General features: G+C 50.6%; 26 protein-coding genes across 26 annotated transcripts; 14 read left to right on the top strand and 12 right to left on the bottom strand.

Annotated features, from left to right (window-relative positions):
• Positions 1-28309: 28309 nt before the first annotated feature.
• On the top strand, positions 28310-29694 carry MYCGRDRAFT_40275 (uncharacterized protein; the record flags this gene model as incomplete). The annotated part of the gene is made up of 4 exons (XM_003853550.1): positions 28310-28452; positions 28511-29219; positions 29251-29339; positions 29397-29694. The coding sequence occupies 4 exons, from the start codon at positions 28310-28312 to the stop codon at positions 29692-29694; spliced, it is 1239 nt and encodes a 412-aa protein (XP_003853598.1).
• An 11241-nt stretch (positions 29695-40935) lies between these two features.
• Positions 40936-41151, top strand: MYCGRDRAFT_39846 (uncharacterized protein; the record flags this gene model as incomplete). Its single annotated transcript, XM_003853551.1, has 1 exon — positions 40936-41151. A coding segment is annotated over one exon (216 nt), but the record flags the coding sequence as incomplete, so codon positions are not given.
• A 5449-nt stretch (positions 41152-46600) lies between these two features.
• On the top strand, positions 46601-48518 carry MYCGRDRAFT_92242 (uncharacterized protein; the record flags this gene model as incomplete). The annotated part of the gene is made up of 3 exons (XM_003853552.1): positions 46601-46686; positions 46745-47444; positions 48150-48518. 3 exons carry the CDS (start codon positions 46601-46603, stop codon positions 48516-48518), a joined length of 1155 nt encoding a protein of 384 aa, XP_003853600.1.
• Positions 48519-53356: 4838 nt separating this feature from the next.
• On the top strand, positions 53357-54729 carry MYCGRDRAFT_108921 (uncharacterized protein; the record flags this gene model as incomplete). The annotated part of the gene is made up of 2 exons (XM_003853553.1): positions 53357-53628; positions 53686-54729. 2 exons carry the CDS (start codon positions 53404-53406, stop codon positions 54727-54729), a joined length of 1269 nt encoding a protein of 422 aa, XP_003853601.1.
• Positions 54730-55255: 526 nt separating this feature from the next.
• On the top strand, positions 55256-58568 carry MYCGRDRAFT_92240 (uncharacterized protein; the record flags this gene model as incomplete). The annotated part of the gene is made up of 4 exons (XM_003853554.1): positions 55256-55316; positions 55367-56185; positions 57154-57159; positions 58369-58568. The coding sequence occupies 4 exons, from the start codon at positions 55256-55258 to the stop codon at positions 58566-58568; spliced, it is 1086 nt and encodes a 361-aa protein (XP_003853602.1).
• Positions 58569-59012: 444 nt separating this feature from the next.
• On the bottom strand, positions 59013-60485 carry MYCGRDRAFT_92239 (uncharacterized protein; the record flags this gene model as incomplete). Its single annotated transcript, XM_003852753.1, has 5 exons — positions 59013-59240; positions 59352-59470; positions 59631-59928; positions 60059-60163; positions 60225-60485. 5 exons carry the CDS (start codon positions 60483-60485, stop codon positions 59013-59015), a joined length of 1011 nt encoding a protein of 336 aa, XP_003852801.1.
• Positions 60486-61365: 880 nt separating this feature from the next.
• MYCGRDRAFT_92238 (uncharacterized protein) lies at positions 61366-63197 on the bottom strand (the record flags this gene model as incomplete). Its single annotated transcript, XM_003852752.1, has 3 exons — positions 61366-62315; positions 62368-63087; positions 63155-63197. The coding sequence occupies 3 exons, from the start codon at positions 63195-63197 to the stop codon at positions 61366-61368; spliced, it is 1713 nt and encodes a 570-aa protein (XP_003852800.1).
• A 536-nt stretch (positions 63198-63733) lies between these two features.
• MYCGRDRAFT_92237 (uncharacterized protein) lies at positions 63734-65322 on the top strand (the record flags this gene model as incomplete). Its single annotated transcript, XM_003853555.1, has 4 exons — positions 63734-63787; positions 64072-64592; positions 64655-65140; positions 65196-65322. The coding sequence occupies 4 exons, from the start codon at positions 63734-63736 to the stop codon at positions 65320-65322; spliced, it is 1188 nt and encodes a 395-aa protein (XP_003853603.1).
• Positions 65323-65735: 413 nt separating this feature from the next.
• On the top strand, positions 65736-67448 carry MYCGRDRAFT_41275 (uncharacterized protein; the record flags this gene model as incomplete). The annotated part of the gene is made up of 5 exons (XM_003853556.1): positions 65736-66005; positions 66063-66172; positions 66246-66380; positions 66431-67295; positions 67416-67448. 5 exons carry the CDS (start codon positions 65736-65738, stop codon positions 67446-67448), a joined length of 1413 nt encoding a protein of 470 aa, XP_003853604.1.
• Positions 67449-67613: 165 nt separating this feature from the next.
• Positions 67614-68920, bottom strand: MgLAD2 (putative L-Arabinitol 4-dehydrogenase; the record flags this gene model as incomplete). Its single annotated transcript, XM_003852751.1, has 3 exons — positions 67614-67773; positions 67854-68633; positions 68693-68920. Coding segments are annotated over 3 exons (1104 nt in total), but the record flags the coding sequence as incomplete, so codon positions are not given.
• Positions 68921-70011: 1091 nt separating this feature from the next.
• On the top strand, positions 70012-71034 carry MgXYL5 (beta-xylosidase; the record flags this gene model as incomplete). The annotated part of the gene is made up of 2 exons (XM_003853557.1): positions 70012-70693; positions 70826-71034. Coding segments are annotated over 2 exons (891 nt in total), but the record flags the coding sequence as incomplete, so codon positions are not given.
• Positions 71035-71782: 748 nt separating this feature from the next.
• On the bottom strand, positions 71783-73905 carry MYCGRDRAFT_108919 (uncharacterized protein; the record flags this gene model as incomplete). The annotated part of the gene is made up of 1 exon (XM_003852750.1): positions 71783-73905. One exon carries the CDS (start codon positions 73862-73864, stop codon positions 71783-71785), a length of 2082 nt encoding a protein of 693 aa, XP_003852798.1.
• A 605-nt stretch (positions 73906-74510) lies between these two features.
• Positions 74511-75127, bottom strand: MYCGRDRAFT_92233 (ubiquitin--protein ligase; the record flags this gene model as incomplete). Its single annotated transcript, XM_003852749.1, has 3 exons — positions 74511-74625; positions 74689-75036; positions 75090-75127. The coding sequence occupies 3 exons, from the start codon at positions 75125-75127 to the stop codon at positions 74511-74513; spliced, it is 501 nt and encodes a 166-aa protein (XP_003852797.1).
• A 4281-nt stretch (positions 75128-79408) lies between these two features.
• Positions 79409-80041, bottom strand: MYCGRDRAFT_24066 (uncharacterized protein; the record flags this gene model as incomplete). Its single annotated transcript, XM_003852748.1, has 1 exon — positions 79409-80041. A coding segment is annotated over one exon (633 nt), but the record flags the coding sequence as incomplete, so codon positions are not given.
• Positions 80042-80828: 787 nt separating this feature from the next.
• Positions 80829-83468, top strand: MYCGRDRAFT_92231 (uncharacterized protein; the record flags this gene model as incomplete). The annotated part of the gene is made up of 3 exons (XM_003853558.1): positions 80829-80888; positions 81043-81058; positions 81109-83468. The coding sequence occupies 3 exons, from the start codon at positions 80829-80831 to the stop codon at positions 83466-83468; spliced, it is 2436 nt and encodes an 811-aa protein (XP_003853606.1).
• Positions 83469-84201: 733 nt separating this feature from the next.
• On the top strand, positions 84202-84948 carry MYCGRDRAFT_92230 (uncharacterized protein; the record flags this gene model as incomplete). The annotated part of the gene is made up of 1 exon (XM_003853559.1): positions 84202-84948. One exon carries the CDS (start codon positions 84202-84204, stop codon positions 84946-84948), a length of 747 nt encoding a protein of 248 aa, XP_003853607.1.
• Positions 84949-85636: 688 nt separating this feature from the next.
• On the bottom strand, positions 85637-87166 carry MYCGRDRAFT_40588 (uncharacterized protein; the record flags this gene model as incomplete). The annotated part of the gene is made up of 2 exons (XM_003852747.1): positions 85637-86404; positions 86507-87166. 2 exons carry the CDS (start codon positions 87164-87166, stop codon positions 85637-85639), a joined length of 1428 nt encoding a protein of 475 aa, XP_003852795.1.
• A 150-nt stretch (positions 87167-87316) lies between these two features.
• MYCGRDRAFT_92228 (uncharacterized protein) lies at positions 87317-88112 on the top strand (the record flags this gene model as incomplete). Its single annotated transcript, XM_003853560.1, has 2 exons — positions 87317-87419; positions 87889-88112. 2 exons carry the CDS (start codon positions 87317-87319, stop codon positions 88110-88112), a joined length of 327 nt encoding a protein of 108 aa, XP_003853608.1.
• A 238-nt stretch (positions 88113-88350) lies between these two features.
• On the bottom strand, positions 88351-89898 carry MYCGRDRAFT_70588 (uncharacterized protein; the record flags this gene model as incomplete). Its single annotated transcript, XM_003852746.1, has 2 exons — positions 88351-89643; positions 89697-89898. The coding sequence occupies 2 exons, from the start codon at positions 89850-89852 to the stop codon at positions 88351-88353; spliced, it is 1449 nt and encodes a 482-aa protein (XP_003852794.1).
• A 393-nt stretch (positions 89899-90291) lies between these two features.
• SDH4 (succinate dehydrogenase flavoprotein subunit) lies at positions 90292-91041 on the top strand (the record flags this gene model as incomplete). The annotated part of the gene is made up of 3 exons (XM_003853561.1): positions 90292-90570; positions 90630-90749; positions 90802-91041. 3 exons carry the CDS (start codon positions 90320-90322, stop codon positions 91010-91012), a joined length of 582 nt encoding a protein of 193 aa, XP_003853609.1.
• A 4484-nt stretch (positions 91042-95525) lies between these two features.
• On the bottom strand, positions 95526-97793 carry MFS (MFS1 putative major facilitator superfamily transporter; the record flags this gene model as incomplete). The annotated part of the gene is made up of 9 exons (XM_003852745.1): positions 95526-95799; positions 95852-95886; positions 95948-96048; positions 96103-96371; positions 96427-96637; positions 96692-96829; positions 96942-97032; positions 97090-97283; positions 97482-97793. The coding sequence occupies 9 exons, from the start codon at positions 97685-97687 to the stop codon at positions 95527-95529; spliced, it is 1518 nt and encodes a 505-aa protein (XP_003852793.1).
• Positions 97794-98850: 1057 nt separating this feature from the next.
• On the bottom strand, positions 98851-102951 carry MYCGRDRAFT_41235 (putative ABC transporter; the record flags this gene model as incomplete). Its single annotated transcript, XM_003852744.1, has 2 exons — positions 98851-100753; positions 100793-102951. The coding sequence occupies 2 exons, from the start codon at positions 102949-102951 to the stop codon at positions 98851-98853; spliced, it is 4062 nt and encodes a 1353-aa protein (XP_003852792.1).
• Positions 102952-104323: 1372 nt separating this feature from the next.
• On the bottom strand, positions 104324-106455 carry MYCGRDRAFT_70577 (putative siderophore-dependent iron transporter; the record flags this gene model as incomplete). The annotated part of the gene is made up of 2 exons (XM_003852743.1): positions 104324-104472; positions 104535-106455. 2 exons carry the CDS (start codon positions 106330-106332, stop codon positions 104324-104326), a joined length of 1947 nt encoding a protein of 648 aa, XP_003852791.1.
• Positions 106456-107474: 1019 nt separating this feature from the next.
• On the bottom strand, positions 107475-108830 carry MYCGRDRAFT_85486 (putative siderophore biosynthesis; the record flags this gene model as incomplete). Its single annotated transcript, XM_003852742.1, has 2 exons — positions 107475-108422; positions 108534-108830. 2 exons carry the CDS (start codon positions 108828-108830, stop codon positions 107475-107477), a joined length of 1245 nt encoding a protein of 414 aa, XP_003852790.1.
• A 549-nt stretch (positions 108831-109379) lies between these two features.
• On the top strand, positions 109380-123895 carry NRPS2 (Non-ribosomal peptide synthetase; the record flags this gene model as incomplete). Its single annotated transcript, XM_003853562.1, has 5 exons — positions 109380-109395; positions 110061-110198; positions 110389-110462; positions 110634-121820; positions 121880-123895. 5 exons carry the CDS (start codon positions 109380-109382, stop codon positions 123893-123895), a joined length of 13431 nt encoding a protein of 4476 aa, XP_003853610.1.
• Positions 123896-125715: 1820 nt separating this feature from the next.
• On the top strand, positions 125716-126598 carry MYCGRDRAFT_92221 (signal-peptide-containing protein; the record flags this gene model as incomplete). The annotated part of the gene is made up of 3 exons (XM_003853563.1): positions 125716-125789; positions 125846-126250; positions 126496-126598. The coding sequence occupies 3 exons, from the start codon at positions 125716-125718 to the stop codon at positions 126596-126598; spliced, it is 582 nt and encodes a 193-aa protein (XP_003853611.1).
• Between the last annotated feature and the right edge of the window lie 12605 nt (positions 126599-139203).

The raw sequence follows: 139203 nt of genomic DNA, 5'->3' as shown, positions 1-139203 counted from the left end.
AGCTATCTGTTTCTTTGTCTTGGCCAGTCTTTCGCGCATCTTCTTCTAGTTAGTAATCATCTGCTCCGCGAGTTAGACAGCCTTTGTGAAAGGCGCCAAGGCTGAACGCAGGCGGACCGTAGGGACCTTTAGGTCGTTGCGAAGTCCCTGCGATATCGTTGCGGTGTGCACATGCGGGTGCGAGTCAGATGTCGCGCAGCGAGTCGCAGGCGTCCCGCACCCATTCTGCACCGACTCGTGTCCATCTCTCGAGGGTTAAATAGGTAGCCGCCGTAGGCGGATCGAAAGGGCAAGAATTACTCTTGCACTAGATAGTACGGTATCCTTATACTGTTGCATACCCGAGTAGTACGCTTGTTTATACATCCCTACCACTTATTATTACATAGTAATTCTTCCTTAACCTTTACTACAAGGGTAACAGTCCGAGGATGCTACCTAAGCGAACTACTAGGGTCGCTATAGGAAGAGACGAGCTACTTATAAGTAGCGCTATGCCCGATAAACAGGGCATTGCTGCCGAAGCTGCTGCCGATGCGGGTCGCATTAAGGAAGTTGTTAATAACGACCAAGATAACCTTATTGCCGACTAAGAGGAAGGTGACGATGTTACCTCGACACTCTCTAAGGAAGAGCACGCAACTACTCTGCCGGCGGATCCCGCCGAGGGGAACGAAGACGACAATGCCGAAATCGACGAAATAGTCGACCTCCAGGCTGCCGTTGCCGCGGAAGAGGCTCTTGCCAAAGCTTTCCTTCGGAAAAAGCTCAGAAAGATAAAGGAACTTAACGAGAACTTAGCGGACGATATCGCCCACAGTCGCGTAACCGGACACAAAAGGGTGCGGTCCGATGAAGAGTTTGCCGGAGTTGGAAGAGCCAAGATTGATATTAAGAAGCCTTTCGACCTTAAGGGCAAGAGCGTGAAGGAGCTGCGTAACTAGCGCTTCGAATGCGAGCTTGCATTTGCTAATGCACCGTAGTCGTTCCGCAGTAATTCTCAGAAGGTCATATAGTCTATGTAATACCTGGCGCACTCTTACGATCTAAGAGAACGCTAGTACAGCTGGTAGGCTAACAACCCTAACCTGCGTACCGCAGTAACTTAGGTAGGATTTATGGAATTCCTTAACAACCTGCTAGACGATCTGGACGCTCGTAAGCTCGAGTCCTTTGAAAAGCATCGCGTCGCGGTACAAGGCAAGGATTAGTCCGTACGCTCGTTCCTTACATACTTGGAAAGCATCGAAGCTCAGCTTCCACTATTACCTTCGGAGGAATGGTCGTTGTACATGTTTTATGTGCGACTCCGTAAGGATGTTCGCATTAAGATTATAGATTATAATATAATACTAACTACTCGCACAGAGCTTGTGGACCTTGCGTCTCGCATAGAGAAGAACATTAAGGATGTAAAAGCTCCCTCTACAAGCACTAGTTAGAAACCTCCAGAACCTTCTAAGACGCTAGCGCCTCGCAACCGCGAGCTAAGAAATAACAGCTAGGGCCGAAACTCTAATAGGAATAACCGTAGAGGAGGCCAGAGAGGCAACGGTAACAATCGTAGTAGAGGAAATCGTAGGGGCTTTAGAGGAGGCTCCAATCTCCCTTCGCGCCCCGCCGATTTATCCTCTACTGTTAGCTACTAGACATGCGGAAAAGCTGGTTATGTCTTAACTACCTGTCCCTAGAAAGGACAGGGAGGTAGAAATCCAAACCGAGCCCTAATCGGTTTGGGAAAAGGATAGGCTTCGTCGCAACTGCACAAAGTGTAACGAAGCCGAAATTAGTGCGGCCTGTCGAAGCTAGACAGGTTATTACTCGATAGGTCGATATTATATTGTCGCAGGGACATCGCATAGTCTCCGCCACGTTTAATACAGGGTCGCAAATCACCCTAATCGACCAGAAGTTTACAGTTCGCTACGACCTCGCAACGGTCGAGGCCGAACTCCTATCTCTGGTTTAGCTTTAAGATTAAAGCATAACCTGTTATAGCGCGTATAATGTTCCTATTCGGATAATAGACGACAATAGTATCGTCAAAGAACACACTATACTTATGTATAGGGTAGACAAGGATGGACTAGAGATCCTCTTTAGACAACATACTATAACGACGAAAGGAATTAACATCCAGGTCGGTATAGGAACCTGGCGATAGGGTCTGGGGACCGAAACTATCGGCAGGATCTCGTACAAAAGGTTAAAGAAAGAGTTAAGGAACGACAAGACTCCGCTTGTTGTCGTCGGGTGGATTATAGTAATACCTGCGGGATCCGTGCGCCTCGTATACACTGTCGGCTTAGCTGAAGTGAAGGTAGTTAAAATCCCTACGGCTCTCTTAGACTATACCGACGTATTTAACTCTAACTCCGCTTCTGCGTTGCTAACGCATCGAGCTACCGACTATGCTATTAACTTAGTTAAGGGCCGGGAACTACTATATAGCTCCCTATACAATCTCTCGGAGAAAGAGTTAGGTATCCTTCGGGATTACCTAGAAAAGGAGTTAGCCTCGGGTCGTATACAACACAGCATTAGCCCTACGGGTGCACTAGTTATCTTTGTTCCAAAGAAGGGCGGCGAGCTGCGCTTGTGCGTCGACTACCGAGCACTTAACTCTATTACTATCAAAGACAGATGCCCTCTGCCTTTAATTAATAAAACCTTAGATCGCCTAATAGGTGCGAAGTTCTTTACTACCCTCGATCTTAAGAAAGCATATCATCGCATCCGCATTCGTAAGGGCGATAAATAGAAGACTGCGTTCCGCACGCGGTATAGCTATTACGAGTATAAGGTTATGCCCTTCGGCTTAACCAATGCTCCGGCCACATTCTAGGCCTATATTAACTGTACCCTAGCGGGCCTTCTCGATAACCTTTATATAGTGTACCTCGACGATATATTAATTTACACCTACAGTAAGGATATCGAAGACTATTAGGCTGCGGTTCGCAAGGTCCTAGACCGCTTGCGCATTGCAGAATTGTACGTCAACCTTAAGAAGTGTGCCTTCGCGGTACAGGAGGTTTCGTATTTAGGGTTCTGTATTACGACTAAAGGTGTAACTACCGACCCTAAAAAGATCGCAACGATCTAGGAATAGCCGCAACCGAATAGCGTCTACGACGTTTAGGTCTTCCTAGGTTTTGCAAACTTCTACTAACGCTTCGTATTAGGATTTGTAAAGATTAGCAGCCCGATTACCGACCTGCTCTAGAAAGACAAGGAGTTCGTATAGGGCAGGGAAGCTAACGCGGCTTTCAGAAAGCTAAAGGAGGTGTTTACTAGCAATATTGTTCTTAGGCACTTCGATCCGAAACGGAAGATTAAGCTAGAAACGGATGCCTCTAACTTTGGTATCTTAGGTATTATGTCGCAGCTGCATCTAGATAGTAAATAGCATCCTGTAGCGTTTACGTCTCGGAAGATGTAGCCTGCGGAGCGCAACTACTAGACGTACGATTAGGAGTTGTTAGCAATAGTGCACTGCTTTAAGGTGTAGAGGCACTATTTTAGTAGTTCGGAAAACCCGGTCTAGGTTTACACGGACTACAACAATCTAAAAGGCATTCAGACTGTTTAGAAGTTGAATGCGAGGCAAGCGCAGTACGCACTATACCTAGGCTTATTCGACTTCGAGATTTTCTATTAAGCAGGGAAATCGAACCTAGCAGATAGACTATCTCGCAGACCGGATTACTAGACTAAAAATTCGGCTGTAAACGAACTACTTCTAACTCTGTAGAACAAGCTGAAGTTAGCAAGTCAGAGCATAATAGTTGCGTTCGCCAGGATTGCAACCGAAAAGGATTAGGGACCCGATTGCGGTATAATACCGTAGGGAGATCGCAACGACCTCCCGGACTAAAGCGACGCAGTCTCTGCGAAATCCCCCGTCGCTAGCACTTCTAAATGTATGCAGATCGTGCCACGCTATGTAGCAAAAGTCCTACTTACTAGCGCAACTGCATCTTCGGAAGATTTAAAACCTTTCCTTAAGCTAGTATCTTTACTACAGGATCGTAACGACTTTGTTAAGCGATAGAGATCTGGCGAAGAGGTATAGATAGAGAGTCGAAAGAAGCGCGGGAGTTAAGTATAGAGCTTAGGAGACGACAACTTGCTCCGTAGGTACGGCAAGTTGTATGTACTAAATAAACCGGCTGTAAGGAACGAAGTTATAGCGGTTTACCACGACTCTAAGCTTGTAGGACATTTCGGCGCCGACAAGACTATTAAGCTTATTGCGAGGTCCTTATACTAGCCCGAACTGGACGCGGATGTTAAGCACTTCGTAAAGACATGTAATGTCTGCTAACGAATAAAGGCTCCGAGATTGTTGCCCTTGGGCAAATTATCCAGCCTGCTAATTCTAGGAAAGAATTAGGAAGAAATTACCCTAGATTTTATCGTAAAGTTGCCGCCGTCGAAGCGTAACGATAATATATTCGATTCTATACTTGTAATCGTGGACAGACGATTAAAGATAGTATTGTATATTCTAGGAAAAGAAACTTAGAAAGCTTCAGACTTCGCTAAAGTATTCATAGATCGGGTAGCGTCCAAATTTGGTTTCTCTAAAGGCATTATGTCCGACTGTAGTACACTCTTTATATCTGCATTTTGGATAGAGCTGTGTTTTCAATACTAGATAAGAAGAAGACTAAGTACCGCGTACTATCCGCAAACAGATGGTCAAACTAAGCGTTAGAACCAGACGCTAGAAGGATTCCTAAGAGCATTCTGTAATAAAAGACAGGATAATTGGGCTAAGTTGTTGCTATACGCTAAATTCGCTTATAACAACTCGGACTATTTAAGTATAGGGAAAACGCCTTTTTTCCTAGTATATAGAGAGAATCCACGATAGAACGATATAAACGAGGCCGTTTATTACAAAGGGGAGGCGCCGGTAGCAATCGAGCGGTTCGAGGAGATGCAAAGCGCACGCGAATTAGCTACGAAGAAGCTTAAGACCTCTTAGAAGTACTAGCAAAGGGCGTACGATAAGAAGCATCGCAACTATGCGTTCCGCAGGGGCGACTTAGTATTGCTAAGTGCGAAAAATCTGAAGTTAAAGAAGCCAAGCCGGAAGCTATTACCTAGGTTCGTAGGACCTTTCCGAGTAGACGATGTAATTAGAGAGAAGGCGTAGGCGTACCGCCTAGTGCTGCCTTCGTTATAGCAGATCTATAACGTCTTCCATATCTTACTACTACAACTATACTATATCAGACCTAGCTTCGAGCTAAAGAATGTTAAGCTACCGGATGTTACTACGGATAGCAACGAGGTATACGAGGTCGAAAGAATTGTAGACTAGCGGACTCGCGACGGCGAGATGTAGTATCGATTAAGATAGAAAGACTATGACGAGACTTGTGATACATAGCAAACCGCTAATAATTTCGAAGATATAGACGAGCTGTTACAAGAATAGGAAGTTACTGCGAAGTTACAGCAAAAGACTAGGAGAACATAGATTACGATTAAACATATTAGTATTGTCGAACTACCAAGTCGGTGTCGTCCTATGCGTATCGCATTCGAGACTCTAATCTAACTAATTGCCCGCGCCTGGAAAATGCGCTATGTTAAAGAAGAGAAGTTATTATAGTAGTAACTGCGAGTTGCAGTCACGATAACAAGTCGTTACGAGATAGGTGCGGAGTCGGTGCGGAGATCTACTCTTTATAGAGCGTCGTTCTTACGCGCCAGATCCTCTAAGTAATCCGCTAGATAAGCCTGCATAATTTGATTGCGGTAGTTAGGATTAGCAGGGAATTAAAGGTACACCTCCTCTCGAACGGAGCGAGGCAGTAGGTTAGGGTTTGCCGCCGTCGGGTCGCTACAAGTCCTAGGAGTCTAAAGACCTCCGAGGATATAGTTACTACTTAGCGGAGTACCTGCGGGTGCGTTGCGGTTAGCCTTAATACAAAGAACTACATTAGCGACAGCAGTACGGGTAATCTCGCGGGACTCCTCCTCCGCCACACGGGCCTGCTCCTCTCGTGCTTAGCGCTAGTCGCGCTCGCGCTAGATCATAGCGGTGCGCTTAATCTTACGCTAGCGAGCCTCTTGGACTTACTCCTCGCAGATGCGCTAGCGCTCGCGAAGGAGGGTAAGACGAGCAGATTAGGGAGTTGATGCAGAGTTAGTGCGAGCCGTAGGCGTAGTAAGGTTCAGAGGTGGATCAGCCGAGCTAGCGTTGAATAGAGTAGCAGGACGGCCACCGGCGGTACTATTAAATATTCTAGCCTTACGATCGAGGTCCTCTTAGGTGCGCTCCGCAAGCTGTTAATCGAGGCGCAGAGCTTTAGCTTAGTTGTCGGCGATCTGGCGGCGAAGACGGTCCTGCTTAGTTACCGAGTTTAGAAGAGCGCTACTTATTATTGCGGGATCGATCTCGGTAAGAGGTTAGCGACCGCGGTTGTCGCGAGTAGGAGTACCCTCCGGGCTGCCTAGAAGGGTGTTCTTATCAAAGGTTATACAGTTAACCGAGCGGTTGCGGATAAAGTCGTCGCCGGCGGCACCGGTGCGGCTGCCTTGCGCGGCAGGAACAGAAACACCTCCGCTACGAGAACGGGTGCGCTTGTTAGCCGAGCGGATAGCACAGCGCTACTTATCGTAACAGGCATGCTACTCCTAGCGAGCCGCCTTATGCGCTGCTTTCGTACGCTTCTCCTTCGCGAGGCGGAGAGCACTGCCGCCCTTGCGAGGCGACTTGCTCTTTAGCACGCGGCTACTAGAAGCCCTACCGTTGTTAGAGGAGCCGCGACTGCGACTACGGCGGACCGTAGGGGAGTAGACGACATCTTCCTCTTCTTCGTCCTCGGACGATTCCTCGGTGTCGGACACCTTGCTTAAGCTAGCATCCTTATTGTAGTCTCTATCGCCTTTATCCTCTGAGTCGCCACTAGCAGCCGCGGTTGCGCCAGAGGCGCTACAGTCGTTAACGCGAGTCGAGGGGGTGCTAGGGGCCTTACGGTTGGATAGGAGATGCATATCGGCAGGGCTAGAGCTAAAGGTAATCGCACCCTGTTCGTTAGAGGCGAAAGGGCGTGCGGCGAGATGTAGTTCGATCACTCCGTTAGAGCGGGGAGTCTAAAGAAAGCAAAAAGTCAGTAAAAGGTTGTTACGGTATAGTTACAGGACAACATACGCGCGACGCGCCAGAAGAAAACATGCTAGCTACCTGCGAGGCGTGTGTGCTATTAAGGCGCGCAGCGGCCTCGTTGGCGAGGAGAGTAGCCTCTATGTTAGAACGAGGCTTCGAAGTTAGGCCAAACAACCGGTGTCCCTAGCAAGACGCATTCGCCTCTATCTGCTAGATCTCGGAGTTATGCGTCTTTGCAGCTAGAGACAGGTTAAGGCTAGCCGTAAAAGCTACGTTATCCTCGCGGACATACTCCTCTAAGTTATCTAATAGGATGCCCTCCTCCTCCATTTCGCGGCGGACGCGGTTAATTTCCTCGCGGTAGATATTAAAGAGGGAATAGATCTTGTTAACTCTACCCTGCATACCGCCGAGCACCTGCGATGTAGTTAGCTGAAGTTAACAAGTTATAGCGAAGCGCATGCGTACCTAATAGCAACCTTTACGGTTGTTAGAGTTGCAAAACTTGCAAGCCTTGTTTGGCGGCTTGTTGCATTCCCTGCCGACCGCAATAGACTTTGCGTACCTATAGCAATCGATCTAGGTAGCAGGAGCATCCGGAGCTATGTCGTCTACGCTCTACTTATAGACAGCTTCTTCTGGCAGGTCCGTTAGATACACGAAGTCCGCCATAGCGCCCTTCTAGTAGCCCATAGCTGTAGAGGCGCGCGGCACGCTTGCGTGCGGGTAATAATATTAGTTAGTAATATTAGTTGCGGATCGGTTGCAGTTTGGTTGCGAATGCGGTATAAAAAGAAGATGTCCCGTCGAGAAAAAGTCGTTCGTAAGGAAAATATTTAGGGTATAACCTCGCGGGCGTTCCGCCGAGGATTAACTAGAGTGTTAATGAAAATTCGGAATAACAACGCGGGGCTGCGCCTAGCGACTGTCGCTACGCGGACGCTCTGCAACGACCAAACCGAGATAACTAAAGGCACGTGAACAGTAGCGGATCGCAAGGGATCCGAGAGGAGTAAGAAATAAATACTAAGGGAGTTAGGACTACAAAGCGCAAGAAGGCGTAGGCGGATGGCTAGGGCCTCTACTGCTAAGGACATTAGCACAAGGAGGAGGCGTGTGTGAAAGGCGCTAAGGCTGAACGTAGGCGGACCGCAGGGACCTTTAGGTCGTTGCGAAGTCCCTGTAATATCGTTGCGGTATGCACATGCGGGTGCGAGTCAGATGTCGCGTAGCGAGTCGCAGGCGTCCCGCACCTATTCCGTACCGACTCATGTCCATCTCTCGAGGGTTAAATAGGTAGCCGCCGTAGGCGGATCGAAAGGGCAAGAATTACTCTTGCACCAGATAGTACGGTATCCTCACACTGTTGCACACCCGAGTAGTACGCTTGTTCATACATCCCTACCACTCATTATTACAGCCTTTAGCGCCTCGCCATCTTTCTAGCGCATTCTGGGCTAGTAGGACCTTCGTAGGTCCCTCGTTATGTATACTTAGAACAGCGTTAGCCCGGTTGCCGTATGCACACTGTTATTATAGGCGAACTCCGCCGTCGACAGTAGAGAGGCCTAGTTGTCCTGCTTATAGTTGCAGTACGTCCGTAAATACTGCTCTAGTATCTGGTTCTGTCTTTCCGTCTAACTATCCGTCTGCGGATAGAACGCCGTACTTAGCTTCCGGCGTACCCTAAGGCAGTAGCAGAAGGTGCTCTAGAATTTAGAGGTAAGGATTAGCCCGCGGTCGGACGTAATCGTAGCCGGCTGGCTATAGAGGCGGACAACCTCTCTTATTATAAGTTTAGCGAGGTTAGCTAACGTAATCGTTTTCCGGCATAGCACGTAATAGACTATCTTAGTGTAGCAGTCTACTACTACTAGTATGCAGTCGTAAGACTAGCTTAGGAACTTGCTCGGCGGGAGGTTAGTAATAAAATCCAGCGTAATGTCGGCCTAGGGAGTTAGCAAGGGGGGTTCGGGGTGCAGTAGGCCGTGCAGTTTGTGCCTTCGTAGCTTCGCTCTTTCGCACGCCTAGTAGGTCCTTACGAACTCCTTAACATACTTCCGCATCCTAGGCTAGTAGAAACTACGCTAAAGCAACTCTAGGGTCCTTGCAAAGCCGAAATGTCTAGAGAGGGGGTCGTCGTAGCATTCCTAGAGTAGCTAGAGCCTTATAGCGCCTTCTAGCATGTATGCCTTACTATTTATGTACGCAACGCCCTCTTCTAGGGACTACCTCTCCGCCTAGAAGGTAGGCTTAGCGACAGCCTTCTCCTGGACTATCCTCTTATAGGTAGGGTCCTTACTAAGGGCTTTCTTAAGCCGCTCTAGAAGGTTCGGGGTCCTTACCGCTGCCCCGACGTACCGGACTAGGCTATCCTGCCCTGTCGGCGGTGCAAATACCTTTCGGAAGAGGCGGACGCTAGCGTCTGCTTCCTCCTCGGTAGCCTATCGGCCCGAATGCGACTCCTTAGTAAGGTCTAGTCTCCTGCTAAGTACGTCGGCAGCGCTATTCGCCTTACCCGGCCTATACGTGGTCCTGAAATCGATCTGCGACAGCTATTTAGCCTATCTGACTTGCCTCCTCGAGAGGGTCTTCGTCGTTATAAGGGTCTAAAGGTTCGCATAGTCGGTTAGTAACTCTACTTAGTAGCAGGCGCCCTCGAGGTAGTGCCTAAAGTGTTTGAAGGAGTCTACTACAGCGAGGAGCTCGCTATCTTCTGTTCCGTAGTTCCTTTCTGCCGCAATTATCTTCCTTAAGAAGTAGGCGACCGGGAACTACTGTAGTTTGCCCCCCTCGTTATAAGGCTAGGACAGGATGCCCGATATTGCTTCCCCCGATGCGTCGGTCTCTACCTAACAGGGGAGCTCTAGGTTATAGTAGCGCAGAACGGGCTCTTCCGCGAACTTGCGGCGCAGCTTATAGAAGGACTAGATCGCCCTGTCGTCTAATTCGAGATAAGCACGCTCTCTTCGGCGCTAGTTCGCCGCCTTCTTGCCTTTAGTATAGCGGTTTAGGGCGGCCGCTAGCCGCGAGAAGCCCTTAATAAAGCGTCGGTAGTAGTTAGCAAAACTAATAAAGACCCTTATATCGTAGATAGACGCAGGGACTAGCCACTCCTAGACCGATTTAATGCGTTCTAGGTCGATCCGCAGCCTATCCTAGGTAACTACGTAGCCTAGGTATTCGACCTAGCTTTTGTAGAACTCGCATTTAGCTAGGTTAGCGTACAGCTTGTGCCGTCGCAGCCGTTCTAAGACCTGCCGGACGTGATCCTCGTGCTCTTTAAGCGTTCTAGAGTAAATTAGGATGTCGTCAAGGTATATAACGCAGAAGACATTAATTAGTCCTACTAGGATGCTGTTAATAAAGTTCTGGAACACTACCGGGGCATTGTAAAGCCCGAATGGCATTACCGTGTATTCAAAATAGCCGTACCTGGTCCGGAATGCCGTCTTCTACTCGTCGCCTTCCCTAATACGCACCCGATAGTACGCATAGCGTAGGTCGACCTTAGTAAAGTACCTAGCACCGGCTAGCTAGTCGAGGGACTCGCTAATAAGAGGTAGACCCCCCCTGTTCTTAACTATTACCGCGTTTAGACCGCGGTAGTTAACACATAGGCGGAGGGTACTATCCTTCTTCCGTGCGAAGAGGACTAGAGCGCTAGCCGACGACGTCGACCGCCTGATAAACCCGTTCTTTAGGTGTTCGGGTAGCTGGGTCCGCATAGCCTCTATCTCTGCCTCGGATAGGGCGTATATTAGACTAAAGGGGACCTTTCCTCCTTCTACTAGCTCGATCTTTAGATTATGTGGACCGTAGGGAGCTAACTCGCCTGCGAGTTCCTCCGAGAAGACATCCGCGAAGTTAGAGTAGGCGCTCGGAACGCCCCCCTAACCTGGACTAGCTTCTTCCGACGCGTCCTGGATCGTTATAACATAAAGTGCCGCATTTACTTCGCTAAGGTACTCCCTGTAGAACCTCTCTGGCCTAACGACGGCTATCGCCTGTCGTTTTCGGGGCTTCGTTCTCTAGTTAACCCTTTTTAGGGTAAAATCTACGTTTAGATTGTATTTCTCGAGCTAAGGCATCCCTAAGACGACCTTATAGCTATAGATGCGCCCTACTCTAAAGGTGTCGACGCATCCGTGCATTCGTCCTAAGTCGTCCCGGGCCTTATATAAGCTCCGCGTTTCGCCAAGGACCTAAAGGCTTTGCCTGTTTAGCGTCTTGTACGCGACCCTAGCGGGCGGCTCCTAGATAACCTAGTCTATGTCCTTTGCTAACAAGGAGTTACAGAAGTTATCCTGCGCGCCGCTATCGATTAGTCCCGCGACTGTTCTAGTCCTCCCTGGACTATTTAAGGTTAGCGTAACTTCGATAAGGCGCCTACGCTTATAGCGGCGCCGACCCGGCTCCGCTATCCTGCGCTGCTCCTTAGTGTAGAGAACCTGGCCTACTAAGACAGCAGCGTCTACTTGGGGGGCGCCTCTTTTTCCGAGTCCTTCTAGAGGGAAGGGTTAGGGCAATCGCGCTTAATGTGCCCGACCTAGCAGCAACCGTAGCAAGTAGCCTTAGATAGGCCCCTCTAGTCCGATCCGTCCTCCGACTTAGACTTCTTAGAGTCCTAGTTGTTAATACTGTTGCTTCTGCGTCTCTTTCGGTTGCCCTTACCTCTTCTACGGCCCGGGTTGTCCCTTAACTCCTGCTTCTAACCCTCGATAATCCTGTAGGTTTTGTTAACCCTCTCTTAGGCCTTAATAAGCGTAGTAGCCGGAGCCGGGTAGTTAGAGAGGCGGGAGCGGTAGTTCTATAGCAAGGAGGCCTTAAAGTTAAGGATCTTGCGCTCCTCGTTCTCTTCTTCTAACTCCTTCTAAAGGATCTTTAGCTCTTCGAGGAGCTAGTCGAGGGTACGGTCTCCGAGGGAGGCCTTCTGCAATTGTTCGTAGGCCTTCTCGCGGCGTTCCGCCTCTGTCCCTATAGAGTTAAGCATAACTCCCTTTATTATAGTCTAGGTTAGCGTAGTCTAGCTGTCGAGCTAATCTACGTAGCGCTCTTAGTAGTCTTACTAGAGCTTGCCTATATAGTCGGCGGCGTAGTCGACCTTTCGGTCCTCCTAGTTAGAGAATCTATAGTATCTGCGGAAGTTGCGTTCTACCGCGCGGAGCTAGTCTTTGTAATTGGCACAGGTCTTCCCTTCGAATATAGGTAGTTCCTTAGACTTAGGGAGGCTGTCCTTGTTCTTGTCGAAATAGTCCGTTTCTACGAAGAGTTTAGCAAGTTTCTCCCTCCTTAGGGTAATTAGGCTATGTAAGGCCAGTTCGCTCTAGAGTTCCTTAATCTTTTGCTAGAGTTTAAGGAATTCGTATTCCGCCCGGGCTTCCTAGTTCCGTTTCTTACGGGTTAGTGCGTCCCCTTAAACTAGGTTAGCCTAAGTAGTCGAGTCGGTGCCTTCCTAGGTCGTTCCGGCATCGTCTATAGTTTCCGCGATAGAGGTAGCGCTTAGCTGGTGGGCGGCGGCGTCCGCGTCGGACTTAGCGGCTAGTATAGCACCCTGCTAGCGAGCGGAGGTGTCGGAAGGAGATTCCTCGCGTCTGCGAGTGGCCTTAGGTACTATATCGATCGGGGGTTCGATACTGTAGTACGTAAGTTTAAACGAATCGCGTATTAGGATTGCCTCGTAATAAGGCAGGGAAAGACTAAAGTAGGGAAGTATCGAACAATAGGTTTTAGAATGTAACGACTCGATTCGTTAAAGGAGGGAATAGAGGAGGAGAGCCTCCTTCGCTATATACACAGCTACTGCTAGGTTCTATTCCCCTATCCTTTACTTCTCTCGTCATAAGCAGGATCGTCTGTCCCTTCGTGGCCCTTCGATCCTTATCGTTGGGCATTAAGAGGCAAGCTAGATCGGACTGCCTTAATCCGTACGCTGTTGCGCTCTTCGTAACTAGGATAGCTCGTTGTTATATTCTTCGAAACTAGGTTGGCCCAGCTTAGGGGAGATGAGGCCAGACTGCGCTCACGTGAGGGGATCCTCACAAGTAGTATAGAAGATCGATACTACGGTGCTACTACAACACTTCCTAGATCGCTATAAGCTTAAGTAGGAACACGTTCCTTATAAGGCATTTAATGTTCGCATTACAGTTCCGCATCTGCTATATAGTGTCGATACTAAGGTAGAGACCGAACGTCGAACGATTCTTCCCTAGTTCGTAGCTATGTATATAGATAGTTCTCTCGAATGTGCCGAAGCCGGTAACTAGGAGATGCTACGTAAAGCTTACATAGACCTAACCGCCCCCGATAAGATACCCTCCGGGCTTATTAATAAGTACGGCAAGATTCCTTACGCCTTCCCTACGGCTATATCGTTAACACCTAATAACTATATCGCTACTACACTTGTTACTTACGAGAAGTAGGAGAGCCCTAGAGTCGTCGTCGAATTAGAGAAGCTTATACGCCTTAATATTGTTAATCTAAGGGCATAGATTAAGAAGCAGCGAGATGCGACTATAGCTCGAGTAAAGGTAAACTATAAGGACATTAAGTACGCGGAGAGGAATACGTTCGGTAACCGATCGTACTATAACGCTAAGGACAAGCATCCGACCGACTTCTAGAAGTACTAACCTCTACTAGCTAAAGTCGCGCCTAACGATATAGACGATAGGGAACGTAAGCTACTTAGGTAGGGAGATATAGATATCGTAGTACCCTAGGAAGTCCCCGACTTACTTATCGGCAAGGATAGTAAGCGCGTACCTAGACGCGACATATAGTAGGAGGATAGTACTTAGCGATAGGTTTATAGCCTTTGCTAGACTAAAATCCGCATCGGGTCTAGGAAACCTTTAGTGCGAACAGGACATAAGGAGCGGCTGTTTTCTATACTAGCGCTTGTTTTAAGGTTCTTTTTTCTTTTTGTTGTTTCTTTTGTTTTGTTTCTTTTTAGCTATAATGCATACGATAGACATGCGTAGTAGGTGCAAAACCCGAGGATAGGGACAGTCTACGTTAGCAACAAGTTAAAAAGGACGACGCTAGTACTAGATCTAGAGGGTTTTTACGCTTTAAGCGTGCACAATAGTATAGTTTAGGTTCTTGTAGTGTCTAGGTTAGACACTATAGGAGGGGGACAGATGTAGTAGGGAATATCGCATTGTTACGTGTAGTCTATATCTAGCTTTAGCTTCGTGTACAGGTCGGGGGATTATAGAAGACACCTACGGATTAGGACACCGACTACTAGCACCTCCGGAAGGACCTTCGACACGCACACAAGGCCTAATAGTATAGAGCACTTAATACTACCTCTTTTGCCCCTCTACCTTTTACTCTAATTATATAGTTTACCGACCTTTTTGCCCCCTATGCTACCCCGTACGTCCGCACTACTACTATCCGCGGGAGATCGGAACCTTTAGAAGTTCCCCCCTTATACTACTAACAACAACACTATTACGAGTCTATTGCCGACGACATAGCCTAAGCGTTTAATCTACTTAACTTATCTACCGGACTGGCCCTAAGATAGTCTATATATACGACCTAGCTCTGTTCGTTCTATCCCTACTTTTACCTATGTTAGAACGTAGTAGGACTATATAAGACGGGTCGGTATATACGACGGTCGACCTAGTCTTGTTCGTTTTATCTAAGCTACAGTTACATTGCGTAGCCGGTCGTAGCTAGCCGTTTTAAGTCGCTGTTGTAAGGGCTCGTTGTCGGATCGATTAGTAGTTATGTTGTCGGTTAATATAGTATATAGTAGCTATAAGGGAGGTATAATTAACCGGCATAGTACTATCCTCGGTTTAAGAGTAGCCGGCATAGTGCTAGCTCGTTTAAGCGGCTATAAGGGCTCTTAAATACTCGCTTCTATAGTAATTACTAATATACTAGATATTAGAAGGTCGGTACGTAGAGCGAAGGTACTAACCTTACCTTAGTATACTCTAGTACGTAGTAGCTAGTAAGTAGTTTAATAGCTTTATATCGCTATTAAGCTAGCGTATATAATCTATTATATATAAGGCGAATTCGTAGTATTAATATAGAGCTATTAGTTTTAATAGCGCTTCTATAGAGATTACGGAGATTTAGCTCTACTACGCTACTATACTAGGGACGATAGGTACTAGGCTAGTAGTATATATATAGGGCGCAGAATTAGTATAGAGTAGTATATCTATCCCTTCCGTTATCTTCGTTATTACTATACCGTACGTTAATCTAAACCGCTCGTTCTTAAGCTCTAGTAGCTCCGACGCCTTCGTACTAGCTATCTACCTCCTTTCTTCTAATACTAGTAAATCTAGTACTAGTACTAGTCGTTGTAGTAGTACTAACGCTATAGTCGGTCGCCGTATCGAGAGTTACCGTCCGGTACTTACTAATAGTCTACTCGGTCGTTATTTACTATAGCTAGCGCTAGATAATACTCTATAGGAGCTTCTAGTTACTCCTTAGCTAGTATTATAGCCGCCGTTACTAGAAGGACGTTATAATAGTACGCTCTTATATACTATTTAAACGTAGATTAAGACCCTTAAACGTATAGCTAGATAGATATTATATTATATCGCTAGTAAGTTATAAGAAGCTAGTATTATTAGCCGTTAGTTAGCTAACGTAGTTAGACTTCCTTATCTAGCCCTATACTACTATATATAGTATTATAACTAAAGTAGCGATACTAGCCGGTATATATAGTTAATTCTATAGACTACGTTAGTTTAGTACCCCTATAGCTAATAGGATTATCGAATACGTAACTAGTAGAGTAGAAGGTTATAGAGTAACGTATAAGTAGATCCGTAAACGGCTCGACTTAGCTTACTTAATTAATACGATTCGCCGTAGACTAAACGAGCGTAGTTACTTCAAAGGAGTAGGTAGACGTACGCTATTCCTTAACGCTAATAGACTAGATCTAAGGCCTTAGTTCGGCTAGTAGTATATTAATTAGTTAAATCGAGGCCGGACATTCTAGTTTAGTAATATAGCGGCGTTTAGTTAAGGCGGTTAGTAGAAGTTTCTAGTTATTTATCGTACTAATAAGGCGTTTAATCCGGACTATCTTAGGCCTAAGTATAAGCGCATAAAGACGTAGTTAGTCTATAGCTTCGTTAGTAGTAATAAGAAGAGTAGGCTTATCTTCTAGAATAATAGCTAGAGTAGGTCGGCGACGAGGAACACCTGTACGCGGTGCCGGCTACGAACCTGCAACGATACTGTCGTTGCAGAGCCAAGTTTCCTCTGGAGGATTGGAGAGGCCGTCGATCCCTCTTCCCTTACAACAACAATACAACCTGGAGATACGCCTCCTATTAACAACAACACAACCTGGAGATATGCCTCCTATCGAAATACAAGCTACAACAGAACAACAGCACGATTCGAACGAATAGCCCTCTACGCTACAAACGAGAAGAAGAAGAAGAAGAAGAAGAAGAAGCAGTCTACTCTGCCCTATACGCGCACCTCCTCGAAATCCGAACCGAAGCACTTTAAAGAGCTAGAACAGTCGGTAGAATCCACAACTCTACGATTAACCTACGTAGCTATATGCGTTTGGAAGCGGCATACAGTTCTACAAAGGCATATTAAGGATAAGAGAAGGCAGCGAGTTAGACAGCTGCTTTTCTACTTCTGCACGGCATTTTACACTACTTTTGCACTGCTTTTGCATTCGAATTTGCAGCGTGCGTGCGAAGCGGAAGGATCCGCTGAAAATTCTACAAAAAGCTTAGCGCGAAAATTCTGCAGCCCTAGCTGCAGACAACGACACTCGTTGATTTCCTTTGTCTTGCATTTATTTAAAGTCCTTTAGCACTGCCTTAGGCACGGGGTTTCCCCTAAGGTTAAAGAATATTAAAAGAATTTTGATTGTAAATAGATCTACTGCCTTGCTTGCAAGGCCGTCCTACATAGTTATAGACTCCAAAAGGACGTAAATGGAACAAACAAACAAACAAACAAACAAACAATAGCTAGAGTAAGATAAACGCTTAGAGCCTAAAGGACTATATAATACCGGAGCTATATAGGTTTTAGTATAAGTATACTAACGTAGAGGTCGCGTTACGGCTATAATAGTTACTCGATACGCGGCCGGAAGTTAACTACTTCGTAGACGAGAGCGCCTTCTATATTAAAACCGCTTCGGAAGCCTAACGCCTATCGACGAGGATACTATTAACGACGGTAATATAGATATCTCGTTTACTAACCCTAAGGACCCCTCGCTCTTACTATTACTTATACTAGACGGTGCATTAGTCTATAAGGCTACTACCTTCCGTAGTAAGCTAGATCGCCTTAGAATCCCTTATAGTCTCGATATCTAGCTAGTAAACTTACTAGACCTTAATCTAATTAAGAACGTCTAGGCTATAATAAAATACCGCCTTAATCGATTCTACGACCTGCCGTCGTCGCTATAGGTGTTGCGCGAGCAAATCTAAGAGGCATAGGATGCTTTAACGGAGTATAATATCGGTCGGATTATAGGCTCGTTTTAGGCGCGGTACGAGAAGGTAATTACTTATAAGGGTCGTTATATAGGCTATTAATGCCGCTAATTCGAACGGGAACGGTTTCGTAATAGTAGTAATAGTAGTTATAGAGTTGTAGGTATTCGAAGTTAAGCTAAATTCTTAGCCGTCTAGTCTTTCCTAAATTTGCTTTATAATTATAGATAAGGTCAAATAACACGTTCTTATTAGCTCGCTTAATCTCGTACAGCCTCGTATTACGGCCCGTGTTAGTAAATGATAGTTCAGGGCCCTTGCACGTGACAGGGGTGGAAGTGGAGTCCGACCGGCTGCACAAGGTGACTGTACCCATGCCCCAAAGCGAGCGGTTCCAGGTTAACACTGGCGGCTCAACATCGGTACTGCTGCGCCAATTCGTGCCCATGTCGACGATCGTGCTTGCCACGTTCTGCCCTCCATCTTTCGGCTCAGACCTTCGCTGCCGCATCGCGCCATTCAATTTCTCCGTCTCTGCATCGGTGGTCGCATCAGTCTCTCCGCTTCGAATTCTGATGTTTACCATATACTGCGCAATGGATGATCCCGCAATCAGACTAATCAGACTATCGCGTCGATTCGAGTGATGGTCAGAAAGCTCTCGCATGACCATCATTTTTGGCAAGGAGTTGGGAAGAGAAAGTTTGCTGGAGACCCTGAGTTGTGCGCTCAAAATGCGGAAGCCGCCAAACGCCGTCGAATGCCGCCCCATGCCAAAAGGCGTATTCTCTTCGAACTTGACACGACCATGACTAAAACTTCTCTTCATCGTCTTTTCATTGACCTGTGAATACTCATAGGGGCAATTGCCACTTCGATCGAACCCACGGGACCTTCTCGAACAGCAACAATGGACACTTCGTGGTTGCTCTGGCGCAGGGGCAACACTTGCAAGGAGGAAGTTGGGTTTCCTGGATGCTGTTAGCGTGAGGCCTTAATTTGATGCCTGATCTCGAGCGCAATAGTCTATGCCGATTTAGGAGAAGCCAAGGGGACAACTTCTAGGAAACCCAACCTCCTCCTTGCAGACGTTAGCCAGGCCGGACTCTCCCAATGCATGTTCAACATGGCAATCTCCGTCGAAATTTCGAGGCGGAATGCGGAAATACTCCCCGGAGTAACTACGGGTCACTCGCCAATATTGATTGTTGCAAATCATGCTGAGGTATGTCCCTCGGTCGGTCCCTGTCGAGCCGTGAAGTTGTCATTGACGCGAAGTATAGCGACCCAATCCGAATGTGTTGGAATCAATGGTGGATGGAGAAATGTGTGGCAATGTGTACTGAGGATCGTGCGGGTACTGCAGTGTTGAGGGTTGGAAAAAGTTGGTCAAATATGGTATGAAATGAGGCACAGCGCTACGGTTGTTTCGCAGCTGGACCATTTGACACCAGGTTCGATGCCTTTCCCATTGTTGTGCGTGTTGTGTAAACAATCCTTCGTATTCAGGACTCAGCTCTGTCGACGAGACACTCACGCCTTGAGCGAAACACCATGCAGCGTGCGTGTAAAGTGTCCAATGTGGCTGTTCTTCGTGACTGCCCATGGAAGCTTTCCATAGCCACCGGGCAGCAGATTTCATAAAATGACAGTGAACATCGCCCACCAACCAATGGTACATCACTCAAGCTTGATTCCTTCAGTGTCGCCCAACCGCTCCATTTTAATCTCCGTTCTGTACCGCCCTCTCCTCCATCGTGTCCTCCGTCAGTGACTCTGCTGAGTCTGCTCCACCATGTCCCATGTCCTAAGCGAAGGGCAGCAGGCATGGGTACCCGCATCCACCGGTATCGCGACCGGTCCTCGAGTCGGTTTCAAGGCAAGAGCAACCATAAGTCGGGTTGTCTGGCGGACCGAAGGTCTCGGTGTGTGCGTATCCAATGAGACCTCCGTTTTGACTATACTATGTTCAGTTAGTGCAGGTCCGGGCAGTCAAGGCTCATGTGTAATGTCTCACAAGATGGCAGCAGTGACAAACATGGCAGTTGGGCTTTGTCTTGGCTTGAGCGAGCGACGGCCCAATAAGGCAGCACAGGGTCGCAATTGCGGCGCCTAAGACGGTGAAGTCGAGTTGCATGATGACAACTGATCGTGACTGAGTTGCTCTGATGGTCGTAGAATCGTGGTCTCTGGGTTTTCTTCTTTGACTGGGAAAAGAGAGAGCGGGAAGGCGAAGGAAAGCGGGCACATTATTACTGCCGTCTTGTTGGTCCTTGCACTGGCGTATGACGAGTCTCGGAAGCACCGGACTCTTCCTTTCGAGCATGATCGATGGGTCTTTTCTTTTTTTAGACAGTCTGCCAGGATGTACCATGGTAATCGAGGCTGTGTTGGTTCGCTTAGTCATTGAATTCTTCCTCCGGCCGGCTGTCTTCGTCTAGTCGTTGTTCTCTGCCTTTGACGACAAGCCGAGTCGTGCGTCGCAGGGGAAAAGGAGAAAATGACGTGGAGGGTCGATATGGAAAGGCCCGGTCTGTCTCGTCTCGCCGCGACCTCGCAACAGCATCCCGCCGATTTGAGAGGCGACTGTCTATCAATCGTCATGTTGGCGAAATATGGCTTTCTGAAGCCGGCATGATACCAGCTTCCTCGATGAAGAGCCGCTAATAAACCATGTTTATCGCTGGTCGACCGAAAAGGTGGACTAAATCACACACGGTTAGCGACGTTCTCGCGGAGCCGGCTTATATTAACCTTGTTCATTGCCTTAGCACCTCGGTAATCTCATACCCTCGTTTACGCTTGCTTAATGTGGTGTGCCGGTATAGCGTGTCGCGTCGTCGCGTCGTCCTTATAGTGTTGTTTATAGTATGTATTCGTAGTAGTGTTTATGTCGCTCTACTATAGATTCGCTCCTTCTACAACGCGACGCTCTACGGCGGAAGTAGATGCTTACTATTATGCTGTTAATCGTCCTCGGTAAACAAGAAGAGCTAGAGCTAGTAGAAGCATAGCGTAGTATAAGGGCACCTCGAATAGCTAGAGACTAGATTAGTTACAAATACCTACACTTCGAGTAGAATATAGACCTTAAGCACGACAATAACGTACGGCTAGAGACTCGGTTTACTAAGGAACAGCTGTTAAGGCTAGCACTATTGCTCCTTAGCTATAAATAACTACGCTTCCGGAGCGACGCTAAGGGCAGGTACTATTACGTAGCAACACTATTGCAAGCTCTGCATCTTATGTACTATCGCTTATCGTATCTAGGGAGGTATTACGGCCTTAGATATAGCCGTTCTTATGCGTAGATATCGCAGGTATTTAATAGCACTATCGAGCTATTATATAAGAAGTTCGGAGCTATAATCTATTAGTAGCTAGCGCTAGATAACCTTAACACACTAGAGCGGTATATAAGGAAGGTTAGCAACGCCGGCTATAGCGGTAGACGTGTTTAGGGGTTCGTAGATAGCACGTTCTTCTACTTCGTAAGGCCTAAGGATTATTAGACATAGCTAGATACCTACAGTAGTTACTATAGGGGCAATAGTAAGAAGCTCTAGTGTATAACAACACCGGATAGTTTAGTCGTTTATGCCTTATTGCCCTTCCTTAGAGCTACGAACGACTAGCAGGTATACTACGACTCTAGGGTACTCGAACGGCTGCGAGGAATCTTCGAAGAACGGCCGGAGGATAAGCGTAAGCTATATCTGTATAGCGACAGCGCTTACTATAGCTGTTATACTATTATCGATCTATTTAGAGCTATTGCCGGTAACTATTATTACCTCTTAGACGCTTAGAGCCGAGCTAACTTCTTCTACTTATAGGCTCGGATTAGTGTTAAGATAGCCTTTAGGGACAACTTTAAGCTCTTTACGTACCCTAATATCGGCTAGTTGTTGCGGAGCTCTTGCTAACCGGTCTCGGCGTACTACTTTATATCGTTATTACTATAGAATAGCGTGTACTACATAAGATATAAAGCCGGCTTTTATAACCCTATCTCGAATATGTTTAAGTGCGCGCCGCCGACGGTAGAGGTATATCTAGAGGGGTTTCGACAGGACGTCTAATAGGAGGCGGTCGAGGGGAAGGCGTATAAGGTAGTCTAAGGGCGTATAAGGCTCGCGGCGGTGCATGTTGTTATATTTAATAGAAGGAAGGAGGTGCGGTTAAGCAGAAGATTCGCACCGCGGCGATAGCGTTATTAATTCGAGCTATTTTTAAGGCGTATGTTTAATAGTATTCTTAGCACTAGATTTACTCGAAGTTGTAAGTCTGTTATTATGTAAAAGCCGCTAAGACCCCTTTTTTGCACTAAAAACAACATAAATTCGAGCCTTACGGCGACGATAGAGTTGCACCTACGAGCAAGTAAATACTAGACGACATATACTACAAAAACAACCCCTCCGGCTGCTCCCGCCGCTTATTTTTAACAACATCTCCTTAATTCTACTACCCTTCCTTTACTACCCTTCCTTTATTACTTCCTATCTACTAACCGCTCTAATACGCTAGTAAGCCTATTAATCTTCTTATCCGTCCGCTCTACCTATCGTTCGAGCCTTATAAGCCTATTAGTATTACTACCGCCGCTACCGCCGTTACGCATCCGAGCCTCCTTACGTTTACGAGCTAGCCGCCGCTCTTCTATCTTCTCTTCGTGCTAGCGTTAAAGAGCCTGCTCTTAACGCTTATACCGAGTATTAAAGGCGTTCGAATCCTTACGTATCTGCTATAGCGCCGCCGCGATAGTCTTACTAGTGCTACTACGAATCCGGTCTGCCGCTAGCTCCGCGCGTTATATGTTACGGCGCTTCGCTTTAGAGGTGCGATTATCTGTCGACGGTAGCTCCTTACTACTACTATCGTTCTTAACAGCGCGAGACGGCCGCTTTATGCTACGAGCCTTAACGGCCTCCTTGCGCTTCTCCTTAGCTGCTAACTCCTTAGTAGTCTTCTTCTTATTAGCATAGTATTCGTTCCTCTTAACTATAATCCGGATCCACTCCTCGTACGCCTAATGTAGCTTAGACTATAGCCGGCCGGTGCCAATAACCTTCTGCTTTACAACCTCCTTATATTGCGGAATCTAGCCTCTTACAATAGTGTTAGTCGAGCTAGCACCCCCTATAACCGTCCGCTGTAGATAGCTCGGCTTAAGGTTAGTCGTCCGGCTAATGTAGGTCGTTACCGTGCTAAAGAAGTAGGGCAACGACTGCTCCTTAATAGCTATGTTGCGGTAGCTTATTAACGCCTTTATAACTACTAGCCGGCGCTCGTCTATAAAGACGGTGCGCTTGTTTTATATCTTCTCTTTACCGGTCTTAGTCTTACCGACCGTCCGCACCCTTACCTTATCCTTATTAACGAACCGGAGCTCTACCTCTTTACGAGCCGACAGGTCTATAGACTCTATTACGTAGTTAGACGATAATCTACTTATTTCCGACAGATTCGCGAACGAGCTGTTAGAGCTTATAACACTACCGGCAACACTACCGGCACTAGCTAGTAATAGACTTAATAGCACCTAAGGGTCTAAGCTAACGGTAATAGGCGGAGCGGTCGGTGTTGCGAGTCTATTAGCTTCCTTCTAACGTAGTAGTACTCGTATGCTATTACTATAGCTACGAGACTACTACTATGCTATAGCTATGTCTATGTCGTCGCGATATTAAGGTAGAAGCTAGTACTAGTTGTTCTGCTCGGTAATAGATTAGTAGGCTCTATATAGGCCTATAGGTGTACTAATAGTAGCTATAGCGGTTATCTGCGGCGGCGACGATAACACCTTACCGCCCTACTACTATACGCCGCTTACGCCGCTGTTTATAAAGTGCTAGATCGTTATAGGGTTAGTGTTGCTAACTATAGTGTTATATATAGAGGTGCGACCGAACGACTACGACCGGATTACGACTCTAACGCGAACGATACGCTAATACGCTAAGCACGACGATACTATGCCACATCTAGCGATGGTCGACTAGTTAGTCCTTCGACTATAGTAGTCTAAGGCGTAACTAACTAACTATAGCGGCATGCTATAAACGGAATAGTATAATTTACCGGCAATAAGGGCCGGTGTTACGGAAGTTTACTAGTATTGCGCTAAACTACATATATTAGGTCCACTAGCAATAAACATAGTCTAATACTAGACTATTCAAACTGCTTAGCTAATGTCCCGCGACGTAGCTATCTTCCTTAGTATAACGGATCTTATTGCCGGTAGTAGTAAGCTAACTAGAATTGCTTTATCGGGCGTCGAGGATCTCGCGCTCGTATAGTCTTTAGTCTCGTCTATAGCATCGATCGTCGCGGTCCCTTCGATACCGATACTTCTATCTCTCGCGGCGACAGAAGTGTCGGCGGACACTAAGCCTTAAATAATATCCTACCGCAAGCTCTTCTTCGACGCTATACCCCGTAAAGATAGTCTTTCTAACATTAACGCGGACCGCGAGAGTCTAGACGAGATCCCGTAGGAGACCCTTCCTACTACCCCGAGTTCGTATCCGGTAGCGACCTTGCGCTCGTCTACGCTGCTAGTTTAGTATTGTATAAACTATTAGTTATCGGAAGCTAGCCTAACACTCTAAACTTTAAAAAGATTAATACATTCTTCCTAAAGGGTACCTCTTTTAGGAGCGGTATCGAATTACTAACTTCTACTCCCTCTTCTATGTTCCTCGCGGCTCCGATGTTAACTACCGACTAACCGGCGAGAGCGTTATTAATGCTAGGAGTAGATATAATGTCCGCCACAGAGGAAGGTATAGCATCCGCTCGGCTAAATCGGCAAGCCTCTGTTCTAAAAAGCCCGTTAAAATGCGTCGGAGACTCGATAGACAGAACAGCGTAGTTAGATCCTAGCACAACTTAGTCTAGACATCTACTCTTAGCTCGCGATCCGGCGATGATACGAGCCTAACATAGTAATGTTTTTTGCGCAGTCCCTAGACCGGATCTATTCTGTGTTACTCTAACACCTAGGCCAAAAGCAAGAAGTAGTGCATAGCCCCTTAGGCATGTTACCGGCCTTTCCGTGCTAGTGCAAGCTCTCTATTAACTACCGAGATGTGCTTAAGCAGTAGGGTAGCTGTCCGCGCTATTCCTATATATAGGATACTATGTAGTTAGTACCTAGGGACATAGACTAGAAGCGTCGATCGTAATTTAAAAGTACGTAAAGGAACGTTAAGGAGGCGCGTTAGTAGTCGGACTATACCGGCGGTAATCTTATCGATCCTAGAAGATAAGATAACGCTCGGCATTTATTAGTTTACGAGTTCGTCGGCTCGTATATACGAGAACGAGCGCTAACTTTCGTAAGCTATAGCGTAGTCTAAGCCGGGTAGATCGATAATCTCTATAGCTCGTATTAACTTAGAATCGTTAGCCTTATACTTAAGGGGCGGACATTAGTTCTTACTTTCGCGCTAGGGGCTTCGCTTTAACTAAGACTACGCTCTACTTAGCCTATCCGGGCGCGCGGGGATCGTACGGACTTATTATAGGATCGGGCTCGAGAAATCTCTAGTTCCTATACGTTAGGATTGCCCGTTTACGATTCTCGGACACTAATTTTATAGTTCGACGCTTACTTACGAGGTTTTCGAAGACTAGTCGCTCGGCATTAGGGATAGATCCGTAGGAAATCGTTCCCTACGTTAGCTACGTAGGCTACGGATAGCCTACGTAGGAAACGAGAGGTTTCCTACGCTAAGGCTTTCGTACACGGACTAATTTTAGCGGGGTTTTAGCTATTTTAGCGAAGAGCTAGCTTACAACCTTCTCTAATACTATTATTACTATATATTACTATATATATTAAAAACTAAAGGAGTTTCTCGCGCTCTTATTAGCTAGCCGTTTTATTACGGCAATAGCGTTTTTAGCTTCTATACGAGTCGTTTGCGCGAGTAAGAGATATACGCCTACGTTCTTAATTATATCTACCTCTAATATACTCTATCTCTTATTTACTAATATACTCTTAGAAGTCGTTAAAGGTACGTTTGTCGAGTATATTATTATATTCGATAGAAGGATATAGCTAGTAAGGGTTTATAATAGTCTTATACTAGTAGTTGCCGCTATAGATATATATACTAGCTATATTAAGCTACTACTAGCTCTACGTTATAAGCTATAGCTAACTATATAGTAAGGCTTAAGGAGGTAGTAGATAGCGCGGTAGATTCGATATTAGCTACGCGAGTAGTAGTTATTATAAGGGCGGCGGCGGTAGTAGTAGTAGTAGTTATTACGGTATTCCTTTATCCTTATCTACCTCCTTATCCTTATTAACTATACCGGCTATAGCTATCTTAACTAGCTTATCGAGAGTCTCGTCGTCGACGTAGTTAAGTTATCGTAGTTATAGCCCTACTTCTACTAGCTCCTTCTCCTTCTCTTTAATAAACTTAAGTTTAGCTATTCGTCGTACCTTCGCTACGAGTAGCTTATTATATCGAATCTTGTACTTCTTACGTTATTATTCGGTAGCCTACTTACTAAGGGGGATTACGTAGTTAAGGGCTTTAGTATTAAAGTAGATAAATATTAGTATCTCGAGCTTATCGACGGAGAGGCGTATACGGTAGTTATCGTAGTTTATTACTAAGAACGCGCGCTCTAAGGGCACTAAATTAGCTAGTATATTATATAAATAAATAGCTAACTCGGCGAGGTCTAGTACGTCGTATACCGCGCGGTCCTAGTAAGTAAATAGATTATCGCGTAGAGTAATAAGGTAGTTATTAGTATTACTAAAGATGCCTTACTACCGCCTAAAGGTAGTATATTATTTACGGAAGGTAGTTAAGTAGTCGGCTAGTACGTAGTCGTCGAAGAAGCGGTCTATCTACTCTTACTCGCGTATAGTAAAGGTATCCTTTAAGATGCTCGGATTAGCAATATCGAGCGACTAAGCAGCCTAGTAAATGTTAGTAGTTTAAATAGTAAGGCGGTCGTTAAATCGCTAAGTAACCTCGTTAGTATAAGGTACGCCGCTCTCTTTAATAGCGGCTATTATATTACGCTAGCGCGGAATAACTTAGCCGATATATATACGGTCGCTCTCGCTTATAAGGTAGAAGCCCTTAATAATTATTAGGAGCGTATAAAGGTCCTTAAGGCGCCGCTAGAAGTTACTATTCTTTAGTAATACTAGCGTACGCTTACCGCCCTTAGCTAACTAACTATTACTATTTTTCTAAATAGTCGCTTCTTATCGAATACTACGTTGCGGAGGGTATTACTACTAGAGGCTAGTAAGTCTACTACTACGAAGTAAGAGCCCTAACGCGTAAGAACTATAATAGTAATAGCTCGAAGAAACGTCTTATTATTAGTAGCGTACTTACGTAGACCGCCTATCGTCTTCTTCGAGCGCTTAAGAAGCGCTATAAGGAAGGTAACTTCCTTAAGTATTATTACGTAAACCGTAATACCCTTACGTAACTTCTAATCCGTTACGAAGTCCTTAATACCGAGCTAAATACTATAGCTATTATAGAGCGCGTAGAAGACGTATTATATTAATAGATTATCGTAAAGGCGTCTATAGACCTTCCTTATAGTCTTATAGGTATCCGATATAAAGCTATTCTATCTCTTAAGGTTATTCTTCGTCTATCTCTTTACCTACGAAACGAGTAGCTTAGTAAGGGTAGTAGCGTCTTAATCCTTACCCTTTATATAGTAATTCTCGAGGAAGAGCGCCTAGCCCTTAGGTATTATAGCGTAGAGGTTATAGTACTATTTACCGCTATTAGAGTAGCTCTTATCTATAGGAAGGTTAATGTATTCGTAGCCGTTAATAATTTTAGAGACGCGTACGAGTATACGATCGAAGTTAATAGGTAGGTATTTATCTATAATCTTATAGCGGTTAGGAAATACCTAGTTATTATCGAATAACCTAATAAAATTAATAAACTATAGATACGCTGTCGCGTCTACTATTAAGAAGGCATAGCTAGAGGCGAATAGAGTATAGCTCTATACTAGATTACGCTACTCCTTAGGTATACGATACTTAAAATAGCTATTAATAGTACTATCGGAGTGTCGTATCGAACATACCACCTGTGAGAAGAAACAGTCGATAGGTTTTCAATCTTGGTTTTTGGTTTCTTTGATCCCTTGCGCAACATCTCTTCCTGTTGCTCCCGACGTGCTACCGAATGCAATCTGAACTTCTCGAAAGGTGCGTCTCTTGAAGTCTGCTCGCGGGCTCCTCGCGCCTTCGCGCCTCCATGTTTCCATTGCGCAGCATACAGACAACTACAGGCTTGTCCTGCGACACCGCCCGCTCGATGACTTGAGCTCAGCTCTCGCGAGAAGTGGCGAAGAGTCTGGGGTCTGCGCGTTACGTACCGTGGTACTTGGATGGCCTGCAGTGGTATCCAAGGAAGTCCCCGGCTACGAGGCTCGCTTGTCGAGTCATGGCAGACACCGCTCGGGCTCCCACTGGCCAAAACGATTGGTCAGCACAACATGCAACATGCTGACCGCCTTTAAATCCCAACGCCGCATTGTTCAAAAGAGCTTCCAATTTCGAGACCAGAAATTCGGTGACCGTATGGCGCGTGGCAGAACTGCAGCATATAAGGACAATGGCGGTCGGACGTCTTCGCCGTCGATTCTGTACGTGCCCGCCTGCATATTCTGTTCCATGTTGGCCTTATCCCTCATCTTGAGCCACGTGCTCTCCGCAGCGATCGCTGCTCGCTTGCCGTACGACGTGCATAAAATCATTGATGCCTTTAGACACCCCCACGATGATCTGATCATACTCTGTGCTCACCGTGGAAGCCGGTGCGTTCAACTTCACTCCTCGCAGCTCACCGACAGGCTGGCTGAATCAGACGTTCAGCTGGAACGGCACAACCGAAAACTCTCGAGATGGCTACTTCCGCGCCACGCAGAATGGAATCGAATGCATCGAGACTGACATCCGCATGAGCGCTGACGGCCACATCGTCATGCTCCACGACGCCGGCCTCGGACGAACGACAGACGTCGGCGAGTACACCGGCCAGACAGCGTACAACCCTTTTACGGGGCAGGGCTATAACCCTCTGCTGCGGAAATCCAATTACTCCGGCTTCGTGGAGAATCTCCATCTCCGGGATGAAGGCGGGAGAGTCCACATCGAGACCGTGCCACTAGTCACCGATCTCGTGCAGAGTATCCACGATACCGGAGCGAACGTCGTCTTACAGCTGGACTTCAAAGAGAAAGACGCCGTGGCGCCGACGTACTATGCGTTGAAATCCATGACCAACGCCGCCGGTGTTCCTGCGAATGAGTGGTGCATTTACAAGACGCAAGCGGTGTGGTGGAAGACGCCGGAGGACTTTGAAGCCGAGGCGTGGGTGCAGGATGCGTTTGCTAACAATATTTCGTTGACTCTGTTGCCCGTGTATCAGCCCGCGGACTCGTGGTCGTGGGACATTGCGGCTTCGGTGAAGGCTTTTCAGCGGACGAATTATTCGATCAGTTCAGAGTTCGAGAAGAAGTCCCAAGGGGGTCCACTGCAGGAAGGCCAGGATGCTGTCTTGGATGGTCGAGCAGAAGGGAATGTGTCTTTCGATACTTTTGGATGCTTGTGAGTTTGACGACGAGGAATCGCGCCGGGATGTTGCTGACATCTGCACCAGTTTTGCGATCGGAGACTTGGTCCAGCCCATCTCTACAGCATTGTAGGCCCCCGAGTGATCAGTCTTTGCCGATTTTTTGAAGCTGACAATGGCTTTCAGCTACGACACAGCGAACTTTAGCCTCCCCGCCGACGAGCGTGTCAACGGTTCCGTGTTTCAATATTCAGAAAACCACGCACCTGTATTGCTGGATATCTTCGCTGGTAACGCCACGTCCGATGGCCGCGATCATCGTAGCGACTTCGACTGGATCCTCCAGCAGGGAAATACGTGGGTGATTGCGGATACAGCAGATCTATGGCATGCGAGACTGCAAGCCGAAGGGAAGAGGAATCTCACTCGGATGCTCGCTGATGGAAAGAGCCTTCCAGAGCCTGGGAGAGGTTGGTATGTGTGACATCCAGTGTGCTGAGCCTCGTGGTCTAGCCGGACGTTGGTTTGGATGGCATTGGCAATCGTGCGCTCTGCTGGCTGACATCCGTGTCATCGTTCTCGAGCCCTCATTTTTGACCCCACGATGCTCAAGATCATGATGCTGTGCACATGAGCGGAGATCGAGCTGGGACTGGGTGTACCGTTAGCCTGCTGTTGTTACCGTATGTTAGGGTGCAATTATTCTGGGACTCCACAGCTTGACCAAGGGCAGCAACTCTTTGTACTGCGATGTGATAAGCAAGCCGATGGTTATGCCACCACCAATCTCTCTTTCGCAATTCTTCTTCAACCTTCCATGCTTGCCTCCTCCGTCCAGCCCGACGGATCAGCTGTGTTCAGAAGAAATCGGGCACGGCATGTTATGTTTTGGCGAAACACGGGCTCGTCATATCCCGGCAGGACAAGATGCTCCTTCGACTCTTTGCCTGGAGTAAACTGCTCTGCCGGACTAGTCACCCTCGCTGTCAATGGAGCCAGGTATTCGACGACTTCCTCACGCCGACCTCTTTGTGCGCTTTGCAATGGCGTTTCACCGCAGGAGTCTCTGATTCGAGGGTTTGCGCCGTGCGCCAGGAGGACTTGACATACGTCCAGTAGACCGCGGTGGGGCGGGGTCGTGCAGCGGGGTACCAAGGAAGAAGACACGTCGCATGTAGTAGTTCTCGAGGCCTTCCTGCCACAGGATGTGATTGATGGGTGGGTTCTAGCTGAGCACAAAGTTGAGGACATCGATGTAGTCTGGGAGGGTCAAGTAGACGGCGTAATGGACCGCTTGACAGTGGAGAATGTCCGCTCCCATGTCGAGGACGCGTTGAATGAATGGGACGGTGCTGTACTGTATGGCAAAGGACAGCGGCGTGATGTCGTATGTGCACTTCGTGTTGGGATATGCCCCGTGGTCGAGGAGCCAGTTGGCGCATTGGTAGTCCTGGCGGCGCAAGGCAAGACTAGAATGTGCCACTGTAAGTATTCGCTTCGAAATTGGAAGATGGTACATACGCCAGGGCGGAAGGAACCTCAGGCTCCAATTGCATGTCTACGTCCCAGCCGGAACGCAAAAACATTTCCAGCATCTTCATGCCATCTTGTAGTTCCATGGCGATACTGACTGCAGTCGTGTCGATGGGAACTGCATGGCGCAGTAGACACTCCACGCTCGCATATCGGAGCTGCCCAAGTGACAGAAAAAGGACGTTGCCAGGTTTCTCGAGGACGGGATGGCTAGCTTGCTCCAGTAGCTCTGTCAGCGTCTCGATTGATCCAGCGAGCGCTGCTTGCTCTATCCGGTCGCGGACTATATGTTCTTGTTCATGGCGGGCCATGGTGGCGGGATCAACCAGACGATGAACGTAGACATGGACGCCGTTGACCGTGCAGTATGTGGAGTCCATAGTAAATGGTGAATGATGAATGCGAGTCGGAGAGTGGTTTCATGCGGCGACTTGCGCAATAAATGGTGTCGAGCAGTCGCATGGCTGTGGTAGCTTCTCTCCCCGACACGTTACCCATGTCGCCTGTGAAACCGCGCTGTAATGACAGCAGTCTTGCGGCACGTTGTGCAACGAATTCGTATCGTAGTCGCATGTTCGCGCTGCATTCGCTCGGAGTAATCCTCGGTCACACGGTCGGCGCTCTGTTTGTCTCTATGCTGCATTCACCAGAGAGGTCTCGGCGCTGCATTGAATGGTGGACGGCGGTTGATGGCTCAACAGCCAATACATAGTAAAGTAGGAGTGTTGTTCACCTCAACTACCAAGACCTTCACTACCACAGCTCCATCATCAGCACTTTCATACCCAACCAATCACGACCCTACAGCCGAAAGATGTCTTACCGACGCAGCCTCTATGAGCGAGTACAGGACCGTGATGACACCACATTGGTGCATCCAAACGGGGTCAGCATCGTTTTCTGGCCACCGAACGGCGACACAAGAATGCTGGCAACCGGGTGCCTGAATGGGTCCACTGCAGTCGGCATGTACTCTCCGTACGCGGCCATTCTGGGACACATCCTTCCTACCCCGTCCTTGCGAGTTCCAACCGGAGATGAAGATCCGGGTACGGACAATCTTTATGCAATGCTCCAGCAGGTCCAAGACTTGTACGAGATGAATCGACCAATGTTTCCAGAAGCTCAAGGTTTCGTTTTGGTGGCGGCACAGCAGGGAGAGGTTGCTCTCGAGCAGCACTTGCGGGCCGCAGAGGCTCTCTTCCGGCGTCTCGGTGTATCCGCCTGGGGCGAGCCGTACGAAGTGGTGCCGTCGGGGGTGAGCCGCGAAACTGGACGGACATCGGTGGTTGTTATGTTCACCTTTGAGGGGTGCTGGCCGAATTTCTATGTCAATGGCGTGCCTTATGAGGCGGCCCGTTCTTTCCTTTATACCCAGCGGTAGATAATCTTGGAAAGTGGACATTGTTTGACCAAAGGGCGACGAACGGTTCACTCTCGACACTGTATGCCTTGGACAGGTCGAGCCTCCTTGCTTGGCGGTATCGACGCTGACATCAGCTGCGAATAGAACAACTCTTCGAGGTTTCCTTTCCAGCGCCGATGCTCGTGCGATCGCCCGATTTCAAACGCATGCATAGTATTCGTCGACGCAAATGTAGTCGTCTCTCGTGCTGAGCTTCAAGCTGTTCGAGCATTGATGCGATAAATCCAATACCAAAAGCATTCAACGCCTGTGGATAGGGTGTCGCGATGTCATCGTGCTCGGTGAGATGACGAGGAGAAGACGATGTCGATAGTACTGGGATACTTGGTCTGTAAGTCGCTCGATGCTGGAGCTGTTGACGAGAATGCGAAAATGAAGTTGGACTTTGGCAAGTCGGCCCTAGTCAAGTCCAAACTTATGTAAGCAGATCTTGCCCTAAAACCTTTCCGGTGTTGTAATTGGACTCAAGCTGAGTAGAAGAAGACCTCTGATTAGCAGGTATATATTGTTATGCAGAGAGAATCTTAAGTATAAGATTCTTACTTTAGCTATCTGTGTGTAGGAATGCCTTAGCACTAGTTACGTGCACTTTACTAATAGTTAGTCTAATAATCTACAACACTCCCCTATTAGTAGCTGCATTATCACGAGCTGTCTGTTATCTAAATATAGCAGGTATTTACCTACTACGTAGCTAATGCTCGGCTTTAGCTTGTTAAAAAACATCTTCTTCCAGCTTTTTTATTCCTCTACTTTATAATCTACACCTCTTATCTATTTAGCTAACTTATTAGCTAATCTATTATCTATCCCTTACAGCTATTAATAATATAATCTATATTACTAGCTATAGCTTCTAGAAGAAGAGCAGCTTTCTCTGTCCCTAGGAAAACCTTCTAGCAAGTTATCGATAAAGCAAGAGCTGTTAGTAGTAGAGATCTCCTATAGATCTATAAAGATAGTTCTGTAGTATATTAGACTATACATTAATTTATTAGAGGAGAGATAAATAGACACTACAACAGAGTAAATATTAGGGCTTAGGGTCCCTTCTCTTTTGTAGCTTGCTTTAATAGGTTTATAGCTAAGCTTAATAAGGATCTCCTTACTACAGACCTTATTAATATAGTAATAGAGGAGCTGTACAACCTAAGGGAGTAGGCCTTCCTAGTAGAAAACTACCCTAGTCTAATAACTCCTAATCCTTAGGGATTTGTGTTATGCTATAACTAGACTCCTCTTAGCTAAATGTTAAGCTCTAATAAGGCAGAGATAAAGCAGTAGTTAGTAGCGCAGCATCCTATGTATGTTCTCCTTAAAATCCCTTCTTCCCTAATAGAAACTAATATTCTCCTAGGCTTTAAGTTAAGATTCTAGGGGAATTAGCTTAGTCTTTTAGTAGTAGTTTTAGGGGGGTAGGCTGCAGGTTCTAGGATATGCTCTAATGCTTTTAGGTTTTTATAGAAAAGTTTTCCTTTAGCTAGGTGTTTTTCTTATAGTTTCTTAGATGCTTTTGTAGAGGTGTGTAGTTGCCTCCTTTCCTTTGTACAAATAAGAATAAAATAAGTGTTCTAAGTATTGTACTTCTTAGTTTTGTAACAAATAAAATAGTGTAATTCTAGGGAGGGAATCCTTCTTAAGTAGGAATGCAGGTATTAAGGCATAAATTTAAGAGCAATTTCCCTCTTCTTATTAAGGGCTAGTTAGTCTAGTAGTATAATTTCTAACTACAAATTAGAAGGTTATAGGTTCAATTCCTGTATTAGCCTCTCTTATGTGTCTATGTTAGCTGCCTAACATAGACACATAAGTATCTTTTTGCTAGATTTATAGATCTATATATTAGAGGATAGTGTTTAGGGATTTTGGTTTTGTTAGATAGTCTGCAAGCTGCATGTCTGTCCTTACAAACTCTACCTTAATACTCCCCTTGTTATGTTGCTCTCTGCAGTAATAGTTCCTAAGAGAGATATGTCTTAATCTTTTAGAGTTAGCATAGTTTTCTATAAGGCTAATAGCTAATTAATTGTCTACTTTAATAAGGATAGTAGAAATGCTTTTAGCCTAGGTAAAGGGCTAGAGCTTATTAATAAGATTCCTTACCTAATTTACTTCTCTTGTTGCCTTAGTAAGAGAGAGGTACTCTGCCTTAGTGCTAGACAGCACTACTTCTTTCTGCAGTTAAGATCTCTAGACAACTAGGCCTCCTGCAATTTTAAAGAGCATTCCTAAGGTAGACCTAAATATGCTAGGATTATTAGCAAAGTTAGAGTCTAAGAATACTTTAATCTAAATTTGCTCCTTAGTTTTCCTATACATAAGGCACTTGTTAATTGTGCCTGCAACATATCTCTAGATATGTTTAGCTACCTAAACATATAAAGGTCCTAGGTTCTAAAGGAACCTTGCATAGTAGTTAACAGCAAAACTAATATCTAGTCTAGTATAGTTTAACAAATGTTGCAGTTCCCTAATAATTTTGTTAAAGAGATTATAGTCCTCCTTTGTTCCCTTATCCTAGAGGGGTTTAAGGAGGGTGTTAAGGGGGTACTTAACACTCTTTGCATTGCTAAGACTATGTCCTTAAAGTTTATCTCTAGAATAGTGTTCCTAAGAGACAGACATAGAGCTATCTTTCCCTTCCTTTAGGTAAAGTCTAAGAAAGACATTAGTATTAACAACCTTAATTATGTACTTCTGCTCTAATCCCTTAATTAGCTTGTTAATCTTATAGTCTAACTGTCTAAAGATCTAGAAGTTATCTATATAAAGGAGAACAAGGATGCCTTTCCCTTAAAAGAGGCAAGCATTACTAATAGTTCTTAATAGACTAAGCTTTTAGAGAGTATCTACAGTATCGTAGTGCTAGAGAGCAGCTGCCTGCTTAAGCCTATATAGTCCTTTCTTAATATGTATAATGTACTTGTAGGCATCTTTCTTAAAGAGATAAGCTTCCTCTAGTAGCTTAATAAAGATCTGCTTATCTAGGTTTAGATTTAGGAATGCAGTCTTAATATTAACTTATCTCCTCTTCTAGCTAAAGTTAACTAAGAGTAACAGAAGTATTCTCCCTGTTGCAGCTCTTAGGGTAGGAGCAAAGGTATTAATATAGTTAAGTCCCTTCCTTTGTATAAATCCCCTAGCTGTCTATCTAGCCTTATACTTCTCTATAGTTCTATCTAGGAGCACCTTAATCTTAAAGACCTATTTCCCTATAAGAGGGACTCTCCCCTTAGGGAGGGTGCTAATAAGTTTCTATTTAAGGCATCCTATAGACTTAAGTAACTTAGCTTCCTTAATAATAGCTTTCTCCTATTCCTTATAGTTAGATCTAGAGAGAGCTTCCTTAACTGTCTTAGGATTAGACAAATTAGGATTTGTTACTTTAAGTCCTATCTTCTAGATCTTGCTATAGTCTTTTCTTATAACTGATCTTTTACTTCTTAAGAGTCTAAATATGCCTAAGCTTTTAGGACTTGCTTTATTACCTAATTTCTTAGGTCTCTTAGGGCTTCTCCCTGCTTTCCTCTTTCCTATAATATAAATATCTAGGAAGGGAGTTATAGCATAATCTTAGAGGTCTTCCCTTTTAGGGCAATCCTCTATTAATGCTTAATGTTATAGCTGTGTTAATAAGGTATTAGCCTGCTCCTAGAATCCCTTAGGACTTCCTTAGAATCCCTTAGGACTTCCTATTTCCTTAGAAATATGCTCCCCCTAAGCTAGCTAGGAGGCTTCTTTATGCTTAGTAGCCTTTAGCTAATTAGGCTTAGATTGCTTATATTAGTTATCCTAGGACTATATATCCTAACCTAATATTTGCTCCCCCTAAGATGTTAAAAGGGAGGCTTAGTTTCTCTCTCTCTGTATAGTATTAAATATGTTCTCTACTTCTTAAAGATAAGAAGTAGTAAGAGGTTAGGCATCTTGCCTTTAGGCATCCTAGCCCTAATCTTAATCCTTAGTATAGATAGTATAGACTTCCTGTTCTGTAGTAATAGGTTGTATTAGTTGCAGGAAACTCTCCCCCTAGAAGTCTAGGGCAGCAGGTATTATGCTATATACCTTATCCTTATTATGTGTTATATAAGGAGAGGTTACAATCTTATGCTAAAACCTAGCAAGGGTAGATAGTTTAAACTTCTAAACTATATAGTTAGTTAAAGTGTTCTCCTAGAATCCTAGATTCTAGTATTTCTCTACTCTAGGATAGAACTTCTATAAATTAGGTCTCCCCTAATTATGCAGATATGCTCTGCATCTAAATCTCCTAACCTTTGTTAGATTAATATATAGAGTTCTAGTATTAAGATCTTAATTAAATTCCTAAAGAGGAATCTTATTAGTTAACAGGCATACTAGCCTATTAGTAAGGAAGATTGCATATGCAACTGCAAAACTCTAGAGAGGGAGAGGTAGGCTAGAGTTAATTATTATTGCTCTTGCCTTGTTAAAGATAACCTTATTAGATAATTCTGCAATTCTATTCTGCTTAGGAGTATAGGGAGCTAAGAAATCCTATCTTAGTCCCTTATTCTCTGCAAATGTAATTAGATTATTGTTGTTAAACTCTCCTCCTCTATCTAAGAACTAGATCTTAACTATCTTTTTGTATTAGTTAAATGTCTTAGTAGTCTATTTCTTAATAATTTGTGCAGCTTGTAATTTAAGCTTGTAGAAGATAGCCTATCTCCTTCTTAACTTTGCATTAGTAATTATAAGGATGTACTTATATCTAAAGATGTCTAGTAGAAAGATTAGTCCTATAATGTTAATATAGACCTTATCTAATAAGGATTAAGGTATTAGTCTTAGAGTTCTTAACACTACTCTCTATAACCTTGCAAGCTTGCATAGCTTACAGTGCTTAAGTGTAGATATATTAATCTGCTTAAGTCCTTAGACTTAAGCCTTTATTGCACTAAGAATCTTGTTCCCTACATAGCCTAGTCTCTAGTGCTATCTTGTTATATTAGCCTTAAGCATAGCAAAGGCTAGACAGGACATGTTCCTATTAGTTGTAGAAGTAACTTTAGTACTCCCCTTAGGGAGAGAGACAGTTGCATTCTAGAGGATTAGAACATTATAAGTAGACTAAACCTTGCCTATCTTCTTGTTATTCCTTAGAATGCATAAAGATAGCCTGTCTAGGTAGACCTTGCACTTTAGCTAAAGAGTCTCTGCTAAGATAAGGTTGTAATTAGAGTTAGGAGAGTATAACACATCTTGCAAGGTAATGTTTGACTTATTCCCCTTATACTTTATTATAATCCTTACACTTCCTAAGTATATAACTGTGCTTTGTCTAATAGCTTAAGAGAACCTAATTAGGGTTTCTAGGGGTTTAAGGTCTAAGAACTAGGACTTGTTGTTAAAGAAGTAGTATAATATACTAGAATCCTAGACAATAGTGTTACTCCTTTGTATTCTAGCGGCAGCAATTACTGCTCCTGCAAATAAGCTATCTAAATTAGAGCCTAAGCCTGCATTAGAAGAGGAGATAGGCTTAATTGCTATAGCACCCTTTCCTCCTTTCTTGTTATATCTCTTGCTCTTGTCTTAGGACTTCTTCTTGTCCTTGTTAGATCCTCCTTTTCCTCTATATACCTAGGACTTTAGGGCCTTATTAGGGTGCTTCTTAAAGCAATCTGCATTTGTGTAGATATAATAGGTACACTTAGTATACTAATTATTATCTACTGCAGCACCCCTAAATCCTCCTGCTGTCCTCTATATCTGTAGAGGAGGTTCCTTAATTAATAAGGTAATTAGCTCTTTAAGAGTTGTGTTCTTAATATAATAGGATTATCTCTAGCTTCTTAGGTATTCTAGATAATAGAGGCCCTAGATAAAGAACAGCCTAATCTGCTTATTACTAAAGGTAAGCTTTAAGACTAGAATGTTCTTAGACCTGGAGTATTGTTCTGTTATAGAGATGTACTTATAATACTACTTCTAGAAGTCCTTACAGTACTTCTAAGTGTTTGTTCCTTAGATCTTAATGTTACTAATTCTAAGAATCCTTAGGCTGTTATAAATGTTTATAGTTATAACAGGCTTGTAGGTAGCTGCAATAGTATTATATAGTTCCTTAGCTGTCTTCTCTGTATCCCTAAAGTTAGGCCTTAGAGATTAGTTAATCCTTTTGCTAATAATCCCGTATGCAATTAGGTTATACTTATGCTAGACTTAGAGAGGAGTTAGTCTTAGTCTACTAGTTAGAATAGGTTCTGTTACTAGAGTGTCCCCTCCTTCTTTTTAGGAAGGAGTTAGAGCCTAGGAGGATAAAGCAGTATTCTCCTTAGTTAGTAGAGAGGAATATCTAACTTTAATTCCTAGCTTTAGTTAGGTAGGGCACTAGGGAATATTATAAAAGACATAGCCTAACACCTCCTTGTCTATAAGGGCTGCTTTAAGCATCCTTAACTAGTCTAAGAAGTTACTTCCCTTTCTTAGGACTTCGTTCTCCTTCGCAGTCTTAAACTTATTAGCCTGCATTGCGGCTGTTGTTATAACTAGCTCTTTCTCGGCTCGCTAGTCAACTGTCTAAACAGTATATAGTAAGGTTCTAGTAGCTACGCTTAGAACAGACAATTCTTCCTTAAGTGTGCAGTAGTTACGCCGGGCTTATAACCTGTTATAATTAGACTTAAGCTAAGTAGAAGAAGACCTCTAATTAGCAGGTATATATTGTTATATAGAGAGAATCTTAAGTGTAAGATTCTCACTTTAGCTATCTGTATGTGGGAATGCCTTGGCACTAGTCACGTGCACTTCACTGATGGTCAGTCTGATGATCCACAACATCCGGAACAACGACGTCCGGCCAAAAATGTAACCCCTCCCCTCGCGTAAACTTCAAGCCACACAACCATCCTTTGTTCGCCGCAGACGTACTTCCTTCGGAAAGGACGGCACAATCCTTCGTGTGTCGCAACCCTAGAGAGGATGTCAGGTAAAGTAGTATTGGATAAGTATCCAGCCCTCGCCTTCCCCACACTCTTCCCTCCCTCCTTTGTTCGAACCTGGCGACGCTTTCTACGATTGACAACGAGAATCGAGGCAGACCCTCCCGTCTCCACAAAGTCGAGCGACCAACCTCCCCACAAACCCCAGATCTACAGGTCCTCGACCTCACCTCGCCACCCCACACCCTCATCATGGGCTCCGCAACCTGGGCTGTCCCCTGCGGCGTCCTCGGCGCCATCGTCGTCATCGGCACCCTCTTCTTCTTCTGGTGGTTTCCCCGCACTTTCAAAAGAGGTGTCAAAGTCGACAATGAACGGTTAGAAGTGTTGGAAGGTGATGATCGGGAGGCCAGGCGACGGGAAAATCGAGAGACGATTGAGAGGTTCAAGCGGGCGAGGGCGCTGGAGAGGGGGGAGGTGGTGGAGTTGAACGAGCAGCAGGTGCCGCCGCCGGCGTATTTGGCGCCGCCGGAGTATAAGTGAGCGTGGAGGAGGTCAGATGATTGATGAGTTATGGATGTTGTTGTTTGGCGTTCTTGGGCGTGGTGGGACGACAAGAGTGGGCAGTCTGGACAACAGCACGCCAACGATGGGCACCTGAGCGGTGTTGAGAGCTGAGGAGCAGGCAGGAGATGTTCGAGACATCAGGCGGAGCTTTGAAGGACTGCGATCAGGGCGAACCTGAGGGATGGGAATTGCAGCGGAATGCTCCAGCAGCCCGTGGAAAAGGCTATACACCTACACCAGACATTGACACTCAGCAAAACGACGAAGGATGCGTGCTATGGTGTTCGGTTGAGATTATCGCTGAATGAATGTACAGTTTCCTGCATTGCCAACAGAGCCAGCTTGTTGCATTACGATTCGTCGCTTCTTGGTCAACGCTGATGAACGTCGATATATGACTGACTGGCTCGAGGTCAGATCTCATCCATTGAATCAATCTCTAGGCGTGGACTTCGATGGCGGCTATGCCGGAGATGGAGGGAATGAAGAAACTTCAGGGCTTGATGACTGCTCAGTCTTCGACACCAATGCCATGCTCTCCCGCCGAAGGTCGCTGCTCAGAGTCGCATATTCAAATACTCCGATAGCCATGAGAGCATTCGTGTATGCTTCGTTATCGCCACATACAATCCGTCTTGATGCCTTTCGGAGGACGTCTTCTTATCCCGCTTAACGGCAAAGCTTGTCTGCGGTCCGGCTGAGTCGGGGACCTCACGCCGTTGATTTCGAGTTTCCTTCAGGGCATATTTGCACTTTTGGGGGATAAGGGCGTGTTGGAGGAGGGGAGGTCTAGGCATGATCACCGATATGTTGGCCTGATTGTGCCTGATAATATTGGGGGCCAGAATGTTCTCTGGACGGGCCGAAGACGGCGACCGGGAGCGGAGCCTCTGCCGAACGACCCGGCAGCCCTAACTCTAAGCGGGCATCCACGTCAGAAAGTCTGTTGTTCGCGTGGGCAACGACTTCTTGCGTGTTCCCTTGTGTCATGTCTGAGTGTCACCAGAGAGAACGACAGAACATCTCAACCCACGACATCTCCCACGTGAGTACCAGAACACGTGCTGCACTAAACCGCGACTCATCTGGCACTTCACTTGCTTCCCGCGCCGCGCGAGCACTACCGAGTGCGCCTCTGCCAAAGTGGTCGAAGACTCTCTCGCGAATCCTCTGCACCACCACCCTCACTCCACCAACGACGACGATTTTCGACCTCTCATGCAGCAACGACACAGCGACATCCCTCGCTACCTCATGCAGCCTTCATCACCGCCATAGCTGACCGGCCACCATGGTCAAACCGGACATCAAACGCAACTACTACGCCGACCTCGATTTGCCCACCAACTCCTCCGTCGAGGATGTGCGCAAAGCTTATCGGAAGCTCGCCCTGCAATACCACCCCGACCGCAACGCAGGCAACGAGGCGGAATGTGTCCCACGATTTCAGGCGATTCAGGCGGCGAACGAGGTTCTAAGTGACCCAACAACGAAAGCGAAATATGACGCCGATAGACGGAAGGCTGGACTCTACCCGGGCACGACCTACAAACCGAATGTGCCCACGCCGGGCAACCCATACGCTGCCACATCCGCATACCCACCTCCACCGAGAAGAACGCAACCCGGCACATATCAGCGCCCGAATCCCACGACTGCTGCGGGCTCCGCCCCTTCCGGCGCCGACCGCTTCACCAACTTTCCACGACCAAATGTCCCGCCGCGAAGGGAGGCACCTCCAGCAGACCGCACAAGTCAATTTCGAGCATGGCAGCACATGAACAGTGGGACGGACAACCGCAGGTATGCCTCGCAGCCAACACCTCCGACTGCGAAGACGGCAAACAAGCCTCCAACGCCGGCCAGACCTGGTGCGCCGCGGCAGGACACGAAATTGCCCACCGAAGAGCAGATAAGAGCTGGGATGCGCCATGGCAATGCGACGGGTGCTGCCGGTGATTCTCCGAGTGACGGCCAGTCTGCATGGCAGTCATTTCAGAATTCTCAGCAGTCGAGAGCCAGAGCTAAGAGGCCGGTTCCGCCTACACCGAGAAGACCTACGGGATTTGACCCGAATGCACCAGGTTCGGACGAGCGTCCGGCTCCACATTCAAATCATTACACCCGCCACCGATCGGAAGATTTCACTGCGGACGGCTTCCCACCTCCTCCACCAGGTCCGCCGCCGGCATCAGGCCCGCAATCGCCCACATCACCCTACGCACAGCGAACGCCATACGCCGACCCGCTTCGACATTTCAAGCAGCGAGCGCAAGATGAAGACGCTCCTTATGCAGAAGGTAATCGAACAAGCAGTCCTTATTCAACATTCAGCGGCGAGAAGACACAGGTTTCGAGTGAGAATCTGCGACGTTCTGCGAGTACCAGAGATGCCACCAAGCTTGGTCCTCAAAGTCCTTCCAGCTCGACGCGCGCGCGCAGCTCCAGTCCGCCTCGCAAGACAGCTCAAACCAATGGAAGTGCCAAAAAGGGTGCGAGCTTCATTCCCGGCATGTATAGCGACTCGAGTAGTGCCTCTTCTGCGAGTGGAGATCCGCCACAATCCTCATTCCGACCTCAAACCGCACCATCAGCAGCGCCAGGCAACCGACCGATCAAGAAACCGAAGTCACGAAGTCGAAAGTTCGATTCCGCATCCCACTCTCCTTCACCAAATCCCACCGACAGGACCGCATTTGGAGCTCAGTCTGATACTGAGTATCCCAATATGCAACAGCGCAAGAATAGCGCCAACATGTACGCTCCCACTTTTCCTTCTACTCGTTCTTCTTCACCATCCAGCACGAATACATGGGCTGCACGCAGTTTTGGACGTCGCAAAGCCATACCCAAATGGGCGATTCCAAGTTCAATCCTGCCGCAAAAAAGAATGGCGCCTTTGCGGAAAGATTCTGCTTTGTCTGAAGATCTGTGCAAAACAATGCGCAACGATACAGCATGGCAGAAGGCTTCTATTGTCGAACGTGATGCTTTTGCTCGTTTCCGTCTGCAAATGCATCACTTGTTCAAGGACAATGACAGTGTCTCTCAAATCAGCATGTCCGACTTCATCATGCTTGTTCGGGAGGTAGTGCAGGGCGGCACCACCGGTTTGGATTCATGCGACAGCATTATTCGCGACATCATTGCACAGAATCTTGTATCAGATTACCAAAACTCTGCTGACCAGCGCTTCACATCAAACAGCTTCAACATTCCTCTCAACCACGATACATTTGCACCCACGAAAGGGAAGAGTCGGAGCGAGGAGAATATCAACACGAGTTTCTCGCCGGGAGGATGGAGTGGCACGTTCACGGGAGCCGCTGGAGCCGAGTACTTTGCACCGCCAAAGCCAACACGTCGGGACTCGCCCAGTCTACGAAACGGGTCAAAGCGAGGTACTCGCACGCCGACGAATGAGTCCGCGAACTCCTTCTCCACAAGCATGCCGCCACCTCCACAACCAGAATGGGCGCGCCCAGCAGCCAACGGTGCACCGCCTGTACCGGCTGACACGACACGACCCGATGCGACAGCACCGTCACCGAGCAATGTCACATTCAGCAAGGAGGAGTGGGAGAAGACATTTCAGGATGGATCATGGACATGGCCGCCTCCGCCTCCGAATCCCCCGGCGGACAGCAAATTCGCTTCGAGGAAGACGCCGAGCAGGAAGACTAGCCGACTACAGACGAAGAGCTCGAACAAGTCGAATGCCAGTACTGCGAATGCTGAACCAGCTGCTGGGACCAAAGACAGCCCATTCGTGGTGGATGACGAAGCGTCCGCAGAGCCAGACGCGATGGACATCGACACACCACCTGCAGCCATCCCCGTCCCAGACACGCAGCCCACGCCCACCTCAACAAAAGAAGCTCGCGTCTACTCCGTTCCACTCTCCACCTGGCGGCAAGAACAAGGTATCCGCTTCGGCTCTCCCACCTCCAAGACACGGCAGCAGCAACCTCCACCCTCTCCTCCAACCCTCAAAACCAACATCGACGATCTCTCTCACGTCGAACCTCTCGCACGAGACCCAACTTCCGGCCTACACAACCTCGCCTCCATGTCCGCCACTCTCCCCTTCGCCTCTCAATCCTCCTCTACCCATCCATCAGTAACATCCAACGAACCTCAAAAACTCCAAGTCCCGCCTATTCCTGTCCCTCCGACTGAACCCGCCAACTGGACCAAAACCACCTGGCACGACTACGCTCAACGTTTCGCTGCTTACCTCGTTGCACATCATGCTTTCAACCGGATCATTCTCGCGCACTTTGATGCGAGGGAGAGGCAGGCGGAGGCGAGACTTCAGGGTGGGATGGGGTGGTTGGAGGCGGTGGGGGATTCTTCTGGTGGTGGGGATGGAGGTGGAGGGTTGAAGGGTTTCAAGGATTATGGACGGGCTTTGAGGGAGGATGAGGTGGTCAGGGAGACGTGGAATGTGGCCGGGGATAGGCATCGTACTGCGGTGGGGGAGTTTGAGGGGAGAAGGGAGCAGGTGAGAAGATTGGTTGCGAGGGGAGCTTTGAGCGAGGTTTGAAGGGGTGAATGGGTGAATGAGTGTCAGTATGGCAGTAGAAGGATGGGAAGGATGGTCAATGATAAGGATGGTCAACAATGAGGATGGTCAACAATGAGGAGTACAGGGATACTCTCTCTGTTCGTTGGCCTTGAGAGCATGTGATACACAGACTTGCTCGGTAGGAGGGAGGATATGCCATTGCGACGAACTACGAAATGCAGATCCACTACTCGAACCGCCCTCTAAAGGCAGAGGCCGCTCGTCTTGCCATCATCTCATCCCCCCCGCAGTCCTCACGACGTTTCATTGTCTGAAAGCTTGGTCGACTTGTATCCGGGGCCACTCGCATCCCCCCAGGAGAAATCGCTTTTGCGGCACGCCATAAATCTTCGACGGACTTGGCTTCCACGTCGTCTGGGGAATTGCTTGCTGGTGGTGGTTAGACTCCTCTTACTGGCGGCGTAACTTTTGACGATGCTTCACACACCGTGCCAGAGTTCTGTGGACCTTTTTGTTGTCACATCCTCGGAATCACCCGGCGAGCGACGGGGGATACTCACCCGCTTCGGCGGGAGGTGAGCTTGCCGTGACGGCGTTTTCCGTCGCGGTCGACTCGGTGGAAGGGTCGCGGAGCCTTTGTCGATCGACTGACTCCGAGGACTTGTCGAGAGGTCGTGCTGCGCCTTTGTCGACTGCGCGGCATCGTTATGGGCCACGGACTTTTTTTATTACGTCCCGATTTCTTGCGTTCGGTTGTTGATCTTGCTGACTGCTCGCTCTTCTGACACCGTGGCATCCTCAGCGATTGGGACATGTCCCCCACGTTTTTGAAGTCTGGGTGTCGTTTCGTTTTCCCAGGCCTCACCTTCCTATATAGCAGCGATTCGGAATTTCGGCGGGACAGATCAGATCTGAGCTCTTTTTCTGAGCCTTGTCGACTCTGCTCGCACTCGTTCGAGAGAGGGCTGAGTCTTGTCTCGACTGCGCGGAATCATGGGCATCGGAATTGTCTACTTCCCGAATGATCCCCCTTCTGGTGGTCATTCCGCTGAAATTCCGAGGACTTGTCGACTTCGCTCGGGACTTGTCGCTGACGGACTCTTTCACGTCTGCGCGACCGCTGCTGTGGGTGGTGCTGTAACGGCACACTTCCATTCTGACGACGTGTGGTCAGCTGACGTTAGTTCTAGAAGTCCCCGGTCAATCCGTTGGAGGAGCCATGATGACTATCGTCGGACTTTGCAGTGTCCAGCTACCTTATAGCGCTGACGGTTTCCGCGATTTTCATGCGATGGGGTTAATTTGGCACCCAGGAAGGGAATCGACAAGCTATCGTGAGCCGACGCTGGTGTCAAGAGGGCAGGTTGAAGGATAAGTGTGTCGGCAAATGTCATTCCTGTACAGTCAAAGCGCATTTTCGAAGTGCCCGCCTGACGGTCTGATGATGACAGCTCCCGATCGGATGATGGCCGGGATCCTTGCTTGACGAGTCCGTGTGATAATAGTCTCGGGATGGAGGATGACCCTCATTCCTGATCATCACGTTGTCATGATCCCGGCTTGTGCCAGCACCGTGGTTGGAGGTAGTCGGCGACTCACTCACCGGATACCAAAGGGGATGGCGTTAGTTGATATGATCGTGACGACGTAACAACCAGGCTGCAGAATGAGTTTTCTTCGACGTGCCGTGACGAATGGTTTAGGTAACCAAAAGGAGCAAAGCTTCTTCACTCAACAAGTCTGTATGAACCTTGAGCGGTACACGAGCTCCGGTCGACAAACCTGTCCGGGAAATTTGCGGGTACTACATCACGCCGTCACCGTACTCCACCGGAGATTGACATCGCCGTCTTCTGTTGTCGTCCATGACCATCTTTCGTTTGCTTACGTCGTCTCTGCGCACTGGATATCATTCCAAAGTCTCTCTGTGATAGGCGCACACCGTCCGCTTCTTGAGCCCTTTTATACCGCACATATCGACCATTCCTCACTACCCGTGTCGGGACTTTCCTGACGGGTTGTCGCAACGGTCGATGTCTGACCTGAATGGCTGGGGAGGCAGATGTGCAACCACGTCGATCGATAATACGACGAAGTCGTTTATTGTCCATCATGGCATCGATCCCGGGCGGAATCACCGTTGCGCGACAGCAACGTCCAGAGTGTTCTTCGTCGAGCATGTGACAGCGGTATGCTCCCCACAGAGTCCAAGAATAGTCCCCGCACCTGCCATGTTAGGAAAGTGCAAATTTCGCGCTAACAGGCGACTAGTGCGGCTAAGCGAATTCAAGAACAAACGAAATAGGCGAGATTCAGGAATCTTCCATGATCTGTGTCACGACTTGTTCCGTTTGCTTGCGATTTTTCAAAGTGGACATGATCATGGTCGCAGCCGGCAACACGAACACGACGACATCAAACACCAACCATGGGCGCCGACATGTCGAAGACTTCGTTGACGCCAAAGGAGCAAGCGAGCTGCGAGCGGAAAGGTCGTGAGGACATATTGAGAGCGTGGGTCCTCAGTTTCCGGTACTCTGGCCGCGTAGGCATATGCTAATTCGAAATGCAGCTTAGGTTATGAAGATGAAGGGAACGGCATTTTTCGCCCTGCTACGAAAGCTGCTCCGGCAACAGCGGCCATAACGATTCCCACCTTGCCTTCGGCTTTGACAACTGCGACTGCGACTCCTACATTGTCTCCAAACTTGACATGGACTCCCTCTATCAGCGGCTCTTCGAACTCGGCTCCAAAACAATTCGCGACTTTGGTTCGATCCACAGCTGCAACTTCACGTCCAGCTATGATCTCGCAGCCGCACTCAACGGTCACTACAGAAGAGACTTCGTTTGGAGTCCTTGTTCCATCTGGCATGAGTCTCGATGGCCAGTCTTCCGGCGAGGTCGTCTCCGCAATCGGTGGAGGCGCTCGGGGTAATAAGACCCAGACATGGAGACCAGAGAATACCAAAGAGAGGGAGAAGGTTGATATCGGTACCGCGGATCTTGCGGTTCGGGATGAGTGTCGGACGCAGAAGCCGCTTTCGGACAATCAGAGCGCTCCAGATTCGGCTTCTATGCCCATGCCCGAGCCACCCGCTTCACACGAGCACGAGTTCCGCGGCAAACGCAGCAGCGACGGTTTCCAGCGCATCATTCATGATGCAACCAAGTGCAAGTCGAATGATGCGTACCATTCGCAAATTGCCGGAAAATGGTGGTCGGACATTGCATCCAAGGGCGAGCCACAAGGCGTTTTCCTGCACACGCGAGTAGGCGAATGACACTGACGGTACGACAGAAGAGCAGGCACAGAGGGTGGGCGAGAAGAATCCCAAGCAATCCCGAAGCCGACTGCTCAACACATATCATATCGGCCGCATTATGGAGACCGATCTAGGGGAAGGGAAGCATGGCGACGAGCGCTGCACACGCTGTGTGGAAATGAACTTTGAGTGCTGGGTGTACGGCGACAAGGGACGGAATCAAATCAATTGGGCAGGTAGTACTTGCGCGCGGTGTCGCGTTCCTGAAAGAAGAGGCCGTGGAGGTCGCTGCTCCATCGGCACTCACGGCTCGGAGATAGACAAAAAGAGGAAGCGGAGTGTTGAGCAATGCCTCGAGTCGGATATGGCGTTGCATGAAGGACTTTGAAAGGTCCAGGAGGAAGAAGTCCTGTTTCTAGGTCTTGCTGTATAGCGTAGTGGACCTGCCTGATGTGGAATGAGGGCGAAGGACGCTAATGCGTGACCGACGGAGCCCGGGCGAGTTACAAGATTTGAATGTCAGTCTTTCCAGTTTTGAGAAGATTCCAGTACACGCGCAGCAAACTTTTTCCTCAACTCGTGTTCAACGCCGCCGCGACAACACAGCATCGACCACAGAACATGGGCAACAGACCCTCCAAGCCCGAGGGCTCATCTCAGGGTAAAGCGTGCGCTGAGGCGAGAGATCGGGCGAAGACTACTGGCGTGTAGGTAATAGGGCTGCTTCCTTTTCCTCAACACAGCGCCGTTGACAGGAGAGGGAATGCGAAGTCGGAGGAGAAGGAGAAGGTTGAAGAAGACAAGAAGCCTGACACCGGTGATGATCCGGCGGAATATTCGGGCGACGAACCGTCACCCAGCAGACCGTCCGCGAAGAAGACGAAGATGCAGAGCGAGAAGGTGAAGCAGGAAGAAGACGAAGAGCAAGAGAAGTCCGGAGGAAACGAGAAGCCCGACACTGGTCATGACCAGGCGGATCGTTCGGGCAACGAACCATCACCAGGCGGACCGGCACCTGCGAAGAAGATGAAGAGCAAGAGGAGCAAGAGGATGAAGCAGGAGTCTGATGAGGATGCTTAGAATGATGCAAGCCCCCGAAACAGCTCTTCGTCAACCCCAAGATGGAGATCCGACGCCGGTGGACATGTTGCTGCTCTCGATCTGGCGTCAAGAAATGTGAGCGATTGTCATGGAACATGCCAGATGCTGAAGCGACCACAGACATCCGCTGTCGCCGCGTATACAAAGCGAGGGATAGTCCACAAAGACATCTGATATGAAGCGACCGTTGCAAGCGCAACTATTCATCACGGTATGAGTGCCTTCTGTAGAGCACATTTGCCATAAATCTTGGTCTAGACGTACCCCTGCCGTGCCGAGCTCGAGCGGCCATACCAACGCAGTCGAGTGTCGATGCTCACTTCGCAGTTTGCATGCGAGGGCTTGGCGCGGACTGCTCGAATGCGTTTTCGTGAAGGAGGAGGGCATTCGAAATGCATCTTCCGCTTACTCAGCTTTCCTTCTCGATTGCCAACATCAGCATCAAGAACCTGGCGACTTCGCTCCTGGTCCGACATTACTGATGTGGCGCAATAGCGCTGGACGAGAACGATTAACGTGGCGGCCACAGCGACCGACGGTGAAATCGAGCACTCGTGTAGCTGGAATCGTGCAGTAGTAGCTTCGCAGGCGAACCTGACATTCTCTACCTTCAAGCTCGCAATGCGTGTTGCCGGCTTGACGTTTGCTGGCTTAGCTTGTACACGGGTGCATGCGGAAGCTCAAACATTCATGATCCGAAGCCTGAAGTATCGGTGGGTGAGTATCCGGTCTTGTCGTGTTATGTCATGTTTTGTGGTCGCAAGGTGAAGTCACAGGATATGTCTATAATAACGAACCGGAGTCATTGTCGGCCACACTAATTAGGCTCCATGGTGTCATACCGTGTCGTAGCGCGTTCTTAGTGCGCGTCTTCTAATGTCGTCGTCGCCGGTGTCGGAGGTGTTGTATAGTTACTGTCGTCGTCGCCGTCGCTAGGGGGTGGTAGATAAAAAGTTGAAGGAGTTTCTCGCGCTCTTATTAGCTACATGTTTGACACCGGCAATAGCGTTTTTAGCTTCCGTGCGAGTCGTTTGCGCAAGTAAGAGATGTGCGCAGAGCGTGCTAGTAAATGTCTACCTTTAGACTACAACTATCGTTCGTTTATTAACATTAGTAACCGTTTTGTTTATTGCGTTGTATCTGCTGTATCTATATTGCCCTTACCGGCCGGCGCCGTCGCCGCTACGGTTCCTACCTTACGTCGTTTCTTTAGTAGAGCTCTTACTATAGAAGGCCTAGCCTCCGGGTTGTGTTGCCCTCCTTGCGCCGAAGGTAGAGGTTAGTATAGATTAAGAGGTGTTGTCGTCGTAGTTGTTGTTACCGTCTTAGTTACCGTCTTAGTTACCGTCTTCTTCTTCTTTATAGTCGTTGTTGTAGAGCTACCTTGTGTTGCTGCCGTCTCTTTCTTCGATGCTCGCTTCTTCCTTAAGGGCGGTAGCATAGTTGTCGTCGCCGTCGCTAGCTCGTCGATTGTAAGGTCGATTATAGTGCGTTCGTCCGGCTCTAGTTTAATGCAATACTAGCTAAGGGCTAGTAGTCGCTGTAACTGTTGCTCTACTTGTTGTTGCGTAAGTAGAAGTTGTAGAGGCAGTAGTACCGGCTCTATGTTATAATCGAGTAACTCCTTTATAGCGACTCTCGCGGCTGCTGCTCTAACCGGTCTAACGGCACTATTGCAGATGCTCTTAAAGCGAGTCTACGTGTCGTTGCGAGTCTGTTTAGTTGCATGTTATGCGTTAAGAGCTTCCTTAATCTTGTATATAGCTCTGTTGTATTCGTTAGCTGCGTTGCGTACGTTCAGACGGTAAGGCGGTAGTGCGCTAATCTCCTTATTAATATCTTAAACGATGTAGTCCGTTAATGTAGTGTTATATACCTCTATATTAGCGTCTGTAAACATAAAGAGCTAGCGTTTAAGATAAGCCTCTTAAATGTACTAGAACTGGCAATACTAATACTAGATACACGCATATAGCTAGTTGTGTAGTCTATACTACTTGTACGTACAATTAAGCTTATCTTAGAGTGGCTCTAGCATAAACTTAGGCCTCTTTAAGAGCACAATCTAAGCGCTAATTAATCGTTGTTGCTTCGAGGGGAATTAAGGCAACTATTCTTTAAGGAAGTTAATGCCAAACGCCTTACTAGTATTGCTAACGGCTAAGGGGTAGATATAATCGCCTTCTCGGTCTATAGCGTTCTGCGTTCGTTAGTCGAAGTGTGCGTTCTTCTGCTTAACGTGTATAGTAGTACTACGGAGCGTAAATAAGGATGCTATAAGGAGTTTGGTGTCTAGTTTGTAGCCGTTGTAAACGCCCTTAAGGGGGTTAGTAGTCTGCACTTGTAGCAAGAGCAATAACTCTATGCGATAGGCGTTAGCCTATAACCGGATGTTGTCCTTTAGCTCCTTATTAATGTATTCGGCTAGGTCGTTATGCCTATCGTCGTATAGTAGCTTATTAAGAGCGTCTTGCAATAACTCTAAGCATGTTGCAACTAAACGCCTTGAACGGACGGCTAAGAAGAGCTTCTATACTACCTTTACGTGTGCTTTACCTGTAAACTTCCGCTTAATCGTGCGCATAAGATAAATATAGCAGAGTAGGTAGACGACCGGATAAGGCTTAAACGGCTAACTATCAGCATCGAGGTCGTTAGCGCTAAGAGCATCTTTATCGCCGTTAATAGGTTCGTCCGCCGTGCTAAACACTATACGGACTGCCTTGCGTTCAGCCGCCGAGTCGTTAGTTATAAAGTAATAAGGCCTCTATCTACTACGACCGCCGGACTAACGCATAACACGCCGGAGGCATGTAGCGATAATGTCGGCGTCTTCTGACTATAATAGGAAGTGTGTATAAGGACGCTAGAAGCTATACTTATTACGAACGATAAGCGTGAACAGCAGCTAGCCGAGATAATTCGTCTTGTTAGTAGCATCTATAAGGCAGAGGTATCTACGTCTAGTAAGGAGTTTAATGCGTTCCGGATGAGCCTATACAGTCGCATATGTGATCTTACTATCGGCCTCGCGTGTAGCTTCGATGTGCTTGCATTTGAAGCCCTCTGTAATAAATCGTTAGTAGATGTTAATAAAAAAGCTCGGATTTCTCGGAAGTTTTGAGAAATAGTTGAAGTTCTACTAGCGTAAAAATCGCTAGTATTGTCGAATTTATAATTAGCTTAAATTCGCGGCCCGCGCGCGGCCCGCCTCTAAGCCGAAATTCCAGGGTCCTCTTGGCGACACCTTAAAACTTCTATAAATTATAAGCTCTAGTTTTGAAGCTTAAAATTATCGTCTTAAGACTCGAATTCGAGCGCGTTTGCAGCGTCGTTAAGATAACGTTTTAGAGGTGTTGCAATGTCTAGTTTAGGCAGGTCTCCTTCCGGATTAAGGTAGTGCTAGGTGCTCCCGCAGCTTAGTAATCTAAGTTCGACCGCACTTCTTAACTTCTTAACTTCTCAAAACTTCCTCAAAACATCGACTTACCTTTATTATACTACTGCTTTAGCTCTAGCTGCTGTGCCGGCTATAGCACAAGCCCGCCGCCGAGTCTGGCATCTAGAAACTTCTTGCGGTATGCCGCGCCGGCGTTGTTAACGTCGTACCGCTTTATCTAAAGTCTACTAACTGCCTCGAAGATCCTGCGAGCTTCCGGATTGTTGTGCGCTTAAATGCTATGCTAGACGGTAGTAGGTTAGTAGCCCTTGCAATACTAGTAACCGGCTGCCTTTATTAACGCAGAGCATCGCTTAAAGAGGTCTATCTTAAGCACTATGTAAAACTCGGTGTGTTTAACTCTGCTATGCTTCTACTTAGAGCGAGTAAGGCGCACGTTAGTAGGACGCAACACACCCTCGTCGTCTTCTTCCTTATCGATAACTACCTTTATCTTAACCTTATAGCGCCGGCTAGTCTTAATTAGCTTGCTATTAGGCTTTATATAGTTGCCTTACGACTCCGTAGTACCTCCGGCGAAGCAGCACTTATAATGCTATATAAGGACGCTATTGTTGTTACGGAATACCTTCGTGCGAATCTAGAAGTTGTCGATAAAGGGCTCTACCTGTTGCTATAGCATTAGAGACAGCTCTACCTCCTTAAGGAGTTGTTATAGCCGCTTACGTAGCTTAATAATGTTTGGCGGTGCTGCTAATATTAAATAACCGGCAGTAATAGTATCTACAAGCCTCCTTTTAACACGACGGCGACGACGACGTATAATACTATCGCCCTTATCGCTCTTACTAGAGTCCGAACCTTCTACCTTAACTTCTACCTTAATGCCCTTACGCAGGGTCGGATTAGCCGGCTGTTGTATCGCGTTAGGTAGGGGTATAGGGTCCGGCGGCGGCGGAGCGGCGGTGCCATTAATGCCCGCCTTAGCTATAGCGTTTACGAGAAGCGTGTCGATGTCTATGGCGGCGGTGTTAGCGTTAGAGGGGGGTAGGCGGCGGTGTTAGCGTTGGAGGGGGGTAGGCGGCGACGGTGGTGGCGACGGTAAGGTTTACACGACGATGGGACGCGACTAGGGCTGACCGAAACAATAACATTGCCAAGCACCGACACCGGTAGTAATCCTTACCAAACGCGTATTGTTAAAGTGCTGACTATTTCGAGCAGACTATGTGGGGCCCATTCGTTATCATAGACAAATCCAAGTCACAATAGCGAGGTGAGGTCGTGAATAGAACGCCACAGCTGAATAATCAATGATCACGTGCTGCATCTCAAAGACGACTCTGCCTTAGTGACGATCGCCTCCATCGATTCCTCTCCTGACATACACCACCCACGATCTCCACGACCATCCGACTACATCTTCACGAACAGCACATATCTTCGACAATCAAACCACCCATCATGGCCGGAGTCCACGGTCAAGTCCTTGGGCACCTCGTCCGTCGTGGCGTAAGCGCTGCCCAGGAACACTTCACGAGCGCCAACGATGCATACGTCCAGCAGTTGCAGCAGGATGCCACCCTCTACGACACCAAGGCCGACGCCGACGTCAACTGGGAGGTTCGCTCGTACGAGATGATTCCGATCATCATCACCGGCTTCATCACTCTGCTGGTCGTTGCAGCAGTACGTACACTCGGATTCAATCCAGAGACGAAACCACCATACTGACCCCTCTTCCAGATCAGATATTCTATCGGTGAAGTCATGGCCGCTCTCACCATGATCGAATCCCCCTCCCACATGGCCATCATCTCCGACAAGCCTCCCGCCTACGCCGACTCGCCCGACGCCCCCCTCGAGAAAGAGCCGTTGATGCCCTCCGAGGCGGAAGCAGATGTTGAGGTCATGCTCGTCCATTCCAAGCCCATCACTACTTCCAAGATCAGCACCACCATGGCACACCTCTACAAGATTGACGGGTTTCGCGGCAAGTTCCGCGGCGCGAGGGTCTCGGTCATGTACCACCTCCTCCACAGCGTCGTATCCAACTTCCTCATCACTGTCTTTGACGCTGGACTCGTTGGAAACTCCCTGATCTACATCTTCGTCTCCCTCGGTCTTGCGCGTGTCCACATGGCTTGGACGCACGCCATGATCGCCACCGACTCGCCCGTGTCCTTCTGGCGCAGCATGCCCGCTCGCAAGCAGTGCAAGGCCATTCTCCTGCCCACTCTCGCCGTGGCTCTCGCCGAGCAGGCCACCATCATCTTCCCCATCATCGTCGCCTTCGCCGTCGGTCTGCCTGACATGCAATCCGACCACGTCGTCAAAGCCGCTCAGGATGGAGAAGGATGCCAGATGGGTCTCCTCGCTCTGCGCTTGTTGGCCGTGCCAGCTACCCTCATCTTCGTCGCCGTGGCTGTCCTCCTCCCTGCCACCGTCACTCTCACCCGCATCGAAGCCGCTCTCCTCCCTGAAGACCGCAACACCATCGTTCCCTTCGACCGCGAAGCCCTTGTTGGCGACCTCGACCTCACCGCCCGCGGAAGCTCCAAGGCTCTCTTCGTCGAGGCGTGGCGCTCGTTCGACTCCACTTCTCGCTGGAGATTGATCAAGCTGTACGTCAAGATGGTCGCTATTGAGTTGAGCGTCGTTTTCGTGGCTGCGCATGTCATGGTCGCGGAGATGTACATTATTGGTGGTGAAAAGATTGCTCTGCTCGCCAAGTCGATGAGCGCGCAGGCCAAGCTGGCGGGTATTGAGGCGCAGGAGGTTGCGAACTAAGTTTGTTCTTTTTGAGTTGAGTGGAGGATGAACAGGACTCTCATTTTTTTCTTTTTGGTATGGCATCGAAGATTTGGGATATGGGAGTTTAGGAAGTCAGAATAGGATGGAGGTACGGTTGTACACTACTACTACAGCAGACTGTGAATCGAAACTGTTGACTACAAGACTGCTCTTGCAGTGTGCGAATCCATTTTGTTGGACGTCGTTGAGCATGCGATGCAACGGTCCGGGTCGAAGGTTGCTGACACCTCGAATCAGCCCGGTATCTATTGCTCCTCCGACGTCGATCCAACATCGCAGTCGAGGATGCCATGAAGCCTGCGATCGAATGTGCATCCCTCTAGAAACGCCAGTTCTCCAAAATCCACATTCCAAAGCTGATTACACCCACGCGCGCTCAGGAATGGAAAAAAAAAATCCGCTGGTTCGACGCCTTGCAGCGCCCCGAACACAACAATGCGATGCCACTCACCTCCAACGTGCTGCGTCTGCGAACATCATCTCTACCATCGAGTCAGCAACAATGCGCGCCCTCATCGCCATCAGCCTGCTAGGTCTGGTTCTCGCGCAACAAGGTCCTGCAGGTAAGCCATCCAGATCAGCGGAATGTGGGATGAGCTGACAGGAAGAACAGTGGTCCAAGTCATCACCGTCGTGGTGAAGAAGTCTTGTGGTGTTGTCGTTGGGGACCCGTCGACGTTGGGCATCAGTTCGAGTTTCAATGCGAGTGATGGCGGTGGTTTGCCGACGGTTTCGAGGGGGATTTTCTCCTTGACGGATGGGGGGAATAGCAGTGCTTTTCTGAGCGCGCCGGGGACGAGCGGGAGTGGTGGGCTGACGGGGGATGGTGGCGTGGGTGGTGCTACGAGTATACCGTCTTCGGATCTGGACGAGCCGAGCGCCAGCAATGCTGTCAGCGGTGGTTTGACGTTGAGTGAGGGGGTGAGCGGCACTCCGTTTTCTTCTTCGGAGCTGGATCAGGAGAGCTCTACGCCTGGTGTTGCGGCGACTACGACTTCTCTGGAGAATGGGGATACCTCGATCGAGTCTGCTCCTTCATCCCTCCCAGAACCTCCTTCAGATGGGGATGAAAGTCCATCCACCAGCACCCCCTCACCAACCGCGCGCTTCACAACCATCTCCATCCCCTCCTCCGACTTCCCCACCCTCCCTCCCCCATCAGCATACACCTCCATCCCCATCTCCAGCCAATCTCCCTCTGCAGCCGACACCCCGACCCCCTCCCTCGGCCTCGTCACCAGCTTCATACCCTACAGCGGCACAGACACGGGCATCACGGCCCCCACAGCCGTGACCACCATCCCCGCCAGCGGCACCGTTAGCGGGACGGTGATTGTGGAATTACCGCCCGAGATTACGAGTACGCGGTATTGGACGGGGACGGAGGCGTTTACGACGACTGTTGCGGCGAGTGGGACGAGGGCGGCGTATGGTGAGTGACTCCCCAAACTCCGAAGCTACCTCATCCACGCTCCATACGAGCCTACTGACACTCCCCTCTTAGTTATCGTCCTCCTCCCAATCCGCCAAGTCATCGTCACGCAACGCTACACCGGTACAGTCTCCCTCACCGGTCCGACGACCATCACGACCGTTTCGGCGAGTGGTACGAATCCCGCGTACGTTATCGTTGAGGATCCACTATACACAGCGCCTTCCGATCCCGCCACGAGTGCTGCGCCGGTTTCTTCGGTGGGATACCTGACTACCACAGTGGCATATACCGGCCAGAACACGATTGAGGAGCCCATCACCACGACGGTGTATGAACCCAGTGGGACGACTCCGGGGTTGGTGGAGGTTCAGACTCCTCCGCCGGCGGGTGAGGTGGGGTATCAGACTGTTACGACGCTGTATACGGGTGCTGGAGTGATTACTGCGCCGGTTACGAGTACGGTTTATGGACCGAGTGGGACGAATTCTGGACTTGTAGAAGTTCAGACGCCGGCAGCAGCTTCTGTCGGCTACCAGACGGTCACGACGCTGTATAGCGGGACGTCGCCGATTTCCGGACCTGCTACGAGCACGGTTCATGGACCGAGTGGAACGAATTCGGGGCTGGTGCAGATTCAAACACCTCCTTTTTCTGCGGGATACATAACAGCGACAACACTCTATTCGGGGACTTCGTCGATCTCAGGGCCAGTGACGAGCACGGTGTACGAGCCAAGCGGCACGAATCCTGGCTTGGTGCAGATTCAGACACCTCCTTTTTCTGCGGGATACATAACAGCGACAACCCTCTATTCGGGGACTTCGTCCATTTCTGGACCGGTGACGAGTACAGTCTACGAGCCTAGCGGCACTGTTCCTGGCCTGGTACAAATCCAGACACCTCCTGGGATGCTGGTACGTTACCTTTAATCCTGTTTGATGGGACCTTTACTGACCGTCCCTTAGGGATATGTGACATCCACCCGAGCGTATACCGGTGCGAGCCCGATTACGGCTGCCACTACTGTGACTACGATTCCTCCGAGCGGAACGATTTCAGGGACGATCATTGTTGAAACTCCTTCATCTGTGGCTGAGCCTCCTTCGCCGGGCACGGTGACGAGCACAAGACCGTATACTGGAGCGAGCCCGATTGCAGGCCCGACAGCTGTTACGACCATCGCTGCAAGCGGAACAGTATCAGGAACTGTCATCGTCGAAACTCCTTCCTCGATTACCGATGGACCGAACCCGGGCACAGTGACTTCTACACGGCCATACAACGGCGAGAGCCCGATCACAGGTCCGACGACTGTTACCACGATTCCTCCAAGTGGCACTGTTGCAGCGACCATTATCATTGAGACGCCATCTTCGATTGCCGGAAATCCAGGCACAGTAACTTCTACGAGGGCATATTCCGGCGCAGAACCGATCACAGTTGCAACGACGGTCACCACCGTCCTCCCAAGCGGAACAGTGGCAGGGACGGTGATTGTCGAGACGCCATCCTTAATTTCTCAAAATCCGGGCACTGTCACTTCCACGAGACCGTATACCGGCGCGAGCCCAATCGAGAGCCCAACTACTATTACCACGGTCTCTCCCAGCGGAACTATTCCTGGAACAGTTATAATCGAAACACCGCCCGCTCGCTACGTCACCACAACATCGTACGCAACTCTCGGGTACACCGAAACAAGCACCTACTCCAGCGTTCCACCTAGCGGGACCGTACCAGGAACGATATACATCAAAGTTCCTCCTCGTCGATACGTTACCACAACGTCATACGGAACGGTCGGCTACGTTGGCACAAGCACATACTCCAGCGTGGCGCCTAGCGGAACAGACCCAGGAACGATTTACATCGAGGTGCCTCCTTCGGGATACGTCACGACGACATCGTATGGCTCCGTGCTATTCGCCGGCACGAGCACGTATTCCAGCGTTCCACCCAGTGGGTCGGTGCCAGGGACGATTTACATCGAGGTGCCTCCAACGAGTGTCGTTTCTTCGCCGGTGTTCACAACTACCTCGACGACGTCCACTACCACTACGACGACAACGCCTTCCGGATACGTCACCTCAACCTCGTATGGATCCATCCTCTTCCCCGGTACGAGCACATACTCCAGCGTTCCACCCAGCGGAACTGTTCGGGGAACGGTCTTCGTCGAGGTGCCTCCAACTGCCTCCTCGCCGAGGGTGTTTACTACGACGTCTACGACGTCTTCACGCAGTACATCTTCGCCGGCTATCACCACCACTTCCACGAATACAGAGGAGCCCGTTACGATGACGAGTACGACGACGTTATACAATTCGGCGGGATGTACGAGGGTTTGTACGGCATGAGCGTTTTTCAATCCAGCCGCTAGGTTTTCATAACAGGACAAATACATTTACGCACACCGGCCACAATGGGCTCAACGATGTTTCGCTTCGACTTCGCGTTCAAAGTGCATTGCACGTACGATACACGCCAAGTTCGTTGTGAAGTGAGGGCCAGCAACTGTACGATTCCTGGTGAATGTGAGTAATGCTTGGCGTATCATCGTACGACATTCTATGTCCCTCTGTCCATGTTCCTCCTAAGTCATGCAGATATGATGCGTGTTCTCCGCCTGTTGAGGTCTACTTCTCGCCGTTCAAGTGCTTCCTACCATTCGAGTGATTCTACCCGTTCGAGTGCTTCTCCCCATTTGAATACTTTTCGCCGTCCGAGCTCAAAGTGGAAGCACGCTGAGTGCAGCCAAACCTCGTATTACCCTGATCGAAGATGGCACACACGGACCTGCGAGTGCGAGAAAAGAAAGAGTCAGTCACGAGGTCCACGATGTCTGAACAGAACGAGCATAATACCTCAAGAACACATCACCATAAATGTCGAATGTCTGGTCACCTCGGCTCTGAATCCCACCGTAGAAGGTTCCGTCGCCCAAGTCTTGGAATGGAAGCTCTTCAGGATTGATTGTGAAGAGGGTATCACCAATGGCCAGGCGGACGGCAGGAAGGCTACTGAGATCGGTCGAGTTTGGGAAGACCCAGCCCTGTTGGTGTTGTTAGCGACGTATGGACATCAATCCAAGGAGGATTGGAGAGTCAAGCTGGCCGCATGATATTGATCATTCGGATGAGCCTTCTCAAGAACAGTGACTTACCTGCTGCTGGCTACTCTTCGTCGCTCTTGGAATCGCACCATACACCGCCTCGCACAGATCATCTCCAACGAGAGCCAACGTCGTTCGTTCCCGTATCCGCAATCGACTGATTTCCAGACCTGCTGATCGTCTTATCTCCAACCTGAGCAGACTCACTGGCGAACATCCAAAACCCTTGCGAGTTGTCAACGGGAGTGTACGCTGGAGTCTGTCCTGCAAGCGCGGTCTGGTCGATGTATCCGAAAGTGTAGAAGCTCGTGGCATCTGCTGTGGCGGCACCATTTGAGGAGTCGGAGGAAGAACCAGGAGGAGTGCTGCCAAGGTAGGTGGTGAAGAGCTCCGTGTTCTTCGGGATGTCGCTTTGGGTGATCATGTTTTCGACCACGGTCTGTGCAGGCGACGGCGAAACTGTGTTAATTGAGCCGAACGCCAGACCGAGAAGTCCATCACCAGGTCCCGAAGCGAATTGCGTCGAAAGCGTCTTCGCCAGTTCGATCGCCTGATGTTGGACTTTCAATCCTCCAAGGTCCACAATATCAGTCCCGACATCTCCACTCGCCGTCGAACCATCTCCATACTGGATCTGCCAAGTTGAGCCAGAGGACTTCTTGAAAGTGGAGGACTTCTTCGGGTCGGTCGAAAATGCTTAGTTTGTTTCCTCCGTGGTTGCCGTTGCGAGTGGAAGCCGGGAGCCCGGTGCTCCAGACCCAGAGATCGGCAGAACCGGTGTCGAGGTCCAAGGCGAAGGTCTGGCCTGGTGTGCCAATTGTGACGTTTGCGAGGTATTCGGCGTTGTTCTCGATATCTTCCGCCTGGAGTTGGCAATGATTGTTAGCCCACGACAAGTATCCAGAATGATCAAACTCAACATACCGGCACATCTCCAGTCTGGCCAGACGTGGGATCCTTCTTCGCAAGAACGTGTTGCTTCACCTTAGCCTTTCCACCAACGGACTTGCCGAACTGCTTAAGGATGGACTGCGATCCAGTTTGATGGATCTGATTGACACGACAGTACGGACCATCCAGAGAAGGCGTGATGTTCCACTTTTGAAGGGCGTGGACGTAAGACTTGATTCCACTGCGTTTGTGGTGTGCTTGCCGCACCAGGTCGCCGCGAACGAGGGAGGACATTGCGGGTTTGGAATTCGGTCTTTGAAGGATTTGTTTCGCTGTCGCGGTTGCTGATCTCGGATGAAGGTCCGAGGAGTTCGAAGAATATGATCGAAAACACTTGCAGACCGCAGCCAGATGCAGCAATTATATGCTTCCAATCTCCTACCACATGCTGTCTTGTCGATCTGATAGATTGTCTTGGATCGCTTGTTAGTACGTCATGCTGCCGTGTCGGCTAAAGGTACCGGAGGTCTACAGCACCTGCATCTGTTTAGCATACACGAACAGAGAAACACACCCATCATCCGCTTGATGAAGGCAAACAACTGATTAGAGATCAGGCATGAGGTGCGCTGTCTTCGTTTGTTTCGCGTGGGACGGCCAAGCTGGGATGTGTAGTGTCAAAGCCATATCTCGCAAGCTGTTCGCTCTCGACGTCTGTCCACGAATGCAACACCAAAGACAAAGACGGTCGGAAGCGACTGAGCGATTTAACAGATCTGCGAACCTGCAGATGCCGAACATCCCGCCACGCCATGTGAAGTGACAGATCGTCGAACCATCTGGTTGACAACTTTCAACCAATCACCGGGCCATTGTCGTCTGGTCGGACAAGTCCGGTTCGCATCCGTGGCTCGAAAACTTGGAAGCCGAAGTCTAGCGCGGCGTAGTGACATCGATCCGCTGATCATCAAGCTTTCATCAAGCTCGCTCAAGCTTGACCAAGCTTTCGATGACAGCTGAGGGGCGTTGTGCCATGTGACAGAAGTCTGCAGTTTCAAACCCAACCATGTGTGGCTGCACAGATCGGCTGAATGAATGATTGGTCTGCTGAGAGGACTGTACTCCGTGAAAAAGAACACGACGTACCTGGCCATGATTGTCATTGACTTTGACTTCAACACGAGGCTAACTTGTACTCCCTCACCATCTTCTCGGCGATCTTCTGACCAACAAGATAGGCCGTCGCCTGCGTATGGTTGTTCGTCGTCAGCGGACAGACACTCAAGTCTGCGACCCTCAGACCTTGAACACCGTATACTTTGCCGCTCGAATCCACACTCCCACCGTCAGCCTCCTTGCCCATACGCACAGTGCCGTTTGCATGCCATATGGGACATGCTTCAGCCTTAGCGTAGGCATCGATGTCGGCGTCCGACAGGGATACTGGTCCCGATAACGTCTTGCGGACGTGCGGACGCATGTCTGGATTTTCGATGATCATATTCCAGGATCGACGAATGGCTTCCCGTATGACAAGAACATCGTACGGGTGACTGAGAAGGTTGAGGCGAAGTAGTGGTTTGTCGGCGGGATTGTTCGAGCGTAGGGTGACGGAGCCTTCCGATTGCGCATTCATGAGAGCGGCAGTGAAAGAAAGGTACGTGTTTCCCGGCGTCAGTTGCGATCCGGGTGGCCACAGAAGTGCATTATTCAAGAACTCGAAATGCGGAACTTTGCTTCGAGTCAGGAATTCCTGGTCCGCTGGAGCGAGGTCCTGGAATTCCGAGGAGTTCGCAAGGTCGGGAACCTTCAGGAATCCACCCCAAAGACTGCTGTGCTGCAGTGAGAGGGCACCGGTGTGGTCTCGATCCCACAGTGCTTGTGCCTCTTCAACTGAATTCGGATCGGTCTCGAAAGTAGTGCGGTCGTTGAAGGATCCATCAACTTCGACGCACATAATACCAGCCACGTGGTCACGAAGATGCTTGCCAACTCCCGGAAGGTCCCTTTTGACTTCGATGTCTAGAGCTTCGAGCTCGGCTTTTGGTCCGATGCCATTGAGGAGGAGAAGCCTGGGAGTATCGATCGCTCCACAGCACAGAATAACTTCCTTGCTTGACAGGGCTGCAGTTTATCAGCACAGCATCCAGCTCGAGATCATGCCGTATCATTGTACCTTCTCTCCCATCGATCGTGCGGATACCAATGACGCTTGTGCCATCAAACAACAGCTTACCGACCGTCGCATCTATCCACACCTCCAGGTTCTTCGGAGGATCTACCAGATGAGCGATGGCGCTGGTACACCTTCCGCTTTTGCCATAGCTGTATGGAAACAAGCTCACGCCAATATTGTCGCCTGCGTTTGGATCCAAGCACAAGCTCTCGCCTGCAGCAAGTAGCGACGCCATTTGAGGCGCGACGGACTTCTCCAAAACGGCCGGCAAGCTGACCGTCACTTGTCCGCTGGTTCCATGACGTCCAGAGGCTGGATCTGCTAGATGCTCGTACGCAGCGGCGCCTTCAGTAGCGTAGTTCTCGATGGTCCGGAAGCTCTCCTGCACGGAAGACCACGCCCAGTCATCATCGTCTACGAGATCAGCCCATCGATCGTAGTCTTCGCTGCTGCCGTAGAGGTAGACGCCGAAGTTCAAGATTGAGCTTCCACCCAGCCCTTTACCTCGAGCGTAGGGAAGCTCTCGATCGTTGAGTGAAGGTTCAGGCTCAGAGACATAGCCGTGGTCGAGGTCGCTCCTTGCGAATGCAGCGGTGTACCGATGGCCCGGTGCGGACAGATACGGCCCGGAAGGTTTGGTGCCGGCTTCAAGAAGGAGAACCGAGGGCGCTGCGGCGGAATGTGAGAGACGATGAGCGAGGAGGCAGCCTGCGGTGCCACCTGCGGGAGTTGTGAGTGTGTGTCTCTGGAACGATACTTTGCTTCCTTGAGATGAGACGCAACATACCTCCGACAATGATGAAATCGTAGTGTTCCTGTGCCGGTGCCATCGCGGAGGAATATGCTGTCTTTGACCAAATCCCATAGCGGCGCAGGTGAGCTCTTTATCTTACACCTTCCGCTGAAGGAGCATTCCCGCCGAGCTGAGAATCATGCCACCTTGTCCAGCCATCTCCGTCGATTACTTAGCTTTGTGTGGTTACAATGCAAGGCAGTCAGCTTACTGCTGCAGCAAAATTTCTTCCATCGACTGATGAGCTCGCCAGCGGTAAGGATACAAACACGGCATGATCCTTCTCAGCCGCAATGATAATTGCCGATGGCTGATACTCGCCTGCTCAGGATGTGTTACGCTGACTTTGCTCGTGGTCAGCCACCCTCACGTGGGCCGGTCGCATACGAACACACAATCGGCCACTGCGGCTGACTGCGCAACGCTGACTGCAGACACGGCGTCTATGATGTCCGTCGAACCTATCAGCCGGTGAGCTGCTCACACGCTCATGAGTGCCTTGATCGTCCTGTGGATGACTTTGGCAAGCTTATCCATCAGCGTCGTGCAGCAAAACATTGGCAGTCGAGCAAGATGCTGGCATTGTTGAAGCACCGTATGCAGAGTCTACAGCCTGGGCATGGCAGTGTGAGTGCGCTTTTCGTGAGATCAGCCGATGTGAAGTCGGTGGTCCTTGAGAGCGGCAATAACATCGACTGCTGGCTGATACCCGGCGCCAGACATCTTCAAATGCCGTGTTAGCTTCGCTTGTAACGGTTTCGATGGCATTTCGATGATATTGATGGCGTGTCGTCTATTCGATGTCATGTCTTCGGGAAGGAAGATGTGCCACTCGCCAAAGCCGAGGCGCAGGCGGGGTGGGCTGTCACACAAAGAGGAGAACTTTGGACATTATCCTGATCTTCGAATAGAACACACACTTCAGAAGAGCTTTCGTCAATGAATTGCAAAGCGAACTTGAAGAAATATACCAAGTCATGTCATCAGGAAAATCCCCAACCCTCCTCCAGCAAGCCCGAGAACGACTCTCCGCCATAACGGACAGCATTGCCGGCCAGCCTCACTTTACATTCCCCGCCTTCGATCAACTTCCCAAAGTCGCCGGTCAACCTCAAGGTTGCGCGTGGGGACTGTTCGACAAGCCTGGAAGTAAAGATGAACTCGGGACATTGAATCTCCTTACACCAGATTTGGTCCGGCAGGCTGCATCGCAGGAAATTCGGACCGGACAGCATGTCCAGCTTGATTGGTGTTTGTCGGAGAATGTCGAGTTTCCTGGGTTTGGGAGGAGGAAGTTTGAGCATACTGTACTGGACTCGAAGGCCGCTACGAAAGGTGCACATACTGGACTAGATGACGAGATTCGAATGAATACGCAGAGTGGAAGTCAATGGGATAGTCTGAAGCATTTCGGGCATCAGAAGTCAGGCTTGTGAGTGCTTCCCTGTCCTAGCAGTTCCACAGACAACGCATGCTAATGTCTCCATCCGTCAGATACTATAACGGACTCTCGCACGAAGAAGCACTAAAGAGTCCCAGGAACGGCATCCACAACTGGTGCGAACGAGGCGGCATCGTCGGCCGCGGAGTTCTCGTCGACTGGCTGAGTTGGTACGAGAAGACCCACGGCGATCCACCATCGGCAGTATCACGTCACGAGATTCCCGTCTCCGAGCTCGACGAGACGCTCAAATGGCAGGGAACCACGATTCGGCCTGGGGATATTCTGCTCATTCGCAGCGGCTATACCAGATGGCACAACTATGCCTCTCCGGCGGAACGGAAGCGAGGCACGCAAGAAAATGCCGTTGCGATTGGTGTTCAGAACAACGAGGAGACCGTCCGGTGGTTGTATGATCATCACTTCGCTGCTGTGGCGGGAGACACTATTGCTTTCGAGGCCTGGCCGCCGCCTATGGAGTCGGGTTGGTGTTTGCATGAGTGGCTGCTCGTGCAATGGGGTTGCCCGATCGGAGAATTGTTCGTAAAATATTTCAATCCTGCCTTCTGATAATCGACCAACCACTTTCTGCAGGTGGAATCTGGAGGAATTGAGCAAGCTCTGTGAGAAGGAGAAGAGGTATTCGTTCTTCCTGACCTCAGCTCCGTTGAACGTCAAGGGCGGAGTGGGCTCTCCACCCGGTGTGATCGCTATTCTTTGATCCGGAGAATTATTGAATGAACATATTCGTGGGCACTGCCGAAACGACTTTGTCCTCAGTGTGATGTCGACTGCTGACAAGAAGCTCGCACATGAAACAGAAGACGACACCGGCAAATCATCGGCAGAGCAGTCGGTTGGCGATACAGCTCTTAAGGTTCAAGATATGCTTTATGCATGGCCATAGCTCCCAAACCACCGTGATGGAACGACCACGATAAGACAGACGTAAGCACTTTCCCGTCTCTCCTTCTCGTATTCTCCTCGTTGACCTCTTCTTCTTCATTCCTCTTCTGCTTCATCCAATCCCTTGTATACCGAACGATCCTCTCCATGATGGGCAACGCAGCCTCAACCCCACAGCTCTCACCACCCGTCAGATCCCGCCGCGTAGACCACGAACCAGCTCCCGTCATGAGCCTGGATGAGAAGTTCGACGCCTTCAAGATCGATCATGGAAAGAGACAGGCGGTGGAGCACAAAGTCTTCTCCTCAGATGACTCCGAGCACGTCGACGCCATCGCAACCGAACGATACGTACGCCAGCTGTTGAAAGATCCGAAGAACAAGCTGGGCTTGTCGGCGTTTAGTGCGAACAATCCGGCTGCGGTGTTGGAGAAGCGATCGACGGTGTTGAAGGATACACAAGCTTTCAATGTGAAGATTGCACACGAAGGTTCGCCGGTGAGTTGGCTGTGAGTCGAGGCAGCTTGCTGGACGACACGCTGAGTGCGAGATCAGGTCACGAACCAACGGTCCAGTGGAAGATGCTGGATTTTCGCTGCATGCAACGTGTTCCGAGTCGCTATTCAGCAGAAGTATCAGATTAAGAGCTTCGAGTTGAGTCAGTCGTAAGTGATCTGAAGAGCAGTAGGCTTACGTCCAGAACTTGTCAGCTGCTGACCTTCTGTCCTCCACTTCCAGGTATCTCTTCTTCTGGGACAAAGTTGAGAAGGCGAACTACTTCCTTGAGTCAATCCTCGATACCTCAGACGAAGACGTGGACAGCAGACTGGTCAGCGCCTTGATGGCGGGCCCTGTCGGCGATGGTGGACAATGGTGAGTACAACCATGCTTCCCTACGAAGAACGTATATTAATTCTAAGCAGGGACATGATAGTCAACCTCGTCTCAAAATACGGCATCGTCCCACAAACCCTCTACCCAGACAGCTGGAACGCCCAAAACAGCGGACGGATGAACACAATCCTCACCACGAAACTCCGCGAAGACGGTCTACGTCTCCGGGCCCTCCAAGCGAACGCCTCATCCGACGAAATCGACCAAGCCAAAGAAAGCATGATGCAAGACGTCATCCGAATCCTCACGCTCTGTCTCGGTCCACCACCATCCGCCAACGAGAAGTTCACCTGGGAATTCTACGACAACTCGAATGCGTTCAAGACCGTCTCCATGACGCCGCTGGAATTCGCCAATACGACTCATGTCAAGAGGTTCATTTCTCTGGTCAACGATCCGAGGAATGAGTACAATCGCCTGTTGACTGTTGATCATCTCGGTAATGTGTGGGGTGGACGACCGGTGACTTACGTCAATGTCGACAAGACGGTGTTGAAGAACGCTGTTGTGGCTATGCTGAAGAAAGGACTTCCTGTCTTCTTTGGCTCGGATGTGGGTCAGCAGTCGGATTCGGCCAAGGGGATTATGGATACTGATCTCATTGATTATGAGCTTGGTTTCAATATCAAGCTTGGTTTGACCAAGGCTCAGCGACTGTTGACGGGTGAAAGTCAGATGACCCACGCCATGGTGCTGACGGCGGTACACCTTGACGAGGACAACAAGCCTGTGCGATGGCGAGTGGAGAATAGCTGGAGCGAGAACGCTGGAGACCACGGCTACTTCGTTGCGTCGGACAAGTGGATGGACGAGTTCTGCTACCAAGCCGTGGTGGATCCGAGTGTCGTTTCGAAGGAAGTGAGGGATGTGCTGAAGCAGAAGCCGAAGCTACTGGTAAGTGAATCCGCGGATAGAAGTCCTCGCCGGCTCGCCGTGTGTGTGTCCGGCCAGCTTCTGACCCCAATTCTTACTTGCTTTTTGAGACTTTGCTGACCATTCCGCCCTTACTCTTAGAACCTTTGGGACCCGATGGGCGCGCTTGCGTAAGCAGAGAGAGCGGAAACCATGCTCTGAACGACATTACGATTCTGATGACATTGTGTGTTGCTACATCCTTCAAATTTCGACTTTCTTTCGATGTTCCGCCCAATACCCATGCAATGACCCGCCACGGGTGCGTTTAGGTAGAGGCTTCCTCTATCACTCCTCCAGGTCTTCGATATGAATCTTGATTGATCCAGAATTCCGATCCGCCGACGCCTCCAACGCTTTCTGTGCCTCCTCCAGTTTGTACCGATGTGTGACCAAAGGCTGCAGATCGATGACCTTGTGCTGCAGTAACCTGATCGCCATGGGCCAAGAATGATGATATCTGTCGAGCGTCAAAATCAGCGGAGTTCCACACACAGTCGGATTCATCCCACGATGCCATCTCCCATCGAGCAAACTCACCGATTAATAAACTTCAAATCCACCTCCGCAAGCGACATATGCATAAACGGCATCTCATTCATAATCGGCCTCCCCACCCCAATCACCATCACCTCCCCCGCCGGCCGCGGCAAATAACAACTCGTGACCACCGACCCCTGCACACCCGTACACTCATACACCACCCTCGGCTGGTCCCCACCCGCCTTCTGCATCGTCTGGAGAATATCCACCGCCGTATCCTGCGCGCTCACACCCGGTACAATCTGGTAAGGAATACACCCCGGCGCGAACTCCGTCGCGAACTCGAGTCGTCCGGCGTCGAGATCTGTGATCACTATCGGCGCCGCGCCGGAAGCTTTCGCTACTGCGAGGGCACACATCCCTATCGGCCCGGCGCCGCAAATAACCGTCGACTCGCCTAGTTTAATCGGACTCCTCTCAAACCCATGCAGAACAACACTCAACGGCTCCAACAGCGCTCCATCCGAAAAACTCAATTCATCCGGGATCTTGTGCAAGAACGCAGCGGGGTGAACATGCCATCTTCGAATCGAGCCGGAGAAAGGAGGGACGCCCGAGAATGCCACGTCCGCGCAGAGATTGTAGTTTCCGGATGTGCATTGGTAGCAGGTGGAGCAAGGCACGCCGGGCTCGATGGCGACGCGGTCGCCGGGGAGGAGGTGTGTTACGTTGGAGCCGGCCCAGACGACTGAGCCGGAGCCTTCGTGGCCGAGGACGTGGGGGGCTGTTACGGTGAGGGGACCGATGCAGCCGGTGTGCCAGAAGTGGACGTCGGATCTGGGGAGGATTAGTTGAGGGAGATTTGGAAGGTGGGGTTGGAGGGTGTGTCCTTTTACCCGCAAATTCCGTTACAGCGCATGCGGACTACGCAGTCGTTTGGGCCGGGTTGCAGTTCGGGGGAGTCGTTCATGAAGATCTGACGCTTCTCATCTGTGTACAACGCGGGATTGGGCTTGTTCATAGCAAAGGCGGGCGCCGCGTTGATGCCGTTGGTGGCCATTGCGAATACTGTTCAAGCTTGAGTTTTGACGATCGTCAGTCAATCGTGAGTAGCAAATATGAATGTCTACTAAGGAACAACGCGAAGTGAGAATCAGGAAGAAAGCGGAAACCTAGCTGACGAATGCCACGCCTCTCATCGTTGGTCTAGTACATATGTATAGCCCCATTCTCCACGTGGAATCGGGTACCGTAACCAAGGTCGTTGGTAGGAGAATTAGGCAAAAAGGGTCAATGGTGTCGTCTCCTCTCGGATGTGCATGTTGGGTAAGCCGTGGCGTGTGGCGTATATACTCCTCCAGCCGATTGGGAAGGTCGAAGCGCCAGCCTGGCTCTTGCGTTTCTTGCCAGCGATGACATCTCTTGAAGAATCATCCCGATATCAACGCCTGCGACTTGGGCTCTTTTCTTCCTTGCAGCCTTGTCCTTGATTGTCATGGAACAGCACATTGACAGCGCACTGCAACGTCGAGAAAGGGCCGTGAAGCCATCTTGCGAAGATCAGGTGCGGCAACCTGAAGCTCGTGACAGTCAGGCTTGCGGAATGCAAGAAGGTCTCAGGAGAGCCCCATATGGACCAACGTCCGAGCAGCGGCCGCTCGAAGAAATGCGTATGAACAAGTCTGGATGCGTTGTGAAGAATATCAAGACGATCAGGAAATATATTTCGAGAACAAACTCGCCCACATGGATGCCCAAGATGCAAGGATCCCGTGCCCGGACCGACACGCACCGATCGACTTCATCACGCTTCCCTTGTCATCGAGGACTTGCACTGGGCGTCTCCATCTTCGTCGAGGACTGTTGATCCTCCGCTCTTCACATTCGCGAATATGGGGAGAATCGTCCTCATCCAGTATGGCTATCGGACTCAATCTGCTTCTGCAACTCCCTCTGGAACCACTTCGATCGACGACTCGTGCGTCATGTATAAGCTTGAAACACGACGGATCTGCCGGATCTATTTTGGTCGACCCGTGTAGGCAAACAACGGAAGATCTAATGACTTCGCCTTTATTAGGTGGGAGGCAAGTCCAACTGCCATTCGGGTCAATGTATATGTATAGGGCGGTCGATTCATTTCTTACTCTCGAGTTCAAATCATTCTTTCGTCGTTGTCACTGCGAGCTTCAATATGTTCGCGACCATGGCTTCAAGGATGACAGTACTTCTCTTCCTCCTCCCTCTCTCCAATGCTGCAACTTTCTTCCCTCTCTTGAACATGACCGACACCGCTGGTAACCTGATCCAAGCTCACGGCGGCAACATAATCCGCAGCGCAGACTCCTCGGATAGCAACTGGTACTGGTTCGGCGAAGACAAAAGCACAGGCGGAACCTTCCAAGGCGTCAACTGCTACTCGTCACCCGACCTGACGACATGGACCGCTCAAGGCCACGTCTTGTCGCCCATCTCAGGATCCAACATCTCCTCCTCCAACATCGTCGAACGACCAAAAGTCATCTACAACGACAAAAACAAGGAGTATGTAATGTGGTTCCACGGCGACACCTCCAACTATGGCGCCGCTTGGACTGGCGTGGCGACGAGTAAGACTGTCAATGGGCCGTATACCTGGAAGGGAAACTTCAATCCTCTCGGGCAGCAGTCGCGGGATATGACGATCTACAAGGATCCGAGCACCTCGATTGCGTACCTCATCTTTGCGACGAATGGCAACGCCGACTTTGAGATTGCCAGTCTCGACGAGGATTACTACAATGTTGTCAAGTCGGAGTACACATTCAAAGGCGTCTTTCAGGAAGCTCCGGGTGTGTTCCTCATTGACGGAACGTACTACCTCCTCTTCAGTCCTCAAGACGGATGGACACCGACAGGTGAGTTTTCCCAAAAGCGACGAGTCTCTACAGCATGGTTACAAACACCGCCTCTAGTCTCAAGCTAGAAACTCCAGCCTACATCGCCACCCCCATCTTCCCTTCACCTCGCTGACCCTTTCTCCACCCCAGACAACGGCTACCACACCGCCCCCTCCATGTCCGGCCCCTGGTCCGCAACAACCCTCCTCTCCCCGAAAGGAACCTACGCCTACCTCACCCAAAACGCCTACGACATCACCATCAAGGGCACCCAAGCCACGACCTACCTCTACCTCGGCGACCACTGGAATGCCGCCCAGCTCGGCTCTTCCACTTACGCCTTCTACCCCGTCACCTACGATCCCTCCAAGAAATCCTTGTCGCTGCACTACACCTCCGGCTGGACACTCGATCTCGAATCGGGAACGGTGGCAGACTTGCCGTTTGATACCATCTCCGCGGCGGACTCGACGACGCCGAAGGAGCAGTTGGTGGACTGTGCGTCGACCGATTGTCCGGGTGGGAAAGCGGCGAAAGTGACCCCTTCCGCGACGAAGTTTACGTTTACGTGGCCGACGACTGGCAAGGCGGGGAAGAAAGTGGTGTATATCCAATACACGTACAACGGGCCGAAGAATGCGTTCAAGCACGCGCGGGCGAACGTCGATGGGGTGGAAGTTACTGGATGGGCGGCGTTGGAGACGACGCGGGGAAGTGGGTTCTCGCAGCGGGCGCCGTTGACGATGGAGGTGAAGGGAGGGAGTGAAGTGGAGTTGGAGGTGTTGGATCTAGGCAGTGGGGAGGAGGTTTTGGTGGAAGGGGTGCTGGTTTATGAGGACACAAGGTGAGTGTTGAACAGCACTTTGATATGCAGAGGAGCAGGACGCTTTTCATTCATCTATCTCCTGGCCTTCCGTCGGCTTTCTCAGCCCAGGCGAAGCCGGATTTCGTGTGGTAATTGTTGGTACATCATGCTGGATGGCATGCCGACCTTCCTGTGATCCCTGTCTGATCCTGTCCCTTATGAGCCTCGATCTCCGCATCCCAGACCATCTACTCTCGTGATATCCGCCAATTCTCAGTCGTGACATTCGACTCCCATCACACTCATCTCCTGCCCAGATAACTCCTCCCAAAGTCCTCCACCCACGCACCTCCGCCATTCAGACCCTGCGTACTCAGACTCCTCGCCTCCCGCTGAGCAGCAGCGACCTTCTCCTGCAAATTGTTTGCACCAGTCCCAATACCCTGCAACTGCGACAAATGCCGGTTGAGCACGCCAACAATCTGTCTCAACGGATCACCACTAGCCTGACTCTCCTTATCCTTGTTGTGTCCCGAAAGCTTCTCGCTCGTCACGTTGATCTCATCCACCATATCCGTCAAGCTCGTGCTCAGCTCCCCCAGTCGAGAAGAGCAGTTCTCCGCCGTCTTGTATGTGCGCTCACGCTCCGCGTCGACACCTCCTATTCCATCCTCGCCCACGCCGGTGCTGCCCATCAGCTTGTCCACCTCCTCTTCGTACTTATCCAGGAAGTGCTCGACTTCGGATTGCGTGTGTTCGACGTTGGCCAGTTGACGCTCGACTTCGCTGCAGTCACGCTCGGCTTGGAAGCAGCGTCCGTAAAGGGCAGAGATCTTCGCGCTGTTCTCGACCAGTTGGCGGTCCCAGGCTGATGTGCGAGAGGCGAGGTTCTGGAAGGTCTTTTGGTGAGCGGTGAGTGATGTCGACCACATCGTCAAGATCTCATCGAGCGACTTGTGGGCTAGACGAGAGCCAGTTCCGGCGGTGGGACCGGCGGCGGAGGGTGCGGTCGTGGATGCATTCGCTGCCGTGGTGGCCGCTGGTGCTGTGGTCGTAGTGGAGGAGCCGAAAAGTCCTGTCGTAGAAGCTGCGGCGGGCGCGGGAGCGGCGCTTGTCGTTGCAGGCTGTGTGGATGAAGTCGCAGCTGCACCGAACATGGAAGGCGCCGCGTTTCCGCTCAAAGCGGGTCGAGCTGTCGAGGTCTGAGGGAACAGTGAGGAAGTTGATGGCGCCGCAGTCGAAGCCGCAGTGGTGCTGGGAAAGAATGACGATGGCGCGGATGTAGTGGTGGGAGCTCCCATACTGAACATGCTCGGTGCTGGAGCCGCAGACAGTGCTGCCGGAGCGCTGGTGGTAGCAGGCGTGCTGCTGGGAAAGAAGGAGGAGCCTGCAGGTTTCGGTGTAGAATTCTCGGCTGGCTTGGACTGTCCAGCGGCACCGAAAAGTCCACCAGTTGGAGCAGCGCTCGCTGGAGGCGTTGCGTTTGAGTTCTGGCCGAGATTTCCAAAAAGTCCACCACTAGTCGGCGCTGCGGGTGCCTTGCTGCCAAAGATGCTTGAAGTTTGTCCACCAGAGGTCGTAGCGGTAGTCGCCGATGCGGGAGCTGCGGATGATGTGTTGTTGTTGTTTCCAATGTTGGAAAACAGAGTAGAAGTCGGCGGAGCAGTAGAGGTTGTGTTGCTGCCAGACTGCGTTCCTGCAGCGCTGGTTGTCGTGTTCCCGAAGAGCCCACCTGATGGAGCTGCAGGCTTGCTGCCGAACATGGTGGAACCGCTATTCTGCTGTTGAGTTTGATTCGTCGACTGTCCGATACTGGCTCCAAACAGCCCGCCTGAAGTTCCGCTCGATGTCGTTGCTGGTGTATTACTCTGACCCTGTGTGCTGCCGAACAATCCCGATCCTGGTGCCTGCCCGCTTAATGTTGTGTTGTTGTTGGCACCGCCGAAAGACAAGCTGTTACCTCCACCGCCGCCGGAGCTTTGAGGTTTCTGCGCGCCAAACATTCCACCTCCTGTTGTCCCAGCTGCCTGCGCTCCTCCGAATAGTCCACCCGACGTCTTTGGCTCACCCATGGGAGTCGTCGATGCACCTGCGGTGAAGCCACCGCCTCCAAGGAAACCGCTGCCTGGACGTGGTGCCTGTGGTGTGCTGCTGCCACTCGCGCCTGTTGATTGCCCGAACAAGGTCGAGCCAGTGTTCGCTGTGTTACCGCCGGTGGTATTGTTCGTGATCGCGCCGAAGAGAGGTTTCGCGCCTGCCGTGCTGGGAGTTGACCCGAATGCTGGTGCTGATGTGGATGCGTTGTTGCCGAAAAGTGAACCTGATGAAGGCGTGTTTGATGGCTGACCGAAGGCGAATTTCGGTGGGTTGTTCTGGTCGGCCATGATCGCGGATGTTGTGAAGAGGTATTCGGGATGGCGAAAGAACCGGACGACAATCGTGGGAGATGAAAGAGGTTGGTATTGTCGTGGAAGAGTGAAGTTGCGCGTACCTTGGCTCAAGACAAGAAGATCGCGTCGGAGCTCCAAAAGCGGACTTCACTCCGGCAGCTTGGCGTCTGCTAAAGGCGATTCACTCGAAAGGGGACTTCCTATAAACATCAATTCTACGAGAGCAGTCCTTCATTGATTTATGGCGGAAGAAGGAGAGAGCGCCTCGGAAGACCGAATGCGCAGGATCAGAAGCATTCTCATGCCATTCATGCACCAAAGACGTCAAGAAACAGCTTCAAAATGCACCAGTGCTGAGCAGAAGTTACATTCATGCATACAATCGTAGGTCGCAGTGATCCGCATCATCACATCGACTTCCGGCCATGCTTTCGAGTCCCGCTAAATGAAGCCATGCTGGTCTTGTTGCAGCCGTGATCATATGCAACATAGCTCGTATGCAACCAAAGCAATGCCATAATGCCATCTCCAGGCCATGCACACTCAGTAACCCAAAGCAAAACCAATGCCCAACGCCAATATGCAATCGTCCGTGTCCGCATGGTGGTAGTACAATCGTTCAAGACTCTGCCTCTCCGTCCTACTCCTCCTCCTCCAACAGCTCCGGCACGACGTGACGAGCCAGAACCTTGCGCTTGAACTCCACCATGTCACGGTCCCACATGAGAGCAGCTTCACCGTTGAGAGGCGAGGAGCTGTATGAAAAATCGTCAGCACTTCTCCTCATATCAATACCTCTCCCAAATCCCTTCACTCACTTGTTCGGCTCCCCCAGCAAACTCTGAATACTCAACAACACACTGCTAGTGGGCAGAGCAGCACTCCAAGCACCCTCCGCCGGTCCCGCCTCTTTCAAGATATCCAAACAGATACGCCCGCTCATGTCGACATTCGGGTGGTAGATTGGCGTGCGGAAGAGGATCTGAGGTGGCGACATCGGGTAGTTGGACGGAAAGGAGATTTTGAGCTTGAGGGTGAGGCCTTCGTAGGGTGTTTCGGTGGGTCCCTCCATCGTGGCGTTCCACTTGGTCATGTCGGCGCCGGAGGGGAAGGCGCTGATGCCGGGAGTTGGGCTCATCATGAGGGACATGAGTTCGGATTGTAGGCTGTGAGAGTGGATGTTAGTGAGAGCAGAGATGTCGAGCGTGATCTGACGAACCGCTTGATCAAGCTGGCGCTTGTGTTGGTGCTGGTCATTGTCGCTTTAGTGCTCTTGTTGACGGATGATGTCGAGACCGTGGAGGAATTGATGGTGTCCAACCTGCTCGCCATTCTCTTGTACTGTGGTGGTTGTTTGCTTCTGTGAGAACTCGATGAAGGATAGTGGGGGCTTGCTGGAAGGACTGTGAGGCCGGAGCTGGAGCTGTTGACCGTTGATGGTTCGTGGAGGTGAAGTTGGTGGAGTGCAGGAAGATGCTTCAGTGGCAAGAAGAATGGAATATGCTGGGAGAACGGAATGTCAAGGTCCAAGAGCAGAGTTCGTAGACGCTCAGGGTTGGTGATGGATTGTGTTTGAGGTTGGGCCGTGTTTACCAGCGTCCGGGCAACGGCACGTCGGCGTTTACAAGGGAGGCTTGAAATCCGACGGGGCATTTCGGACCACTCTTCTCGCGCCTCACTCGTGTTGGATGAAACCATCAACCTCACCTCATGCATATCACATTCACTTGACAGTGGCGTACTGTGACCGGCAGTCTATGCGCAGGCAGAAGGTGCACGTCTCCTTCGATTATCTGTACGAGCGCTGTTCTCTCTTTCGAAATATTTTCAATGACGAATACTGCCTTGGTGTCGCGATGGTTCAAAGGCATATTCCATCCTCGAATGTCGCCGTCAATGCCATTCCTTTGCGGCAAGATTCCAACTGCTTCTATTGGAACAGCTCCTGCCAGCGCCGAGACTGCACGAAGACTGCCAAAATGACCTGGCCCGCCCGATCCACCGACTCAGCAGACTCTGCGATCACCGGCACGCTTGTCTTGTGCAGCGTGTACCGATGAGCTAGATCTCTTTCTTGATACCTGTGAGAGATCTTCCGAATTCCCTGTGATCTGAGCGGCTGCTGACGAATGAATTGCACTTGCAGCGTGTCATTGTCATCTTCTGGCACTCCGGAGTGCAACCAGATCTGCCACCAGATGCCTCCCACCAACGCCAGCCTACAGAGACCACTCGAGAAGTCAAAGTGTAGATCGATTGTGACCCTCTCGATACGTCCCAGGTCTTCTCCGCCGATCCTCCGAAGCGCTGCTTTGACACTTGAGCCCGACTTGAACCTGTCGAGCGAGGCGGTGAAATGGGTGTGCTGCCAGAACCTGCGACACTCCAACCAAAAAGTAAGTCTCCCTTCGTTGTGTATCTGTCTGCACGTTTGCAAGAGTGTCCGTCCTGCCATCCTCAGAGGCTTTTCTGCGCCGACGAGCGCAACTTCAGCTCCGATGTCGATGCCGGTGGAGAACACGAAGTCGTAGATGCACTCTCTAAGCTCGCGTGGCAGTGCGAGGAGGTGACAAGAGGCCGGTTGCTGGACTTGGTTCCCTGATGCACGGTCGATCGCGGGCGGTCGTGTGCGGATCTCCTCTTGTTTGAATGCGTACGCCCACTTGTTTGCGAGGTTACCGCGCAGCGATGGGCGAAGCTTGAATCGTTGGGAGGATGATTTGAAGGCTTTGCGGTGCAAAATGGAGCCCAGGCGATGGGACAGGCTACTGATGCCACTCTTGGTCTGTTTTCTTGCTCTCCGGCGCTGGTACGAAGGTCTACAGTCAGTCTTCACAACGATGTAAGTGAGCTATGGTTCGTACCGTTTCCTCGCGTTTGGCTTTTGGCATTTCCTTCATCTTATGGTGGACACTTCTCCAAAATCACTGTGACAAACTGTGTCAGCAATCAAAAACAAATATTCATATCCAAGACTCCGGTCCAGAATGGCGAACAAGCGGCATAGGGTGGTAGGCAGCAGTCCGGCAGTTGTCGAAAAGAGAGATTTGTGTGTTGTCTTGGAATTGCTTTCAAGTGTGGGAATTAGGACTTCACGAGCGCAAAACACCCGACGCCCACGCCAAGCTGAGTCACGTCTGCCTGCGACTTCCTGGAATCTTCACTTCACCTCTTCTGCTCAACTTCGCACCGCAACAACATCGGGTCCATCCACCCACACATGGCCAAGATGGCTTCGCCTTCTGGTAATGACCCGCACGCTTCGACAACGATCTCCTCTCCGATGGCTCCGGATCTCAATCAGGTCGGTGCCACCACTTCACCACCTCCGACGATGAAAGACCAGCAATACCAGACCGAGGACTCTTCTCCCACTGTCATCACCAACGACTTGCCGTGCCCACTGCTTGAATTGTCGGCTGAGCTGCGCAATGCCGTCTGGACCTTGGCCTTCGCCGATGTCGACACGAACAGAATAATTGACATTTTCACCGCGACCGGCCCATCTTCTGCTTTGCTTCGTACCTGCCGTCAGATCAACTCCGAAGCCGGTGGCATCTTCGATACATCTCAGCGAAGCTACTGGAAGGAGAACAAATTCACTATCGAAGGAGAGTACGAGCACTTCGAGTACGAGCACGACGGGTCCAACCAGGTGCCACACATTCGTGCTCTGAGGGGCAAAGGTGTCCAGCTCATCGAAAACATCTCCTTCCACCTGAAAGACCACAACTTCGATGTCACATCCGAGCCCGTTCCTGGCACAGACAATTTGGCGTGGACAATGATGCTTGCAGGAGAAGAAGTCCGGATCCGCGGTGTGTGCTTCATAGACAGATACCGCGCTTTCATGGAGTGGAAGGAAGAAGGGGAGCCGCCCCCCACCATTGCAGAGATCCATACTATGTGGCCTGACCTTCCAGTCCGTCCCAAGTTACAAGGCCTGAAGTTCGCACAAGTTTGGCGCGAGATGAGTTAGTGAGTATGGTTTGGCTCAATCGCTCCTTGACTAACGAAAGTGCTAGTACACGAGTTGTGGATCACCAACACTGAATAGTGCGTGCACCGGCGGATGATGGAAGACCGGGGGTCATCGGAGGTAGAGTCGCCACAGGAGTCCACCACGCTCGTCCAGCCGGGAGCAGAAGCAGTGATAGGAAGAGTCACCCGCAGGAAGCAGTGATCGAGCATAATTCAAGGATCGACTCTCACCCTCTCTCTCCGTGACGTTGTCCACTCAGCAAAAGGCTCCAAATCACCCTCTTCTCACGCAGCTTTAGACTCGCCGCCCTGTCCGCTCGTAGAAAGTCGTGGAAGGCGCTGCGTTTGTCAATGATGGTACTCACGTTACACAAGCAAGCACCGGCGCGGCACGCCATCATATGCTGAGTCACTCATCAAGCGCAGGTCATGTTTTCCTCGCTCGTGAACTTCACCACGTCCTCTTCCGCCTCTTCACCACACACAATTCCACTCGGTCAGAACAGCATGGCCATCCCACCAAAGAACGTCCCGCCGGACGCAATGCCGTGCTCCGCCACTTCCGCAGATGAAGGTCCTGTCGAGAAGTACGTCACTTTACCATCAAACACTTGAGCGGCGCATCTGACCTGCCTCATAGGTCTTCATCGCCAAGCGAGACCACCGAGATCACCAAGACCACCGAGACCGCTGAGACCGCCGAACTGCCGTGTCCACTGCTTGAGCTCTCAGCTGAGCTGCGCAACAAGATTTGGGAGCTTCACTACTCGGACGACAAGTCAACCAAAAGGGGGATTGCTCTGTTGGATGCGAAGGGCCCATCTCCCGCCTTGCTCTTAACTTGCCGCCAGGCCAAGTCAGACTCCAGCGGATTCTTCAAGACCGCCCATCTCCGCTTCTGGAAGAAGAAATCGTTTGCACTCAGCGTTGAGCTGTACGATCACGATAATGGTGAATACTTTCCTGTATTCTACGACGACCAGGTCCAGCAACGGCTTCTTGGCCTGAAAGACATGGGTTTCGAGCTCATCACGCACTGCGAAATCTCCCTGTTCGACGATTGGGGAGAAATCCACTGCTGGCCTGTCTCGGGAACCAAGCTGCGGGTGTGGGAGATGAGGATGGATGACGGACACACCGGCGCCATTGTTGTCGGCATTCGCCGTGCTACGCTCACATGGACCCCCTATGGCGATTATTTCTCGGCAAAGGACGCTAGGCAGCTGCTCAAAGGTGACAGCGAACCTGCTCTGTCGCCGGGACAGAAGTGTGCGCAAGTCTGGCAGATCATGAGTAAGTCCCAAAAAGTCATCGTCTCCGCGGATTTTGAGCTAATCGAACTAATAGGGGAGGAAGCTCCATGCCTCCACAACTAGTATGGGTACCGATGCCGACTGGTGGCGAGAGCAAGCTGAGCATGATGACGCAAAGCGCAAAATAGCCGAAAGAGTTTGATCGCAGGTCCATGGCGGCGAAGCTTTAAAAGATCGAAGCACGAAAGCAGCAAATGGTCGCAACCAGTAGCTATCATGATTCCGTCTGACTTGAGCCTTTCTCTTCTCTCCGTGACTTCACCCACTCCCCAAAAGGCTTCCAAATCGCCTCCTTCTCATGTGGCCTCAAACTCGCCGCCAACCCACTCGTCGCCGTCGCCACAAACACCCACGCACCCTCCCAATCCTCCGTCTTCCCCATCTTCTCCCTCTCATCCTGCCACCCATACCGAAACTCATCCTTCCGGATATTCCTCCCATACCGCCACCTCCAAATCGACTCCCAGATCCCTTTGCCCACAATACACACCGCCTCCGGTCTGAACTTCCGGATCTTCTCCTCTAAGATTGGCGTTCCAGCTGCGGACTCCGCTTTGCTCAGTTCCGCCGCATCTCGCGAGGGTCGCGCAACGATGTTGGTATTGCCCATGCGGTATAGGCGTGGCAAGTCGACGTCCTCTCGTGGTTCGAGACGGCGGTCGGTACACCCGGAGCTGTGGAGGAGTTTCCAGAAGAGGTTGCTCGGGTGAGCGTAGGCGTGACCGGAGGTCGCCGTTCGGACTCCTGGGTTGAAACCCACGAAGACGCAGATGAGGTTGGGTGTGAGGATGTCGGTTAAGGGAGCGAGGTGGGCGTATTTTTCTGGAGGGGCGTAGCGGCTGGAGGGGCGTTTGCGTTTTGATGGTGACGGTGACGATTTCGTGTCGGTGTCGTCTTCTAGTGCTCGTTTCTTGGAGCGCAGTTCTCGAGCGTTTGCGGGACCTTGTGGGCTTTCAGTCTTGATTGCCGGGCCTTCAGCATTTCCATGTTTGTAGCGTTCGAGTGTTGCGCGGAGTCTGTCACTTGAAGATGGCGCATTTGCTGGATCGAAGTTCCGATCATCGTCCGGCCTAGCTTCTTGCTTCATCTGATTGTCTGCTCTCAATACCAGGAGCGATATATCGATGTAAATAAAAGAGCTGACGGAGAGGCATCTCAAGACTGTGCGTAGCTTGAGGTACGCAGTATCACAACTACGCAAAAGCAGTTCGAACTTGCAAAGACAACGTCCATGTTCCTTCTTCCATCAGACATCATGCATCGGCAGTGATGCGAACATTCCGTCGGCATCTTCTCCGGTGACGGGAAGGCGCGGGAACAGCAGTCAAATGGCTTGACCCAACTCGAATGCTGATGAGATGGATCAGCAACGACATCTTGTGCGATCGAGCAACGTATGCTCTGCCATCAAGACTGATCAGTGAGGCACCGCGCAAACCATGGCAAGAAAAGAAAGAGAGCAAATAGAAGCATGGCAACGGCCAATTCAACTTTTCGTGGATGCTCGAGCGGTCACGCTTCGTTGACATTCTGCGATTGTGTCTAGACCAGTTTGCGTTTTCCCAGCCTCGAACGAAGCCTCATGGTCTTGTTTGCGACGCAAGATTGACAAACCTTGAGACGATTGCGGAAGAAGTCACAATGTGCTTCCGAGGCCTTTCGTCATGGACAAAGCGCTCAAATGGTCTTCTCGCCAATACCGCAGAATTGTTCCCGATCCACAGGTAACTCGCAGTCTCGTGACATGTCCTGCTGACGAATTCCGCTCTAAGAATGGCTCGAAAAAAGGCCACGCAGACTAAGCCCGGAGGACCAGCTCCGGTCTCAGCACAGCCGACGACAACACGCCAACTGAGGAGTGCTGTGAGATCTCAACAGCCTCAAAGCTACAATGGTGAGTGCGACCGGATTTCTTGGAAGATTCCATACTGATGGGAGTTCCAGGTGCTGGCGCAACCACAAATTCGAAGAAGCCAAGCAGCTTTCGCGCAAGAGACGGTCACGATCCTCGAGAAGAAGAGGAGGACGAGGTTGACAGTGGGAACGAAGAAGCCACGAGTGAGCAGCAAGTTCGTCCAGACGAGCAACGCTCGGCAAGCATCCAGGCTCTTCGAAATGTCGGAGAAGATGAGCTGCATGAGTCGAATGACGATGAGGGAGTCCCCGTTGGACAGACCGCCCAAGAGTCCGTGTCCCAAGCATCGCCGCCAAGCGCGCAATCGCCTCAAGGATCGGAAGTTCAGCAAGCAACGAGTGATCCGCTTGAGGCAGTCAATCAAGCAGCAGGTATCGGTCAGCCAGCACTCAGTCGTCCGCCAAGAGCTGGCCATGGTTCAACAGCAGGATATCAATTATCGCCAAATGCAGATGCATTGCTGGCGCCCCACTCGGCGAGGCACGCATTGGCGGATGAAGGGCCTTCGCAGCATACGCCAATCATACCGACAGAGCTACCAACACTTGAGATGCCTGCTGGTTACCCCGACACTGGCTCTCGGCCCGCTCTTGAGACTTTGGCCGTTGAAAGTGAAGTCGGAAGACCTCGAACGAGTGCCTCAGCATCCTCCAAGTCTTCGTCATCGCAGTCTAAGCGAAAATCGACTGAAGGTCTGGATCCACGTTACGGACATTCTCCGAAGCGATCCAAGACAGTCAAGAATTCGCTGGTCGGGCCTCAGGTCACTGAAAGTGCAACCGCTGATCACACCGGTGAGGATGACCTCGTCGTGCAAGACGAGACTGAACTCGAAGATCCCGAGTCTCGTCCCAATGAGGTCTCCGAATGGCCAGACGCTTGGCAAGTGGTCTGGAAGACCGTGATCGCTCGCAATGCTTCGAAGGCAATCATGGTAGAATTTCGGGACTATCTGCGCGCTGCGCGAAAGTTCAGGGTCGACATCCTTGAACAAGTAGACGTCCCGCAGCGACCAGACAGTGACGACGCAACGACATACGCTCGGCGATGTATGCACGCCATTAAAAAGAGAGTGAACACAAGGCCGACCGTCGAGCAGGGAGCTTCTGTGCTTCCAAATCCAGAGAAAAATGCAGAGAACAAGGTAGATGCCCAGGGAGGTGCCCAAGGAAGGGTCGACGGTGACGCTTCACTTGCCGGCGTTGATGCCTCACTGGTCGAGGAAGAGCTCAGCGCCGTTCAGCGAAGGCTCGGTTTCCTACAGCCAAGAAGCCTGCTGCGACCAAGAAGCCGCAGTCTCCAGGGCACTTGGAATTTCAACGGGACAGCTGGCTGCGGGGCTAGCGCTTTTGCTGGCCGGTGGGTGCAGTACAACCAACGCGGCGAGATTATCAACCGCATCGTCTTGAAAGATGTGCGCCATCCGGAAACGTCATGTGCCAACAGCGAGGCCAGCGATATGTGGGAGAACATCGACCGAGAAAGACCGAGAGAGTATTTCCTCCAGCAAAGACTCAACCGTTGTCCAGAGTCACATAATCTTGTCAAGTGCTACGCATACAACGTCCAAGAGGATCATCGAATGATACGGCTCTACCTCGAGGACTGTCCGCATGAAGACCTGGAGAGCGTCATCAAACAGCATGCTCACGTGCGAGACCATGTCAGAGATGCACAGGACCTCTCGCTCGACTACCGCATTCCGCCGCCAGCGCTTTGGTCCATCCTGGAGGCGATGGTGTCGGCGGTATGTTTCATGACTTCGGGCTTGCTGCCAATCCATCCGGAAGGTGGCGGTACTTGGCAACCGATCTTGCATCGCGACATCAAGCCGGCGAACATCTTCCTCTCTATCCCGCATACCAGAATCTGGCCTGGGATATCCATGCCGAAAGTCGGCGATTTTGGTCTCGCCGTGGAGATCGTGTATGGCGAAGCCCCGAGCCAATCGGGAACTGACCTCTACATGGCTCCGGAGCGACTGTCCGACGACAACGAAGAGTTCTTGAACGCGCTCGGCTCCCAGTTACGTTGCACCAGCAGCGAAATCTGGTCGATTGGACGGGTGATGCACGACCTCATGACCCTGCGCCGATCGGATCCGAAGAAGCCGAATGCAAAGCAAAGCCTCAAGAGCTTTCCTCCTGAAGACGAACAGTATTACAGCGAGGAGGATCCAGCTCTGCTCAAGTTGGTGAAAAGCTGTCTGGTCGAGCACTACATCAGTCGACCCGCTGCGGCCGCTCTCTGGGGCCAAATACAGAGCAAGGTCGGCTCTTACCGTGATTTCAGCCTGACCAAGCCGCCGATGAAGACCGAGCAGCTGCCGGAGCATGAGAAGCTGTGGTACAAGCAGGCTCAGAACGATCTTTGGGTTCCGCAGAGATGATGGAGCATGAAGTGCCGCGGTGGTTGGAATCTGCCGGCGAAGAATGGAGGCTGGAGCCGTTTCGGGAATGTTGCGTGCGTGGAATGTGAAAATGAGCCACCGATCTATTTTCAGTTCAGGGCTTCGCTCATGCCGCGTGCAAAATCCCTGATACGTTGTGGTTGGAGAGTCGTTGTGCCGTCGGTTCTGCCATGCTCGTCAGAACGTGGAGGAAGTCTGACCGTTGGACTTCAACGGCGAACGCTTGCCGGCCATCAGTTTTCAGGGGACGGCCGCATCTGGACTAGGACCACGGTAAAGGACGTTAAGCTACTAACACTAGGCTGAACGTGGAATGTCGTCCTTGGATGAACACTTCTCACGATGTCCCCATGCTTCAGGAACCGAACGCCATTCATGTCTCATACGTCAATCGATCATACACTCGACAGTCCGAGGTACTTGCATTGAAGACTTTCGCAGCGAACGTCTCGTCCTCCTCGTCATCCCCTCCAGTCAACCTGAAACCACATGGACAGCTCAGGAATGCAAACCCGAGACAAACCTCCTGCCACCACGGCTCATCATTCCCTTCACACCACCATACCTCATGCGTCCACTGCAGTCATCAGGAGAGACGTCACCCAGTAAAGAGAGACCAGCGTTAAGTATACCTGCATCCAGACGCCCCTACCCACCCGTAGAAACGATTCACCACCCACCTTCCACAACGTCCACCATTTCTTCCACGGCCATGCCTTCTTTCTTCTCCATCTGCTTGCTTGCGGGACTCATTCACACAGTCGCATCTCGACATACGCATGTTCATCCTCACAAGGCGGCGCATGTACATCAACACCATGCACGACAAGCAGTCGTGTCTGTTCAGACTGGGGATGAGATGAAAGCAGAAGTTCCAGCGGAGAACATCACCGAGACGGCGGCACGAGAAATCATCGCAGATTTGGAAGACATCAAAAAAGCGTCCGCGGATCTACCGGACGATCTTCTCGAATACATCCAAGCAGTCGACCTTCGCATGGCATCCGTGGAGTCTCGTCTTGGAGCTCTACTCACTTCCGCCACATCGATTGCAGCACTCGAATCAGAGCCTTCAGCAGCACCATCAACAGCACGAAAGCCACCGGCGCCGTTCGATATGTCGGAATCCGAGGGAGCTTCGCCATCGCAGATCGCACTATCACAACCTGCGCCTACATCACCATTCGACCCAAATTTGCTGCCGCAGGAGGCACGGCAAAGTTCGCCGACGATTGAACGCGAATCGAACGCACCCAGCACCGTACGGAGGACATCGACATATACTGCTACCGTCACCTCATATCTGCCGCACCCGGATGAAAGCACAGACGCCGCTGCTTCGCCGGAGAGACCTAGCGATTCGACAAAGATCGAGCAGAGACCGACTGGTCTGGCGGTGACTGTGAAGGAAGCGGGAGCGACGACGTTTGCGAGGGTGACGAGTAGTCGGAGTTTATGAGCGGCTGTGGTTTCGTCTTGCGTTCGATTTCTGGCTTGAGTTGGGAAAAGGTCCTGGAGTTTGACACGGCTTTGTTTGTTTAGCGTTGTGGAGTTTTGCATATTGTTTATTCACTGCATCTTTATTCGCTCTTGATCCGTCTACTTTTCACAGCGGTCACGCCTTGGATGAGACAATACTAAGCGCTATGTGACAAAGGCGATCTTGTTCCTAGTCTACCCTCACTAGCATCTCAATCTCCCCCTCTATCCATATATACCTTGCTCGTCGGCCGTCCGTCGACGAGTCTCTCCTTGTGAACAACACACTTACTTACACAACCAATTCACCGAACCAAACAAACCCCCCACCAAAACCAACTATTAAGATGGCCAACATCAGCTCCACTCCCGCTCCGGTCTGCCAGTACAAGCATGTCCGAACCGGCTACAAGACAAGCAGACCTTGCGTCGTGCAGTAGGTCTTTGCAACCAAGGCCAATTCTTTCACGGATCAGTCAAGAATCGAGTGGCATTGCCAATGGATGCACCGCTCTCTTCGTCACAATTGTTAGAGGAAGGAAGCATGACAACGAGCTTTCGCAGCGAGAGCATGCCAACTCACAGATCCCATAGATTTCGTAGACGCACATGTAGAACCGCCGTTAATCGTAAACCTTTCATTCCTCTCAATCCTTCCAAAACATAGTCTAAACTCCTTCTCCCCTCCCTCCCGCATCACCCCCCTCCACCCCAACCCCCACCATCTTCCCCTTCCTCCTCTCCTTAAACCAACTCCCCCCCGTCCAAACCGCCGTCGGCACCGCCGTAACCAAACTCACAATCCCCAAAATCAACGTCGCAAGACTCCATCCATGCGCTTCGACAATCAACCCAGCTAACAGAGGACCAATCATACTCCCCGCCGCCCAAGCCATATTGAACAACCCATAAGCCTGCGCATACGCTCCATTCCTCCCAAATGCCCCGACCTCCGCTCTCGCCGCTTTCGCCTGCACCGCATACGTTATCTCTGCCATTAGTGGGACCAACGCTAGATTCAGTCCCAGTCCTATCACCACTAGAAACGCACACAGCATGACTTTTTGACTAAGACTGTTGTGATCCACCAACCTCAATAGTACCAAGAACGGCGTGGCCAGTATAAAGCCGGAGGTGGCCAACCATCGAGGTCCATAGCGGTCCGCGAGTCCTCCAATCCAGGGACCGAGAAGGGAGGCGATGACGATGGGGAGGAAGATTAACCCGGCGCCGAGGGATGACCAGGAGAATGTGTCTCGGACGAAGAGGGGCAGGATGGCGTCGAAGGAGGTCATGAGTGAGGAGGCCATTGTGCAGGCCCAGAGGATGGCGAGGATGCGGCGGGAGGAGAGGAGGGTTACGATGGGAGGGAGATGGTGGAGGAAGAGGCGGATTTTTGAAGGTGGAGTTGATGGTGGTGAGGTCTCTGGCGGTGTCTGTGTGTCGGGCGTCGGCGAGTCGGAGGCGGTCGATGGATGTTTTTGCTCGACGGTGGGAGGTTTGTCATCTGCCTTTTCTGCATCCGAGGACTCTGGCACGGCAATGTCCTCGGTTTTAAGCCATCTCCTCGCATTCCTCGGCTCAATCATAACGATACGCATCACAATGTCCACCCCAATCAACCCAAAACACATCGCATACACAGCATAATACCCCGCCGTCTCAAACACCACTCCCGCCAACAACGGCGCCAACATGACGGCCAAACTCATCGACAACCCCACATAGCCCATCGCCACGCCAATCTCCTCCGGTCCGACGGCGTCCACCAACAACGCCAATCCCGTACACCACACCACCGCCGCCGAGATGCCCTGCAGTACTCTCCCCGCCGCGAAGATGGCGATACTATTCCCCACACACAACATCGCCGTACTGGCTCCCAAGGCGAGCAGTCCGCCCAGAAACGGGACTTGTCGACTATCATTGCGGTCCGCGAGGTATCCGAATATCGGCGAGGCGACGAGTAATGCGGCGCCGTAGACGGCGAGGAAGATGGAAATCCATCGTTGGACTTCGGACTCCGGGATGGAGGCGCGGGTCGTGAGGGCAAAGGGGAAGACGGGCACGACGATGCCGTAGGCGAAAATGTCGGTGAAGACGGCGGAGGCGACGGTGAGGATTATGAAGGTCCGGGAGGAGCGGAAGGCGAGGAAGAGGGGAGGTTGGGTGGGGGTTCCGAAGAGGTGGGCTAGCATGGTGGGTGGTGGCGAGGATGGGGAGGATCTTGTCTCTTGTTGCTCGCTGGTTTTTCGCCTCTTATATTTTTCTGCTTTTCTGTGTAGATGCCATTGAATGCAAGGGAAAATATATGCAGTGCGAAAACGATGATGCTGTACAATGTAAAAATGTATGGAGTAAGGAGTAATAAGTGGAAGAAGCTCAACCTCACATACCGCCCGCCGAATCGTAGATGTCGAGCAGGAGAGCCCAGTGCCTCGCTAATGCGAGGTGAGTAAGAACTTCGTCGACTTACCCAATGCGGCATCTCCTTGCGAGTTCCGACGTAATCGTATCATTCTGTTTTACGACCCGTCGCAGTGTATCTCCTCTCCTGGAGTTGTATCAAGGAAGCATGTTCTCTATCGTTAGACTGCTGCATCGTGCGTTGCTCGTCGTTGAAGTGTTGTATCATTCGTGTGACCTCAAGAATCTTTTTCACCGCGTGAGGTAACGGCGCACGTTTCGTGGCGTTATGATGCTTGCCAGCCACGTGTTTAGGGTAGTACTATCACCTTAGGGTTAAGTGGTAGACAAGACCTACGCCGTTCCTCCACGGCGATAGGTACGTCTCGAGGTGGGATAGTATACGGACAAGATGGAGAGTAACGGGCGTATACGAAACAGTCCTTTTGTCCTTGTTCTGGTTCTTGATCATCTCTTCTCTAACAGCTGTGCTGGACTTTACTCGATACCGTAGCTCAAGTCGAGCAGACGAAAAGTAGGAGCAGTGGTACTTCTATGATCATGCACCTGAGACTCACCTCGGGAAGTCGTCTACAATTGCGCCTCTTCGGACTCGCAACATTTCAATCCGATCTCTCCGACTCCCTCGGCCCTTGCACCCTCCAAATTCGGTCGGGCAGACTCGAAGTGTCAACCCTTTGTCACACAACGAAGAAGCGGAAAGAGGACAACAGATGAGACACAGCACACACAAAAATGTATGCTAAAATATACACAGAACCGCACCCCGTAGCCCCATCCCGCTCGCTCTGACCACGAAGCAAAGGACTTAGCCACAGGGTACAGCCCAACAACACTACATCCGAAGCAGTGTTTTCTATGAGATTACACTGTATTCTCTCTTCACTCATCCTCTTCCACCCCGATCTCTCCTTCACATCTCCCCTTCTAGTCTCCTCCCTCTCTCCTCATGCATCTATGACATCAACCTCGTCATATCATTGCGAATACGGTTGTAGTCCAACAGACCTTCAATCTGACCCACCGCGGAAATAGCCACATCGCGATCCCAAAGCTTGCGCTGGGCAAAGCTCATGACATCAGCGGCAGTAATGGCACCAACGACACGCTCGACCTCTTCCGGATCCAAACGGCGTCCAGTGGTGATGATTTGACGGCCGATATCCTCAGCGACGGAGGTGGTACCATCGAGGGACAGGAGGATGCTGGCCTTCAATTGCTGCTTGGCGCGCTCGGTCTCCGCCTCGCTGACGCTGAAGGAGAGTCGCGACCACTCGCGGAGAGTGAAATGGACGAGATCATCGAGACGGGTGGCGGCGTCGGAGACGAGGTAGATTCCCCACAGACCAGTGTCGGAGTAGGAGGTGGAAAAGGACATGAAGGAGTTGGCGAGCTTGTTGTCGTGGACAAAGGTGCTGAGCTTGGAGCCTAGGTATGGCGAGTTGCCCATGCTGCGGTCCCAATTGCCGACAATGGCTTGCGTCACCAGCGCGGTGAAGTAGTCGTCGTCCTTCCAAGAGACACCCTCTACCGCAATGGCGATGTGTGCGGTTGGGATGGTATCATCGCGTATCCGGACCTCGGAGCCGACGAAATCAGGTTTTTGAGTCTCGAGACCACGAACGTTGGCATTGGCCTGTTGTTGCTTGTTGAAGGTCGGGATGTTGCCAAAGTACTTTTCCGCAAGCTCGACCAACTGCGAGTGTGGGACACCTCCCGCACCGACCAGGACCATGCGGTCGGCGGTGTAGTTTGTCTTGATGTAGTTGGAGAGATCATCGCGGGAGATGGATTGGATGTTCTCCTTGGGTCCGAGGATGGTGCGGCCCAATGCTTGTCCTTGGAACGCAGTGGCGTGCAAGTGGTCGAACACAACCTCCTCCAACTGCTTGTCCACCTCTTCCTGCTCGCGGAGAATCACATCGCGTTCGCGCTCGATGGCTTGCGGCTCGAGTTTGCTGTTTTGGAGGATATCCGAGAGGATGTCGACGGTGTTGGGGACGTCGGAGTTGAAGCTTTTGGCGTAGTAGACGGTGTTTTCGCGGGAAGTGTATGCATTAAGGTGTCCTCCCATGTTTTCGATTTCAAGTTCCAGCTGGTTTTGCGTGCGCTTTTGGGTGCCCTTGAAGGCGAGATGCTCGAGAAAGTGGGCGGTGCCGTTGGTCTTGTCGGTTTCGGCGCGGGAGCCGGCATCGATCCACACGCCGACGGTGCTGGTCTGGGCGAAGGGAGAGTGCTCGGTGGCGATCTGGGAGGGAGTGATGAGTACGGAATGTGCTGGGAGAGGTTGTCAATACATACGGTGAAGCCATTGCTCAGCGTGGTGCTCTCGGTGGTGGAGGCATGGCTAACAGGAGTCGCCAATGCGCGGCGGGTGATGTTGGGACGGACGGCGTTGATGGCGCGCTGGGCGCGGAGGCCTTGCTGGAGGTTCAGCGCAAGCCTTCGAGATGCCATGGTCGGGGGTGGTGGTGGTGGAGAGGGCGGAATCGGGATGGGCGCGGGAAGCAGTGAGGTCGTCCATGTTCAACTTGCTCCGAACGATGTTTTCGCCAAGTCCGAAGCTTATGTCAGCATCGACTTTCTCATCGGAGAAGTCGCATTGGACTCTGGCTGTCAATTCGACGCCGTGCGCACTGATTTCATATGCCAGAGAGGAATTAATATGGTCCGTTGGTCTCACTACAAAACATTCGATCGAATAGCAGATGTATACCACGATCAGTACAATGGTATAGCAATAGAAGGCAGCCTGAGGCATCACTCTTCCATATGCAGACCAATTAGCGTGCACATAATCGACGACAGCTTCCGAGGTTTCGCGACAAGCCGGCATCATCGTCAAGCAAGCCGGGAATAACCAACCTCACTTCCATCTACACTCACATCGACAACACCACCCTCCACTCACCCTCACCGTCGCCATGGCCTCCACCGCCCTCCGCCCCGCTGCTCTCCGCCAGCTCCTCACCGCAACCACCACCAAGCGCGCCTCCACCCTCCCCGCCGCATCCCTCCTCCGCACTCAATTCACCCAGCGCTCCGGCTTCCAGACCACTGCGCGGAGACCTATTCTCCCTCCTCTTCCGCAAGTCATCCGTGGAGGTGTCAATGACCCGGCGCCGGTGAAAGAGCCGAGTCCATCGCATGGAAGCTACCATTGGACGATGGAGAGGTAGGGAAATGTTGTCGCAAGTGAAGGATGAGGTATGGATGCTGATATAGGATATGCAGACTCGTCTCCGCGGCTCTCATCCCATTGACTATTGTCCCCTTCGCTGCTGGCTCGCTCAACCCGGTTTTGGACGGCACTTTCATTGGCATGATTATCATCCACTCTTACATTGGTTTCCAGTACGACATGCGCATCAGCTTCCCACCCGTATCATTCTGACATATTCGCCAGATCCGCCATCACCGACTACTTCCCCTCATGGCGCGTGCCCAAAACCCGCAAGCTCGCCGACTGGGCCAACGTCGCTGCTGTCTTCCTGGTTGGCTGGGGATGGTACGAATTCGAGACGAACGATATTGGTTTGACTGCGGGTATTGCTCGGGTTTGGACGGCGGGTGCGACGGCGAAGGATGCGAAGAATAAGATTGAGCAGAAGTTGTAGATGGAGAAGCTGGGATGTTGCGAAAGATGAAGGAGGTGTAGGAGGTGTATGAGGATACGGTTTGGAGGAGTGAGGGCGTGTATATACAGATGGCATAGCACGCTCGCCGGGCTGTTGCTGCCAAGAAGAATTGAAGCAAGACAGAGATTCAAGACATGTCATATGCAGTTGTTGACTACAATATTGCGGCCCTTCAAGGAACAGTGCGGCCATCGAGGATGCTTTGGAGTCGCTATCCCAGCTACTTGCTATATTTCCCATCCTCACTGTAGCAGCAAATCATAAAGGATGCAATGCACCAGAGATCCAACATCGAGTGCATCTCAGTCGACCCGCCGCATCATCCGCGACCCAAACACCATCAATCCAGCTTGCAAAAGCGTCCCACCAATCGATATCCAACTCGCATACCCACCAAGATACCGCACATACCTCTCCAAACTCGCGTTCCCAAATCTCACAACTGCTCGATCAGGTCTGAGCACTAATTGTACACCAGGGTATCCAGTCCACCGGCCGACAAGCCACGCCATCGCAGCGCGTACAAACATCAAGCAGACCCAATTCCCCAAACAGCCCGGCACCACCCATCCTCCTCTCTCGCATGCCTGCTTCCCAGCTCGCCGGGAAAAGAGCCCGAATCCCCCCGTCCGACCCGTGAGCATCACCAACCTGACGTCTGCAATGTGGGAAAGGACAAATATCCCTAACGCGGCGTAGAGCATGGCGGTCTGCAGCCGAGGAGAGTCTTTTGGAGGAGTCGAGGTGGTGGGATGAGTATTCAGTTCTGCGGCGAAGAGGAAGAATGTGGCGTCGAGAATTTCACTCGTAAAGGTTGGCCATACTATGGTCGTTTGTTTCTTGTCGAGGCCAGCCACGCGATGACGGGAGAACAGGCGTGCCGTGTTGTTTGCGGAGAAGAGTCTTTTGCTCGAAGGTGGGAGGTAGGGATTGAAGTGGGTTCCGAATGGCGATCGCTTGCGCTTGGGACTACGAATGCGGATATTAAATGGCAACCTGCCAATCCGAGGATGAGGAGACAAGGTGAGATGTCGAGATGGATGAACAGAGCCAGGGATAGTGGTTGGGAGACGGCGTATGAAAGGATGGTGGAGAGTGGAGAGATGTGTGTGGTTTTTTGTTGCTGCGGTCGGTGAAGAGGCGGGACTGCCGAGGATCCATGGACTGGAGAGGAGGAAGAGGTTGTTGAGGAGAGCGAGGATGGTGACTGGAGTGGCGAGAGGATGAGGTGTCAACTGACTGTACGCCATGATGCTGGCGGAACGCGAGACCGCTGAAGGAAGTGTTTTGTTCTCTTGCCCGCAACCGACTGTTACTGGATAGGCGCTCAAAATCTTGTCGCCACAGCCGAGTAAGGAGACAGGTTTGACAAAGGCCAGTGTTGTGCATTCAGAGTGGCTTGAGGGTCAACATGCGAAATCGAGACTATATGGAGGATCGCGAACGTGATGCGTGACCTTGAAGAAGAAGGATTCGGAAGGATGACAGCCAAGGCAACTCAATTGCCTCATTGAGAAGCTACCGCTTTGACAAGGCCCGGCTCGCATGGCCGTCTTGATCTCATACTTTCCCTCGACGAGTCGAAAACTCCGCGAACTACTTCTCCTGTTCCGCTCCGGCTGCACTGCACTATTGCGCTTCAAAGGCATACAGCTAGCTGTTCAGTCCCGAATCTGGCAAGAGGTACACTCTCAGTTTGCCTTCGTCCGACACCCCGACTTTGCTGGAGGAATCCATACAACGGATATAAGCTGTGATATCACAGTTCAGACACTCCCCTGGACCGTCTCTTTTTCTCGAACCTTTAACAGAATTCCATCGGATTCAGAGTCACGGGTAGTTGCTGTTGGCTCCTCGTCAGGATGGGGATGCCCACGAGAGGGGCATGGTCTCAACGTCGACGAGTGCCAGCCCTCCGAGTCTGAATATTGTCGCTCCGTTGTTGAGGATCGCCACTCCGGAACACAGGGCCGGTTGTCGTAGCGTCGAGATGAGCTTGTCAGGAATTTGCAGTCTTGGTAGTCGATGAAGTGTGATGGGTTCCTCACTAGTATATCCAGATGTCGAATGAATGCGGTCGGAACTCCACGACGCTAATTCCCTTGATCCCCAGTTCAGGGCGTGGAGCTGGTCCACGCATGTATCGTGTACGATGGCTCCGAGATGGTCATTGTGTCCTAGTGCGACATCGTGCTTCAAGATACTGGGGTCGAACCGGGCTATGTACGATGTACTGTTTGGTCTGTACTCTGAAATGGTGGACCAGACGAAGTCGCCGTCGTAATCTTGGATTCGTCAGCGACTTTCCGAGTTCGGCATCTGCGTCTCTCACCAATGCCCCCCTTGTGGTACTCCGATCACTTTGCTGCGTTGCAGTGACATCTGCGATCCTCTGGCCTTCATCATCAAACACGACCATGTGTGCATAGCCAGCTCCGGTCGTCCGATCAGTGCTGTTGCGAGCGAGGGCCTCCTAGGTACTTGACTGTCGGCTGCGTGTATACTCCCGCGCTCACGATCTATCTATCGGAACAGAGGCGAAACATGCCATCTGGCTCGCCGAGGTTGGAAAGGTTACGCTTGCATGCCAGACTTGTCCCCGTGCCAAGCAGTGCCAGGAAATGTCTGTCAGCAGCGGCGTTGCGCCATTGCTTGCGTCCTTGAACTTGTCGTGAGATCGTTGCGATCGATAAATCTCATCAAGCGCTGTGTTTACTGCTGCGGTAAGACTATGGCGGCCCAGGTTGGTCTGGAAAATTAGCGATCCCTTCCGCGGCTCTCCTTCTGTGCTTTGTCTTTCAGGAGCCATTGCGCATACATGATCCGAGACTCATGAGTCTGGGAAAAAGGTAGAAATGGCAGTTGGATCGGCAATGCAGTTGAACATTAAATCATCGTTACGTACAAGAAGATGGTGAAGATGTAGAAGCAAAGGAGGTGTATCCCAAACGACAGCGCCAAACGCCAGACGCCAAGCACCGGACTCCAGTCCGAAAGATCCCAACCCTAACCAACGTCACCGCGTGACCAAACCAATCTTCCGATCTACAGTGACATGCAGGAAGTCTGCGCCTTGGCGTCGAATTCCGAGAATCTTATGAATTAGCTCATGTCTTTAACACCGGATAACACAAGGTGTTGTTGTCGGATTGAGCTGGTTTATAGCTTATTTAAAAGCTGGCATTGTGCTCTACAGTTCTTGTATATATTGCTTGTCCTTAATACCTAGTGTGCTAGCCCTGTGCAGCGATTAATGCCTTAACCCTCCTTGGCATTAAACTAATTACTTCCTCGATAATATCGCGTAAAATGAGCTTCTACGCGCGTAGCAGAACGTTAACTAAAACCTCCTTTTGTCTGTCCTTATTTGTAATGTTGTCGATATGCGGTACGAGCTCGTAGACCTTCTTTTTTAAGTGCTACTACACGTGTTTAATCGGGTTTATATCCGGGCTGTAAGGTAGCTAGCTAATGTGTAGCCAGACCGTGTTGTCGCTTATCTACTACGTTGTAAGATGCGTAGTGTGCACCGGTGCGTTATCCTGTTAAAAGCACTAACCCTCGTAATATAGAAGGAGTCCTTCTTCGAGAGTCTTATAGTAAGAACGTACTAAATACCCTCCGCGTAGACTGTCGGCATTACGCTCTACTATCATAAGGTATGTGTCCTCGATTTCTATGCTAATTATGCCCTAAACTATTACAGAGCCTTGCTTGCCCTTTAGATACGTTGTAATGCGTTCTTTAGTCTACTTCTCGTGTAGGTATCCGAATGCCTAAGCCGTCTCTTTGCCGGTGCCTTTCTCGACTAAACACTCGTCTAAAAACAGCTACCGTAACCAGTCTGTGTTGCGGTGTGCGTACGCCTAAGCGAGCCGGATTCGAGCATGTTTATCTGTAAGCTCCGGACGCTTCTTACAACGCTAGTTTATTAAGCCGTAGTTACTTAGAATCGCTCGAAGAATCTACGCGCTAAGATTCGAGCTACAGCCGTCGCGTAGCTGCGTATACGTAAATTTCGGGTCTTTTCTCGCGATTCGAACGACGAGTCTCGCGTCGCGTGCGGTATAGGTTCGAGGGCGGCCGGTACGTAGTTTGTTATCGAGGGATTGTCGTTGTGCGATACGCGTTAAACAGTCCCTTATAGTCGTATATAGAAGCTGTTCGAGCGTCGCGATCTCGGCGTTAGTCTAGCTAGCCGCATGTCGTCCCTACAGCCTTCCCTTTTGGTTAGGTGTTAGTTCAGTATTAATTACACGATTGTATGCAATTAGGGCCAGAGGGGTGCGTAGTGTAGCTATCAAGAGCGTGTAGAAGAATGGTGTTAAAAAACGCGATCACGAAGTTCGCGCGCCAAGGCGCAGATTTAGTGCCTAGTACTGTACATCAAGTACACCTTCGCTACGACAACATGCTCGGTGCCATGGAAGGCCGTCTCGGGATCCGGCGTGCTGCAGGGCATGAACGGCCTTGTCTTTGCAACCTTCACACCTTCACACCTTCTCAACAACGTGCTTAGTGACATGAACTGCCATTTCCGGATCCGGTGTGCTGGAACGCATGAGTGGCATGGTCTTCGCGATCCGCACAGAGTCCAGGCACGACTTCGACTGCTCGAAGATGGCATCGATTTCTTCCAGAGACCTTCCAGCAGTTTCCGGGTAGAAGTAATAGACGATGGGCACGAAGCTTGCGTTCAGGATCAGCCAGACGATAAAGAAATTGCTCTTCATCGCTGCGATGCCCAAAGGCGTGATTTGAACGACCTCCGGGTGGGTTAGCATGGCTATCGGCAGTCTTGGCGTTTTCCAGACTTACAATGTACGAGCAAATCCAAGAGACCGCCACGCTGACTGGATGGCAAAAGGCGGACTGTTAGCGGATGCCTCGACAATCCTGGACTGGGTTGCTTACCACCGCAAATGGCCGCACGAAGTTGGACCGGAGCAATCTCGCTGGCGTACATGAATGGGATGCCGATGAATCCGATTGTGTACACCAGGTAGTATATGTAACTGCGCTTGATGTCAGCTGAGACTGTTTTCGGGTGTATGGGCTGACCAAAGTACAGGAAGGCAACAGAAGCTATCAGAGCGGTGGGAGTGCCTAGAGCAATAAGGCCGATCACAAAGGCGAAGCATACGGCCATTCCGGCGGCTGAGAACATCATCAAAGCCCTTCTTCCATATTTGTCGACAGCGCCAGCTGTGGCGAGACCGCCGAGGACCATGAAAACCGGGGAGGTCGCTGACAGGATACCGGCCTTGACCGGAGAGAAGCCGAGGTTGGTCTCGTAAATGGTCTGAGTATAAAAGATGAGAGCGTTGACTCCAGTGAACTGTGGTATTGACGTATCAGCCTTGCCCAACATCGGTGTCATGGTGAATGTCTACCTGAAGCATGACCTGTACGCCACAAGCCAGAAGCATCCGATGGAGGTTCCGCTGCGGACCCATCGAGAACAGGTCTTTCAGCCCGGCCTGGCTCGCAGAGATTCGCAAGGCCTGCTCTATGTCGGCAATCGATTTGTCCACGTCCTCCGGCTCTTCAAGAAGCATCTCCAGGATTTGCCTCGCTTCGTCGCCTCGTCCTTTCAGCTTGAGCCTGGACACAAGAAGGTCAGCCGATGCAGATGTATCGAGGAAGAGGATATGTTACCATCGAGGGCTCTCAGGCAACACAAAGATCGTTGCCATGACGAAGATGGAGATGAGTCCGGATCCAGAAAGCGTCAGTCTCCAAGCGATCGATCCGTCGACGAACGACATTGCGAATGCCAGCCATTGTGCGGCCATCCTGGAAGGGGTCAGCATGGCATAGATGAATGGTGTCAACAACGACGGAAGTCCGGCGAAGTCCAGCGCATCGCTGAACCATGCAGCATGAGCTCCGCCTGGTGGATACGTACAGTCCAATACCGCTGGAGATACTGATCGATGCGATCTGCCATCCTCTGTTCTCTGCCTCCGATAGCTCTGATTGCCAGACTGGAACGGCGGCTATTCTGTCTGTCAGTATGCGAAGTCAACCTGATGTACACGATCAGTATTGCTCACCGACGATGGCTCCGACACCAAGTCCAGTGAAGACTCGACCGATGATGAGCTGAGCCAAGGAGTATGACGTTCCCATGAGGATCGCGCCGAGCAATTGAAGGGTGGCCGCCAGGAAGATGCTCTTGCGACGTCCGAGCAGATCTCCGAGAAATGTGCCGCCGACGAGAGCGCCGACGATGCCGAACAAGGTGTATCTGGAAAGGAAAGATCAATGGTCAGCGTCCTTCCATATACGCAATGCGTTCGACGTGAGTGCCGTCCACACAAACTGGCGTCATGCCCGGAAGGATATCCGCCCGACGATGGACTTACACAGCGACAACCGTTCCTGTACATTGCAATGGACCGTCAGTATGTATGCTCCTCCTCAACGACCTCCAGCCAGATTCAACATACCTTGAATAGTAGACGTATGCTGCTTCTCACTCTCCGGAGCGTTGGCGACATCGATGGCCTCGAACTGCGACTGGAAACTGGACATGTTGAGCACACCGCCCGCCGAGGCAGCACAGTATCCGAACATGGTCACAGCAACCAGTCCTTCGATCCAGATGGCAGCGTGAAGCCAACGGCCTCGCAGAATGAGTTGTGGCGACATGTCTGAGGAGGCGTGGGGATCGTTGAACGAGCGTCGAGTGTGATGGTCAAAGAGTCTGCAAGTTGCGGGAAGTTTGACAAGATGAATGAATGTGTGTTGGATGAAGATGCTGAAACGATTGCAGTGCAGAATGGGCGTGTTGTGGGAGTCACGGAATATCGTTGGAAAGTGGGAGAAAAGTCCATCTCATTCAGATTCTTGTACGTCGGCCGAAAAATCTAGGCGGGGAATAATATCGCGATCATGGAAAAAGTTCCCGTTTTGGGTCGATGCAACTTTGCACGATGTTATAGGCGGCCGTAGCGATTTTGAAACTCAGGAGTGGCAAGAAAACCTCGATTCTTCAACATTATCGAACCTCTGAACGATATTCAACCCACAAAAACAAGTTCACACGATGCATGGTATGGTAAAGGATTGATCCCCAACAACAAACCCAACAACCAGCGTTATGGGAGAGCTTGCCAATGACAGCTTGCACTCTGGACGGTGAAGAGACGGATAGCGGTGGACCCTCCGATCCGAGAAATTTTGGATAATGGTTTCAACGCCTGCGCCGGTGATTTTGAGCTTGGTAGCCTTGCTCGTCATTTACGTTACGATCGGTGTCGAAATTATTGTAAGACCCGCGATCGCCGCGATCGCCTCGCATTATGTCGGGGTCAAGTTCGACATCGCCGTCGCCGTCGCTGTCCCTGTCGTTGACCCGACTTAAAAGGAGGTCCGGGTCGACTTCAACGTCTCCGTCATTATTAGACTCGTGATGCGGCCGCGGGTCTGGGATAGTTCGATCTTCGACAGTGTCGCCTCGCTCTAATGCGCTCTTATCTTGTTAATTAAGTAGCCTGGAAATCGCTCTCTTGCGAGCACCGACCGCAGCTGGATTATGTCCGGATCTATGGCACGCTTTGGTCTGGGTGCGGGTGAGACCAGTGTTTGGGTCGTAGGAGCGGAAGCCGGCGGCCGTTATACGTGCTGTCTCGAGCGGTGCATTTCGATCCTCATTACGCCTACGTCTCTTGGCTGCTCGCTTGGATTCGGGCTGCGGTGACTGTTCCGGACTCACCGAGCTCTGCTGCCAGCTTGATGGGTTGAAGCGGAGGGCACGGGGTTGTGAAGAGCGACCACGAGACACGGAAGGCCTGCGAGCGGCCAAGTCTTCCTCAGCTGCTGACGAAGCGCCTCCTCGCCTCAACAAGATCTAGCTCGCCCAGCCCTGCGTCGGAACACAGACTCCGGAAGTGCCCTCCTTCCTCCCCAAACAAATCCATCGGACTCCCGCACTGGGCAACTCGACCCTCGTCCATTACGCAAATGAGATCCGAACTTCCCACCACGGAATCCAGTCGATGCGCGATGACGATGGTCGTTTTGCCGCGGAGGTTTTCTCGAAGGACGCGTTGCAGTCGATGGTCGAGTTCCATGTCCATTGATGCGGTTGCTTCGTCGAGCACGAAGATTGATGCGTCTTTGATCAGTGCACGGGCCAGGGAGATGAGCGAGCGCTGACCGGATGAGAGGTCGGAGCGCTCGGCGTGGATGGGGGTGTCGAGGGTAAGGTGCTGACTGTGACTGTGACTGGATGGGCTGATTGCGGCGTCATCTGGGGACGACTTCTCCTGGTCGCTTGATGTTAATGTCTCTGCGGAACTCTGTGCGGAGATCGAGGACAGCCCGACTTGGTGCATTACCCGCCAGAGGTCGGCGTCGTCGTGCTCGCCGAATGGATCGAGATTGTATCGCAGTGTTCCGCTCAGTACTGCTGCTTCTTGCGGCATGAATGCGATTCGTTTGCGAAGCAGGTTCAGACCGATCGTGCTCACATCCACGCCGTCAACCATGATGGTCCCAGCTGTGATCTCACCCATCCCGACCAGCGCCGCAAGCATCGTGCTTTTGCCAGACCCTGTGCGTCCCACGAGGGCAAGACGACACCCAGCAGGAATGACCAGATTCACGCCTCGAAGCGATGGCTCCAGCCCTTCGCGATGAGTGAAGACGACATCTCGCATCTCGATGGCGCCTTGCCCAGGCCACTTCTTCTCCACCAGACCGACATCTCCCTCCCTCTTGTGAGGTGGCTCCTGCGGTACATCATGGGAATAGTACAGCAGCCGCTCAATGGCGTTCATGTTGTTTTCAATCTCCGCCGACTGCCGGATCATGAACCCAAAGACCGCCTGGACCGTGACGATATAGCTCAGAGCAACACCACCTTGCGCGGCGGAAATCGACGACCGACTGCCGACGACGATGAGTCCGACTAGCAGCACCAGACATGTACCCAGGAGATCCAGCCGAACGCTGAGCCATCGCTGACAAGCTACTGATAACCAGTATGGCGAATTCTCGGTGTTGAGATTCTCTCGATTCCGATCGAGGGTTGTCTGCAGCGCTCCCAGCGATCGAATGACCATGATCCCGTTCAACGACTCGGAAACGTGCTCGTAAATCGGACTGCGAGTCAAAGCGTCAAGTCGTCGAAGTTCCCGTGCGGTCGGCCGGTAGTACATTCCCGTCAAGATGTACAAAATGACAATAACGAAGACGGCCAGAAGGAACCACGGAAGGATAATCGAGATCAGTACCACCGCTCCCACGACTTGCGCAACGGTACTCAGCAACATCCGAAACGCCTCCCCAATAACATTATCAATCGCATCGATATCCTTGCTAAACCGATGCGTTATCCTCCCCAACGGCGTCGTGTCGAAGAACGAAATCGGAGCGTATAGCACACTCCGAATCGCATCCGCGTGGATCTGACAGGCGCTGTAGAAGATGAAGAATCCAAAGATGGACGACATGGCTAGCAGTCCGATCGCTTGGGAGACTCCGAGGGCGGCGTAGACGCCCATGTATGTTCCCGAGGAGAGCGTTGGGAATCGTCCTTCTTGCCACCATTGGAGCCAGAGTGGGCTGAGGATGCTCCCGCCTTGGAAGATGAGCATGGAGAGGATGAAGAAGGTCAGTGTGAAGGCTGGTTTGCCTGCGCGGATGTACGAGGCGTAGGTGCGGGCTGTTACGGAGCCGATGAAGCGTTCTTCGGTTTGCATCATTGCTTTGCTGGTGGGGTGACGGGTTTGGTCGGCGGCGGAGCTGGACTTGCTGGTGGTTTGACTGGCATCACCGCCGTCCGTCGAAGGGACTCCGTCCTTCAGATCGCCATCCTCGACTTCCTCCTCTTCCGCCGACGACTTACTAGCGAACTCCTCCACAACCCTCCTCATCTGTCCCCCCTCCTTCCCCATCAACTCCGCAAAGCTCCCCATCTCCTCCACCCTCCCCTCATTCAAACAACAAATCCGATCCGCATGCCTCAGTAAATGCAGCGAATGCGTAACCAGCACCAACGTCGTCCCCGGATCCCTCTCCAAAACTACCTTTTGCACCACCTCCGACTGCACATGCGCATCCAACGCGGAGAACACATCATCCAGCAGCAACAACGGGGAGGGCTCGTAAATCGTCCGCGCGAGCGCTACACGTTGTCGCTGGCCACCGGATAGGGAGATTCCGTTCTCGCCGATCATGGTTTCGTCGCCGGAGGGGAAGGTGGAGAGGTCTTGGGTTAAACAGCATGCTGAGAGGACGGAGTTGTAGCGATCTGGATTCCAAGGGCGGCCGAAGACGATGTTCTCGCGGATCGAACCGGACTTGAGCCAGGCTTGTTGGGGGGCGTAGGCTGCGCGGGAGCCGAGGACTGCGTGCCCGGTTTCGAGGCGTGTTTCGCCCACGAGACTGCCTAGGAAGGTGGACTTTCCGGCGCCGACGGGACCGACTATCATGAAGAGTTCGCCGCGGTTGATGTGGACGGTGAGGTTGGTGAGTTGGAAGGAAGAGGTTTGTTTCTCTGACTTTTCATCACTGTGATCCTGCACACGATACGAAACAGTGGCATCCTTCACCTCCACCGCCGCTTCTATGTCCCCATCAATCGGCAGTCCATGATCCGGCATCGGCGCATCAAAAGCACCTGCCAACCGCTGAATCGCATTCGCCCCATCCGCAGCCGCCCCAAACGCCACCGGCAGAAGCAACAACGGCGTCCTCAACAGCATGAACAGCGTCAGCGCGGAAAACACCTCCGCGGCATCCAGTTCGTTCCCCAACGCGGCGTACGTTACGAAACTCACCACTGCAGCGAGCGTCGGCACGCTGAACGATAGTGCGACGTTCACCGCTCGGAGGAGGAGTCGACTACGCAGTAATTTCAACTCGGAACGTCGAAGGAAGCTGATTTTGGAGAGGAGCGCGGATTCCCAGGCGTAGACTTTTACCAGTCGGATTGATGCGAGGGCTTCGCTGATTGCGGAGAGGCGTGCGTCGGTGAAGGGCATACTTCGCTTGCGGAGGAGGAAGAGGTATTTTACGATGTAATTCTGGGAAGGGACGAGGATGGCCATGAGTCCGAAACCTGTCAACGCTGCGGGCCCTAGGGAGGCGATTGTCAGGCCGAGACAGATGAGGATTTGGATGACGGAGGTCCAGGTTGCGTGGAAGTAGCCGCAGGCGAAGTCGATGCGGGAGACGTCTGTTGAAATCATGCTGATTATTCGGGAGGTTTCGAGGTTGTGCTTTGCTCTCTCGAGGGGGGAGAATGCGGAGGTGCGGCGGAAGAGGGAGTCGATTAGTGCGCTGCGGAGGAGGATGCCGGACGTGTAGGAGCGGTAGAAACCGTGGACGTTGGCCATTACGCCCGAGGCGAGGAGGAGGGCGAGGCCGATTGCCATTCCGAAACCCTGTCCGATTGATGGCTCTGGAAGTCCTGCTTTGCGATTTTGTTCGGATGTTTGCAGGAACCGGATTATAGCCCGCACGAGGAGGGGGGATGTAATAGTCGCTACATCCGCGAACAGTTTCATCGCTCCCCCGACCCAGAACCACACGAGAACGGACGCATTCAACGCTCGAGCCAGTCTCCACGACGGAGAGTGGAAATTGAATCTCCGCCGCTTCCCACCCCCTTCCGGTACCCTCTCCCTCAAACCCTCGATATGACCATCCAACTTTCCAGCGTAGACGGACACATCACTCGACGGTGGCAAGAGGTAGAGTTCGGATTGGATATGTGGTCGAGAATACCCGATTGCGATGAGAGGGTTGAGCCAGCTGAAGAAGAACCAATTCCAGAGGGAGGCGGAGGCTTCGGGGGTGATCTTTCGGTTTCCATTGGAGTCGAGGAGGGTGAGGGAGGATTTGTCGGAGAGGAAGGGGACGCGGCGATACCATTTTCGGGGAGGATATGCCAATGATTTCGACATGATCAAGCCAGACTTTGAGGGGCAGCGGCGATGCTGGAGGCTTGGGAACGTGTCGTCCTGGCAGACAATGGCAAGCACGTCGACCTTTCCCTTCGATGCTGGAGAGGTGAAGTCTTGCTGGCTTCAGAGGTATGCCCAGTCCTTGAAGGAGCTTCCGAAGCGGAAGTACCGTTGATCGACACCGAAGAACGAGTCGTAGCGACGAGGAATTGGATACGTTTGCTTCACGATCGTTGGTGGTCACTCCTACCATCCACAGCAAGGAAAATGCCAAGGCATTCAAGAGTTACTGGAAGCAGAAGTACCGGATCGACGACCCAAGAACGAGTTGAAGCGATGAAACGTGGGATCGGCACACCGCATCGATCAAAACATTCGAATCCTCGGAACCATACGAAACTCGACAACGCCGACAACGCTGGCAACACCAAAAGCCCAATAACGCCGACAAACGCCAACAACGACCAGCATGACCTCGCTGCAGAAACCTCCACTACATCCACCACGGTAGCGCTTCAGCTCTGATCGGAGCCATACCCCAACTCGACCCAACTCGTCCCACCCACAGCAGGAACCACAACGTCACAACCACCCCCCCCATCGTCACCCCCCCATCGTCATCATACTTCCTAGAGTCCCTCCTCACCGCCGAACACTCCCACTCGTTTCGCTTCCCCGTCCATTGACTCCATTGTAGTACCGCAGTAGCTTCCAACCCCAGCGGGGCGGCGCCATGTGGACATGTGGACATGTGGACATGTGGACTCGTGGACATGCAGAAGAAAGAAGAAAAAAAAAATCTTATCAGATCATGCTGCCCTGCTGCCCATCGAGAAACGACATCTTGCATTCCACATGGCCCGATCAGATAACAAGACCGAGCATGCACCCGTTGTGGATACAGTCCGTCCGGCCTTGCATGGATGGAGTTTTGTTCGCGTATGAGTGGAGACGGTTCGCGTATGCATGCATGCACTATATCTGCGGGACTCGGACACTTTCTTTCGCTGGCACGGACGGACTCCACTGTTTCACCGCGCTTGTCTTTCGCTTGTTTTCGTCTGTTGGCTATATAGGGTTGGAGGGTCAGGGGCGCCGGAGTCGGCGGTTCGAGGAAGGGAGAGATGAGAGAGACGAGTGGGTGTGTGTGTGTAGGTGTTGAGTCGGCGGTTTCCGAGGAATCGACTGCGTGGAGGTGCAGATTGAGATTTTTTTCCTGATGGTTCGAGAAGAGGAGATTCCACGTGAAGAGAGAAAAGAGATTGATGGAAGTGATTACTTTTCATCTCACTTATCCACTACTACAGACGAATCTTGCGAGTTTGACCTAGTGAACAAATTCTCGCGACGAAATGACCATGGCGCACGCAACTCAAGTCTCCTTATAATACCCCCTCTTAACCCTCTGCCACAAACTCGGCTTGCCGTTTGTTGGTTCTTCGACTCGTCGAGGAACTTCCGTCCGCTCACCCAGAACATCCGTGTTCGTGACTGCGTTTTGTTGTTTGCCGAGGTAGTAATCTGCAAGAAAACCCCATTAGCAACTCGTCTGTGTAGCAGTGGAAGGGTATTATGGGACGTACTCGGCATCAAACAACTAAACACCACCGGCACAGCCGCCAAAACCAAGCTCACGGCGAGTATAATCCCATTCGTCCGGGTATACGCCCTTATCGCTCCCATCCTCACCGGGTCCTCCCAATCATACTTCGTTTTGAGCGTTTTAATCGAACCGTATATTTTCTTGAGTGTGGCTTCTGGTGTAGAGGGGGGACATTCCTCACGCATGTAATTCAACATGCGATCCTGCCAAATTGTCGCGGCGATGGTGGAGCCGATGGAGGACGCCATGGTTGACCAGAGGGACATTACGCTGATGACGACGGAGAGGTCTTGGTGGGGCACGGAGGCTTGGGATCCTACCCGGGCGCCGATTACGGTCCAGGCGCCCATTCCGAGCATTACCTGGCTGACGGCGAGGCGAGCGGTGGAGAGTGTGCTGCGACTGTTGCCGTCGAGGCCGACGCCGTAGCCGATTAGTTTTATGATGGCGCCGATCACCATGAGGGTTTTGTAGCGGTGGGTGGCCCGGTGGATGAGCCCGCCGATGGGAGACATGGTGCAGAGGGTTAGGGTTGTGGTTCCGATGAAAATGGTCCAGACGTAGTTGGACCACGGTTTAATGATGTAGATGTAGGAGGACCAGTAGTTGTTGCGGGTTGCCGAGGCCATTTGGTTGAAGACGTCGACTGTTAGGGCGCAGAGGAAGGCTTTGTTGGTTAGGATGCGTTTTGGCGTGATGGGGACTGGTGCGAGGAGGGCTTCGTATGCGATGAAGAGGCCTAGAATGACGAATCCTATCACCAGCATGGCGATCATGCTTGGGTTCGACCAGCCGCCGTTTGAGGCAGGAGCCAAGTTCAGCGCGAGGAGAATCAGGGAGAATGCGAGTCCGAGGAGGAGGAGACCGATGAGATCCATTTCGACGGCGATGGAGCGCGCCATGGGGAGGTATTGTTGCATGCCTTGAACCTTGACTCCATCTTTCCGCGCAAGGCCGGAATCGCCCATGCTGACCATGCCCATTTTCGCGGCTTTGAGTTGCATGCCGTAGAGTGTCCAGATGGCGGGTGTCAACAAGACGGGCATCATGATGGCGAACATTCCCAATCCCCAGCGCCAGTTGTTCGGGACGAAGGCGTCGGAGATGAAGCCGTTGATGAAGGTGGTGATGAGGAAGGGGGTGGCGAGCATGCCGCTCCAGAAGGCTCGCCATTCGAGCGGGGTAAGATCTCCGACGATGATGTCGCTGAGGAGGTCCAGGCCGGATTTTCCAAAAGCTGTAAAGGATGCGCCGACGATGTAGGCGGCGAGACCTTGGGAGGAGGCGGCGACTGCGAAACCGACGGCGTAGACGACGAGGACGACGACGTAGGTTGTGGGACGGGAGGTGATGTCGCTGAGTTTGCCGAGGAAGGGTTTGGAGATGGCACGGATGATGGAGCTGGCGGTGTTGACGGCGCCGAGGGAGGCGTGTTGGCTGAAGTCGGAGGAGGCGATGGCGTTGAATTGGTAGGTGATGCCTTGGTCGAGGGCGTAGGCGAACATGGTCAGCGCCAGAGAGGCGACGAGGACGTAGAGGAGGAGTCGACCGGAGGGTCCTGATTGGTAGAGGGCCTTGTTGAACGCCTCGACTTTGCTGACTCCCGCTTGTTGGTGGACATGTTGGGATTGACGCTCGTTGATGGAGGTGTCCTTGTGGTGGTGGTCATGGTCGTGATGATCTTTGCTGGCAGAATCCGAGTCGACCGTGACTTGTGAGGCATCATTCTTGCCATTGAAGGCGTCGCTCCTGCTGTGCGACTCGCTGGAGGTCCGCATTGCGATGGAGGCCGAGTGCAATCAGCCGAAGTCGTCGCAGATTGAAGACAAAGGGAAAGACAGACGGACGGTGTGTAGCAGAAGGGAGCTAGAGAGACGAGACAAGGCAGAAGGAAAGAAAGGTCCTGCCTGCATTAAGAGAGACCAGGGCTGAAGATGATCCTGGTCTTGAGAGAGACCCACCAGGTTGTGTGAAGGATGCAGCAGAAACCAACCACACACCCGACGCCGAGAAGACCCGACGAGAAGTCCATCGACTCGGCGACCTTCGGGCGCAAGAGACGGGAATGGAGTCGAATGCGGTAAAGAAGAGCACATCACATCCACGGCACAGCATGGTGAGACTGGTTTCGTTGAAGCGAGGACGGACTCAAGCGAATGGAACTGTGATGGAAAGAGTCCCTCTTGCCTCGACTCGGGGTGGAGATGTTATCAGATCCGACCAATAGAGTTTGACGCTAGACAGGGATTCTTATCGATCTTGAAAGACAGAGTTCGACGCTAGAAGACAGAGTTTTCACGTAAGCGAGGGGAAACAGAACTCCACTCCACTTCCCTTCCGGTTCGACTTCACTCTCTTGCTTGGCGATGAGATGATCTTCCGTACCTTTGCCGCATACGTGCTTGCCCCTCTTCCCTGTACTTTTCACTCCACCCAACAATGCACGGTTCGATCTTGTGGTCTCGATGAAGCGAAACGACGACTTCAACCGAGCGAGATGGTGCCATTCTCTGACCACCGAGTGGAGGCGAGATCGGGCGAAAAGAGCAAGCGAACGAGGAGACCACGGTGCGTGCGGGCCACTGGTCGTCGGAATGCTGCATGCATGCCAGCGGACGCACATGCTCCAGCGAGGCTACAAGTCCAGTGGAGTCGTGGATCTTCGAGCTCAAACGCCACGGTTGTGAGACTTCCAAGACTCTTGGCTCGATGATCATGCGTCGAAAAGCTTGCGGACATGCTCCAAGGCCAGCGGAGCATCAGCAATGGGAGAGCTGGAACTTCACAATGGCGACATTCATGAATTTGCGGCGCTGAAAATGATGCTCTGAACAGGTGAATGGAAAACGTCCACCATGAAAATCGGCTCATGATAATCCTATCCGCTAACATGAACAAACATGAACACCTCCCCCCAAAATCAGTAGAAATGCCCTTCCTGAAAAAACCTCTCCCTCTGCAACGCAAACAAAACCGCCTGCTTATGCGGCAACTGCACCCTCTTCTTCCTCTCCTGCGGCAAGAACCTCGCTTGAATCGGCACACTCGGTAAATCAAATCTCGGCTCCGCGATCACCTGTGTCGTTCGAGGATCCCTCAGAAAGCAGAGATGTTTGATTGAGGTCGCCACCGCTTGATATCGCTTGCCGCCGCGGAACTTCTCTTCCCCGACGAGGATGTGGCTCAGCTGGTCGAACTCGCCGATGTGGATGCCGCAGTTGGAGGACACGAAGCAGGCTGTGTTGTCTTCTTTCGCCCAGCCTACTTCGCTGTAGCCGGCGGGTTCGCCGTCCCAGAGGAAGATGAGGGACATTGTATGAGGATCTATCCGTTGAGACTCGAGATACGCTGCGTGTTTCTCGTCGGGCCCACGTTCTCTCCACCCATGATTCACCCTGTCACTATTCTGCCACCGCGCGTACGCTGAGAAATGCACCGGATTGCTGGCATCGATGTGTACGAGCTGAAGATGCTGCCCCACTTCGACGATGTATCGACTATACACCACCGTTCCTGGAGCCGGTTTTTGAGGTCGCAGAGGATGGGTGGTGCACACGTTCCCCCGGCGTGTGAAGGACATTTGACTGGCGAATGCTCCGAGATGGGAGTTGAAACCTGGGATGCTGGCTTCGGGACGGGACCGGAGCCAGGAGAGGTTGTCGGGGGTTCCGGCTCCTTGCCAGAATGCTTCTCGCGCTAATAACAGCGTCCGTCCAGCATCTGTGTCTGCCGGCTCGAAGGGCGATGGCGCGGCAAGACCAGTATTGATCAGGTATGTCGTCACGGCGGAGTTGGAAGGTGAACTGATGGGAATCACGTCCAAATCGTGGTGCAGGAGCCAGAGGGCGTAGATGCTGATCCAGGTGTGCTCCAGTTCGGATGTTGAGTGGGTGTCGACTGGATGGATGCCGTTTCCGTTGACCACGCCATTCCCATCGGAGACGCCATTCCCATTGGAGACGCCATTGCCATTGCAGACCCCATTATCGTTGGATCGGCGAGATGAAAGGACAAGATGTCGGACGCTGTCGAACTCGGCTCGCTCATCGAGGACTTGCGCTGGGCTGACTCTTGTCTTGACGCTTGGATCGATGACCCAAGTTGCGATAAGGTGGTCGTTGAGGTATACTTCGTGATTCGAATCTTTCTTGCTCGGAGCTGTGTCTTGCGATGGTTCTTCGCTCGGAGCTGCTTTTTGGGTTGGGCGGATGGTGACGGTGGAGGTGCCGTCTGGTAGGGTGAAGGTGAGTGCGGTGGTTGTGGTGGTTGTGGTCATTTTGCAGATAAGGTGCGTAGAACGAGGACGAGGAGGTGAGATGCGATCGACACAGTATGTTCTTCGATGGGAGAGCAACGCTGGCTAATGTCGTGTGGAGGAAAGAACCGAGACGAGCGATTGAAAGAATGCGCTGCTGCTTACTGGAAGAGCAACGAACGTCGGAAGTTTTCGAGAAGCGATTGACAGAATGGGCTCTTCACCGGGAAACCAACGAAGTACGAGCTGGCCGGCTGCGCTCCTCGACCACTCGCCTTCATCCGGGCCGCCGTTTCGCCTGTAGCAAGGACAGATGTCACGTTCGGCGGAATTCGAAGCCTTCGCAAGGTACAGGCACGCAAAGTCACACCCTTCAATCGGATTTGGTATCGATCGAGGCATCCAATCCTTCGTCCGAAGCGCACAACACACACTCCGCACGTCACTTCCGATATAGGAGTACATGGATGGGACTCGCTAAGGTACTAAGGTGTTATGGGTCGACGAGATTATCTGATCATCTGATAATGATCCTAGAAAAATCTCAGAGTTGTGGAGCGATGGATCCACATGCTTCTGCACGAGCGTAAGGCCGAGGGACGCTAATTGGGACTTGGTAGTATTGCAGAACTATGCGGGACGAATGCGGCTCGCTTGCGACCGGGGTTTGGGAGACCAACCACGCTAGACGACAGCACTGGTCCACATCCTTCTGCATGAACGTAAGGCCGGATGACGCTAATTGGCACTATAGTAATGCAGACCTCCGCGAGACGAAAACGGCTCGCTTCAACTAGGCATCGGAGACCAACCAGGCTATACGACAGCATTCTCCACTACGCTAGATCTTTCTGCACGAACGTACCGCCGGATGACGCTAATTGGCACTATAGTGGTGCAGAAACGAACACAGCTTGACCAGGGTTGGGATGTCCTCCACGCACGCTAGACAACAGCACTCTCCACTGCTCGGCATCCTTCTGCACGAGCGTAAGGCCGGATGTCGCTCCACGCCCTCGGGGCTATTACACCATCTCATCAGATCAGATAATCGGCCGGCATCGATCATCGTCATCATCGAGATCCACAGTGTCAGGAGGCCAGCGATGCGGTGTGAGACCAGCCCGGACGGCCGCACGAGATTGGTTCAGTGGACGTTGAGCACGCCATGAGCGTCGCGAATACAGCGCAGCTCCGGTAGCGCTAGACATCTTGTCTGTCAGAGGTTGAGTGAGACTGAATGAAGCACAGTACTGCCTTTGAATGTGTTGACTTCAGCGACTTGCCGACCAAACGTTTGCTCGAGAAAGAATTATGGCTGCAATGTTACCGGCCACCTCGTTACCCGCGCTGAATACCTCTCGCCCTCCGCCGGATGGAACGCCGGAGGTGAGAAGATCGGTCCAGAGAGACTTGAAGCTTGAATCGAACGACATCCATAGGGAAAGCGCTTCGATTGCGGCGTTTCATCGATTTGTGAGGCTGCTTGTTGGGAGGGGACAGGATGATGTTTGTTTCGTTGTTGCGTTGAAAGGTGAGGAAGAGGAGGGACGGGTTTGTTCTGTGCAATTTTCGGCAGCCGAGAGTGAGGCGGTTGTTGAGGATGTTGAAAGGGTGGAGGATGTGCCGAGTGGGTTTTTGTTGGATTTGAGGGTGAGTTTGGTCGCTTGGGATGCTGGTGGTCAGGATTTTGCGGAATGTGACGAGGCTGACGAGATGAGATGATAGGAGACGGAAAACTTGAACAGCTTCTCGGCAAAGGCAAGTTACTACCATGACCATTGCTTACATGGGCATAGGATCAGCGACTGACATTGTTAGCAGTTCGTTGCCCGGATCGTGCCAACAAATACTGGATATCAGATCGTCCTTGATGTTGACGGACACTTGATTCCAGAAGCAGCACTGGACACCCTCCTCGAACTACTGTGCTCCCAAATTTCCGGCAATGACCACAACGCCGCCCAGAAGTCTATCCTCAATTACCCACACCATTCTCGTCCGGTGCCGTTTCCCCAGGAACCCGACATCGAACGGCACCCAGCATTGCTGCACGGTTGTTTCGAGCGGCGAGTTGAGCAATTTCCGGACCGCATGGCAATCGATTATTTGAACTTGGACCAGACTCGTGTGCAATACACCTACCGTGAGGTCAATGCCATTGCCGAGCGGATCGCAGCGCGGATTGCGAGTGGGGACCAGCAGAACGAAGGACCGGTGGCTATCGTCATGGGTCCCAGCCCGGAGATGTACATTGCCTACATTGCTGTGCTGAAGGCTGGACGTCCGTTTTGCCCGATTCCCGTGGATGCGCCGGTGGAAAGACAGATGGTTATACTTGAGGATCTGGAATGTCGGATAGTTATTACCAGGAATCACGATATCGGATTGGAGATCTTCGGCGGGAACGATCAGACAAAGGCTTTGTCGGATGATGTGCAGATTGTTAATGCATCGGACTTCTTGGATCCCAAGCTCCTCACCGAGGAACCGGAAATTCAACACTCCATACGAACTTGCCTATCATCTGCCGACGAAGACGACCTCGCATACATTCTGTACACTTCGGGTACAACCGGAAAGCCGAAGGGAGTCCAGATCAGCCATCTTTCGGCCGCCTGTCTCGTCGCTGCCGACTCCGCCATCGTACCCATTGCCTCATCCCCGAACGCTCGACCTACCCGCTGGTTCCAATTCTGCGCACCGACATTCGATCCTTCCATCATGGAAATCTTTGTCACTCTCAGCGGTGGCGGAACACTGTGTTGCGCTGAGAGACAGCTGACTCTGAACGACATATACTCCGTCCTAGCGCAGATGGATGTGGACGTGATGTTGGCCACTCCGTCGCTCGCTACTCTTCTCGACCCGCTGCAGTTGAAGGGTCTTTGGGCCATGGGTGAAGCTCTCAACGTCAAGGTTACTGAGACTTTCGCTGCGCTCAATCCTGCTGCTTCATCTGACTGGAGTCCGGATGATGGGCCGCGAGGTCTTTACAATGGATATGGTCCTACAGAAGCGGCTATGAACTGCAGTGCGCTGCTTCACGTTCTTGCGAATAATCGAGGTGGCATCATTGGAAGTCCACTACCATCTGTTTCGCTCATCGTCGTTGACGAGCAGGATCCTCTTCGACCCCTGCCGTATGGATGTGCCGGTGAGCTGCTGATTTCTGGACCGCAGGTCAGCTCTCGCGGATACCTCAACCGTCCGGAGGAGACGGCCAAAGCGTTTCTGCCGGTCACTCCCTGGGGTCGAGCGTATCGTACTGGAGATCGGGCGAGAGTTGTATGGGACAGTGCCGGCAATCCATCTGTTGAGTTTCTGGGAAGAATCTCATCCGACCAGGTCAAGCTGAGCGGTCGCCGAGTCGAGCTCGGAGAAATCGACGCTGCTGTCCTCGCTGTACCAGAAGTCCGAGAAGCACTCACTGTGATCTATAAGCCGCCTGGAAGTGAAGGGAAGGGTAGCGAAAAGCCGCTGACTGCTGTCTCGCTCGTGGACGGAGCCGAATGGGATGCTGTCAAGGAGAAAATTGAAGCCACTGTTCAGAAGAATCTGTTACCGTTTATGCGACCTTATCGCTTGTTTATGATGGAGCAAATCCCCCGCTCACTTGCTGGAAAACTGGATCGGAGGGCTTTGACAACAGTGCTCCACGAGAAGATCAACGCTGAGCAGACGATGCAGAGTTCGGAAGAAGTGGCGGACGATGAACCGCAAGATCCTCTCCCACCACACCTTGCCGAAGTTGAGGGGAAGCTGCTCGATATACTCAGTGATATCCTGCAATACCGTCCATCGCCCACCGCGAGCCTCGTTTCAGACGCCGGTCTGGACAGTCTGAGGGGGATGCAGCTCCTTTCCCGTGTTCGCGCTCAATATCTCGTGGAAGACCTGTCGTTACAGGACCTTCTGAGTGGGCAGAGTGTACGTCGATTACTCCTGTCGAAAGACGATCGACTTGCCAGCGCCGCCGACGACAAAACGAAAGCGATTTTGCGGGACTTTTCGCACCGCCACCTTAATTCTGCGTCCCGGTCGGCGGGTCTGCCTGCTGAAGATATTGAGAAGGTCGTGCCAGCGACGGCAGGTCAGAGCGGCGCAATCGCCAGTCTTATGCGGTCCTCGCAGGGGACTCGCAAAACATATATCAATCACTCTTGCTACCATCTCGAACCTGGACGTGTTGACATCGACCGGCTTATTGCCGCCATTGAGGACGTTCTTATTGCACGGGAGGCATACCGGACTACATTCGTTCCCATCGACGATGCGATTGCACCCTTCGCGCATTGTATTCTCACTCCCGAAGCCGCAGCGAAGCATGGACTTTGCCGTGTTGTTCGCCGCTGCGGCTCACATTCCGAGGAGCATTGGTTGCAAGAGGCTGAGAATGCAATCAGCATCGTTGCGAATACCCTGTACCGTATCCAGATCGTCGACGACCATCTGCTGATCATCAGTCTGTTCCACGGCATCTTTGACGGTGCATCCCTGGAGCTCTTGATGGTCGATATCGAGAGGCAATATCACGGCTTACCGAAGGAACACCGATCCGACATCTCCTTCGCTGCTGAACATGACCTCAAGCTCCAGTCGAAGAAGACCGATGACTTCTGGCTTCAAGAAACGGCTAACTTCCACGCCGAGACGATACCGGTGCTCATTGGGTCAAAGTCGCAACCTTGGACCGAGCAAGAAGCGGAGACACTCGTCGTCAAGCATACAACTTCGCTGAAGTACAAGGACCTCGAAACGCGGAGCCGAGAGATCGGTGCAAGTCCTCTCGCAATCTGGCAGACGGCATGGGCTATGCTTCTCTCGTCCTACTCCGAACGTCAAGCTAGCGATGTTATGCTCGGCAGCGTGGTGTCGAATAGATTTGACACCGAGTCCGCCGTGTGCCATGGACCTACTTTTACTGTGCTTCCGTGCCGTGTCCAAGTACCCAACGATCCGGACTCGATCACTTCGGTCGGCCAAGCTGTTTCTCAGGTCGCTCGGGCAGGAACTCGTGCACTCGGCCACGCCTACCCATCGTTGGGTCTGATCACAACACCGGAAGGCAAACTGCCATACGACTCGCTTCTTGCATTTCAACATTTCCAGGTCGAGGAGTCATCGAAGAGCGAGCGCGAATCTCTGTGGAACCGCATATCCTGGCCGGCAATGCGCCATGATTTTGGAGCCATGCTGGAGGTCTGGCCGTGTGATCAGGCAATTCCTCGATCGCAGTGGAATACGGAATGTCCTATGATTGTCAAGTTGACTTTCAAGACGGATCTTTTTGCGGAGGTGACGGCGGAGCGGATACTTTCTCAATTATCGAGTATTGTTATGGCAATTCTGGAGCGGCCGCAGCAGACTGCCAGAGAGTGTCTTGGTTCCATACCGAGGGCCTTGCTTTCTGTGCAAAACGTTGATGCGAAGAGAGTGAAATTTGATCTCGGAAACGTACCGTCCACGAACCCCAGCGACAATCACAGCACAGCGTCAAATACCGACAATACACTGGCATGTACCTCCAGGTTTGTCGTCACTTCCGAGCCTCCCCATCGATTGGTTCCGTTCCATGGCGTTGGCGAACTTGCTCTGAACGGCCCACGGATTGGAGAAGCCCGTGAACATGCATCCTCGACAGCGGGCAGATCAGTGTGGTCCGAAGATCTTCAGCAGCATATCATTCTCACCGGCGACATCGTGCGGATGGTCGATCATGGTATCGAAATGCTCGGTCGAAGCGACAACTTCGTCAAAGTCAATGGCATCGGCATCCATCTCAGCAGGATCAACGCTGCCTTTTCAGACGCTCACGAGGATCCCGAGGATATTGAGACTTTGCTTATGACTCGCCCTGGTATGGAGAACAGTGCACTGGTTTCCTTCGCTTCAGTCCGAAACGAGTCTGCAGATGCTCCTCTCATCGCAGAGGACAAGCGTGCATGGAGCGTGCGAGAATCAATCTTGATTGCGGCACGCCAAAAACTGGACGACTACATGGTTCCTTCGTTCGTCGTGATGCTCAATTCAATTCCTCGCACGGCTTCGAATGACGTTGACCGAAAAGCCTTGGAGGATGTCTTCACTAAGCTGGATCTGGACCGCTTTGCCACCTCGAACGAGTTCCAACTCTCGAAAGCTCAACCTGAATTCAAAGTACGCACGCCTACTGACGACAGAGTGATTGGCATACTGTCTGAGATCACAGGTGTGGATGCTGCATCTATCACCGATAATATGAGCCTCGCTCGACTCGGCATACACTCCATGGCTGCAATTCGTCTCGCCTGGCGACTGAAGAAAGAAGCTCAGATCAGCGTTGCTGTCGTTGATCTACTGACATGCTCTTCCGTCGGCCAATTATTGCAGATCGTGTCGTCTGGTGCTGCTCGCGGTGCTCGGGATGAAGAGCAGCGGAAGACTGCTGAATACCTGGATCGCATCGAGTGGCAGCTCTTCGACAAATTCGCGGAACAATTGAATCCTCAAGCCGGCTCCTCTGACTTTACACTGCACTGCCTTCGTCCGGCTACCACGATGCAGGAGGCTCTTGTGATTGAGACGCTGCGGGACAATCGCAGCTATTGGAGTCATCGCATGTTCCGGCTTCCTCCTGGGGTGGATTTCGATCGACTGCGTGCTGCTTGGGAAGCCGTAGCGCGAGACAACGAGATCTTGCGCACGAGCTTCATGGTCGCTGCCGAAATTGCACCCGATGCGACATCCTGGCTGCGAGAAGCCGACCTTCCAACGGCCATACTGCAAGCCATTGTCAAGTCAACCGAAATTCGTTGGACCGTGGCAGAGTGGTCCTCGGCGAGCCAATCTCTTGCAACGGTTGCCAATGATATCGCTCAACACGCACGCAATGAATGTAGCCCAATTGCGTCCAGCAAGCTCACGCCTCCATGGTCAGTCACCATCCTGCAAGATTCCTCTACGGATGAGAAGACGATGATACTACACATGCATCACGCACTGCATGATGCAGCCTCCATGGAAAGCATTTTCGAAGACCTTGTCAAGCAGTATCAAGACGGCAGTCAGAAGAGTGAGCGGGCTCAGTTCGGCGAGGCCATGCGATACGGTATCTTCGCTACTCGGGAGCAGACTGAGCGTGCTCAGTCCAAAGTTCAAGAATTGTACGGTCCACTTGTTGAGCAGTTCGGGGCCATCACTACGACCAAATGCCCCGATCTGACTGGATCTCGGCAGCCCCAACAGCGAAAGATTCTCCGCACAACGGCCTCGATACGCCCCTGCGACGATTTAAAATTGTGGAGTGCTCTTCAGGCATCTGTGGCGAAGTATGACCTCAAGTCTCCGGCACAGATCATCTCTACGGCGTTTGGATCAGTCCTTGCAGAGTATCTGGAAAGCAAATACGTGGTGATTGGCGAGACGTTGGATCAGAGAATTCAAGATACGAAGCTCCAGTCAGTGATTGGGCCTTTGATCGTCACTGTCCCAATCGCAGTACGAATCGATCTGTCTACAGCCGACTTCTTCTCATCGCTGTCACGGGAGACGAACGCAGCGATGCAAGACTTGTATCACATGCAGCCAGCTGCACTACGCAAGACGCTCGGCATTTCGAGTGACCAGCCGCTATATCCCGCACTGGTGGTCTTTCATCCTCGAATGGGCGACGATGAGACCAAGGACGATGCTAAGAACACCACCTCCAGCAAGTTCTTCGATGAAATGGAGGATGTGGTCGGCTTGTCTGTGGAGCACAGTTTAGCTCTCAACATCTTCGAGGGCGAGCCTGGCAATGGATATACTTTCGAGCTCAGTGGTGACAGTTCAGTCATTTCGGTGCCGCAACTGGAGCTGCTTTTGAGTCAGGTCAAGTCGCAATTGAGCGCAATGCTGTCCCACCCCAACGTACCGATAATCGAACTCAACAATACGCTTCCACGATCAGTGCTCTCTGTGAACGATGCAACATACAAAGCGATGAACGAAATCAAAAAGCTCTCTCGGAAGTCTCAGTGGTCTGGCATTGCACCTCCGACCGTTAACCCAGTGGCTTGGATCGAGTACCATGCTCGTCACCATCCTAGATGGACTGCCGTCGAGCAAATCGCCGATATGGATGATCCGTATGCTGTTCGACGATGGACATACTCTTTCCTACTGTTCAAAGTCTCCCGGATCCTTGAGGCACTTTCAAAAAGAGGCATTCAGAGAGGCAGTATAGTTGCTGTACATCTGGGTCGTACGCTTGAGTCGTTCGCGACCATCATCGCTTTGTTCCGCGGAGGATATATTTATCTTCCCCTCGACGAAGAGCTGCCTTCAGAGCGCACGGCCACGCTGGCCACTGATGCCGGGGCTGCAGCATTCATAACCACGCAAGAGCTTCTGACGGAATTGAAGTCTGATCTAGGAGACAGTTCGCTCGTCGGTATCGACGTGATGCTGCTTGAGACGCTCCTTACCAACCCGAATCCTCAGGCAGATGCCACCGTCTCCCTCCCGAAATATCGATCACATAAGCATTCCACGGACGATGGCTACATTCTGTTCACATCAGGATCGACAGGCAAGCCCAAAGGTGTGCGAGTCACGAACTTCAATCTCTGCAACTTCATTGAGTCTTTGGGAAAGCGAATTCTCGACCACTCTCCACAAACGGGGCGTCTCGGTGGGATCGGAAAGTACCTCAACATCGCCAGCCGGTCATTCGATCCCCATCTAACCCACATGTTCATGGCCTGGCGTTTCGGCCTTGCAGCCACTATTGGTCCACGCATGATGATGCTGGGAAATCTGGAACAGATCATCAACGAGAACTCAATTACACACTTCGGTACAGTCCCAAGCGTATTGCAACAAGCTCAGTTGACTCCGGCTCGAGTGCCTTCAGTTGTACTTGTCACGGTCGGTGGCGAGAAGGTCTCCAACAGCGTGCTCGATACCTGGGCCGGAGACAGCAATGGTCCCTCTGCAGGCCCTCTCGTGTTGAATGCTTACGGACCGACAGAATGTACAATTGGATGTTCAAGCAATGTTGTTGATTATGATTCGAACGCTCGCAACATTGGCTGGGCGCACGATTCTGCCACTGCGATTGTCTTCGCGCAAGAGGTATTTGGCCATATAGGCAAGCAGGTTATTGCCAAGCGAGGTCAGATAGGTGAACTCTGCATTGCTGGTAATATGGTGAGCCTCGGATATCTCTCTCGTCCGGAGGCCCAGGCAGAAGCTTTCGCCACGACCACCCTGCTCAGATCCGAAGACAACGGCAAACCACTTCGTTTCTACAGAACTGGAGATCTGGTCAGAATGATGGCCGATGGATCCATGGAGTTCCTTGGCCGATCAGACCAGCAGGCCAAAGTCAATGGGCAGCGCCTTGAGCTTGGAGAGGTTGAGCACTTTCTACAGAAGACCGCTGAGGCTATGAAGCTCAAGCTCGAGTTTGCTGCGGCTGTGATCGATCATCCCGAACTGCCCCGGCCACGCCTCTTTACGTTCATTGCCGCTGCGCGCGATACTGATGATCCGAGCTCAAAGAACATCCTCGAGCTGACAACGATCGCTGGCTCACGAAGTCTCAGCGACGAACTCTCCGAAGCCTGTGCAAAATCACTCCCTGCCTTTATGGTGCCGGAGCTTGTATGGGTCAACCACATTCCGCATCTGAAAGCGTCCGGCAAAGTCGACACAAAGACATTGAACCTGCTTATCAAATCGATGTCCTTATCACAGCTACATGGCGACGAACAAGAGGCGGAGTCGAATGACACTCTGCAGCAATCACTCACTAAGGATGAAGAGACGGTCCTCCTTGCGATTGAGTACACACTGGGAAGCAAGACCAAACACCCCAGTGCATCTCGCAGCATCTACGAACTCGGCATCGACAGCATATCTGCGATTCAGCTCTCAGCGCACCTCAAGCAGAGCGGATTCCGACTGAGCACGGCTGATGTACTGAGCCACGCTACCATTCGACATTTGGCACAAAAGGGCAGGACTTCATCCCCGGCCGATGACCACACTCTGCTTCACAACGCTGCACAGCGCATCAAGCAATTCCAAAAGGATTATGAAAGTGAGGTCAAAAGCTCTTTCGGCGACAGTGGGGTACAAGTGGAACAGATCTTACCAACAATGCCGCTGCAAGGTGCTTTGCTGGCCCGATCGATCGCGCAACTGCAGGAGGACGAGGACGAAAGTTTCGAGAAGATCAAATATGTCACCCAATTCCGCTACTCGTTGTCAGACTCCACGGATCTCGAACGATTCGTCTCAGCCGTCAAGAAAGTGCTCCAAAAAGAGCAGATGCTTCGCACCTGTTTCCGCCAGATCAGCACCGGCCAAATGGCGCAGATTGTGCTCTCAAGGTGCCTCGGGGGTCCTTTTGTCACCTTTGTCAACAGCCCCTGGGCTACCTGGTGTCAAAGTAGCTCCCCAGATATGATTGCTCGCCAGCTCGTGGAAGATATCGGAAACCTTCCGCCGGTGCGGGTACATGTATTCGACGGCAGCTCGCCAGAAATTTTACTTTCAATCCACCATGCGCTTTTCGACGGCGATGCCATAAGTCAGCTTCGTGACCGGATTCAGGAGCAATACCAGGGAGCAGTGAAGAACAAGTCGAGGCAGGACGCGATTCAACAACTCTTGGTCACATTTGAAGCCGTTGATCCAGACGCTGCCATAGCTTTCTGGCATCGGAATCTGCAAGACGTAGCACCTTGCCTCGTCGGTGATCATTCAAACGCATCCGAGAGACAGACAAAGAACCTAGCGCGGTCAATGCGGCGATTATCACTGCCGTTGGAAAAGTTACGATCCGCGGTTCAGAACTGCAGCGTTTCGTTGAACGCTCTGTTCCAAACAGTCTTTGCTGTGCTGCTCTCGGAGCTTCTGCCCGAACGCTCCGATGTCGTGTTTGGGAACGTCGTCTCATTACGACCATTGCTGGCCTCTACGATCCCCGACATCGACCAAGTGATCGCGCCGTGCCTGAACACACTGCCACAGCGAATCCAGCTCTCTGAAGCTGGTCAAAACCAGGGCTCCCTTCGCAGTCTAGCGCAGAGCGTGCGTGAGATCTTCTCGGAGACCATGCAACATGCATTCGTTCCTCTCGACCAAATCTTGAAGTGGGCACAATCCAATGAAGCACTGTTTGATGCTGTCATCAGTGTCAACATGCACAATCATCAGGTGGGAGCAACAGGAGATAAAACCTCCTCACAGCCGGCCTTCCTTACACTGGAGGAGACCATGAGTGCGACGAATGTTCCGTTCGCAGCCGACGTCAACATTCATAGCTTCGGCTCATACCTGGGCTACGTGGAAGTTGAGCTTTCTTCAAGCACCCAGAACGTGCAGGTCTCGGAGCTCGTAGGTCGTTTCGAGGAGATCTGCAACATCTTCGTTGAACGACCAGAAACGCAAGTCTTTGGTCTACTCCCTCTTCTGCCAAAGACCGTCGTTGCACCGGTATCTGCTCGAAATGATGGTGTCCATGAGCCAGACGATACACCTTGGTCCTGTACCGAGATGATTATCCGTGACGTTGTCTGTGAGCTGTTGGCAGTTCCACCGGAGAAGATGAGGAAGCGCACATCCTTCTACCGCCTTGGTCTTGATTCTATTCTTGTTCTCCGCATGGTCAAGCTGCTGCATGATAGGATTGGCGTCAAGCTAAGCCCGCTTGCTGTTCTCCGCGCCCGATGTGTTGCAGGAGTCGCGGATGCTGTCGAGAAACGGGGTTCTATAGCAAGGTATCCCCACAAAGAGTTGCAATCGGGACGAAGTGATGATACGGGAGACTTGCTACGGCTGGCAAAGAATCTTGGAGTCTATCCAGCCGCAAGTCGTTGCTACCTCGCGACGCCGATGCAACAAGGCATGCTCAGTGCAGGGCTTGCTCATTTCGTCGAGGCGCACAATCAGTCGAAACCGTACGTCTACCGTCATACTTTCGAGATCAAAGATCGCTCGAAGTTTCGGCTTGAAGCTTTCCACCATGCATGGAAACAGAGTGTAGAGCAGGTCGAAATCTTACGCACAACGTTCCATTTCACGGAGGACGACAGCCAGCCATGGCTCGGCATCGTGCGGCCGTTTGCAGACGTCTTCAGGGAAGCACAAGTCGTCCAGTCTATGGAAGACGCTGTCCGTACTGCGGCGAGCATCGACGCCTCGACTTGCCTCGCTTGCTGTACACTTGTAGTTCCTAAAGATCTGACGGAGCGGATCACGGCCGTATTCACAATGCACCACGCCATCTACGACGGAGTATCGCTATCGAGACTTTGGAAAATATTCACCAAGAGTTATCACGCCTTTATCAACGGCTCCGACGCATCATTGGCTCCCCTTGTACCATTCTCGCGTGCTGCGGAACAAATAGCTGCGGAGCAGGCTCCCGCGGTCGCCTACTGGTCTAGACAGCTCGAAGAATATTCCTATGCGCCGGTGATGAAGAATCATGACAAAGGAGAAACTATACAATCCACTCGATACCGGGCCGTTGTAAGTCTCCCTTCGGGGCAGCACGAAGAGGTAAAGAGCAGATGTCGAGATATTGGGTCGACCGTCAATGCTGCATTGATGGTTGCGTGGAGCAAAGTTCTAGCGAAGGCCGTGCTCAAGCAGTCCGATGTTGTGTTTGGACAGGTCTTGGATGGTCGTCTCCTTGCCTTGGATGTCGAAGGACAAGGCCTGAATGCGGACTCCGTCGTCGGCCCGTTGCTCAACACCGTGCCGATTCGAATGCTCCTCTCCTCTGATTGCTCAAACCAGCAGATGCTCCAGCGAGCACAACACCTTTCAGAAGATGCACAGCAGCATCAAGTGGCGTCTTTGCGAGTGGTGCAGAACACATGGCGTTCAACGACCTCATGCGCGGTCTCGTCTGAATTGTTTCAATCTCTCCTGGTGTTCAACTCGGAAGGTGGCGGCAAAGCAGAAGACTCCGACAATTGCATTTGGAGACCTTCTCGACTGACATCGGGCGATGGTCAGGATGGCTTCACCGAGGTAGGTCAAAGCTCGATGTTTGCGCGATCACACATGACTGACGCTCTTGATTGTTGTAGTATCCTCTGGTGTGTAATGTATCTGCGTCGCGAACCGGTCTCGATTTGCGGGTCAGTACTGCACCCAGTCACTTTGACGCCTTGTCGGCAGATCGACTGGCATCGAATCTCAAGACCGAGCTGCTGGAACAACTCACTTCGCTGGACGCTCCAAGTGTTCCGGCAACCCTGCCGTTGCAGAAGCAGCCGTCCGCTAATGCTCAATTAAGCCGCGAAGAAAGCCGAAGTACAGCGACCGACGAGTCAAAAGAAGAAAATGTTGATCTGTGCACCGTAGTGCTCGATGCATTTGAGGCCGTCCGTGGGCGCGCAAAGATGACCGACACCGTCGACGCTCATACCAATCTCTTCCGTGCTGGCTTGGATTCGATCCTCGCCATTCGTCTGTCGTCCAAGCTGAGCCGCACTGCAATTCCACTGACGGTCCCTCAAATCATGCAGAGCAAGACTGTTGCGAGCATGGTTGCCAGACTGCGCACAGTCCAGATGCGCAAGCAAGAGCTTCAGAACACTGGTTGCAGATCTGGACCAAATGTCGACGCGAGGCTCGTTTCGGACGCTGAGCAGCAAGAAGCCATACGCAGACTGGGATGGACAGAGTCAGACGTCGAATCGGTGCTCCCTTGCCTAGCTGGGCAAGAGCATCACATCGAGTCCTGGACGTTTGCCGGCCATCGCTTCTTTGAGGCTCCATGGATCTTCAAGCTTAAGTCAGACTTACTAGTGTCGCAGGTCCGAAGGGCATGGGACGAGCTTAGGAGGCACCACGCAATTCTGCGAAGCTCGTTTGTTGCCGTTACGAAGAGCTGTGTCGGTGGACCAAAAGCTATGCAGGTAACACAGAAAGCTCACTGTGTCAACACCCGGGCTGATGGAACGTTTTCGCTTGTGGAAAGCAATGAGGCGAGCACGCTCGACGCACTCTTGGTCCAGCATCTCCAGCAGACGAACGACCAGACGAGCAGCCTCCTCTCCCCACCCGCTAGGCTGACGCTTCTTCGAACCGCAGATGGGCATTCTGCGATGGTCATGCGATTGCACCATGCAATGTATGATGCATGGAGCATTCGAGGGATCCTACGAGATTTTGATGTCTTGCTTGCAGATGGTGAGCTGTCTGGCTCGACCGATCTTGTCGAAGCGTTACATGCTATTCTCGCGGAGCGCAAGCCGAATGATGAGCAGGTTTTCTGGTCGCAGACGCTCAAAGAGGCGCAGAAAACCATCTTGCCAGGCGATGCGGACGAGACGGAGACGCCTGGACCGCTCGGGCCTCAGCACTTGGTTCGAATGCCATCGGTCGTGTCCGCCGCAGCTATCCGCAATCTCGAGAGGCTTTCCCAGAGCAAGGCCAGTGCGTCCTTGAGTCCTGCTCTCTTGTTGGCTTTCGCGCAGACGCTCGCGGAGTACACCGGTACAACGTCGCCAACCTTCGGCTTCTACCACGCTTCGCGATCGCTCGGTCCGACCGACCTGACCAACATGGCTGTTCCGACAATGACGCTCACGCCTCTCTCCGTCGTGGTTGGCCATCGTGCGCAATACAGAAGCACGGCAGTGGCAGGCGTTGAAAGTATCCAGAACCACCTCAGCAAGCTCGGTCAATTCGGTCAGGCGTCGGTCCACGACATTATGCGCAGCATCGGCCACGCGCAGCCTTTCTTCAATGCCTACATCAATCTTTTGTACCGCGACACGAGCGATCTCGGAGGAGATAAATCCGCACCATCGTCGCGCTCTCTGGCGACCCTCGAGAGATTGACGCCTTCCTCCAACACGTACTTCACCGAGACAAGAGCTTCGGAGCAGTGCGCGCCGCCGGTTCGCGAGCTCGATACGTCGTACATTGCACCGGAACGTCTCTTCGTCGACGTCGTCGTAGACCGTGAGAACGGAGGCATTTCGCTCGGCCTTCGCTGCGACCGGAGCTTATACGGTGTCGAACAGGTGCGCACATTTGCTCGGCGGTTCGTCCGGAATCTGTCGAGACTCGAGGAAGTCTTGTCGGGCGTATAGATAGCGACTGTGCTCTTTAGAAACGGTAGGTAGGAAAGGCAAGGTCCGGATGAGGCAGAGCGGTGAGAAAAGAAACCGGGAAGGGAAGAAACGCAGAAAAGTAAAGCGAGGCCCAATAAAGAAACGACGGAAGGTAGGAGCGGCGATGACGGCGGCGGGTAAGGCCAGTGTAGATATAGCAGATATAACGCAATGAACGAACGGGATTAGCAATGTCAATGGACGAACGATGGTTGTAGTCTAAAGGTGAATATTGGCCAGCACGCTCTGCGTACAACTCTTACTTGCGCACACGACTCGCAGAGAACCTGAACACGTCATCCCAATGTCACACGTGTGGCCGATGAGAGCGCGAGAAACTCCTTCAACTTTCCATTTACCACTCTCAAAACGACAGCGACGGCGATGACGACAGCGACAGCGACAGCGATCTTATGGTGTGAACACGGCGGAGTGCTCCGACGCTGCATGTGCAGGATTGGCTCCGCATCTACAGTACTGTTTGTGGGAGGAATCCGAGCAGATCCGGAACCAGGTCACACAGAAAAAGCAATTCGGTATATCCAACAAGGGAGTGATATTTCAGGAATTGAATTACGGGACCCTTTGGCGCGGAGTTCGACGGTTCCACGAACCATCGATGGCTCGGAGGAGTCGGTATCTCATTCAAGGATTGATGATTAGTTCCAGCCATCCTCACTCTGGGACTGAGGCCTGTGTGTTCGCATGGTATTCCTTGGCGCGATTCATTGGCAGCCCTGTCTGGTCCCGAAATCGAGGTCGATGCTTGTGGGTGATATGACTATGGATCTCTTGTGAGGCGAGGAGCCTTGACGTGCGGAAGGCCACGGCGTGACGGCATACCGCCAACACCGCTCAGGCATCAGCTTGCATCCCACTACCCTGCAGACAACGCCGACGTTTCCGAACCAATGCGAGATCGGAACACCAATCTTCTGTACAAAAGTCCGTTCGAGATCGATATGGACCTTCCTCCAATAACGAGATTAATCCTCGCATGTGTGCCATATTCAATATTTGCTCAACCCGGATGTCAAAGGTCAAGATGGTCCTAATCCTCCGGGTGTCGGACTGCAGATGGGAAGCATTGCTGACGCTGGAAACTCAATCGGTGCCCATTTCGGAACGATATCGACTTCGTCTCGACTCGACTCTGAATCGGACCGGAGACGTCGGTGTTGTCTTCAAGGTATAGACACTGCTTCATACAGACTCTGGACCAAAAGCAAGAAGTAGTGCCCGTTCCCTGGCGGTCAAACCGGCGACTCCGAACCAATCTCATCTTGACAGAACGTCGATACTTGCCCGAACAAGGCAGCGACATGGTCTCCGGAAGCTAGCGCTGCTTCCTGTATGCAGAATAGTGACTGTGCTTTCGATCCAGAGTCTGTACATCGGGAAGCTCGGAGGTCTGGGTTCACCTCGGTGGACATGTAGAACCGATACATTCCGGGCTCGCCCTCCCTTGCAAGAAGTCGGGACACGGAACTCGAGGGGTGTACGAGGTACGAAGGAAAAAGCACGCGGCACTGAATACGAGGCCAGAGGTTGAAGGAACAGGTAACATTCACGATAGATAAATACCCTGCCTATCCCCCCTCTAGCCCTTCTCTGGCCACCCTCCATCTTCAAGCACAATTGGCCTACAAACATCGAACCACTCTACCAGCCCTCATCCAAAATCCGAGCGCCGAAGCACCTCACCGGCAAACATCGCTCTACGAGACCTCCTTCAAGCCTGAAGCCCCGAATAACCCAACCGACAAACAAACAACAGAGCCGCCTTCTTCGTCAGCACCATGAAGCTCTCCACGATTGTTGCTTTCCTTCCTTTCTGTACGGCTCTCGCTATTCCCAAAGGCGTCAATGTTGCGTATGTCGTCCTCCTGTCCGTGATAAATTGATCCGACGAACTAACTAATAATGCAGACTCGATCACAACCTCGCCCTCGTGCCCCGGCAGGCCTCCGCGGCCTTCGATGTGGCTTTTGAATGGTTTGCTGAAGTGGAAGGGGAACTCGAAGGGGAGTCGATAACGGAGTCGGCTGAGGTCGAACTCACGCCATCAGGTGGACCAATGGGCAGAAACTCCGCCGTTGCGGTGCAGGCGGGTGATCCCACCATGAAGATCAACACCAAGCTCGAAGGGAACTTCGCCACCAGGATTTTCGTCCACAAACTGAATCAGCAAACCGGCTTTGAAGGGTGGGCGGAGGCCCTGTGGAACAGGCTCACCAGAAGATTCGACGAACCGTTCCACATGTCTCCGGGCCTACCCCCCAAGATCCGCGGCGTGACTGCTACAAGCTCAAGTTTCAAGCTCATCGCCCCTCGGTGAGGATCTCTCTGGCACCAAGGATGTCCACGAGCTCGAGAAAAGCTCGAATTCCGAACATTTACTTCACTTCGATTGCGCAAGCGCCGACGCAAGCCGATGCGAGCCAACGCATTATGGAACGTTTCAGACACGGAAGACACGTATATATATAGCCGCTCGTCGTTCCTCCCTCGTTGTACCTCCCTCGGATAGTTAAGCAATTAATCGGTCGTTTCTATTACCTTATATAGACTACTTATAGCGTAGCTCGGGTCGACTTCGTCGACCCGAGCGGAGCTATAAGGCGATTTTTCGCGAAGCGATACGACTTCTCGCGAAGCGACTATTCGTTCGAGAGGTCGTAAGCCCCTCAAGAAGGCTTAGGGGACCTTTCTATAAGCCCTTAAGGCTTATAGATAAAAATACCCTATTTTAGTACTAGAAATTAAGAGTTCTAAGGTTTTATTAGAGGCTCTTAAGTTTCTAGGTATATAGAGTAGGTTTTATAAGATATAAGAGGCTCTAAAGAGTAAGAGAAAACTACTAGCTAGTCGTAGAAAACTCTAGTACTCGCTAGAAAACCTAAAGTACTAGTATATATAGAGACTTAGGGTTTTAATATTCTTCCTAGAGTTTTAAGGGCTTAGGGTATAGTTTTCCTAAATTCTTAAATAGATAAAGAAGCCTAGAAAACCTCTAACTAGTCTATATAAACTCTAGTAAAGTTTATAAAACCCTAAGTTTTAGTACTAAGAAATTTCTTAGTAAAGACGGACTTAGAGTTTTATATTAATCTAGGAGGTTTCTATAGACTAATATATAGTTTTAGTAGATTCTTACGTAGATTAGAAAGCCTAGAAAACTATTAGCTAGTACTAGAAAACTATAAGGAAGAATAGAAAACCTAAGATAGACCTAGTATTAAAAGTATTAGACTTAGGGTTTTTATAAGAGCCTAGAAGTTTTAATAGACTAAGTTATAGTTTTCTTATACTCTTACCTAACTAAGAAAGCCTAGAAAACTATTACTTAGTCCTAGAAAACTCTTAGAAAGAATATAAAACTATACTAAGAATAGTACCTTAAGAAAAGCTATAGTAGAGAAATAGAATAGAATCCTATAAGATAGCTATATAAAGTAGTCTAGATACCGTTCCCTAAACGCCTAACCTTCTATTCTTAATCCCTTATATTAGAATTTAAAAGCTTTATCCCTTTTTAGGCCGTCCGCCTTTTTTACCGCTCTTAATCTTCTTCGGTCTACCTCCTTTCTTTTTAACTATCTCTTTAGCCTCTTCTATATTCTCTTCTACGTCTAGATTATTATTAGAAGATTTCGATTTACTACTATTAGGACTATTTCTATTACTAAAAGACCGCTTAGTAGAAAGCTTTAGTACTAGCGGTTTAGAACTACTAGGTACTATTAGATTCGATCTTAACTCTAAAGTCTTTATAGGATTCTTAGGGTTCTTTACTCGAGAAGAATTCTTAGATTTAATAGAATTATTAGAGGTAGGGCTAGGATTACTAGACGGCCGTAAAGATTTAGTATTACTCTTTTCTTTAGAGTTAGATATAGGTTCTATAAGATTCTCTCTTTCCGGATCGATAGTCGTTATATAATCCTCGATAATAGTCTCTTTAGAAGGGCTAAAGACTTTATTATTAAGTAGACGAAGAGCTTTAGAAGTAAGTCGATTCTTTCTAGTATTTTCTTCCGTTAAAAGGGTTTTAGGACTATTAAACGTATTCTTAAAGGTAAAAGATATATTAGAATCCGAGCTAGGGTTACTTAGATTATCTTTAGAGGACTCGAGTACCTTAGGAATAGTAAGCGTTTTATTATCCGAATTATTACTTAGATTAAGACTACTAGAGTCGATCGAAGATATAGAAGAAGAGGTAGTACTATCCTCTTTATTACTAGCCGTCTTATAGCTTTTTACTCGAGAGATATACTCTACTTTATCTTTTAAGATCTCTCTTATCGATCTATCCTCTAGTAAATTAAAGTAGTTAAAGTATAGCTTAGAGAAAGCTAGGCTTCGGTTTGTAGTATCTCTAGTCTTATTACTAAAGTAGTTCGTTTCTCTAGCGTAGTTTAGATTCGCTACTTTAGTAGAATGTCCCGCTAGTATATCCTCGATATTAGTTTGTTCTCGATTACTTAATCCTATAGCCTTCTTATTCGATCGAGGGCTTAATAGCTCCGGCCTCTCTATTAGTATACGCTCTTTAATTATATAGGTTATTAAATGTCTATATTCCTTAATACTAATCCCTTTACTAAAGTACTTCTTAGTTATATCTTTTAGAGCTTTACTTAGAGTAAGGCTCGTAATATTCTTATTATAAAGCTTAAAGAAAAGCTTCGTCTCTAAGGCCGTAACGTCTAGGTAGTTAATCCGTAGATACTCTATTAGCGGAATAATAAAAGTAATATAGTAGACTATAATCCTCGTTAGGCGTATAGGTAGAAACCGAATAGTATTAGTATTTAGAGTAGTAGAGTCCCGGTTCTTATCGAGGTTACTCGTATCTAAGGCTATTAAATTATTACTCTTATCTAGAAATATATCTCGTAGGCTTCCTAAACTAGTATTCCTAAATTTAAGTAGAATAATCGCTTTTCCTCTTAAGGGACTACTCGATAGTAGGTAGATATTTAGAGCTAGAGATACTAAGAAGTTATAGATCTTTTTAAAGTAGCTTAGAATAGCCTCTTTAATACTAGCCTTACTACCTAGATTAGGGTCTAGAATAAGACCTTTATTTATAAACTTCTTAATAAGAATGTCCTTATATTTTACTAAGTACTTAGAGCTCGTTAGATCCTCTAAGGGCGTATTATTATCTTTAAGATCGAGAATTTTACTTAGGTCTAGGTCTATTATATTATCCTCCTTCTTATTAAATAGAATAATATCTTTAAAGAATAGATCTTCTAGATCTTCTAACGATTTTATAAATAAGGTCCGTAGCGTATTTATATTAATCTTAATATTATCTATAGCTAGAGTATCCGGATCTATATCGTCTATAGGCTTATAGCTACTAATCTTATTATAATTATAATACTTTAGCTTAATCCGAAGGCTATAGTACTCGGTAAAGTAGTTACTAGCATTTATAGTTAATCTAGACTCGATAAACTTTAAAGCGTTATCTACTCTAGTAGTAGTAGTACTTAGAAGTACTAGATACTTTAAAGTAAAGAGGCGGCTAGAGTAGATTAACTTAGATAGTAGAGATTGTACCGAAGTAGTCTTTCTAAATATAATAGTATTCTTATCTTCTAGGGCTAGGATCTTAGCCGGATCTAAGCTCGCTATAATTAAATAAGTTATTAAGGGATTATTAAAGCTACTATTCTCGTAGAATACTATATCTATTCCTAGAGTAAGAAGATAATCTAGAGTCTCTAATAAAACTCTCTTTAGATCTTCTTTAGCTCTATTACTATCCTCTATTAAATACGTACTAATAGTAGATACTTTAAATAAAAGACTACTAAGAGAAGACTCTATAGTAGGCTTAGAGTAGTAGGCTTCCGGCTCTCGATATATAGTATAGAGATAGACGAAGAAGGTAGCGATAGGCTTAAGGTAAGACTTTCTCGTAGCTATATCTAGTTCTTTAAAGGCCTTTACTTCTAGATTATTATTTCCCGGGTTATAGTTATTAAGAGCCTTTCTAGTATTTATAGAGAGATCTTCGATAGAACTAAAGGTCTCTAAGCCTAGATCTATAGTTATATAATAGATAAAGGCTAGTAGCCTATTCTTAAGAAAGATATTAGGATCTATCGTATTTAGAAGTAGTTCTAGGTCCTTATCTTCTAAATATCGAAAGTAGTAGGTACTTCTATTAAAAAACTCCTCCTCTCTATTTATATTAGATTCCTTAGGCGCGTTAGAAAGCGTATCCTTCTTTATACTACTAAAGACATCTTTATACGTATCTAGATTTAGATCCGTATTAGATATACTATTAGTATAAGTATTACTATTCTCTTTAATAAACTTAGGTATAAACCTATACTTTAGATTATCCTTAAATCCTTTAATAGATATAATAGGATCCTCTTTTAGAACGTTAGGGTTAAGAGTAGTCGTACTTTTATAGTTATGTTTTTTATTCAAATGTCTTCGTACTTCTTTAGCGCTCGGATTAAGATAGAGACAAAATCGGCATTTATACCCGTCTAGATTTAGCTCTAAGTTAGGATAGTAGTAGGTATTATAGCTTATATTACTAAGTAACTCCTTAGAATTCTTTTCCTCTTTAATAAGTATATCTTTACCCTCTATAAAGCTCTTAATTAAATCTAGAATAGAGGTAGAGTTATAGTATTCTCTAGTCTCCTTATTATTCTTATTCGAATGTCCCTATTATATATAGTTAGTAGGGTTTCTAATATACTCTCTAGACTATACTTACCTTTAAATGTTTTACTATATTATTAATATCCTTAGTAAGAGTAGTAGAACATTCCGAGCAAATTAATAGCTTTAGATCCGGATTATAGTCTAGCGGTAACCCTTCTAAGGACTCTATACTACTAGGAGTAATAGCTTTAAAGGTCTCCTTAGTATAAGGCCTATTATCCTCTAGTAGTTTATTAAATTCTTCTATAGTAAGAGGTCTAATTCTATCTATATTCTTATAATAAATACTACTAGTAGTAGAAGACATCTAGTAGTAGTAAAGAGTATAAGAGGTAGTAGTAGTAAAGAGTATAAAAGGTAGTAGTAGAGTAGATAATATAAGAGAGAGAGTTAAGAAAAGGAAGAGAAGAGTAAGAAGAAAACTAAAGGTTTATATAGTCTACTCTATTTCTAGATATATAGTATAGCGGTTTTAAAGTATAAGATATAGCAGTTTCTAAGTATATATTATAGCGGTTCTAGGGTATAGAGTATAGAATATAGAGTATAGCGGTTTAGAGTATACTAGTATCTAGATATATACTATAGCGGTTTAGAGTATACTAGTATCTAGATATATACTATAGCGGCTTAGAACTATATACTATAGAGGTCTCTAAATATATAGTATATAGTATAGGCGCCTAGAAGTATAGAGTATTATATATTATATATAATAGATATATAATATAAAAGCCGAGAACCTAATAGATTAATACTTTAAGTATAGCTTATATATATAGTATACTTTAGCTAGTAGTTCTAGAGTATAGATAAAATATAGGGTATATACTATCTCTTATTCTACTTAGACTACTTAGAGCTACGATATAGAGATAAATTAATTAACTAAGGTAAATATAAAGCGTAATCTATATAATAAGAATATTAGTAAATAGAATAAAGATATAGAAGTAGATAGGGTAGAAGCCGAATCTACGTAGCGCTAACCCGGTTAATAGGTTTAATTAAGTCGATATAAAGCGTAACCCGTTAAATAGGTAAAAGCGTTAGGGTTAATAGGTTTAATAAAATCGACGCGAAGCGTAACCCGTTAAATAGGTAAAAGTATAGGTTAGGGTTAAGACGTATAAGTAGGGGAGGTCGAGTAGAGACGGTAGTAGAGTTTAGATAAGGTTAAAGTTGTAGGGTTAGGCGCGCGCGTAAGCGCGCGGCGGTGAGGGTGAGGGTGAGGGTTAGGGTTAGGGGTTCATTGTACTTGTTTATATAGGCTAGTCTACCTTTGCACCTGATCTGAACTGAAGCCCTATCCAAGCCCTTGCTCCCGGCTCTTTTGGCCGTCTTTAGAGGGGAGGAAACAGACCTATGCTCCTACGTAAAGCGCCTCGCGATATACGGCACCGTAGCTACTCCCAGCCTAACTACGTTTTACAGTGTCCTTTTAACTATCTCCCGAGTTAACCAAACCGCCAAAAAGAGAGACTACCGATAGGCTAGTCCGCATCCTAACGCAAAATATCGCTCCGGCAATTGCTTACTATCTATCGTACCTTAGTTTTCCAAACCTCCCAGGTAACGGACGAGGTGTGCGTCTCCTTATCCGCCCGAAACTGTAACCCCGTCTCGTTAAGGGGGAACATCCCGCTTTAAGACTGTCCGGTGGAGCTCTGTCCTCCCTCCGTCCGGCGTATCTACTGTCGGAGACATTCGATTCCGATCGAGCTGCTTATACACTAGTCTACAAGTGCTTCCCGAACGGTTTAGGGAGTGCCGTCTTCCCTTCGGCTAGAATTCCTCCTCTAGCGATCGTCGTCGTCTACTCCTCTCCCCTACTACGCCGTCGCCTTCGCATTCCTCTAAGCCTCCTACTGCTCTGCAGAGGTACTAGTTTTCTTCCTCCCGCTCCCCAGCTTTAAGAGGAAGCAGCCGCAGATCTAGGGTACACGCCTTACATCTACTACTAGGCCTTCCGAATAGAGTTAATCGTCCGGTACGGAGCTAGTCCAGGCCTCGCTAGTCGCCTACGTCTCCTACGTCGTAGCGCAGCCTTTTAACGTCCTACCGATCGGACGCCCACTTTTATCTTAAGGGAAGAGACTCCTTTTCGATAGGGTAAACGCCTAATTTATCCTCGAGGGATAATCTCTACTTTTACGTCCTAGGTCGACGGAGCTACTTTACGTCCTACTTATCGGACGGAGCTACTTTACGTCCTACTTATCGGACGGAGCCACTTTACGTCCTACTTATCGGACGGAGCTACTTTACATCCTACTCATCGGACGGAGCCTTTTAACGTCCTACTTAGGACAGTATATACTAGGTCTGTGCCGCCGCTTCCTCCGCTTCCTCCTTCGTAGCTTCCTCCTTTGTAATCTTCGTCGAGATTCGCTCGAGGATCTCGTTAGCTCGCTCCTAGCATCCTGTATTTAGAAGGAAGTCTACCTCGGTAAACTTCGTGTTCGTAGTGCCTATTTTCTTATGCATCTTCTGCTTCGCCCGTCGTTCCTTCCTTAAGAGCCAGCTCGTCCTATTTTCCTAGTAGCAAGTCTCGTATCCTTAGATAAATTTGCTCGTACAGACGCAGAAACTATAGGTATAGAAGGTTCTACGCCGATACTAGAGGAAGCACTTCTAGAAGGACCGCGGCGCCTTTAAAAAGTAATCGGCTCCTTATAAGTCCTACTTTAGGCGGCTTTCTTCCGGTATAATCTAGGTTAGGCTCCACTTCTTAGCCTCTTTGGCTATATCTTCCTCTCTCTCCTAGCGCAGGAACCGCTAGACAGAACGGCGGTCTTCGCTAAGGCTTCGGTCGCGAGGCTAGGACTCGGGTGTCTTGCGGTACTTCTCGTAGAGCTTGTCCTCTATTAAGCGCCGGAAGAACGCTTTAGGTTTCTAGATTAGTAATCCCAACTTCCGTAGCGGACTTTCTTCTAGAGCGTACTTCTTTACGACCTAAAAGCTAGTTTTTAGTACCTTAAATCGCGAGGGTAGGGCGGAGATTCCTAGGAGATTATAAGTAAAGTAAGGGTTAAAAGTATAACCTAAGATCTACTTCGTTAGCTTCGCAACGTCCTTAGTCGTCTCGTCCTAGAACTTAGGAGAGTCCTCGGCAAACGCCGCGAGGAGAGGCGCGCTATACTCGAACATCGGTGCGAGATACTGCCGATAAACTCGCAGGCGATGCGCGAAGCCCTAACCGTCCGTATTAAGGGTTAGGAAGTCGCTTCGTTTCCCGGCCTGTTCGAGCCGGCTCTTAAGGTGCCTCCTTAAGTTAATCCCTCGCGCCGTTACGGGAAATCCGAGGTAGGTATATACCTCTCTCTTTAGTACCTCCGCACTAAAGAGGTAGATCGCCTCCTACGAAGACGCTAGTACTAGATAGGCGCATTTTTTAATGTTTAGGGCGATGCGGTTAGCGGAGGACCAGCGCTCGAGGATCTAGATTAGTATACGCACCTCGTCTAAGTCGCTAGCGAGGAGAACACTATCATCGGCGAAGAACAGCGCGCGAGGAATTAGCGGCGCTGTAGGCATTACGTCGGAAGAGCCGGCCAGGGCGAGTGTCCTAGGTCGATTTAAGTCCTCGAGTAAGCTATCGATAAAGATGTTAAACAGATAGGGCGAGAGGGGTAAGCCCTGCAGAACTCCCCTCGTCCGTAGAAACTACTAAGAAGCTGTATAATCCGAAACGACAAAGGACTAGACGTCGAAAAAGCAGAGGCTTGCAATTAGAGCTAGCATGTTCTCCGGACATCTCCGCTAGCGTAGAACGTCCGCGAGCAGTACATAATCTACAACGTTAAAGGTAGCTTAAAAATCGAGGAACACAGCGTATATAATCCGGCTCGATTCGAGGAGGGCGTAGACGACCGCGGCGTTCGTTATAGTAGAGTAGTAACTTCGAAATCCCGCCTAGTTAGGATGTATCTTCGCCTATGTCCTACTATTAAAGCGCTAGAGGAGCAGGCGCTCGAAGACCTTTCGAAACATTATTACTAGCGAGATCGGACGAACGTTGTTAGTGTCCTTTGCCGGCATCGTACTATCCTCCTGTCGGGTCTTGTCCTTAACAACTAGACAGACGACAGTTTCGTTCTAGCTCCGCGGTATCTTACTATTCCGGAGATAGGAATTGTAGAGGGCGGCTAGGATCCGGAGGAAGCTCGTCGTCGCGAGGGTTTTTATTAGATAGATGTGTACCCTATCGTTTCCGCAGGCCTTCGTAGCATCCTAGTAGGTAAGCTCCTACATTATCTCGTCGATCGAGAAGGAGAGCGAGGCGGATCGATCGTCGATAGGAAACATCTCTTATACTAGGAGGGTCGCTATTAAGACGAATCGACCGGCAAATCCCTCTGTTACCTCGTCGATTACCGTTATCCCTCTCGCCTTCCCCGCCGGGGTCGGCACTAGCAGTATGTTCTTGTTCGCGTAGCGCTACGCTCTCTTATAGAGACGGACCGTCTCGAGCGTCCTACTATCGGCGTCCGGATTCGGCTTCGCCATTGCCTTAAGACGCTAGTCCTTCTTCTTCTTGCTACGGCGGCATAGCTGCTTTAGCTTGCGAGTAGCGTCGTTATTATCTTCGGCTCGCTTTTGCTTCGGGTCTATTATCGCCTTTCGAGGCCTATTATTCTTCTCTCTACCTCTATCCTTCTTCTCTCCGTCTCTATTCTTCTTCTCTCCGCCTCTATCCTTCTTCTCTCCGTCTCTATTCTTCTTCTCTCCGCCTCTATTACTTATATCCTCCGCCTTTCGTCTACCTAGAGGACGATTTCGACAACGCGTAGAGGCGAGTCCTAGTACGGCTTTGCTTACCTACTAGCAGAGCGACACGATTTCCGCATTCCGCTTGTCTATATTAGTGCTCATATGGTACAGATGCCGTCGATGCCGCGCCCTTCTCTCCTAGCTATAGTAGAGCGCCTACGCCGTATCGTCGTCGTTTAGCCGGCTTATCGCATAGCGTTGAAGTTAATATGGCACAGCTAATCCACCTAGAGTACCCGCAGTTAGGTCTAGCTAGAGGTAGAGCTAGTAGACATAGTCGGTATTCATCTTCTCCGTTAGTCGTAGTAGAGCTAGCGTTATATACGGCAGCGTCCGGCGGACAAAGCAGTAGTTAGTTGTTAGTTGTTTCTTACACACGGCGTCCGCAATCGTAATCGGCTCCTAGATCGGCATTAGATAGGTTATCGCGGAGTCCTCGATCTATTACGAGACGACCTTCCGTCTCGGAAGCGGCGACGCCTTCCTACTCTAGAGAGACATCTTACTAAAGCGGACGTTAATATCTCCGAGAACGACATCCGAGCCGGCAACCGCCTTAAGTGTAGACCGGACCTTATCCGGCTTCCGCTTAGGGGGAAAGTAGACTCCGCTAATCGTTCCCTAGTCCGTCGGCAGGGTTATAGTATCCGTCCTAATAATCTACGCCTCGCCGGTAAGCTAACTTCGCGCGCGTACTGTCCCTATTACCAGAATCCCATAGCCTAAGCGACCCTTTCTCGGCACTATATTAGGCTTTACCGTAGTCGCAATTACGCAGTAATCCGCTTAGCGCTTCTTATACTCGACGAACTAGGTCTCGACGATAAAGAGGTAGTTAAGGACGTCGTCGTTAATTAGCGCCGCTAGGATCGGCTACCTATTATCCCCTAAGCCCTAGATGTTAATACATCCAATCCTAGCATTCCTCCTAGTCTCGCGACCCGCGAGAGGACTCGCCTCCCCTAGATGCCTCTCGACTCTCTCTCTTAGAGGATACTCCTTAAGTCTCTCTCTTCGAGCCTAGGCTATCCTCCTATCCCGCCGGCTCCTCTTATAGCCCCTGCCGTATTAGCTCGGCTTTAAACTTGTCGAAGACGCTAGTACTCTTTGCCTTCTACTATACTACTTACCTTTTAAATTTGTTATTAGCTTCTCGATAGCGATTAACGAACTCGCGGACCTAATCCGTAGACGATCTCCTAGGAAGGTTTACAGAGCGGGGTTAGAGTAGTTTCCGCTTACAGTCCGCTAAAGGAGAGGTCGGTTTCGTTTGTAGCTTCGGCTCCGCGGAGAGAATCTAGAAGGTCTTCGCTTTCGGGGAGGGCGTTACTGGTTCGGCATACATAGCTAGGTCCGCAATCTATAGCCTCTACTATCCTAACGAAGAGAACGGAAAGGGAGTAAGCTCCTTTACCTTTACAGGAGAGGGCATATCCGGAGAGGGTATAAGGGGAGGAGGGACGGATGCTATAGAAAAGGGCGAGAGAAGGTTGTAGTCCTTACTAGGAAAGAGGTTGTAGGGTCGCACCTTAGGAGGAACACTCTTCCCTCTACGCTTCTCCTCGACGGAATAGTACAGAAGACTCTTCCTCCGCTGTCTCTCCTTAATCGACTCTGCTCGCGCGTTATTCCGGCTAGGCAGTAGGGCTCCGTTCGTAGCGGGTCTCGATTCCTTCTAGTGCTCGCTCGCGCCGTCTTTAGGTCTAGGAGGGTCTAGAGGATCTTTACTCGAGCAATAAGGAGGACCTTCGTCTAAGCGATAAGGAGGACCTTCGCCTAGGGTATATAGGAGGCAGTTAACTAATCGCTTCGTCTCCTTCGCCGCGCGGATTAGGCAGGCCTCGGCGTATTTCTAAAAGAAGGGTATCTGTATAATAGGCTTTAGTATAGGGTCGACTAGAATCGCGGTAGGGTTAGTCTCTAGGACGAGGATAGTAGGGATTGTTAAGGGGATGTCGATAGAAGGCAGCCCGGTTAAAGGGATGTCGGTAGGGAGCCTCGTAGAAGGAATGTCCGTAGAAGGAATATCCGTAGAAGGAAGATTCGTCGACGGAATCTTCGTCGAAGGGATGCTCGTAGAAGGAAGATCCGTAGAGACAATATCTAGGAACACGTCCTCCTTACGCTAGATCGTCTTCCTTAACCGACAATCCGCGGACGCGGTCTCGATCGAAGACTTGGACTCGAGTGCTCGCTTCGCTAGCGCGGTTACCGGCTCCTCTAGTCGATCTTTAATCTAAGTAACGAGCTAGGCTGTATCCTTATTATAGTTACGAAGCTAGTCTAGGATCGTTTGCGCTACAAGCGTAAGTCTTAACTAGCCGATTTCCGCGGTAACGCTCTTAATCTACACCTTAATAGTACGCCTTTTGTTTGTACGACACTTCTTGTACTCGAAGGTGCAGTAGTATCGTCCTTCCGTGTCGGGATGTCCGGTCTTGTTCCTTAGGACGCTAAAGTAGTTAATCTCGCTGCCGTACAGGATAATGCCCTTATAGAGCTCCTAGAGGGCGTCCGCAAAGGCTGTTAGACCTTCCTAGGGCCGTACCGCGCTCGTCGATAGTTTAGATAACATCCGAGGGTTAGAGGGTAGAGAGGGCGACGCCGAGGGTAGAGGGGAGGAGGAAGCTACGAGGAACGTTAAGGGAGAGGTTAGCGAAGTAACAAATCGGGATCGGTAGTAGGAGGCACTCGAAGGAGAGGGCAACCTAGGTAGAGAGTGCTTACGGATAGTTCGAAGTCTCTACCGTAGAGGAAAACCGAGGCTAAGAGCGTAAACGGATAGTAGCGAAGCTCTAGAGAGGAGGGAACACATCTGGCTCTTATAGGGCCAGGGTATAGTTGTCCTTCTTACAATTACGAGCAGGGTTAGCCTTACGATCGTCGATAGTTATCGTCGATAGCCATCCTCTTATCTCGCTGTCTACCGGGGTCTACGGCTTGATTAGAATCGTTATACTCGACAAGGTAGTAGTATAAAGGGCCACCCTCCCCTCCGTACTTACTCGTCCTACTCGTCGTCTCTTCCTCCACTCCCTAGTCTAAGAATAGGCTATCCCTAGCATCGTTATATCGTCCTCTCCAGGCATCGTTACATCGTCCTTATCTCGATGCTATCCCGTCCTACTGGGCCTATATCCTCTTTATCCTCCCGTCTTCCTCTCCCTTCGCCTAGCTCGTCTCCGGTCTCGTCTATTGCCTTACCGTCTCGCTTTCGAATCTCCTGTGTCTACGTCTTCTCCCTCCTCCTCCTCCGCCCTACTCTCGTTAATCTGTTCTCCCTCGTGCCGTTCTCGTACCTAAGCCGTCCTCTGTAGGCTGTTAAATCTACGTTAGACTTACTATCTACGTATTTTTGCTAATAAGGAGCTCGACGACGTAGTGTAGTACTCTCCCAGGTTTAGGGTAGGGTTTAGGGTTATAGGGTTAGGGTTAGGGTTAGGGGTTCATTGTACTTGTTTATATAGGCTAGTCTACCTTTGCACCTGATCTGAACTGAAGCCCCATCTAAGCCCTTGCTCCCGGCTCTTTTGGCCGTCTTTAGAGGGGAGGAAACAGACCTACGCTCCTACGTAAAGCGCCTTGCGATACACGGCACCGCAGCTACTCCCAGCCCAACTACGTTTTACAGTGTCCTTTTTACCATCTCCCGAGTTAACCAAACTGCTAAAAAGAGAGACTACCGATAGGCTAATCCGCATCCTAACGCACAATATCGCTCCGGTAATCGCTTACCGTCTATCGTACCTTAGGTTTCCAAACCTCCCAGGTAACGGACGAGGTATGCGTCTCCTCATCCGCCCGAA

The sequence above is a fragment of the Zymoseptoria tritici genome, chromosome 4 (genome assembly GCF_000219625.1).
Source record: "Zymoseptoria tritici IPO323 chromosome 4, whole genome shotgun sequence".
Taxonomy (NCBI): domain Eukaryota; kingdom Fungi; phylum Ascomycota; class Dothideomycetes; order Mycosphaerellales; family Mycosphaerellaceae; genus Zymoseptoria; species Zymoseptoria tritici.
This window is presented reverse-complemented; position numbering and strand designations above follow the sequence as displayed.